At 38.2% G+C, this 144,179-nt stretch overlaps 4 protein-coding genes and 4 long non-coding RNA genes across 16 annotated transcripts; 4 read left to right on the forward strand and 4 right to left on the reverse strand.

The window, feature by feature from the left end:
• Nucleotides 1–2,009: 2,009 nt before the first annotated feature.
• LOC5577013 (protein real-time) lies at nt 2,010–42,594 on the forward strand. Of its 5 annotated transcripts, none has more exons than XM_021846930.1 (10): nt 2,010–2,181; nt 2,401–2,699; nt 35,016–35,491; nt 36,625–37,108; nt 37,420–37,678; nt 37,741–37,862; nt 38,145–38,219; nt 39,665–39,923; nt 39,989–40,089; nt 40,144–42,594. In XM_021846930.1, the coding sequence occupies exons 2-10, from the start codon at nt 2,637–2,639 to the stop codon at nt 40,318–40,320; spliced, it is 2,016 nt and encodes a 671-aa protein (XP_021702622.1). In that variant the 5' UTR covers nt 2,010–2,181; nt 2,401–2,636; the 3' UTR covers nt 40,321–42,594. The 5 variants fall into 5 exon arrangements, with proteins under 5 accessions (XP_021702622.1, XP_021702624.1, XP_021702625.1 ...); XM_021846932.1 differs by having other exon boundaries at nt 2,412–2,699; XM_021846933.1 differs by having other exon boundaries at nt 2,581–2,699.
• A 3,288-nt stretch (nt 42,595–45,882) lies between these two features.
• On the reverse strand, nt 45,883–87,380 carry LOC5577014 (CCR4-NOT transcription complex subunit 3). 5 transcript variants are annotated; one of them, XM_021846939.1, is made up of 12 exons: nt 86,679–87,314; nt 65,684–65,781; nt 65,487–65,621; nt 64,966–65,419; nt 64,685–64,899; nt 64,339–64,627; nt 61,218–61,695; nt 59,324–59,385; nt 58,737–59,248; nt 58,554–58,664; nt 47,480–47,689; nt 45,883–47,416 (listed from the first exon to the last, which is right to left on the reverse strand). In XM_021846939.1, exons 1-12 carry the CDS (start codon nt 86,701–86,703, stop codon nt 47,318–47,320), a joined length of 2,688 nt encoding a protein of 895 aa, XP_021702631.1. In that variant the 5' UTR covers nt 86,704–87,314; the 3' UTR covers nt 45,883–47,317. The 5 variants fall into 5 exon arrangements, with proteins under 5 accessions (XP_021702631.1, XP_021702629.1, XP_021702627.1 ...); XM_021846940.1 differs by having other exon boundaries at nt 47,281–47,416; nt 64,685–64,887; nt 86,679–87,325; XM_021846937.1 differs by having other exon boundaries at nt 58,737–59,385; nt 64,685–64,884; nt 86,679–87,380.
• A 9,188-nt stretch (nt 87,381–96,568) lies between these two features.
• LOC110675961 lies at nt 96,569–97,193 on the reverse strand. Its single transcript, XR_002499954.1, has 2 exons — nt 97,016–97,193; nt 96,569–96,946 (listed from the first exon to the last, which is right to left on the reverse strand). It is a non-coding gene; the product is annotated as an uncharacterized LOC110675961 (long non-coding RNA).
• Nucleotides 97,194–120,022: 22,829 nt separating this feature from the next.
• Nucleotides 120,023–120,786, forward strand: LOC110675963. The gene is made up of 2 exons (XR_002499956.1): nt 120,023–120,319; nt 120,638–120,786. It is a non-coding gene; the product is annotated as an uncharacterized LOC110675963 (long non-coding RNA).
• A 508-nt stretch (nt 120,787–121,294) lies between these two features.
• Nucleotides 121,295–133,700, reverse strand: LOC110676946. The gene is made up of 2 exons (XR_002500843.1): nt 133,115–133,700; nt 121,295–121,443 (listed from the first exon to the last, which is right to left on the reverse strand). It is a non-coding gene; the product is annotated as an uncharacterized LOC110676946 (long non-coding RNA).
• On the forward strand, nt 122,874–124,170 carry LOC5566253. Its single transcript, XM_001650583.2, has 3 exons — nt 122,874–123,383; nt 123,623–123,868; nt 123,953–124,170. Exons 1-3 carry the CDS (start codon nt 123,272–123,274, stop codon nt 123,985–123,987), a joined length of 393 nt encoding a protein of 130 aa, XP_001650633.2. The 5' UTR covers nt 122,874–123,271; the 3' UTR covers nt 123,988–124,170.
• Nucleotides 133,701–135,038: 1,338 nt separating the features above from the next.
• Nucleotides 135,039–135,849, forward strand: LOC110676947. Its single transcript, XR_002500844.1, has 2 exons — nt 135,039–135,553; nt 135,623–135,849. It is a non-coding gene; the product is annotated as an uncharacterized LOC110676947 (long non-coding RNA).
• Nucleotides 135,850–136,482: 633 nt separating this feature from the next.
• Nucleotides 136,483–140,823, reverse strand: LOC5564556 (60S ribosomal protein L5). Its single transcript, XM_001648846.2, has 4 exons — nt 140,666–140,823; nt 140,020–140,283; nt 139,493–139,930; nt 136,483–136,844 (listed from the first exon to the last, which is right to left on the reverse strand). The coding sequence occupies exons 1-4, from the start codon at nt 140,666–140,668 to the stop codon at nt 136,656–136,658; spliced, it is 894 nt and encodes a 297-aa protein (XP_001648896.1). The 5' UTR covers nt 140,669–140,823; the 3' UTR covers nt 136,483–136,655.
• Nucleotides 140,824–144,179: the final 3,356 nt, after the last annotated feature.

Raw genomic sequence — 144,179 nt, forward strand, 5'->3', positions numbered from 1 at the left:
CGATCAATATCTCTCCCCTGAAATCTTTTCAATGCGCTAGGGCTTTGTTTTGTGGGTTAAGTTCTGTTATTTGCTCTACGAGAAAGAATGGTGATCAAATTCTTTCTATTGATGTGAAGGTGAGAAAACGGAATCACTGTTGTCCAATCGCCGAAGAGAATTCTTTCTGTTCGTAATAACTGGACGAATAGTAATGGTTCACAAACATAGTGGCTTCGTTTAAGGTGAAACAGTTTGGAATCAATTCCTAAGATTGCACTAAAACTTCAAAGGCACAAATCTCGCGAAGAAAGCATCCAACAACAGTGAACTTTTTATTTGGGCTTTGTGCACTAGCAGAAAGCTTAAAATAAGAAGATCAGAAATATTTGGCAACTACTTCTCCAGTTTAATGCCTTTGAAATCGTGAGTAGGGAGTAGGGGTACAAGTCGGCCATTGTGACAGCCATCGGGTTTATTCACAAATTTCATAACGCTGAAAATGGCCATTTTCGATACCCACCCACCCCCTTGTAACGCATTTTGTATGAATATTTTGCAAATTTTGTATGAGCCGTAACAGCCTTACGACACCCACCCACCCCCTCTAGCGTTATGAAATTTGTGAATGGGCCCATCTTTGTATTCCAAGATGTTTCACCTATCCTACCTTATCACATCAGCAGCTTTAGCACAGGACACCAAAGCGCCAGGCATCCAGTACAGCATCATCCTAGTTGTGGGTTCGAATCCTGATTCCAACGAAAAAAATCTTTGAGATGGAAGAAAACCATTGGAAGATAGCCAATGGATTCATTGCTTTGTTTACTTTTAACACAAGCCCTAATTATACATTATTTTAAGCTAATATAGATCATGAACCCTAAAAACATAAACATAAATGCTTTAGTAGGGCTTGTGCATTAATTTGGTTATTGTGGGGTCCTTTCCCACTTTAATTATGCTTTATAAAGCTCTTAAAGATTATGTCACTTTAAAACAAAATCTGACACTATAGAGCAAACATAAAGTATTCATATATAGCTTCGTGGTTACTTGGGTACTGTTTGGAATATTGATTTTGTTCAGAATTTGGGACAAAATGGAACTTACAAAAGAGTTGTGAAAATTGCAAAATGTCCTGATTTTGAATCTCTAAGAGATGGTCCCCCTTCGTAAAAAATGTGTTATGTCACCCACCATAACGTTGAGAACAACATAAGCTGAAGATGATTTTTTTCATGTTCTGGTTGGTCACTGCGACCAGTTTTAACTTCTATTGTGAAGATGAATTAAACCCACTTGTAAATAATTTACATTATTGTCAAAAGCACGAATCTACAGAAAAAACTATGGTCCTAAATAAAAATTCGATCGGTTAGTCGCAATCAATGAATTACTAATCGATCAAATTTTCAGTGCGGTCGGTTCATGTACTCTCCAAATTTGTATTCTTGGTTTGTTATAATTAGAATCGTATTTTAAAGCGAAAAGTTGAGCTATTTTAAGACATTGTTATAATTTTTTTTAAACTGGCGTGGAGCACGATATGAAAACCGCTGTCCTATAGTGAATCCCATGTAAATTTTAATGACTAGCACTAAATTATAGTTCAACAAATCGAGCTGAAATGTTGCACAGTTGTTCAAAGCAAAAAAAAACTGGAGTAAGAATTTATATTTTATATGATTGTGTCCAACGCTTGTACACAATCAACATAACATAATGGCTGGTTTGTGGAACTAAATTTCGACCAAATAATATGGTTTTTAAATTGACATTCATCGTCATTCAGTAGCATAGCCTAGATTACTCATTTGTTTCATATATTGAGTCACCAAAACTCAATGATGTAAACAAGTATTAAATTATTAGAGTGCATATAACGGTAAAAAGACAGTTCTGTTCCCCGTCTATCTGGCCACATGGGTCGCACTCTCGCTCGCGACGCTTCTCTACTCTCAGCTGGTCGACGCGAGGTCAAAGAGCCTCGAGCAAAGCATAGAGCTACCTACTTCCATTCATAAAACATCACACAAACATCCATTTTCGTCTCAGAGCGAGTTTGGTTTTCCGTTCGGTCGCGTCGCGTTCCGCGTTCAACCTTCCTTCGTCCTGTGCGTGTGTGTAGGATTTAATATTTTTCTTTCCTGGTAACCAAATTGCTCTGGGTGTACTTATTTGTAACGTGTATAGCTATTGGTAGGTATTCCGCTACAAAGTGAAAATCACACTTTTGTGCAACAATGCCCAGCGAAATAGCGTCATAATAAACGCATTGGGGCTGTGCGAGATTGTTTGGTTTTGAACGAAAAGTTTGTGCATTTTCTTGGATGTTTTCACGCCCCCACTACACGAGTTGTTGATGCATTTTGTTTATCGTGTGATGGTGGCAGGAAATAATTATCATTGATGTTTTAGTGCTTTGGTAGGTGAAATGGTGGGAATGTGACAAGAAGATATACCAGGAGGTCAATATCAAAAGCACAAGGGAATGATAAAATAAGTTAGAAGATTTACTTTTGTGCATCTCAGAAACGAAGAAAACTTGGTGAAGAAAATTGTTTAACTGGTGAAAATTCGCCACCCCTTTCACAACAGCAGTAGCAGCAGCGTTCCAACACACAGACACAAGAGAAGGATTTAAGCAGCGGAAAATGGTGCAGAAGTACGAATCCCCAGTGAGGATATATAAATATCCTTTTGAGCTGGTTATGGCGGTAAGTGACATTTCGATGTAACAATCTATTCTCTAATATATATAGTACCATTTATTCAGTGCCATATTTGCGTCTTAGTACCCCACAAAAATAATGTTCGTTTCAACATCGTGTGCCATTGAGCGAACAGAATTTTGTCACCAGCGCCACTGCACGCGACGGTGTATTTCTTAGTTCTTAAGGAAAAAGTCGATACTGTGTACAGTAGAACGTGGAAAGTTTTGCATGTATCACGTTGCGATAGCAATTAATAATTTTATGCAAGAGGGCTTGCACAGGCATCACGTAAAAAGCCACCGGCACGGTGCAACCTAGACTGTTATTATCAGAAAAAAAAAACTCCATCAAATCTGTACTCACCAGTCGTTTTATTTGACTAAGCTTTCTAATCACAATTTGAAAAAAAAAATAGTAGGGCCTGGTTCGAAGTTACGCCCTTTTGATGATATATGGCTACAAATTCAAAGGAAAACAGAGATGTTTGAATGGGTTTTCATTTACCGTGATTATCAGATGAAATATAACATCATAACACAGACAAACAGACGTCACACTCTCATCATTGTCCATCGACCACCTTTTTGTTTGACGTTTATACACTACCGCCATCTGTTGGCTCGTCGGCCAAACACGCTGATTTTAGCATTGGGCGTACATGTCCTCGTGATTTTGATTCTGATCGAGATTTGTTCTAAGTGTTACGTCTGTTTGTCTGTGATCATAGCTTGGATAGGAGTAGGTTGTTTTAGTTATTTGTAATTTCTGAGAAAAACGAAAAATGTTTATTCAATAAATTTCCGCATGCAAAGTCCTTGTTTCTCATAAGTCGCAGAATACGCGATACATAACGCATTAGAGCGAGTTTCCTCTCTTTCCTTTGATCAATACTTCATTTTCATAAATATCCTTTCCTCGATAGAGGCTATGCGTTCCATGGGACCGGAAAAGCACTCGTCGTATTTCTTACAACAAATACAATCCATATTGAGTGCGCTATCGAATCACACTATCATCTTGGTTTGGATCCCTTCTCATTGTTCGATTTCGGGAAATGGGAAGGCGGACTCGCCTGCCAAGGTGAACGCTATGGAAGGTGAACGCCAACAAGTCATAATCAGTTGATTACATTTTATTATCCTACATGTCAACAGAGAGATACAACACAGAGATAATACTTTATTTCTTGGCAGTTCTTGAAATTTGTCGAATAAAAGAAACGTCGCATCAATATTGTTAATGTGCAGTAGAACATGTGCAATATTGTAATGTAATTTATCTGTGGGATAAGAACCCACAACTCTCGGCATAGTCTTACTGACTAGCACGATGAAATTGGCTCCGTAATGCCTCATAATGCTTGAGCATATGAAAATTGGCCGATCTTCTTATTCAACTCCATCCAGAGGTTACAAACAAAAACAACTAAACAAAACAAATTTTAATGGTATATTTCATCTGATAATGTCGGTAAGTAAACAATCGTCTAAACTTCTCTGATGTCCACTGAGTTTGTGGACTTACACAAAAAAAAATGCGTTACTTTAAGACGAGCCCAAGGAATTTATCCCAGGCATACAGTTTAACCATAGAAAACGACTGTTGGGTCTAGATTTTATGTAGTTTTTTTTTTCCTGATAATAACGATCTGTAAAGCACCGTGACTGGGTGATTAGTATTGGCGCTGATTTTGATATAAATTGCGTTTCTTAGCCCACTTGACTTGATTCTGTTGGACGGAATATAAGTGTGTCCAACAGACTCTCATAACGTTATTGCCACACACCGAACGTCTTTTTCGACAAGTTTCCTACCAACCCCCCACATTCAGTGCAGCCCACCATGCAAAGTAGGTGATACGTCTCTCTCGCTGCAAAGATCAACAAACGATCGCCTCAAATCCCCCTACGGTTGACGCTTGCAGTAGCGGCAAAAACATCAACCTCAACAGTGAAAGACTGTGCAGAGTCAATCACACTTTGTATTTCTGCTAAACTGGCAATAACACGCCAGCCAACCATTACACGAGCCTAGAGCGTTGTGTATTGCATTGCTACATCAACCACTTGGCACTTCTCGCCACCTCGGCCACTTCCTTTGGAAGGTAGGTACCTACCTATGTCTACTATGCACTGTTTTCAGTTTGGTCAACTGCCTGTGTTAACCGATTGGAGGTTCGATGTTTCAAAGATTTAAGTTAACCTTATGATATTATTGGAGAACTTTTGATTAGAATTTTAAGGAACAATTCGGAGTTTAAAAAAATAAATAAATAAAAGCTGCAAAGGCCGTACAAACTGGGATAAGCAACAAGTTGGATGTTGTTGCGTTGTAACAGAGTACTTGGTAGATTGCATACTAAGAGCTAATCCTAACTTTTTTGTTTATCGTAATGATCGACTTCATGGTGCATGTGGGGGAGTTGCAATCATCATTCATAGGCAAACATCAACTTTTTTCGTTGTTTGAAACCAAAGTTTTTGAAATTTTGGGTGTTTCTGTTGAAACACAGCTTGATAAATATACTTTCATAGCTGCCCATTTGCCTTTACAATGCTTTGGGCAGCAAGTTGATTTGCTTTAAAATGACTTGCGGAAATTGACTCGCAATAAGTCAAAATTTATTGTCATTGGTGGCTTTAATACCAAACATCGCTCATGGAATATTTTGCAAAGTAATTCCAATAACCTGATAGCCCTACATGTTTTTCCTCTTCTAGAAACCCTTCTAGGATTGATTTAGTCTTAACTGACTCTAGTCATCTTTGAAGCCAACTGATTACTCATGCTGATTTTGATTCTGATCATGTCCCTGCTACATTTCAAATATCCCATGAAGCGATTCTCAATCCTATCAGCTCCACATATAATTATTTTCGAGCCGACTGGAATTTATATGAAACATATATTGACCCTGATCTTGATGTTAGCATGTCTTTACAAACAAAACTTGATATTGACAATGCTCTTAAACTTTAAAAATTCCATTGTTGAAGCCAGGAGCATTGCAATTCCAAAATGTGAAGTAAAATTTGAATCCGTGATTATAGACGACGATCTTAAAATCTTGCTGCGTATTAGAAACGTGAGGAGAAGGCAATTGCAACGCACTCGCGATCCTGCTTTGAAAATTATATTGCAGGATTTGCAGAAAGAAATCAAAAAACGTTTTACACAATTAAGAAACAAAAATTTTGAAAATAAAATTGCTCCATTGGACCCTGGCTCTAAGCCCTTTTGGAAATTATCTAAAATTTTGAAAAAACCTCTGAAGCCAATATCGGCATTGAAAGAGGAAAACAAATTATTACTAATTAATTGCGAAAAAGCTCAAAAACTTGCTATGCAGTTTGAAAGCGCGCACGATTTCAATTTAGGGCTTACTAGTCCAATTGAAAATCAAGTTACTCAGGACTTCGAAAACATTCCTAATCAACAGAACATTTTCAAAAATTCCTGGGAGACTGATTTGGAAAAATTTTCTACATCCTCATCAAGAAACTTCCAGAAAGTAGCTTATCATTCTTAGTTGATATATTTAACAAATGTTTTCGATAGGCATATTTTCCTGACAAATGAAAAAATGCTAAGGTTGTACCAATTTTAAAACCAGACAAAAATCCTGCAGAAGCTTCTAGCTATCGTCCAATCAGTTTGCTTTCCTCCATCAGTAAACTTTTAGAAATGTTATTTTGAACAGGTCCACATCAACGAAAATTCATTTTTTGCCAATGAACAGTTCGGATACCGCCATGGACATTCGACCACTCATCAACATTTACGTTTAACAAATTTGATCCATTCCAACAAATCTGAAGGCTATTCTACTGGTCTTGCTCTTCTAGACATAGAAAAAGCATTCGACAGTGTTTGGCATGAAGGTTTGATTGTAAAATTAAAAAACTTTAATTTTCCAACATACATTGTTAGAATAATTCAAAGTTATCTGTCAAATCGTACACTTCAGGTTAATTATCAGAACTCCAGATCTGAAAGACTTCCTGTAAGAGCTGGTGTTCCTCAAGGCAGCATTTTGGGACCAATATTATACAATATTTTCACATCTGACTTACCTGAGCTACCTCAGGGATGTCAAAAATCTTTGTTTGCGAATGACACAGGCCTTTCCGCCAAAAAACGAAGTCTGCGTGTCATCTGTAGTCGATTGCAAAAAAGGATATTTTTTCTTCATGCTTCCAAAAATGGAAGATTTCTCCTAATGCTTCCAAAACTCAACTAATAATATTCCCACATAAACCCACATCAAGTAGACATGTTGTCACGATGAGAGGGGTTCCAATAAATTGGTCAGATGAAGTTAAGTATCTAGGGCTCATGCTAGATAAGAATTTAACTTTCAAAAATCACATTGAGGGCATTCAAGCCAAATGTGATAAATATGTTAAATGTCTCTATACCCTTACGAATAGAAAATCAAAACTTTGTCTCAAGAACAAGCTTTTAATATTCAAACAAATTTTCAGGCCAGCCATTTCGTATGATGTACCAATATGGACTAGCTGCTGTAATACCAGGAAGAAAGCTATGCAGGGAACTCAAAATAAAATTTTCAATATGATTCTGAAGCTTCCTCCCTGGTATAGTATCAATGAGTTACATAGAACATTGAAAAAAATGTCAAATAAAATAATTAATAATTTCAGGCAAAAATCGTTACAATCTTCTATTGCCACGATTAATGCACTATAAGTTAGGTTAAGTAAATTTTTTTTTCTCTTAATGCTAATAAAATTTCATTCTGCATGGAGTTCTCTATGTTTCTGAAAGCCAAACAATTGTCGAAGGAATTTTTATTTCTCTCCGTCTGCTTGAACTACGACATATAAAATGATAATCCCCTACTCTTTCTGTTGCTTTAGTTCATTTCAGATTACCGGTTTATATAAAAAATACCAACAATATTTGAATTTGTTTCCATTTTGGAGCAATCATTAGTTTCACATTTTTATTTAGCTTCTCTGATAGACAAAGATAAAAATAGCTTTATTTACACGATATAGGGAGAAGTATCGACCGCGTAGAGCTATGGAAAATCATGGACGAGAACAGCTTTCCCGGGAAGCTTACAAGATTGATCAGAGCAACGATGGAAGGTGTGCAAAACTGCGTGAAGATCTCGGGCGAACACTCCAGTTCGTTCGAGTCTCGGCGGAGACTACGACAAGGCGACGGACTTTCGTGCCTGTTGTTCAATATTGCGCTTGAAGGTGTCATGCGGAGAGCCGGACTTAACAGTCGAGGCACGATTTTAACGAGATCCGGACAATTTGTTTGCTTCGCGGACGACATGAATATTATTGGGAGAAAATTTGAAACGGTGGCAGATTTGTTCACTCGCCTAAAACGCGAAGCAACGAGAGTCGGGCTAATGGTGAATGCGTCAAAAACAAAGTACATGTTGGTTGGCGGAACTGAGCGCGACAAGGCCCGCCTAGGAAGCAGTGTTACGATAGACGGGGATATACCTTCGAGGTGGTGGACGAGTTCGGGAAATACGAAGGTGCATCATCAGTGGAAGTCGTGCCTACTATTGCCTCCAGAAGAAACTGCCGTCAAGCAAGATTCACCCCCGCACCAAATGCACGATGTACAAAACGCTAGTCCTCTATGGGCATAAGACGTGGACCATGCTCGAGGAGGACTTGCAAGCTCTAGGGGTTTTCGAACGCCGAGTGCTAAGGACGATCTTCGGCGGCGTGCAGGAGAACGGCGTGTGGCGGCGAAGGATGAACCACGAGCTCGCTCAACTCTACGGCGAACCCAGTATCGTGATGGTAGCTAAAGCTGGAAGGATACGCTGGGCAGGGCATGTTGCAAGAATGCCGGACAACAACCCTGTAAAGATGGTGTTCGCTACGAATCCGGTCGGAACAAGAAGACGTGGGGTGCAGCGAGCTAGGTGGATTGACCAGGTGCACCAGGACCTGGAGAGCGTGGGTCACAGTCGAGGATGGAGAGAAGCGGCCATGAACCGAGTGAATAGGGTAATGACTGTTTATTTTGTTGTCAAACGCTAACAGTTGGCGCCAGCGGCAAAAATTACAGACAACAACCTTTCAAACATTCAGTTTCTCTTACCGGCCGTCGAGCGGCGACACTGATGTTTGTATTCCACTCACTGATCGCGCTACGCTGGATTCTCAAACTTTCAACACAAGCGCATGGAAGAATGGTAGGGTTTCGTTCTACATCGTCGTAAGCGCTACTATTCGTCGTATCAAACTTTAAATGTTCCACAACGGCGGATATTCCAACTTACCTGCAACATAGATTCATTTTCCTAGTGCAATTTTGTGAAAGCTGTTATGGTTTTTACACTTGTACACCAAAAATGCAATAAAACTACTGTATTTCGGCAGTTCAATTATCCACTTTGCACTTTTTCACCGAAATCGCATGGACGAACACGATTTGAGAGAAATGCTTAACGATCGACTGAGCCACACCATTTTCCAACACAAGTTTCTTCCCGCCCGCGTGGGTGACTTACTTCGCCGGGCACTTATTTTCACTATGGAAAACCTTCGTACTTCTTCATTGAAGGATTTCATTCCAATCACACGCCGTAAAACTTCAATAAATCACCAAATTTTACGAAATTTCCTCAACCGCCGCGTAAAATTGAGAATGTAAACAAAGTTCAATCCGTCGTACTGAGAATCAATGTGTGCGCGACACTCGACGTAAAAATACGGTTCCTTTGATTGTGTTGTTTTCGCTGTACTGTAAGCAAATGCTATAATTGTATGGTCAAAAGGAATTGTGTTCATATGTTTGGGCTGAATTTTGATGACGAACAATTAATTTTAAAGGAAATTAGTATATTCCACCATAATGAAGGAATGGAGGGAGATGCCCGTAGATCTATATATTCTAGTAAAACATTTTATTATAGCGTTGATATGTTGTGTTTTAACCACTCAATACATCACAGTGAGCCGTAAGTTGTGAGACGAATCTGGAAACTGATTGCGACGGAGTTGAAAACGATACGACGGATTGAGAATACGGTAAGATGCATTTTCTTTGCATTTTTTCCAAAAAGAGATCAAGATTTATCAAAATGTTATTGTACAATGCTAAGGCCGTTTTGAGAAAGAGTTGTTTGGCATCGGGATGTATCAGCATTTTTCACTGCAATACTGGGAAGACTACAGTTCTCACTGATCAATGCTTAATACGATAGATGCTAGCACATCACCCTAGTCGGAAAACTGTCAAAACGTATGGAAAATAATGAAAAACGTAGCTAAATTGCTTGCAATTAGGAAACTGGATCAGAAAAGTAGTGATTAGAAATCAAGTGTAAAGTGAATACATTACTTTTTGTGTTGAAAAAGAGCCATCTATTGCCTTTTCAGTTTTGAAGATCGCCCTATTGGCGAAATATTTTTGGCGAGGCTTTATCAAGACAATTGATGTAAAGCCAAATAAGTAAGTAAGGGGGAAGTTCTCTATGCCGGACAGTTTAAATTTTCCAAAAATGAATAATGATATTAAGATTTTAGTATTCCAGGATTATACCAAAACATATTTTTGCAGTATATACAAACTATGACGTTTTCATGTCCAAACGTAAACAAAAAGTAGCTGTTAAAAGATTCACTCTGATACAAACTACCATAAAAATATGAAACGATAAAATTTCATAGGCATTATAAAGTGCTGTAAGTGCTTTTAAGGCAAATGAGCGCACGAGAAGTAGTTACAAGATATGATGTACAGTAGACTGATGCAAATTTTGAAGTTTTTGCTCCCCTATGCTTAAACGATGTCAATTATGATGAAAATGATCCTCCCAAAATTTGAAGTAATTCGAAATAAATTTGGTTGTGCACACGCTATTTCAAGTTTATATGGAAATTACTATGGAAAAGGCAAACTTTTTGTGTTCAGTCCTCTAACTGCTCGTCATAATAATCTATGGAAAAGTGAACACACTCATCTCATGTGAAAACTTCCCAGCTACAACTTTGCCGAAGACTACATTTCGATAGGACGTAAGGATAATTTGTTATTATTGATAACAAAGTCTAAATCATGCTGAGATGATCATTCCATTACTTTCAGAGCAACACTGCTTTTTTGCTGTAGAACATAGTAGCCTGGATTACTTTGATCTGTTCTTCCCGCCAGGAGCACCACTGTTGCCTGCCGAACAGTTGGTGAAGCATGCTACGTGCAGACCAACTTTATGATGATGAATAACAATTTATCCTGAGGTCCAATCAAAAAGTGATATTCGGCAATGTTGTAGCTAGGAGGATTTCACATTAGAAGAATTTGTTCACTTTTCCATAAAATATTATCACGAAGATATAGAAGGCTGAACACAAAAGATTGGCGTTTTCTATAGTAATCTCCATATAAACTTCAAATGGCGTGTGCACAGTCAAATTTCTTTCGAATCACTTCAAGCTTTGGGAGGATACTATTTACCATAATTAAAATCGTTTAAGCATAGGGGAGCAAACATTTCAAAATTTGCATCACTTTAAGTACAGTCATCTCTCCATAACTCGATAATGAAGGGACCATCGAGTTAGGGAGATATCGTGTTACAGAATACTAAACCAGTGCAAATATGCGATTCAAGGGTTCACCTCGCCAAGAACACCTAATTTTACTATGGTTCTCTAACTAGATATTGAGATAAGGAGGTCAAGTAAGAGAGAGTTGACTGTACCTAAGAATACACTTAAACCTTCGAGCTGACAAAGAAATTGTGAAGAACTATAAACGCGTTGAATTCTCGAAGACATTTTCATCTCAATACGAGCAACTGCTAATGCAACATAGACGGCGAAATATGGCGAATCGATATATGGCGCTGATCAAAAAGGAGTTTATGGAAGTGGATTCTATGACACTACCCCGAACGCCACTACCCCGAATGCCACTACCCCGAACGCCATTACCCCGAAAGCCATTACCCCGAATGGGTCATTACCCCGAACGCCACTACCCCGAATGGGTCACTACCCCGAACGCCATTACCCCGAATGGATAACATTTTGAGACATATTCTAGTTAGAGAGTGGGGAGATAATTGTACGATTCCTTTTGAATATATCACGAGTTTGGGTCAAAAATGTATTTTTCAAATATTAGAAGATAAAAAAGCAGCTAGTCGTTCAGCAAATAATTTTTACACACTAAGTTTTGTCCTCTAATTTTGGGAAGATTCACACAGCCACATTGCAATGCTCTGAAGAACAGCCTATTTCGAAAAGAAGGGTGAATTTATTATGAGAAGGATAGCTATAATATGCACAAAATTAGGATGTAGTAAAGTCTCTTATTGGACGTCGGTATCCACTTCCTTTACTCATTTTTATAGGTGTCGGCATTAAGATTAACATCTTCTTAAAGATTTTGTTTCGTAAACGATGGTAATGGAAGTTCACCCTGAGATAGTCGCTGCAAGTGTTGTTCCATAGAACCCGCCTGAAAACCAACCTAATAGACGACCGTTCCGCTATCGAACTTGTACACTTGTACATGTTAGAAAAATCGGCGGCTTTTGATTGACGCAACAGTAAGAACTTTTGTTGATTTGTGGGATAATTGATTTGAATTTCTGTGAGATAACCACAAAAAAAATATTTTTTTGATTCAAGATAATGAAGAAATGATGATGGCAGAATAGTGGTGAGTAAATCCATAAGAGACCTGTCTTTTTTAATACAAGAAGATAAAAGAAAGGGAAAATTTCCGATTAGAATTATATCAGGAATCACTCTAGTGAATGCCTTCAAGATATATTCCTTTATAAAAAGCTGTTCTATTTGGAAATATTAGTGACTAGCTTATCCAACAAAATCGTGAAAGAACAGCCTATTTAAGAAAGAAGGGCAAATTTCTAGTGAAAGGTTTGCAGCAACACCATATTGAGGGTTATGGATTCGAATTCCTTTCAGTCAATAAAAGGCTTATTTTATTAAAGCCCATTCACAAATTTCGTAACGCTGAAGGGAGCAAAAAAGTTTGTGGGTGGTTGTCCTCAAAATGTTACAGCCCATTCACAATATGTAGAATTTCCATACAAAAAAAAGTACGAGGGGGTGGGTAGGTGTTAAAAATGGCAATTTTTGGCGAAATGAAATTTGTGAATGAACCCTTGAATTGCGAAGGTGCCCACTGAGCTGATAAACAGGCACTGTCTCAGAAAGAATGAGAAGAATATAGTTGCCATCAAGATATTTCGAAAGAATAGCTGGCATATAAAAGAAGGGAAAATATATGATGAACATTTTACCGACTATTTTACGTGCCATTAATTACCAGCCTTCATTAGAGACGCATTTTTGCACGCAAAACAAGATACTGTACTGTATCTCATACTATTCGGGGTAATGGCTCATTCGGGGTAGTGGCGTTCGGGGTAATGACCCATTCGGGGTAATGGCTTTCGGGGTAGTGACCCATTCGGGGTAGTGGCGTTCGGGGTAGTGGCGTTCGGGGTAGTGGCGTTCGGGGTAATGGCGTTCGGGGTAATGGGATGGAGCCTGGAAGTGACCTATGATCTCGCTAATATGCTTCATACGCTGTACATCATGCAAAGATTGAACCCACAAGGCGTGTGCTGACATACGAAGCACCCCTTGGCCTTTCTGTGGGTTTGGTGTAAACTTTGATGGTGAAAATCATAGTATCCGAGCATAGAGGACATGGTGTCCGGCCATACAGGACGACACATTTCAGTGCACACTATTTTTGGTACATAATGTAATCCACCATAAAAATGAATTGTAAAGGTTTATTTTTGTTCCCACGTGAGTTTTTACTTAAAATAATGTGAATTTTTTGTACTGTGCAAAAATTAACGGTAAAACTAATGTAGATTTTGAAATATTACCAAAAAAAAACTAAAAGTGTCCGGGCACTTCCCCTTAATTTTGAGATTGTTGCCTATTGAACTAGAATTGTACAATTTAAGTCAGTCACCGTGTTTAAAGGTCCCCATATCACAAAGTGATACAATTTGAAATTAAAAGCGCAAAGGTTCAATTGACAACACCTCATTTTAAAAGTGCGACCAGATTCAAAGTGAACCGTGCATTACCATACCGATTTGCAATTTGTTTACATGTTAAGTGGTAAATATTTGGCAACGTTGTTGCCAAAATCGTCACATGCATTGCTGTTTGGTTCGCTGTTTATCGTTTCCACCGAATGCCTTTGAGCGGTAGCGCGCTAACTGTGATAAACAGCCCATACGTAGGAGCATGGGAACAACAAAGGGCGAAAACCTGTTCAGATATAGTCTTTAAAGTCTACAGCTAGCTAGGTAATGATGAGCTGTTCTAATTGAGTTCTATCGCACGATGCAGGCATTCACCGCGTGTTTACAGTATTCTCGCACCAAACAGCTGATGAAATAGTAAACAGTCTGGGATGATTTGGGCATCTTTGGTTCTATACATAAGTGCCGTTGTCTCACATATTGCATTCTGATCTTATCGCATGATTTCAAGGATTTTATAACAGGTTCGATGCGAAGTGCCTCTCTATCCAATATGTTGGATGATATTGAAAGTTTTCCATTAGTTGCTTGAAACAAGAATCGGGAAGATAAAGATATCATTTGTCGAGTTTTATAGCCTTGCAGTGAGAGCGTCAAGAATAAAACATCAAATGTAGGGTTAGTACATGTTATTCAATCGATTTTTGTAATATTTTACTGTGCAGTATGACAAAGGACGAGGAGTTCCTTCTAGTGAATTTGAAAATAACAGTCGAAAAATAGTCGCTCGTTCCAGTAATAAGCATGAAGATAAAATCAACGAAGAGACTTTGATTACTGCAGATACGCCCAAATGATACTTAACGCCAGAATTGGATAGGATTCAGTGGCCACTTCTTTGATGATTGACTTTTATGTCCTTGGTCAAACTCTTAAAACGATTACTTTTTATCTGAAACGCTTTATTTGATGAAACTTAAAGCAGCATACAGCACAATGTTAAATAAACATACCTCCTCAATATTCCACTCAATCTTTGCTAATAAAAAAATTACAACGGTTGACAGCATAGTACCATTTAAAAGTGGTCTCGCTCGCATTATTTGTTTGCATTACCAAGCATTTTCCATCGAATCGATTAGCTCTATGTCTGTATTGAATATCGATACTGCAAACAATGGTTTTAAATTCCGCCACCAGCAGCAATCATTCAAATGCTATGTATATGCACGGTAAGCTATTAACATAACAAATCATCAGGAATGGAAAGTCATCCCGGCTAGGTACCTAGCACTTATATTTCAAGTGGCACACGACGCACAAGGTACTACTTCTACGCATGGTAAACGTTGAAAGAGGTGTTGGGTTACTGGCGAAGCCCCGCAAAATATCGAAAAACGATTCTAATCTTACGTAACCTTCCTGCAGTTCACAGCATTTTCCATTAGCGTCGTCCATTTTTAATATGATTCTAAAACGAGCTGTTAGGTCAATTCCTTTCCCTCAATTATTGTTTTATGAAAAATATCAGTTTCTAGTTTGGGCCAATCACTCAGTTAAACGTCGCCCTTTGCTTGTTATATCGTGTAATTTGTGGGTGTAAGCATACTGCTCAAAATATCTTCTATAGCAAACAAAGTATGCCGATAGGAAGTAGGGTACATGTACCAGTATTCGCAACCCCAGATTATATACCGTTTGGGGACATGAATGGGCATTAGACTGATGCAAATTTTGAAGTTTTTGCTCCCCTATGCTTAAACGATGTCAATTATGATGAAAATGATCCTCCCAAAATTTGAAGTGATTCGGAATATATTTGACTGTGCACACGCCATTTGAAGTTTATATGGAGATTACTATGGAAAACGCCAATCTTTTGGGTTCAGCACTCTATCTCTTCGTCATAACATTTTATGAAAAAGTGAATACACTCACCTCATGTGAAAACTTCCCAGCTACAACTTTGCCGAAGATCACATTTTGATGGGACGTAAGGATAATTTGTTATTCTTGATTCCAAAGTCTAAACCATGCTGAGATGATCATTCAATTACTTTCAGAGCAACACTGCTTTTTTGCTGTAGAACATAGTAGCCTGGATTACTTTGATCTATTCTTCCCGCCGGGAGTACCACTGTTGCCTGCCGAACAGTTGGTGAAGCATGCTACATGCAAACCAAGTTTATGATGATGAATAACAATTTATCCTGACGCCCAATCAAAAAGTGGTCTTCGGCAAAGTTGTAGCTGGAAAGTTTTCAAATGAGGTGAGTGTATTCACTTTTCCATAAAATGTTATGACGAAGAGATAGAGTGCTGAACCCAAAAGATTGGCGTTTTCCATAGTAATCTCCATATAAACTTCAAATGGCGTGTGCACAGTCAAATTTCTTCCGAATCACTTCAAATTTTGGAAGGATGCTATTTACCATAATAAAAATCGTTTAAGCATAGGGGAGCTAAAATTTCAAAATTTGCATCACTCTAATGGGCATTGAATCTCTTTGATGTGGAAACATTCTTAGAAGCCTTATTTTTTGCAAATATAATAAAAAGAAACATTTTCTTTATATTTTTATTTTGCCATAGCTCATAACTTCGCCACTGTAGGTGGCGAATTTAAGAACCGAAGTTGAAACCATCCAGTGATCCAGTATTTGTCATCACAATTTTCAATACAAATAACAAAGTTTCTGATCAATCATCATATTTCTCCTGCATGCAACATAGATTGAAACCTTTCGTTAAACGTATTAGTATTAGTCCCCGTAACGCGGGAAGATCACCTTTTCGAGGTGCGTCACGAGGTAAGAGCTACCATATTGTACTCTTGTTGTATCTGTTCTTGTTAATACTGATAAGTTATGTTCGGAAGAGTATGAGAGAGTAACAAGTAACTATTTGTCCTAGATTATCCTAGGTCGAAGTGGAAAAATGACTCAATCATCATCTGAGGCTAGTTTCAATTAATGAGCCAAGTTCTTTCCGAGCTCATGTGGTTATATTTGGATATATAGGATGTAAACCATTCCGAATCAGTGGAGTAGCAGATCTCCTACATTATAAAATAAGCTTCTTGTTTCTAGGAATCTAAATGTCTAATGTAATGGAACCTGTTCACAGTTCAAAAAACGACTTTGAACCTTATTAGTAAAACCAATAATTTAATCGCTGGATTACCGATACATGGTCAAAAACAGTATCATTCAAACAGCTTACTGGCCGAACATGAATAAATAAAGTAAAAATTGTTGATAAGTCTCCTAATTATTTTAAAAAGTGAATGAAAAAGACAGAAGTCGAGTCTAGTACACAACACTGAAGAAGGCCTTACAGTTGAGATCGAAATACACGTATATGTCAAATGATACAAACTCTACTGGAATTAAATAATATAGTACTAAATTCGATTTTTCATTTACTTGTAGTTATTCCACTAAAAAACTCGAAGATTTATTATCAATTGTAGAAAATTCATTTCCCTTAGGCTGTCGAACACTGGTACACCTACTCTATAAGTTAACCGTTGAACTATGGAAACAACAAAAATATACCTACTCGTTATAATTGCAGGATATTTAATGGCCTTCTTTTAGCTCGTTTCGATGGTGCGAGGTCAGAGTTCCACACTTTTTGTAAGTGGGATAGTGGCACTTGCTAGGTTATATTGTCGTCATAAGGTGATACTTGCGCGAGTGTGAATCACGTTTGAAAGGTCATTATCACATTGACGACAAGCGAAGCTGGTAGCCGTTTGGCATCAACTTACTGTGGTATGATGTATGCGATAAATCTAGCGCTTGATGTTAGTAATAGATATGTTGCATATAAAGTATACTTATCTTTTTTGTTTGAGGGCTCAGAAGGTTAGGCCTTGCTCATCGCACATATATGTGTGACTATATGACTATAGTAAAAGTGGTTCTTGAGAAGTTTCTGGAACATCCATAGAGAATTAACAGAAGATTATTAAAGAACCTTTGGATGAAGTAATGGATTAATATAACAACAGTCACATCGTGTTATACACAGCACGAGTGTAATGGTGTTAGCGATTTCTGAACATGTGATCATTCTTGATATAATCTCTGCTAAAACTCTTGATAATTTTTAGAGCAATTCCTAAGGACACTTTCTGGAAGTTCTTGACTGATTCAGAATTGCCGTTGAAATTTCTGGAAGTAGTTAAAATTTAATTCATGAAAAATGACTTGATCAAATTCCTGCTGATATTTTTTTGCATCATTCATAAAAATATTTAGAGCCGAGTATTATATGTCGAGTATTTTCCTACCAGAACACACCAATGAAAACATTCAGATGATTCTTTGTTCTGTCAGCTTCCCGCTGACGAGATTTTCGAGACGGAACGAACAATTCCTATTTGTTGGAGTTTTTACGCGATGAGGCATTTTTCAAATATCTCAGTTTCTTTTGCGATTCCGGATCACTTTTGGGCCAAAAAACTATACAAATTCACAGAATTTTGGCCTTTGATACATATTTCATCAAATAGATGAAGAAATTAGAACAACCTCACTGATTGTAAAGGGTCTTCCTTAGCCGAGTGGTTAGAGTCCGCACTGAAGCCATGCTGAAGGTGTCTGGGTTCGATTCCCGGTCGGTCCGGGATCTTTTCGTAATGGAAATTTCCTTGACTTCCCTGGGCATATAATATCATCGTACCTGCCACACGATATACGAATGCGAAAAGTGGCAACTTTGGCAAAGGAAGCTCTCAGTTAATAACTGAAGAAGTGCTCATAAGAACACAATGCTGAGAAGCATTCTTTGTCCCAGTGAGGACGTTAATGCCAAAAAGAAGAAGAAGAAGCATGCAAAGTGGCTGACTTAGTCAAGGTCTACACATCCAAATGTTTCATTTAAATCTGAGAGGGTGGTGCCAGCTCGGAATACGATTTGACGTGAAATGGGTCGGATGTTATATGATTCCAAAAAATGAGATCTGCAGTTTACTCTTAAGCTTAAACAACTATTGACTATTCTACCAAAATGAAATTAGAACATACCAAGACTACTGTTTTAAATTTCAATTAAAGTTGAAACAGCTCCAGCTCAGTAGTTATTTATAACATTTTTTCGAATCGTCTTAAGTACATGATTTTATGAATTATTTAAATTCTTAGTTTTAAAATTTGATAAATTATAGGATTGAATTTTTACAGCTAGATTTTAGGCATTGGCAATTGACGTTTTAGTACTGATTTAAATAGTTCTACACATAAATATGATCTGAGAAAATAGATTTTAGTTTTATTATAAAAAAACGTATATCCCTTTCGGGACGGACCATATTTGAGTGATTATTTCAAAATTTACCTTATAAACTCATCATCTCGTAGAACAAAACATTCTTTATTTTGGTTATTCTATCAATCTATGAACTTTTTAGGGTCAAATTCAGACCAGCACAATTGTGCTGGTCCGTCCCCAAGGCGGTCGATGTTCGAAAAAATTTTTTTTTTTATGTTTTAAGAAACTTGTTCCAGTCATGCCTTTTTAAAAAATGTTGGACCCGCATTTTTCTATTTCGTCATTAGGGTGCTTTTTCGTGGAATAGGGTGGCCCAAAAAATCAGAAATAATTTTTTTTTATTACATGTAAATTGAAATTAAAAAAACTTATATTTTCATAAATGGATCGAAAACAATGTACGTAAAAATACTTCATATTCTCTCTAAGATTTAAAGCATAAGGTGACGATGACGTTTATCGCTATAATTCAAGAACTAGTCTACGTCATAGTAAAATGGGTAGACATACATGTGTAAAAACTAATTGTCTCAACCAAACCATCTTGGTTTTGCTATGTTTGTTTATATCCTCAAAAATTATATAAGATTTTTTTTCTCAAAAATAATTTATGGAATAAAAATCAAAATTGAAAATAATAATAAAATTTCAAATTGTTTAGTGGAATACTTACAAATAAACGAAAACCGAATTTAGTATTGTACCACTTAATTCCACTAGAGCTTGTATTGACAGATTCACTATAAGGCCGTTATCAGAGTCATGTGCTAGACTCGAAAAGTAAATTTATTTTTTAAGAGACCCCCTCCAATCTCTTTCACTGACTTTACCTAACATATACATTATACCTTTTGCAATCACATAGCCGTCCTTCAAATGACACTTAAACGATGTTTTTGTAAATATTGGTAACATGGAACTGATTAATGTTCAATAACTGGAATCATTCATTTTATTCCTATAATTTATATGGAAACGTCAAAACAATCAGTCTTCGTAAACAGCTTCACTAAAAATTCACGTAAAATTACGTTTTATGTGCCCGACAGCTTGGAAGTTAATTAACAAGAATGCGGTATTTTTAAGTGCAAACAATTACTACCAAATTTCTTCTTCTTCTTTCTGACGTTACAGAAGCCTACTTCTCAACTTCTCATGAGCCCTTTCACAGTTATTAACTGACAGCTCTGTATATCGTGTGACAAGTACCATCATACTCTACGCTCAGAGAAGTCGAGAAAATTTTCTTTACGAAAAGATCCTCGACCAGCTGGACTCTAACCTACGACCCTCAGCAAGGTCTTGCTGAGTATCTGCACTTTTACTGTTATGGCTATCTGGCCCCTAATATCAAATTTACTTTATTTTAGTTTTTAAATCGAGTATTTTGCTTGAAATTGAATTTACGTCATTATAATATTACTTTTAAGTAGTTTGAAGGACTTAGACAAAAAGCTAACATGTTACAGGGAATTCAAAAACCCTTTTGAATACGTATTGTCAAAATCAGGTCATTAACGGTGTTAAAGCATGAATTTGCTCTTTAAAATTGTTACTTATATTCCAGCTATTTGAAAAATTACATAAAACAATCATTTTTTTATGTATTTAAATATTTGGAAACTATAAGATTTGAAAATAAAGACACTGACAATGCTTCTAATAAGACAATCCATAAGACAGCTGCGATCAGCAGGCTTTTTGGTTTGCCATGAGTCTTCAAAGTTTTGCAATCGGTGTGACCGTTAGATTACAAAGGAAAATGTAAAGCTCTGAGGTACGATTCAAATATGACGTTCATTGTTTTTCGGGCTTTCTAGACCCCCCTCCCCCATCTGTCACGCTTTTTCCAATACCTAATACATGCACTATCACACTTTCATTGACCCCCCCCCCTCTTCTAAATGATGAACGTCATTTTTGAATGACCCCTGACCATACTCGTAAGTTTTGTTTTCCTGTGCGTTTCGGTTGCATGGGCACTTTTAGCTGTCAACCCTACCGTGGAAAGTTTCCTCAAAAGCATTATGTACGATTATGACCTTTGAAGGGAGCATCACGTGAATCAACGGGCTAGCATGCAACGCCAAATGGCACAGTCGTAATACGTTCCTGACAAAAAAAAAATCGGATTGAAGCGGGAATTGAGCCCACATTTCTTTGATCGATGCAACTAGTTACTTTGCAACCCAATACGAACGGCAATGAAGTCCAGATTTTATTTTTAATATATCATTCTCAAAATTCAAGATATGGATATATATTTTTAAGGTAAAAGAAACGAAATGATATTTTTATATATAAACGGATAATCTAGACTCCAGAACTTCATACATTGCTTAATAGTTTAGTTGAATATTTCATAGGAATGTAAAAGTTTAAAGTTTCCCAGTTTAAAACGCATTTCGTAGATCAACATAATAAACAACATTTTTGCAAGTAATACCAGCATGGGCTGCATACATCAATAGTACGCCATTTTAAAGACTCTGCAGTTCCGAAGAAAATATTAAGTAAAGGTTTTCAGCTCCAGTTGTCTAACTTCATAATATTATAGCAGATATTAAACCAACATGCATTGTAGAACACCAAAATAGATTATAGATTCAACATGGTATTGACAGACTATCAAAGGGGACATTCAAATATTACGTCCATTCTTTTTAAATCCTTCCTATGCTCACTATCACGCTTTTTCCCAAGCCCCTTGTACATGCACTTCCAAACTTTCGTACACCCCCACTCCTCTGAATGATTGACGTAATTTGTGAACGTTCCCCAAAAATTGTAATGCTTCGTAAACTTTGCTATAGGAGATTTAAGACAATAAATGTAATTCCCAATCTATTTCAAATAAGGATTTATAAAAAAAGGTTTTAAACCAAAGCTATAGTTGTCTGTTACATAGTTTTTGTACGGTACATAATTTTTATGATTCGTATGTAATCACAAATTCATGTTTCAATACAATATTATGCACTATTGTGGACATTAGATCCAGATTCAACCACTTAACTTGATCAAAATACTGAAAATGAACATTGGTAGTCCACAACGAACATCGACCGGATAAGTGCCGGCACCAGCACAATTGTGCTGGTCCTACTTTATCCCGCCAAAAATCTTTACTGTGTGAATCAATTCACATTTGGTCTTCACCATTTCAAAGAATGACTCTTTCACTCTCGATTCGTATAAGTGCATACCTAAAAAAAACGAATAGTTGAAATGTTGCGACCGATAAAACTATTTCAATTCTTACGGTGTTTGTTTACATTTTGTTTACCCTGAGCTGGTGTGTTCTAAACACGATGTAAACAAAAGATTTTGAGCTTAATTACAAGTATCACTGATAATTCAATAATATAAATCAAAAAAGTTTAGTAAAACAATGGTTTATTGTCTTAAAGAATCATTCAATGTCATGGGTGCCAAACAGCACAATTGTGTTGGTTCGTCCCGAAAGGGATATGTAAGATCAATCTTGCTAGTACTACAACATTTTTTACCATGACTTCCGTCAACATTCGATAAGTGAATCCTGAACAAAAGTCATAGCCAATGATAATGTTTTAAACATATTTTTACTGAATCATAGACTAATAGTCTCACAGAATCCTGGACGTGATGAACGCAGAATCCTTGGCAGAGTTATAAAAATAGTTAGGCTTTCCGAAAAATCTTACACTATTTACAAAGCATTCTAGATACGATTTTCACGGATAACATGGACAAGATTCTCAAGGAATCTTTAACAGGAATCCATACCGTTTTGATTCATATTACGGACACTTAAGGACTCAGGGAAATATAACCCAGCATAGAGTATACAAAATAAATCATTTTGTATGATTCCTTAGCGCTATCAAGCGTCGGAAGCCCTTTACTTTCGAACGGTGGGTGAAGAATACGCTTCCGCAACTTCAATAATTTTAAATAAATCAAATTATGTGGCCTTTTCATGATTCTAATTCCGGACGCTTCTTCACTTCTGCCTCATATTCCGGACACTATGAATCGAATTCCGGACAGCTCATGATAATCATTAATGAAACAGTTAAATCATCAATCGAAATCGTTAAACCACCAAAGAGACATCTAAGGTAGTTGAGCATTATAAATTTCCAAAGATATTTATGGAAATAGCTTACTAAAACGAGCCTTGAAATTGAGAACTTTTGAACAGCAAAAATTGAAACATTTCGCGTGAAATGTTTCTCATACAAAGTAGAGTGTCCGTAATTTGAAGCTGTCCGTAATATGAATCAACACGGTACACGCTCAAAAAAGCGTTCTGGAAAAAGTGAACTGTCAAAAATACACCGTGAACTACCATGAACGTTCTCGTGTACATGATCTAGTTCACGGTGTATTTTTGCTTGTTGACGAGTGCACGCCTGCTGTTCACGGATACGAGAACGGATTTTTTTCTGTGTAGACTTCTGACCAGGATTTTCGTCGAATTTATTTCGTTGTTTTCTAAAATCCTATGCAAAGTTAATAAGAGTTTGTCAGAATCTTAGCATTATGAGCAGGTCCCTTTTTGAATTCTTGACAATATACTCAAAGATTTTAAGGTTGAAATTCGAAATAAACATTTTGCGAGATTCTGAAAGAATCCTAGGCACAATTCTTTTTTATATGAGCAAACACAAAACTATACTCAAATCATGGCCATGATTTTCACAAACAATATTCATTCCATGTCATGAATCTCACAAAATCCTATACAACATTTCCATTTAAGGGACTTTCTGTTTTTACATGTATCAGGAAAAAATATACAAACTGTTTTTCAATTTAAATACATCACCATTAAGTAGTAAAGTAATAGGGCAATATCACCATAGCGTTAAAATTATGTTGAGGTTTAGGTGGTTTACTTGATTTTGCAGAACATAGAGGTACCTAACAGCCCCCAATACTGGACAACATTGGAAAATGGAGAATTCATGATCCAATCAATATACTGTATTGGAAGAGTAGTAAGAGTGTAATGTTGTAATCCTATTTTGCAAGTATGAATCAACTTTTGGACAAAGAATTTTTCAGCAGGATCATTATTATTTTCGCTCTGGTGTCTCAAAATATATTCAATGTTATTTGTTTTTGATGATAATGTTATGAAAATTGTATTAGATGTAACAAACTTCATTGGTTCAACTTTTTTGTGCTTGATATCCCAAAAAAACCCGCTTGCCTTTGAACCTGTTCCTATCAAACAAGCCTTATTTTAACCCTCTAATACCCCACCCCGCCTTTCGACGGGGTACACTTTGGAATTTTGTGTATTTTTTCGTAGCTCGGAAATCAAAATGATTTTATTTTTGTCTGAAACCTTGACTCATATCACGCATGTAAGAAAAGTTTTTTTATGACTTTTGAAACTTTTTTGTATTTTTGAAAATTGTTTGAAAAATTGTATTCTTATATAACCTACAAATGCCTAGGGTTCATTTAACGTGTAATATAAAAAATCGTACCTTCTATTTTTTTTACGATCAACCTATAACAGAATAAGAGCTTGGTGGTATTAAAATAATTTCAAACCTGTTTTTCCGTTCATTAGACGGAAAATAAAAAAATCCCAGAAAAAAAGTTTAAAATTTGATATTATTAAAAGTACCGCAAAATTTAAATTTTTATTAATGTTAAAAATCAAGGCTTCAAGACAAAATGAAAAAGGGTGGGGATGTTTAAAAATAAAAATTATAAGAATCAAATACCAAAATTTAAAGATTTGCGATCATCGCCCAAAACGTGTTTAGAACGATCTTAGATAACTAAAAATGATATTTAGATCGAAAATAAAAAATTGGATATTAGAGGGTTAATCAACTCGTAAGAAGCAGCACGTGCCGCCAAAAACTCGAAAATAGTAACACACACGCTATTTTCGGAGATATTAATGTTCCCTGATACAAACAAGAGCGAAAAAGGAAAAAAATCGAACTAAACGAAAACGACATTTTCTACAACATATATCGACGCCAGTGGGGCGCAAACCACTACCGAAAATCGGAACCATGACTCAACCCATCTTCAATTACTTACGTCCTTCTGGCTACTGCGCTGTCCTTGAAAGGAAGAACCTCCATACATATTTTGTGTGCTCTGGAATCATTTTGCGAGAAGATGTAGTAATCTCCAAAGAGGAGACAAGTGTTTCGAATCATTTCACGCGTCATCGTTATACCTACCTACCTACATATCACATCGAGTAGATGATCCAGCAACAACATCAACAACGAAGCCACAGTTATCCGATATAAAGCTGGAGATTTATGGTTACGAAAGACCAATTTAGCCGGTACATGCTGGTTCGTTCATATGTATTTTATGCGAAGATGCACCGCAGGCAATTGTTGGGACGAATAACGTTCGGAAGGAGAAGAATAAGAGTGGGTAGCACCGAGAGTCTCTCAAAGCTGATTGAAAGAACCTTGAAAGTAGCGTAGCAAAACACCATCATTGTACATTAGGATGGCCCATGATGATCTAACTTCAAATATCTTAAAGTAACACTTTCCAAATTTGTTCATTTGGATCCCCAAAACCTACTGTGAATATTTAAGGCTAAGTAGCCCGTCATGCGCTTTGGCAGCCTTGTTGCCATTGCAGCTCGAAATTTCAAATTGATAAAACTCAGTTCACATAGTACGTATTGATCCAGGAAAGTATCACTATATGCGCTGACGTACAGAAAGTATGCTGATACTTTTTCACTTGCGTCAGTGCAATACCAACCGATTTTCTTTAACTCAAAATTGTGACGTGATTAAGCATCATCAACGACGCATACAAATTTCAATGACGGCCTACTTCGCCTTAAGCGGAATTCATCAACTTTAAGTGGAAGCTATGCGATCTTGAAGTTTAAAAAGGAAAAATTAGGCAAATATATGGGAAAAAGTATTCCTCCTACATTTTCGATCATAGATGACGCCGTAGTTGATGAATTTCTTCCATATAAATAAAAATGGATTGGTGTTTGTATGTCACGAAATGACTTACGAACGGGTCAACGGATTTGAATGATTCTTTCTCCGTATGGCTGTTATTGCATAAGCTACAAAATAAACTACCTTCTCTGCGGAGTCAAAGAGAAAAGATATATCATTAACGTGAATCATGCTAGAAAAATATTAAACTTCCCTCACTTTTCATTTAGATGATTGAGTAATTGCCTCATCTATAACACAGCGTAACAAAAATGACACTTTTGCTTGTCTCAAGAACCAAATAATGTGTCTCTAGTTAATTTGGGGCCGCTGAACCTGATGCCGTTCTCAGAAATGTCCCTACACGTCACAGTTTTTTGCTACAGGTCGCCAAAGTTGTATAAAACACTGGTTTAAGTGATGTTTACATGAAATTTAAGGTATGATTAATGATTTTTTTTTTGTGATCCAATCCACCAAACATGAAGAATAGGACTTCAACTTTCATTTAGGATATTATTTGCTTGAAATTGCACGATAAAATTTAATATAAATCATTTTTTTCGACATACTTACAGTCTCCATACAAAACTCTTTGTTTCTCTTATGTGGCAAAATACAATACCTTTCTAAAACACCAAAAAATAACTTTTGCTTATCAATAGTATCATGTTCTATGCTGATAAGTATTATTATACACATAAAGATTGAATTATGTGGCAAGTTAAGCAAACAAATTGCCATACAAGCTGGCAAACTTGCATGCAAGTTGGCTGAAATAGTCAAATTTTGCATTTTCAACAGCCAACATCTCAAAAACTAGACGTGCTGTGATATTTTTGAAAACGGCAATGGATTCAGCAGTCCTTAATTAAGTAAATATCGGTATTTTGATGCTTGAGACAAAAACGTGTTCCGCAGTGTAATTTGCTTAGACCTCTATTACCTAATGTATATAGTCGAATCTCTTTATAGCGACAATTTTTATTGCGACAAATTACTCTATAACGACATTTTTAACGATCCCTTAAAATTCCTATACTAATTTCGACTTTTATTGTGACGTTCCATTTGTTCATTGGTTGTTATCACACTTTATAAAGACATTTATAAATGACATATGTATGAGGGTCACAATGCACCAACAAAATTGACTTGTTAAGCTATCTCATGCTAATGTAGCTTTAAATGCTAAAAAAATATTTCTAAGTCGTGTGAAAAAAATATGAATCACAAAAATTTTGAAATTGTTGATTCACGACTAATGGCCACAAAATGAATAAAAAGAAGCATTTTGAGTGTGTTTTCTCAATTTATCATAAATTATTACGTGACGCTAGTTCGTTATGCATAACATATAATTTCACAACGAATTTAAAAAAAAATACACGATCTTGCATTTATCTTAATATGATTTCTGATATCTTCAAGTGGTCTTTTACTACATAAAATGCGAAAAATTTTGTTTGCGCTGTGATGAACTTAGCTTTTACAGCATTTATACCTTCTTTTACAAGAACTTTAACATTTTCCAAATCTTTCACAAAGGTGTTAAATGTCTTAAAATACCTGTTTTTAGTGAACATTGCAACTCTCCAGCTCTTAAGGTGAATCATCTCGGAATCCAAAGATGGCCGGCACAATGGCCGACTTCTCCCTCTACTCACGTTTTCAAAGGCACAAAACTGGAGAAACGTTCCTGATCTAATTATTTTAGGCTTTCTGCAAGTGCACAATGCCAAAATAAAAAGTGCACTGTTGTGGGATACTTTCTTCGCGAGATTTGTGCCTTTGAAGTTTTAGTGCAATCTTCGAAGTTGATTCCATACTGTTTCACTTAAAAGTAAAGTAGTTATCAATCGATTTCAGCTTCAAATGGCTCATTTATTTGATGCATAGTAAAATCGCATGAAAAGACTCTTATAGAAAACAGTTTTTATCACCTGCTAGACGAGAAGATATGGCTCTTTCATAATTTGTAAGGGTTGTCTTGCACCATATTGTGCCGAAAGCATGTTTTGGGGCCCAAACTACCCCTTCAATGAACAGTATTTTTGGAATAACTTTGTTATTTCGCAAATAACGTGATGATATGTTCAATAAAGACAAGGGTTTTTGTGTGACAAGCAACTTTGTAGAAAACACAGAAAAAAATGTTGGAAAAAAGTGATGATACAGAATATGATTTTTAGGGGTCATTCACATGCAACGACATAATATATCAGAAAAAGTATAAAAGATAGAAAATCATGTCTTCGACAAAGTAGTTTCAAATTACCACTTATATATCTTTGCTGAAGACACTATATGTAAATGTCATGCAAAAAATAGTTTTTCTATCTTACTAGTAGGTGGATTACTCAACAAAGCTTTTTGCGCTTTAATATATCACTTCTCCAAAACATCTGTATTGTTAAAAGCAATGGTTTGGGCTTTACTCAAAAACCGCAAGAAATCGAGAAAATAAAACACAGTGCAATGTCGAGATTTGAGAGTCAAATATCATGAACAAAAATTTAAATGAAATTAATGAAAGTTGTCAAAAATTTAGAAATTTTCCGATTGCTCTTTATAGAGATATCGAAGTTCTTTATAACGACACATTTTTATAGCGACATCTTCATATAACAACGGTTCCTTGCGATGTCGCTATAACAAGCTTCGACTGTATTTTCAATCAAAATGTAATTTTAATTATCAAAAATAGATCTGAACGCATTCAAAAATGTATTAAGTTTCACGAATATAGAATTTGGTTTTTCAAATTTTATATCTGTCCATTTATAATCTTTTGGATTTTTTTCTAAAGCCTGTTATGTTACTTATAAGACATATTTAAGTTAACACGGTACTTTCAAATGTACGAAAAAAATGTTTTGAGGAACGGAAACATTTCATTTCAAATATTTAATCAATCTATTTACGCAAATACTCAATTTCATAGCTTTAAGTGAATACCCCTATGGTTTTTTTTGTCGAAATATCGGATACTAATCATGAACAATTTAAGATTTTTTACATTAAAATTTAAGATACGTTTAGGATACCTTTAAGATTTGGAAACATGAACATTGTTTAGATTTTGAGTAGAAAAACTGGTTTTCAAAATTTGTAATGATGGTTAATTGGTGGTTAAAGTTTCTTAAAAATCCATATATGAAACATGTAAAAAACTCTTGGCGAAATCATTGGACGTAACTCCTCGGTAAATTCCTACAAAAATACGCTAGGAATAGACATTGTGGAGATATCCTTTGAGAAATTCCTTTCAACTTCCCAGAGAGAATATCGAAATGAGTTGCAGTTGAATTGTTCTGGATAAAATCTCAAAATATTCTATACTAAATCCTGGACGAATTCCTGTAGTGATTGTTGGACTAACTCATGAAAAAATACTTGTGAAAACTTGATGGTGTTTCTATGCTTGTAGGTGTCCTTAGATAAATTTCAGATGGTCACTGAAATATTTCTGCAGCAAAACGAAATTTAAAAAAAAATAAATTCCTGAAATTCTCAAACGGATTTCCAGAATGTCTATGAGATTTTCCATCAAAATTATTTGACAACTTCAAGAATTGTCGTAAAGAAATGCTGCAAAATCATTATCAGTTTGTTTTAAGGACTGTTCATTTAAGTAAGTGGACACCTAAATATTAACATTTTGGTGTGAAAATTCCATAAAAACAAATAAAATTTTGTTTCAGTGTGTACCCAAGTGTTTATTTTGACAGCAGACAAAAGTTGACATAAAAAAATTATAAATTCCAAGCGATGGGTCGAATTGACATGGCGACTCGCAATTTTTTTCTGCACAAATGGTGTACAGAAAAACTGTCGTTCCGAGATTTGGCTAAAATCGCGAAGTGTCCAAATTGATTTTTTTAACGCTTTGGCCAAAACAGATATTCCTGACGACGTACGATACATCCCAACAGAAAAATTTGTGAAAAATGATTTATTATGGCAAGCAATTTGCTCCTGCAGTATGAAAATACTACATATTTCTCGACGGGTTCAATCAACAGCGAAAATTACAGAACTGAATGCATTAAAAAATTGCTTCTGCCCATCTACTGAAAGCATACCATGCCTCCATTGTTTTTGCCAGACTTAGCATCGGCTCACTATGCTTCAGCTACTTTGGAGATGCTCAAGAAGAAAAAAATCGAATTTGTAGAAAATTGATCGAATCCATCAAATTGCTCAGAACTACGTGCCATTGAAACATATTGGGCAATAATCAAACGACATCTTAAGAAGGATGGAAGAGAAGCAAGCTCCATCGATTTTTTCAAGAAAATGTGGTCACAACGAACAGCAGCACAACGAAAAGTTCCGAAAAAAGTTGTGCAGAACCTTATGGGAGGTATAATGAGAAAAGTAAGAGCATTCTCCAGCAATGCTCAATAAATGTTCAAATTTATGTGAATTTGGTCGAAATTACGTTGATTTCCATGTATTTTAGGTAAACTCATAAATTTGTTCGAAAATAAACAGTTTACTGTAAAAAACACGTGTCCACTTTCTTAAATGAACAGGCCTTATGCAGTCAACTCTCCCTTACCATATATTTCGTATCTTGACATCAAGTTAGAGAACCATAGTGAATGTTGGTTTACATGGTTACCTCGAGGGTCCCTTGGATCGCATTTGCACTTGTTTTGCGTACTTGATTAAGGAAGGCCCTCTCTTACCTCTTATTCTTATTATTTCTTATTCAAGGTAGGATCTCAGAAGAGTTATTAGAAGGAGAATTCAAGTAATTACACAAGAACTCGTATGAAAACATGGATTTCATTTTTGAAGAAATCATTGCAACATTTTTCGAAGTGATCACATCAAACCCTCAAAGATTACCTTAAAGAATTCCAGTTGAACTTCCTGTGGACGATATTTCATGAGATGTTAAGGGAATTTGTGAACGGATACTTAAAGGATTGCTTTGAAAATATTAATATGTTTGCAAAATGCACTGGAAAGATTCATGAATTTATAATATTTGAAAAAAAAAATTAAGTGAATTTTTGAAGAAGTCTTAAGATAAAAGGAAGCAAAAATCTGGGAAAAATGCCCTGAAGAATAGCTGAGAACGTAATGAAGATAACGAAAAAAATCGTGTCGAAACTACAGGACAATTTCTGGATTTCTTCTTGGAGCACTTCATGAAATAACCTCAAGAAAACCATTGTAATATCCAGAGGACTCTTTTCGAAAAATTTCATAATAATAATTTTCGGCAGATTCATTGGCAGATACGTTATGCATTCTTGACATAAAATGCAGAGGCATCTCGTAAAGATTTTCATTAGCTGTACACTGATTTGCACAAACCCTTTAATTTAATTATGAATACGAATTTTGCAAATGAGTTTCAAAATGTATTTCAGTAAAAAAAATTACTCACCTTAAAATGTAATTTCCAATACTGGACGTAATCTTCAAATGTCTCGAAGTTCTTATGTTTATTGGTCATTGAACGTTTTTATTTCTATTTTCTTCGTTTTAATCACTCGCTGTTAGTTTCAAGCATTTTGGTTGATACGATGCAAGCCAGAAGGACGTAAAACTTGAAATTGAACGATTAGAACATTTTTTATAAAACCTCGACTTGTTTTGCAATGGAGGTCAAATTTCGTGAATTTCGAAGCCTAGGTGGAAATGCGAATTTTAATTATCTCTAATGATGTTAAAATAATAATTCTTGTTATGTACAGCTTGTTAATTGTATCATGATATGTTAGTTTTAGATTATATCCAGCCCTGGGGCATATCCTTGTGCACTATTTTTGATAAGGTACAGTGGGGGAAGTGTATCAGTGGGGTAAGTGGATCATTTGTCAATATAAAGCCTAAATACTTGGATATGTTGAATGTTTTCGCACCATTGCTTCGTTTTAGGTTATATTCTTACGCCCACACTGATACTATTGCAAAACTGCTACTACACGTACACTAACACAAGCAAACTTGTTAGCTGCAAAAAGTAATTAATTTGAAAATTGTTTTCCATCAATCAAAAACCCATTGTATCTCTGTCTAAAATCAAATTCTATTATTTTTTTCGACACATGGTGAGCATTTCAGTTCTAATTGAATGAATCACAATGAAAAATATGTCATTTTTATGAATAAATACAAATATATTGGACATGGTACACTTACCCCTACTTTTTAGTGGGGTGGGGTAAGTGGATCAAGAATAATTATCATTTATTGGCAGACTGCTTAGGAGAATTTTAATAAGCTTCAATACCCGCAAATGTTGTTTTCCTTTATTTTGTTCCATTCCCAGCTTGAATTTGTTAAATTGACCAAAGAAAATTTGAATTAATCCACCTAAAAGTTTTTTTAACCTTTCTGGTATAAAAAAATATAAAAAGAATAATAATTTCAAAATTAACACGAAACTTTTCGTGGTTTATCTAAGCTGAGTTGCAAAAGAGCAAAATATACTAATTTTCCAATCGAAAGCATAGTCTCGTACATGATTTGACCATATAAATTGTTCTAGACAGATGATACACATATATTCATAAATAAAACAGAAGGATTTCAGTTTGTTATTCAAATGTAAATGTTACTAATATTTTTAAACCAAGAGTGCTTTTCGAAAATATCGTTAGGAATAATCCTACAATACTTCTGTATAACTTATGCGTATAAATGGATGAATTTTCTCCAATTTTTTCAAGTTACAATGTTTTTTTTAGTTCTAATTAGTATGAACTAATATATACATACTTATTATTATATTTTGATTAAATAAAGATACTTTTTAATTTTAAAGTAATAAAATGTAACATTACTAGCAATAATAACAAGTGCGAGGGTAATATAATTCTTATTAAACATAATCATACTACATATGTTTCGAGAACAGATTTTTTTTTAATGGTGATCCACTTACCCCACCATGGTGCGGCAAGTGGATCATTTGGCGCAAATTTTCAAGTCTCTCATTCTCAATATATAACAATCAGAAAAATCGAAATAAATGACGATTTGAAGTATAATAGTCCCTCATTTGTTATCCACAGAAAAAAGTTTGAATTACATTATTCACGTTAGCTGTACATAACAATGAAGTTAACTATTGATTTTTCTGTATCCACTTACCCCACGGTACCTTACATCAAAGCTTTTAAGTGAAATGATCATTGACTGTTGAACGCTGAACGCCTACCGCAATTTCTCATCTGTCACACACGATTCAAGGCACGATTCTCGCAAACCGCGCCATGGGCAATTTATCTCCCGGGTGCACAAAGTGGAGTTCACACAGTGCACCAGATTTTACCTATACAACGCCACTTTTGGTCTAGAAATGCCAACACAAATGCACATTCCTGCTGTGTTCATATACGCTATTTTCGTGCACAAGAGAGAGTACACGGCTGGGCTGGATATTCTCTGCAATACGATGGAGGCGCATGGCAGTTTGTTTTGTTTGCTTTGCTGTTTTCGCTTGCTGGTTGAGCGAGCCCATGGAGGGAGAATCAAACGGTGGAGACTGGTTTTGTTCACTGAGGGCGATGCACCAATTAGGCGAAGAACAGTTTCGAGCAACTGCATATTATGAATGTTGCAAGTATTGGGAAATATAGTGTATATTTGTATTTTATTAGTTTGAAATCTTCGACTGTATAGAGCACCAAGTGTACCTTAGGACGAGACGCCACTAATCTCTAGTAAGATCTGTAGCAGAAGCTTGATTTTTAGTTGGACTCCAGCAAATTTCTTGGATTAGTTTACCATTACGTAATTTTTCATAATATGAAGTCTTAATCGTTCTTTGGAAAATTCTAACATATTACATTATTTTAAAACAATATTAAATTCCGCATGATCTTACTGCATAGCTGTGCTCTTACAGTAAAGCAAGTAATTGAAATGTCAAAGTAATGATTATAACACAATTCCAAAGGATGTAGATTACAATAATATTTCAAATTAATTTAAAAGTCATTTGTGATGCAACTTTAGCCAATAGAGAGAGTATGAGCACCAAGAATGGCCATCAATCATTTATAGACAAAACTTGCCATTTCCTTCCTCGCTCAACTCTACCTACCTACTCCTAATAGTGACGCACTGAGTTTGTTTGCACTTCATCGATTTTCTGCGAACTGTCAATGACAGTGTCGTAAAAGTATATTCATATCTACAGCCATAGTGATGTTTCCAAGTTCACGAAACTTTATGGCCTTTTATGCTGTGTTTGGCTTGCAGCACTGCCGTTGCTGCTTTAGTTGTGCATTTTAACCCATTTTGGAAGCGGGCCATATGTTGAAGCAGCTGCTTTTACTCAAGCGCTTTTTATTAAAATAACAGAATATCTATGCGATATGCATGCTCCATACAAACAGAGTCAAATTTCCAATCAAATATCGTTGGGTTTTTAATGAGATAAACTCCTCACTTCACGTATTCACTTTAATGTCACACACCAAACGTTCCTCAATTAGGTTCATATATGGTCAAAGAGTGAAAAGGACACAACAAGGTGTTAACCAAAAATTACGAGTTGATTTTAGAATAATCGGTCTGACAATCTTAATTTTGACGGTTCGTAATCTACACATGTGGCCCATATGTAATTGTGAATATTTCCACACCCCCACTTAATATGTAGGTACAGATTGGAGAGGCGTGTACCGCCCACAGTACATTATTTCGGTGCCAGGAATTTTCCACTTTCCTTCGCCCACGCTTGAACTGTGAACCAGTGTATGCGAGCGAGGACATTCTGTGGATTGGCTTTGATGTTATGGTGTGATATATTTATCCTGATATATTCGTTTCATCGCCTTCCTTTCATGACAATCCAATCAATTAAACTGTTTTCCCGTGACCTCTGTTGGTCTTGCTATACATCATTTATGGAGAGCACCCACACATCGGTTGTATTAATTATTCACTAATGTCCCGTACTTGGTCACCAGGGTATATGGTGACGATTTTCCAACTAATCAATGTTAATTGTCTCCAATGTAAGCAAAGGATTTATCAATGATTAGATTATCCACCGAATGAGCTGTTAACTCGAACTCAATTTACAAGCAGTTGAACATTATCGTTGATTGATGTCCTTTCTCTATTTTGTCTCGTCTTTAGGCATACGAACGCCGCTTCCCCACGTGTCCTCAGATGCCAATCGTGCTGGACTGTGAGATTATCGATGATGCTGAAACAGACAACGGAGCCAAGCGGGAAACGAAACGACGGTGCAAACTGGCCGTCGATGCACCGTATTTGTTCAAGAAAATCATCGGTATTGACGTGGCTTACTTCATCCAAACTAACTTCCTCGATCTGAAAACCCGCACGCTTAACATCGAAGCCATCAACGAGACGTTTTCGTCCAGAATCGAAATCTTCGAGAAGTGTCGCTACTATGCGCACCCGGAAAATCCAGACTGGACCTGCTTCGACCAGGTGGCCACTCTGGATATCAAGAACTTTTTCGGTTTCGAGCATTCGATGGAGAAGATGGGCATGAAGCAGTACTCTCAAACCACTCAAAAGGGAAAAGAAATCATCGAATACTTCATCAACGAACTTAAAAAAGAAGGCATCTCCCATGTCGACAGGTGAGTGATATGTATTTGTTTGTTTTGTACTAGGTACTATTAGGTACTAGGTTTAGCAATTAGAGCGGTGTATTTAGAAGTCTTGAAACTTCGATATAGGGTTTTCGTAGCTTGTATGAACTTCACTACGTTGTTACATTGTTTGGAGATGTTCTTATCTTAATCCTAGGTGCAGTTCCATGAACAGTATGAGAGTATCTCTCATTTTTTGCTCTCTATAGCAATCATGATACGCAGCATATTAAGAGAGCCGTATACTGCTACATCTTTGATTATATTGGGGGGACAGCAGTGAAAGATAAAACCGCTCTAAATAAGCTCCAAACATGGAGGACACTATTGTTCCAGGATTGTTTAATGTGCCAGTAAAATTAAACACCTACCCCCAATAGTAAACAAGCGAGAGAAATGAATTTTATCATCGCTCTTTCTCTTTGGGGCTCTCCTTTGCTGTTCTTATTTATCAAGCTTGTTACAACTTGCGATACATTACCGATCACGGACCGCTTGAGATGGGATAGTTTTCTTCGCTTGTTTTGATCGTGGTTCAAAATCAAATGAGAACGAATTCTGCAATGGTAATTTGAACTCCTCCCCTTTTCATAGTACGAGTACCCGTTCTTATTAATTCAAATCAAATGGAAAAAAAAAACCCTGCCGTCACAGAAAACTTCTACTCCGGCTCTTCGCCTACCGAAAATTCTAACGGAAAATCATCAGATAATGTAAATACCCAGTCTTCCGAAACGATCATACGCTAGGAAGATTTGAAAAGCATGCCTTAATAATTTGCATTTCCTGATGATGAATTAGAATCCTCGCATTTCAATGTGGCTGTGATCACTAGATCAAAAGTATTGCATCATTGATGCAAATCATTTCAGCTGATCTGGAATAGAACGTTTTAGCCGTTTGGATATTCACAGTGGGATTTCTCCAAGAGTTTTCCTAAGGAATTCCTTGAAGAATTTAGTTTCGAATATCACCATAATATTACCAGAGCTTTTCCAAGGATAATCAAAGAAATTACCTAAGAGATTCCATCAGGAATTTCTCCAAAGATTTTCTTAGATATTTTTTCTTTTCTGCTTTAAGTTCTGACCACTAACATTCGTTTCCATTACTTCCTACAGATGGAAAGAAGACGAAACAACAGAACCCGCGGCTACCGCCACAACAACGGTGTCAATTTCCAGCGAAAAACCGCCCCTCACACGCGATAACAGCATACTGGATGCGGACTACATTGCCACCTACTTAGGCCAGCTGTCGCCGTTGCAGGAATCTAAATTGGTTCAGTTCCGGAAAAAGATCGAAGAAACCAATCACGAAGGCAAAGTACCGGACTACCAGACACTGCTGCGGTTCCTGAGAGCACGTGACTTCAGCATCGAGAAGGCCGCCAGCATGTTGCAGGAATCGTTGCAGTGGCGCGAAGAACACCGCATCGATGACATTCTCGGCGAGTACAAAACCCCAGTGGTGGTGGAAAAATATTTCCCCGGTGGGTGGCATCATCACGACAAGGACGGCCGACCTTTGTACATCTTACGGTTAGGCAACATGGATGTGAAGGGTTTGCTAAAATCCGTCGGCGAGGATGAACTGCTAAAATTGGTAGGTTTTCGAATTAAGCGATTGGTATAACCACTCAGTGATTTCTGGTATTAACACCATGCAATTATTGTGTGGCCAATCACTTACCCGACTCACTCCATATCTGTGTAGTGTGCATTTAGAATCGTTTTCACTTGACAATCACTATCATTCAGTGAGTCAATACGGTTAGCTGCAGCTATCACGACCTTTTGCTTCCGGCTCTTTGTTTGCCCTGCTAGATAGCTATTCGAACTGATTGGATGCCATACGAGATATTAGCGGAATAGCAATTTGTGATTATTGTGCCATTTATTGCTCCATATTTTCAGACGTTGCACATTTGCGAAGAAGGCTTGAAGCTTATGAAAGAGGCGACCAAACTATTTGGGAAACCCATATGGAACTGGTGTCTACTGGTTGATCTGGATGGACTTTCAATGCGTCATCTGTGGCGGCCTGGCGTGAAGGCATTGCTACGGATAATCGAGACTGTAGAGAAAAATTACCCAGAAACCATGGGCCGAGTATTAATCGTGAGGGCACCACGTGTATTCCCGGTTCTCTGGACGATTGTTAGTGCGTTCATAGGTGAGTAGTTATTGTAACATTAAGTAAAATGACGATATGACTTACAATGGCTATGTTTACAGATGAAAATACCCGATCAAAATTTCTATTCTTCGGTGGCCCTGATTGCTTACACATTGAAGATGGTTTGGAGCATTACATTCCCACTGAAAAGATCCCTAGTTTCCTGGGAGGCTCCTGCATAGTAAGTATCAGCTTTTCCGATAATCTCTTTTGTATATATTTTATTCTTTCTTCTGCCTTCTTACAACGGAACAATCTCACAATATGCTTTAATTTTATCTTCTTTTGATCTACTTTTTCTTCGACTATCGTAACTAAAAAATGTCCTTCCGATTTATTGTTTGTACTAACTATCCCTTCCCCTTTCCCGTGTCTCACATGTTCTCTGTGTCTACCACTCTACAACAATCTCTATGTCCGCTGCAAACTCGTACGGTGCGCGTATTGCAAATTGTACTCGCAGCCAACTATTTCAACAGTGGGGGAAGCGGTGCCATCCAAATTGTACACACGGTGCTTTCTGAGCGCGTGTCATTGTGTAAGGAACTCTTATAATGATCACATTTTTTTCCCCGATCTCTGCATACCTATTTCACACGTTCACGCATCCGCAAGCGAAAAATGTTGATCACATGTTCACAAATGCAAAACCTAACTAGGTACCATTGCAGTAGAAAAAAAAAGAGACTCGTGGGAAATTTCATCGGCAATGTTAAGTAGTTGAGGCAAAGAAAATATTATGGCTATTACTTATTTTCTCGATTGATTTGAATTAATTTATACAAATTTCATGAATTATGTCATCACTCAAAACATTTATGTATATGTTTTTTTTCCTTCGGGTTAATATACCGGTTTGGTAATAAAAATACTTTTAACGAAACAAATTACCATATATCATTCTCTCATTAACAAGTATCATTCACCATAAGCCAAAGTTACATAATTGGAAATCCATAAGTCGTTACGAAATCAATTAAAAAAATCATTTTCATTAGAATTTAACTTCTGGGATGGGACTTAGGAGGAGTTATGAATTCAAGTTGAAAATGAGCCAACTCCATTTTCAATGCAAAAAAAGGTTTATGCTCAGTTTTTAGAATATTTATGAAAATAAATAAAAATAAGTGTTTTATTTGATACATTTTCTGTCAGAATTTCAGTGACTTTTTCTAGCAATTTCTTGTGCTCAATCAATTTCAAAACATAGGTCTGTTTCAAAATATTTTCACGACTTTACTTGTAATTTATTCAACAACTACAATTTTTCTCAACATTTCAGCATTGGCGTTGGTACAAGGGGGTAAAACTTTGACGAACAGTACAAGAAAATTATCTCTTTCTTTCTGGCGTCCCTACTGAGACAGAGCCTGCTCCACAGCTTGGTGTGCTTATGAGCATTTCATAGGTTAATAAATGAAAACTTTCTTAGTAAATCTACCATTTTTGCAAATATATTTCGCGAAGAATACCGTACTTTATAAACAATCAGTGAATAACCATAATATTTTATGCCGATCGATTCTCCGATGTATTAACATTATAAATGGTTGTACGAAAATCTGCTCCAAAATGTCCACTACATAAGACGATCGTTGATTTATTAATTATCAAATACAATGCAACATACCACATTTATGCCGCTGCTTGCTCCATTCATATATGTATAATGTTAGTCCATCTCCGAACATGGAACCAGCGACACCATCCGATCAAAGAAATCCTCATTCCAAAGCGATCATTTATATTAAGATTTCATCAATCCATTTATAAAATTCTTTTGGTATGAAGCTGTTTAGTTCATTTTCATTACAGTAGTAGTACAGCTAAATTGTATTCAAAATTTTAACACGATAGTCAGTTTCCATTAAACCTGCTTAACCAACGCTTAACTTTGTTCTTGCAAATTAACACTTCAGCATCGGGATGGAAGAAATACTTAGCACCATACTGTGGTACAAGCGAATCCTTATCTCATTTTAGACTATGATCCATGAAGGTGGTCTCATACCTAAACATTTGTACAAATCGGAGTCTGTAGAAGAGCATAACGGTGTACCCCACGGACACGAACACCATGGTTTGTACAAATCGGTTGATTTGAAACCGGGTCAGATGTTCGAGCTGGTTATCAAGAATACCGACCCCAAATCGGTACTGACGTGGGATATTGACGTGCTCAAGAATGACATTTTGTTTGCGCTGTACAGAACCGATAAAGATCTGGAACAGAGTTTCAATGGTAGGATACGGTAATTTACTGATCTCGGATCACATACATTGATGGGGGTTTTGTTTCGATTGCAGATTCGTTTTCATCCGTGTTCGATAACGCTGACATGAAAGAAGGCGTACACTACACTAGACTCGAAGAAAAGGTCAGGTGTAAACCCAAGGAAGGTGTTCAAGTAAGTATCATGGTTGTTCTTTGATGAGCGTATTCTGATCTAGTATCTCTTCAGGGTTCCCATGAAATGGCCACCGCTGGAACATACGTTCTGCAGTGGATGTGTCCGCCATCTTGCGATGGTCCTGCTCAATTGATGTATTTTCACGAGATTCTTAGCTCCGCCAACTATAAAGGCTCAATGACTAGTCTGCAGTCGGGATTCTCCTCTAACAGCTTGCAATCTCGATGATGCGAAACCTTTGAGACTGATTTTAGCCCGCGCCACTCGGGGGGTCATTAACATGAGCAGCACCCATTATCATTCTCTCAAACAAGCACAGAATCTCCATTACGATGGTTAAAAAGCATACCGACAACCATTTCACATTGGTGACACGAGCAAAGTTGCATTTCACTTGACAAATTACTGCAATTTCAACGGTTGTAACATAGATACAATAAGCAAACAATCAAGTAACGAAGAATCTTTTAACGGCATGTTTAGAAGTGCAAAAATCGGATGCGCGGAATAAGTTATGAACACACAAAAGCGGTAGAAATCTAGCATCAATTAGGGAAAGTGCAAGAAGTAATAATTAGATCAAAAATGAATAGTACATTCATGTCCTCGTGACTTACACATAAGACAATAGCAGGCAGCAAAGTGCGGTAACCTACACGTAAAAACAAAACAACTGTTTAACAGAAGTTCACGATCGCAGATTCTACCTTATGAAAAATACAGCTGACGAATCATTTTATACTACAGAACCTACTACTTTCAAATGTCACAACTTATTGATGTTGCACGAATACACTAGTTGAAGGTAAATCAAACGAAATTCTATCTGGTTCTAGCAAATCCAAATCATAGTATAATTGTGTATACACAGAACAGTACGGAGATTACTCTGCTCATTTTAGAAAAGCCTATAAACCCAGAGATCAATGTTAACCAGAAATCTTTAATATAAGAGATTTTTGGACACGATTTTTTTTTGTTAGGCGAACAGTATCATTTAACTCTTTTTGAGTATAAATATCAGAAATAACTTAAACCCAAATTATTTTAACTGGTTTACAAATCCTTCAAGTCAAACATACTAAAATTGTCTCTCATTTCAACACTTCTCATTGCTCTATTGGCTTACAATGGCCGCTTCCACGAATCTCTTATACAAAAGATCCCTAACGAAAACCACATACTATCTGTACTTCAAACTCGCTGTACATGAAACAAAATTAGAGCTTTGAATGTAGAAGCAACGTAGACCGCATCCAACGTGAAATATGAATCTCTATACCTCACATTCATCAACTTCATTGCCAAGCAGACCATACTTATGAGGCTTATAGCGATTACCGATTCCCATTTTTAAATCTCCTGCTATGTTTTCCTCGTTCTTTGCAGCTTAAGTCCACTTTCGTATCTACACTACTTATTATCGTTACAGATTTTTGTCATTTGTATTTAGTAGCATACGTATCACGGGTAGGTGAATAATAGTAATAACAGTTATGTAAAATGTCAAAGTAAATCTCTGTGATAAATTTAATAAAATACTTTTTGTTGAAAACAGAACCGCAATGTCGATAGATCAGAAACATCACAAACAGTATACGCGCCTATGTTCATCATTGCATGTTTCCCATCTATAGTTACAGGTAACTTTCCCTATTAACTTTAAGTCTCAGACTTTTGAGTTCATCTTTTCTCATAGGTTTAGAAAGTTTTACAAAAAATGTACTTTTCTCTCGAGCACGTCATACCGATAAGTCCAGTCAATACAGCAAACAGATTCCAACCAATGAAATATACGTATAGACATAAGCGAATCATGAAATAAACTTCTGCAAGCAGATCATTCAATGCATGAGAAGGACAGATTATATCCACATATATTTTTGAAACAACTCAGATACAAAATACATACATAATCAACAAGTAGTAGCGCAATAGTATTCAAACACAGACATAAATGCAACATTAAGGCAAGATTCCTGTTTTAAAGTTCAATTCAAATGATAACATTCATCGATACAGCTACTGATTACTACAAATTTCGTTGGATCGATTTTTTAACCTATAATCCGTTATGGCTGCGGCAGTCAATGTTCCTTCTTCTTGACAACGGATTTTGTATGGAAGGTTTTATGTCGCAACTTGGCATCTCCATAATGAAAAGGTTAAACTGACAAGTTCTAACATATTCCAAACAAAATCCATTACCATGAAAAAGGAAAGTCAATTCCCTGGTTGAAATGACACAAAATTAATTACGATGTAGGTTCAATTTAAGCAAAAGGAATCGTACTTTAATAAGGAATTGAAGGTCTTATTATTATATTGAATTGTTCAAGCAAAATTGCTAAATTTGATTATAATCTGGAATATTGAGGCAAAAGTGCAACACAAAAACGGAAAAAACTGATCCAAGATCAATGAAATTACTTAGCCAGAACGTGTGGTGTGGTAGCCGACCGGGAGGATGTGAATAGTAAATGGATTATTATATTTAACTGATATTTTTGTAAATTATTTTATTTATATAGAGAAAACTCCCTTTTGTAGCAGCAGTCGCCTTCTTTTGTCAAGAACGAGTATCGTGAAACGGGATAACTTTGATAATGCGGGTAACATTGATAGTAGGGGACTCACGGCATAAATACTAAACGAAATTAAACATCTTCTGTTAATCAGTTAAGCAAAACGACTGCAAAAGTAGAGAGCATAAGTATGACACTTCATGTCAAAACTATTTTCGTTGGAAGTGATAACATTTGAAGCTTTATACATATACCCTTTTGTCATGTGTACCTTTCTCAAGTGATATTCCTTATGACTCTCGTTTCATGGTACTCGTTCTTGACAAACAAAACAAAAAAACAGTTTCAAAATTGCTTGCCTGATTACATGATCAATCGCTAAATTTGAATATAATATGTGGATTTTATTTGCAAATTTTTCAATGAGTTCATACATAGGTCGAACTTTTGCCCCACTATGGCCCAAGCAATTGTTTCCAAGCAATTATGCAAAAACTAATACATTTCAAAGCATCCTTATGATAGGGCTAGAAACGCCCTTACATAAAATATTGAAAAAGATTTTATCTTTATTTAATTCCATGCAACGAAAGCTTGACCAAAAATAAAAATATTCACGTCCAAAAACAACAAACAGCCATAACTTTTCCAAATCCCAATAGATTTTTTATCATATTTGAAGTGAAAGTCTCTTACTTTAATAGCATTCGAACCACCATAGCAGTTATAAGTTTTATTTTGAATAGAGCTAGAAATCTTAAAAAAGGAAACTCTTGCCCCACTCGAACTTTTGCTCCACTTTACTCTATTTAAAATTGATCTTGTTTCAAATACTTTACCACTCTCCAGAGAACCGCCTATTTGGAATTAGATTATCAAGTCGCGAATGAACGCCTGGCGCATTTGTTGAAATTTCTAGTAAAATTATTCGTGATCAAACGTCAACATCCCACCGCAAAATCGCTACTGTTTGGAGGTGATTTTAACCTCCAAATTGCCAAGTTAGTTCTAATAACCTCCGTTATGTGAAATATGGTGGCGCAGCTATCGTCGCAAGTTTATCGTTAAACAGTCAATTGAATACATTCAGTTTATGTAAGTATTTCTTGGGAAACAAACTACCAAGTATAATTCCAACAAATTTATGAGTAATTTAGTAAATAATTGTTAGTTGAAATGTTAAGGTTTCCTTCTTGAAAGACTTTTGTTGGTATTCCTTGAAATCGTAAGATGTCGCCATTGTTTACTCCAGAAATGTCACCATATGTTCACTAATCAGGTCTGTCAGGAATTTTAATTGTTACATTAAATTTTCCAATTTTTACCAGAACTATTATCACAAACTCTACCTATACCTATATATAACACAGCGTAAGGAAAATAACATTTTTGCGTGTCTCAAGGGTCAAATTATATGTCTCTAGTAGATTTGGAGTTGCTGAATCTAATGCTGTTCTCAGAAATGTTCCAACACGTCAACATTTTATGCCACAGGTCGCCAAAGTTATATAAAACATTGGTTTCTGCTAAAATTAGGTTCCTTTTTGGATCCAGATTTTAAATCCACAAAATGCCGCAGAAAATTCTTAAATACCTCCAAGATTTCAGGAATCTACTAGCAATTTACAGATGTTGCTGGCATCTCTCAGGAAATTTGCCAGAAATTCGCGGGATTTTTTTGAAAGGAATCGTCTTCATATTCCGTTAGATTTTCATACACTCAAAATAATCCAAACGTCATTCTTACGTGAAAACATACATGGCTTTTTCCATCGCACTTTCCACATAGCTCTTACGTGAATCATAGGTAGCCCAGAATGAACGCATGAACTTTTGAACTTCGTCCATTCCACCAGCGTTATACGTAAGAGCTACGTGGATTTTCCGGTAGCCTTTACGAAGCGTTTCAATAGGGTCTAGATGGTTTTGCATTAAATTTAACTGTAATAAAAACCAACCTCATTTCTAATAGGCATTGGAAGAAAACTAATTCCCAATTGGAAAATGTAAACATACTTAAAAGATTGTGATATTATTATATTCAATCTGAACATTTTGAATCCTGTTTCCCAATTTTTGTGTGTTTGGTCTGTGTAGCCTTCGCGTGCTATAATTGATAGATGTTATAAATGAGGTATAAAATGTGAAGTAATGCAGGGATTCTTCGGTATTCAAAGCATATTTACCTTGAAATCAATCTTACACAGGGTTTAAAATTCAGCAGCTTCTGAAGTTCTTTAAAAATTGCCATCTTAGGATTTGAGCTCAACACCGAATGTACGTACAATATGCAGATGTCAAAATTAATTTAGGCACCTACGTGAATTTCACGTAAGTGCGATAGGTAACCTCAGTAACAATTACCGAGTCACTGTTTGGTGATTATGAATAGCTTAGTGATCTTTATCTTGGTCAGGTGAAATGGAGGTAAAATGAATATGGATTAATCTACGATATTTTTCACGTAGCAATGACGTTTGGATTATTTTGAGTGATAGATAATAAAACAAATTAGAGGTAAGCGGGATATAGTGAGTACCCAGCATTATCATCGTAAATTTACCTTCATAAAATTAAAATTAAAATGTAGTCAGTAATACAGTAATCCTTCAATAGTTTGTAAACGCACGACTAGTTTCTTTCAACAAATGTGGGCTTCGTGGCCGTGTGATTAGTGTAGATAGGTACCATTTGATCAATTGAGAAAATGAGGAGATTTAATGTATTAAAAAAATGTACAAAACTTACCTGATTTATTAAGCAATTTTAGCCGAAAAAGGCTGTAAATCAGGACATGTCCTGCTAAATCATGACGGATTGTTGTAGTAACCAAGCATTTAGCCGCATCGAGTCAAGAAGTGTGGGTTCAATTCCCGCTGCAGTCCGGAAAGCTTTTGGTTAGGAGCGTATTTCGACTATGCCCCAAGGCGTTGCATGCTAGTCCGTGGTCTAGCGTGTGCTTCCTTCAAAGGGCAAATGCTTCCAGTGGACGGCATTAACTCGTGGCTAAAAAGCGCAAGTACACAAATTATACACAGATGATCTCAGCAATAAACGATGGGAATTAACACAGAGCTAACGAGCATATAAACGCAATTTTAATATATAAGTTTATTTTGTTTTTTATTTTATCTATAGTTATAAATCACATTTGAATGCAGTTTTATTTTCTCATTTCTTGTTTCATTTTTTCTGGTTTCAAGTGTGTTGCTGCTATCCACATATCAATTGAACAATGTATTTTAACCACTTTCATTTATTAGACTATGAACGGACAGTCGTTCCTGGCTTATGGGGCGTTTAGTTATAATTGTTCACTGTTCCAAAAAACCTGTTATCTTTGTTATCTTGTCGCTCGGTCTTCACATCAAGATATAGATGAACGTTTCTTGGTTTGTTACTGTTAATCGAATGGAAGGAGCAATTTCTTTCCGGTAAAAGAAACAGTGCTATTCTCGCTAGTTTATGTTGTTCAAAAAACGTGTTCTAATATTTCCAATATATGATTTGTTGTTTTCATACTTTTGCTGTACTATTTTTTTATTTGCATTGCATTTGGTGGTTGGTGTGTTGTGTGTATATTTATAAAATGAATGTCCTTACTATTATACGCTGAGTCTTGTTCTACAATGACTGATTTTTCCTACTACAACTATAATGATGATGACTTTTATTCAAAGACTGACGGGCGAAAAAAACTGCTTACTTTTTGTGACTTTTTCTTTTATATTTCTTAATATTGAATTATGTTTGAATAACTCTAAGCGAAAAAAGATGTTACACAGCACATGCTAAAACGGTTCCGGTTGAACTGTCTATTTGCAACCAATCACTATTCTTCAATGAGAATTAAAAATGCTTTACATATTGATCAATAGTGCTGAAAACGAAAGTTACCGGCATGGTCATTTGTGAATAAATAGTTTTGTAACATTTAACTTTTCGATTAGCGCTCCAAACAAGTGCCTTATCCGTTTGCATAACAAAGAAAGTTTCTCCAGCAGAAAAAAAACGGCAGGACAACTAGTACAAGGAACAATTTAGACAATTGGAATTCAAAGCAACGAACCCTAATACGACCTTGATGGATGGCAGTACATATATAAGCGATGAATAAAACGAACATGAGTAAACTTCCAAAGTCGGACGTAACGAAAGAAAAACGTAAATTTCTACATACAGCTTGCGCAGCTAACAATCGCTACAATATGCGTGTGGATGTGCTTGTGAGATTTTCAAATTTTGGGCGATGTTCTGAGCAATTTGGGCAATGCCAATCAACAGCTGAAAGTGGTTAATATTCCATTTCATCTCCCCTTTTTTCGTGTTGGGGGCCTTTCTCTTCTCTGCGGGACTGCCTCTGGGAATTTGGACAGACGGATCGGATGTCTTCGTCTCAAAACAGGATTCTTTGATGCAGAAAACGAGCGCACTGTGCATTGTTCTAGGACGATTTTTACTAAGCGAGTGTGGAACCTGTACGAACCCACTATTTAACATGGGACAAGGGGTACGAATGAAAAAATTCTCACGTTTCTCGATGATGGCGATAGACTTTTACAGTGCGTTTCGAGTTTGTTCAATTTGACCCTTGTTTGTTGGTTTCAAATATGCTTTCAGTATATTTTCCGATTTTTTATTTTTTCAGTTTTCCATTTTTATAATATTTTTTTAAAAAGAAGTTCCACAATCATCGTAGATCAATTCAGGTCCCTGTCTTCTAAGTACTTGTATTCAAAAGTGAATCCTTCCTTTTTCCGTTGACCCCACTTTTCATAGTCGAAGTAGATGTAGGTGCCCTGTCAGGAGGTAAATGAAGTATTATCATACACATTGGCAATTGAACAGCAATTTTTACGTACCTGTTCGAACTCTTCGTTGATGATCTTCGGCTCTTCATGGCGCTGGAACCACATCATATACTTCGTATGAAATCGCCAGCTTTGCTTTTTGAGAGCCTTCGCCGCCAGATATTGCGCCTTGGTGCCCTCCATGTAGTAAAACACAAAGAACAACGTTTCAGGCGAAAGGCGCTGGAAAAACTCTACCGTGTCAGAATGTGGAAGTGGTTGCTGCAAAAGAAGACGGAAGGCATTTTCGGTTGAGGATTTGTATTGATTTTGAACGATTATTGATTAATCAAGTAATGTCAAACAACTTTTCAGTGTGTAATACAATTGTGCGAAATGACCCTATGCCAAAATAGTTTTCCGGGAAATATTACTTTCCGGGACTCGTGTCTTTGGGAAACGGGTTCCCAGGAAATGCCGTACAATGATATCGAACGAGTTTGTGCCAAACCACTTTATGTCACATGAGCTCACCCGATAAGAAAAACTTTCAGACATGTGTTTGTACATCTGTATTGCCTACATGAAAAATATGGGAAACCCATATTTGAGTACCTATTTTTTAACTTACTCTTGAGTAATTTTTCTCCCCCTATTTCAATCATTCCATCTACATCTATTGTTGTCAGAGAGCGAAGAGCAAAACAACCCAAAAACCGAACCTTAGTGCGTTAACTCAAATTTGATTTAATGGCACAGTACTGAATACGTGTTGAATTCGCGTAACACGGACACATTTTGACGGTGCACTGGTTGAAATCCCCCTCGCCCGATGAGGTTTGCGGTGGCGACGACGATAGGCGCTTCAAAAAGCGGCTTTGGTCGATTTTCTTCAGCCTTCTCGTACAAATCTTGCCTTTGCGCACCGATTCCTGCAGGGCCAATTCTGGAAGCGCGAGTCAATTTAGAAATCTTGAGCGATTTCACTATTCGGACGCTGGATTTGCAGCCACTTGATGATCAACAGCTTTGTGCCTCTGGTAGCGAGGGGCTGAGCAGGTTCGGAGGAGCTCTTACTAGCTCGAAAGCCAAAACAGAATGAAACGAAATTCAACGAAGGAGGTATGATTTATACCCTTAGAATAGCAGATGATGCTTCTCCTTACGTATTCTTCACATTCTGATGTGGGAAGTAGGCTATATGAAACTGATGCCTTGGCAAAGGATGTACAAGATGAGCATTATGCTGTTATTGCATCTTGACGGCACTGCAGCAGCGTCCTCGGAAACATCCTCTAATTGCCGTATTGTCAATTATTCGTAATAAATCAGATATTGTATGATGCTTCGAAATGAATTAAGAGATTATAGCAAGTATGTGGTAAACACATTAGGAAATATTACACAAATAACTCTTTAGTACGCATTTGTTGGTTCTGAAAAAGGCCGATTGAATTGTTGAATTCGAGTAATTGAAATCCTCCTCGCTCGATGAGGTTTGCGGTGGCGATGACGATGGGCGCTTCAAAAAGCCGTTTTGGTCGATTTTCTTCAGCCATCTCGTACAAATCTTGCCTTTGCGCACGATTCCTGCAGGGCCAGTTTTGGAACCACGAGTCAATTTAGAAATTTTGAGCGATTTCACATTCCGTCCGCTGGATTTGCAGCCGCTTGATGATCAAGAGCTCTGTGGCACAGATAGCGAGGAGCTGAGCAGGTTCTGACACATTTGGCGGCGCACATACGATGACGATGGACGCATCAACAAACGGTTTTATTCGCGGTGGATCCGATATGCGTGTTGTTCCATTCGCGTCCCATTAAAAACTGAGCTGAGGGTACGAAAGGGACTCGAGACTTGCTCGCCGACCAAATTCACAGTCTGACGGCAAAAACAAGAATGAGCGAAGAAGCTGGAATCAGTCTGCTTTTATAGTGCGAAGCGGAACGCAAAAGAAGCGTGGAAAACTACTTGAACGTGATTTGTTGCACAAGAAAGGGGTCGACATTTTCCCAATTTTCAATAGTTTATTGTCAAAAATCAATAGTTTTCTCCATTCGAGAAAATTGTTGTTTGTGTTGTTCGACCGATTGGTGGAAAAATATTGAAAATCTATCGACAAATGGCTGAGTTATTAGCGTTCAAAATCTAACATAATTTCGTGACGGTCGCAAAACTTTAGATTTTCAATACAGCGGCAATAGATGGCTCTTTTTAGTGGTAGTAAAAACGAAATTCTGAAGCAAAGAAAGCACCACGGAAGATGAATAAAACACAAAAAGTGATGTTTTTACATTACACTTGATTGCTAATCACAACTATTTTTTGATCCGGTTTCCTAATTGCAAGTATTTTACGTTATTCATTATTTTCCATACGTTTTGACAGTTCTCGACTACTATTCTTATTTGCGTGTAGCGCGTTCAGTGAGTGGAATACAAACATCAGTGTCGCCGCTCGGCGGCCAGCATAGCATAGCATAGCATAGCATAGACTGACTGTACATGTCAATGGTTGCTACTCCGTGATTGATCGGAACTGGTAAGAATTGCACTACGATCCAAATGAATAAGGGATGGGAGTTTCCGCTTACTCTCGAAGTGCAATTTTAGCAGATCTAATATTATTGATCAATAACGGCGCCGGCCAAGTCCTTACAGTCAGTTGGGATGGGGAAGGAATGTTAGGGTGTAATGATTGTTGCTTCTAGAGACCGAGAATACCTCTGCATCTCCACAATCACCACGGGGAGGGTGTTTATTAGTGAGGGAGGAAAAGATCTGGGAGTCACCTCTGGTCGGTGATGCGATCCATGGACAAGGGGGAAATATACGACTTGTATTTAAAGCTAGTTTTGTATTTTTGTCTCGAGAAGTTTTTGGAAAAATACGTCAACATCTATAATGTCGAACAATTCACAAGACGTTTTTATTAATGACGAAAACTGAAAATTACATGTATATATTTTAACTTATATGAAACAGGAATAATGCCGACACTTGTAGTGACGAACCATACATAGTTTGTTTGAAAATTACATATGAGTATTACTGTGCATTTTGTCTCGATATGGTAGAAGTTTTAGAAAATACGTCAACATTCACAATGTCAAACAATTCAAAAGATTTTTTTAATAAATAATTTTTAATAATGTCAAAAAGAGAAAAATATATGTATATTCAAATTGTATAAGAAAAAAGCATAATGCCGACACATATAGTGACGAACCATACAAAGTTTGTTTTAATATTACATAAAAGTTACGCTTTCAAGAAAATATGTGTTATCATAAGCATGAAACGAACTCACCAGTTGGTAATCCATTCTCGACTGAACACAAAACTGACACTGACAGCATAACTTCTTGGCGTCCCGAAAATAAACCGTCTTGCTTGGGCCTTCCCAAATACGTACCCAGCAAGACGCTCCAAAACAGGTGAAAAAAAAAAAAATAAAAAAAAAAAAAAAAAAATCTCCGGCGACGAAAACACGCGCGAATCCGTCACCAAAATCAATCGGACGACGCAAAACCGAACTGTCCTGCTTGGGCTTCACGAAGCACTACCCAGCAAGACGCTCCAAAACAGGGGGAAAAAAATTCTCCGGCAACAAAAACGCGCGAATCCGTCACCAAAATCAATCGGACGACGCAAAACCGAACTGTCCTGCTTGGGCTTCACGAAGCACTACCCAGCAAGACGCTCCAAAACAGGGGGAAAAAAAATTCTCCGGCATCAAAAACGCGCGAATCCGTCACCAAAATCAATCGGACGACGCAAAACCGAACTGTCCTGCTTGGGCTTCACGAAGCACTACCCAGCAAGACGCTCCAAAACAGGGGGAAAAAAAATTCTCCGGCATCAAAAACGCGCGAATCCGTCACCAAAATCAATCGGACGACGCAAAACCGAACTGTCCTGCTTGGGCTTCACGAAGCACTACCCAGCAAGACGCTCCAAAACAGGGGAAAAAAAATTCTCCGGCAACAAAAACGCGCGAATCCGTCACCAAAATCAATCGGACGACGCAAAACCGAACTGTCCTGCTTGGGCTTCACGAAGCACTACCCAGCAAGACGCTCCAAAACAGGGGGAAAAAAAATTCTCCGGCATCAAAAACGCGCGAATCCGTCACCAAAATCAATCGGACGACGCAAAACCGAACTGTCCTGCTTGGGCTTCACAAAGCACTACCCAGCAAGATGCTCCAAAACAGGGAAAAAAATTCTCCGGCAACGAAAACGCGCGAATCCGTCAGCAAAATCAATCGGACGACGCAAAACCGAACTGTCCTGCTTGGGCTTCACGAAGCACTACCCAGCAAGACGCTCCAAAACAGGGGGAAAAAAAATTCTCCGGCATCAAAAACGCGCGAATCCGTCACCAAAATCAATCGGACGACGCAAAACCGAACTGTCCTGCTTGGGCTTCACAAAGCACTACCCAGCAAGATGCTCCAAAACAGGGAAAAAAATTCTCCGGCAACGAAAACGCGCGAATCCGTCACCAAAATCAATCGGACGACGCAAAACCGAACTGTCCTGCTTGGGCTTCACGAAGCACTACCCAGCAAGACGCTCCAAAACAGGGGGAAAAAAAATTCTCCGGCATCAAAAACGCGCGAATCCGTCACCAAAATCAATCGGACGACGCAAAACCGAACTGTCCTGCTTGGGCTTCACAAAGCACTACCCAGCAAGATGCTCCAAAACAGGGAAAAAAAATTCTCCGGCAACGAAAACGCGCGAATCCGTCACCAAAATCAATCGGACGACGCAAAACCGAACTGTCCTGCTTGGGCTTCACGAAGCACTACCCAGCAAGACGCTCCAAAACAGGGGGAAAAAAAAATTCTCCGGCATCAAAAACGCGCGAATCCGTCACCAAAATCAATCGGACGACGCAAAACCGAACTGTCCTGCTTGGGCTTCACAAAGCACTACCCAGCAAGACGCTCCAAAACAGGGGGAAAAAAATTCTCCGGCAACAAAAACGCGCGAATCCGTCACCAAAATCAATCGGACGACGCAAAACCGAACTGTCCTGCTTGGGCTTCACGAAGCACTACCCAGCAAGACGCTCCAAAACAGGGGGAAAAAAAAATTCTCCGGCATCAAAAACGCGCGAATCCGTCACCAAAATCAATCGGACGACGCAAAACCGAACTGTCCTGCTTGGGCTTCACGAAGCACTACCCAGCAAGACGCTCCAAAACAGGGGGAAAAAAATTCTCCGGCAACAAAAACGCGCGAATCCGTCACCAAAATCAATCGGACGACGCAAAACCGAACTGTCCTGCTTGGGCTTCACGAAGCACTACCCAGCAAGACGCTCCAAAACAGGGGGAAAAAAAATTCTCCGGCATCAAAAACGCGCGAATCCGTCACCAAAATCAATCGGACGACGCAAAACCGAACTGTCCTGCTTGGGCTTCACGAAGCACTACCCAGCAAGACGCTCCAAAACAGGGGGAAAAAAAATTCTCCGGCATCAAAAACGCGCGAATCCGTCACCAAAATCAATCGGACGACGCAAAACCGAACTGTCCTGCTTGGGCTTCACGAAGCACTACCCAGCAAGACGCTCCAAAACAGGGGGAAAAAAATTCTCCGGCAACAAAAACGCGCGAATCCGTCACCAAAATCAATCGGACGACGCAAAACCGAACTGTCCTGCTTGGGCTTCACCCAGTGTCGCCGCTCGGCGGCCAGTGATAGAAACTGAATGTTCGAAAGATTGTTGTCTGTACTTTTTGCCACTGGCGCGCCAACTGTTAGCGTTTAAGAACGAAATAAACAGTCGTTACCCTATTGACACCCAGTATGTTGCCGTAAAACGTAGTTAACGTCAAAATCATGGTGCGCCAATTATCGAGAAATAACGCTCCTTAATTCGGCGTACAAAATAATGTCACGTATTCTGTTTAACAGATTGAGGCAGCTGGAGGAGTCCTTCGTCGGCGAATACCTAGCTGGTTTTCGTCAACGATGGATCAAATGTTTATCTTGCGACAAATCCTTGAAAAGTTCCGGGAATACATCTTGCAGACTCACCATCTGTTCATTGTTTTCAAAGTGGCGTACGATTCAGTAAAGGGAAATGAGTCATGGCAGAAAATGATAGAACACGGTTTTCCGACGAAACTGATTAGCCTGATTCGTCCAATAGATGGATTGGAGCGAGCAGATGCGCTTTCGAACCTTTTGTTCAACATTGCCTTTAAAGGAGCTATTAGGAGAGCAGGCGTGCAAGGAAGCGGAGCCATCATCACCCGGTCGTATGTGCTCTCCTACGTTTTTCGGACGATATCGATATAATCGAACTTGAACAGCGAGAACTGGACTTACCGTCAATACCAGCAGAACAAAGTAATGATAGCCGGTAGACAGTGTGGTTCAAATTGTGATGTTGGTGCTGAGTGGTGAAAAATTTGAAGTAGTTGAAAAATGTGTATATCTTGGTACTTTAGAGCTGTGCGATAATGACGTTACTCGGGAGGTGCGAATAGTTCTTTTTAAGGGATCCGAAACCAGCTTAATTCCCTTGACCTGCAGACGAAGACAAAATTCACGCTATAAAATACACAACTCCTTCCGTTTACTTTATATGGCCATAAATGCTGGACGATAAAAGAGGTGGACCGAAAGATTTGGAGTTTTAGCGTAAAATGCAGCGAGCATAAAATGCTGCGGCGTCACATAAATCATGAGTTGTACCAAGTATATATAGAAGTGGATATTGTCAAGCTCATAAAACATGGAACTTAAGCCCCAAACACAATTAGAACGGCCGTACGGTACAACAGCCCATTTGATCTACACTTCACTTGTCAAATTAATGTTGAATCTTGTTTAGTCGACATTGATCAAAACATTGACACGTCATCGAAATCGTTGTTGCTGTTTTGCCGTTCTTGTCGTAATGCCGTTGCATTGTGTTTGGCTCTTTAAGCGATTGGCTCAGTACCGAGCTCAGTGGAGACTCCATTCGGCGTAAATTCGTAGTGGATTGTAGTCCATCAAGTAAGTACGTGTGGAGCAGGGGTTGACAAACAAATTGATTTTTACAGCACGAGTCGTACATGTTCAGAGCAAAATTGAAGTCAACAAAGTTTAACTCATTTTGTCCACGCTAGTGATCCTTTATAAGAGAGACATGCGGAAGCTGACATTTCTGTCAAAGTGTGAGCCAATCGAGCAGCGAGAACTGTCAAAGCGTGAGCCAAACGAACATGCGTTATGCTTGTTTTGAACTTTTCTTGAGCAGTAATGTAATCCGCTTGAATTTATTTCGATAATATTTTTTTTTTGCTTTGATAAAAATAATATTTAATTGGTATTTTTCTTTTTTGAGTTTTTGTCAATGCGATATTTAGTAGTTGATTTTTTTTCTACTGTTTATTTCTTTGTAAATGAGGCTCAAAGATCTATAACGAAACAAAATACACTATTTAGCAATGAGGAAGTCATGTCCGTGTTACAATATTATTCTCGACGCCGAGCAAACTCAGCACTGCTGGTCTGTTGCCAAATCATTCCATTTTACATCCGCTTGAATCTGGTGAATTTCCAAAGGAATGGTAAAAGTCTTTCTTGGTACCTATTTACAAATCAGGCAAAAAATCTGATATCAGGAACTATCGTGGGATTGCCATCATTTCATGCATTCCAAAACTGTTCGAATCAATTATTAACAAATGTATTTTTGGTCAAATTAAACACAGAATAACTAATTCACAACATGGCTTCTTTAAAGGCCGTTCAACTACTACAAACCTCCTGGAGTTTGTTGATTATTCCATAATGGCAATGGATAAAGGTAACCACGTAGAGGCTCTCTACACTGATTTTAGTAAAGCATTTGATAGACTTGACATTTCAATGTTAATTTTCAAACTGAGTAAAATAGGTATCGAGAAAAAGCTTCTCAAATGGATTGAATCATATCTAACTGACCGGCAGCAAATAGTAAGATTTAATGACAAAAAATCCAAACCAATTCAAGTCACATCAGGTGTCCCTCAAGGCTCCCACTTAGGACCTCTCTTTTTATTTTATATGTTAACGACGTATCTTTTCTTCTTAAAAAAATACGGATTCTTATATATGCAGATGACATGAAATTGTTTTTAGAAATCATGAAAGACGACGATTATGAAACATTCCATAATGAAATACTTTTATTTAATACCTGGTGTTTAAAAATTTTTATTGAAGTTGAATGTTGGAAAATGTAATCTAATAACTTATAGCAGAAAACGAAACACTCCGAATTTAACAATAAGGTTAGGAAACCAACAAATTAAAAAATGTGATAAAATTAGAGATCTAGGAGTAATTTTGGATTCCAAATTAACGTTCGTTGAACATTACAACACAATAACTCATAAAGCGGGCAATATGCTTAACTTCATAAAACGTTTCGGATATCATTTTCAAGACCCTTATACGATCAAAACCCTTTACGTAGCTTATGTGAGATCCATATTAGAGTATTGTAGTGTTGTCTGGTCCCCATATTTGAAATCACATGAAGAACGAATAGAGTCGATTCAAAAGCAGTTTTTACTATACGCACTCCGCAAATTAGGATGGACTGTATTTCCTCTTCCGTCATATAAAGCACGATGCATGTTGATAAACATTCAGACATTAAAACAGCGACGAGAATATGCCATGGTCGCATTTGTTAATGATATCGTTTCACAACGTATTGACTCAACAAAGCTATTATCTAAATTAAACTTTTATGCTCCTAATCGACAATTGCGTCACAGAAATTTGTTTACTTTAGATCGTTATCGTACAAACTACGCCAAATTTAGTCCTCTAAATCAAATGATGTCTGTTTACAATGAGCATTGTGAAATGATTGATCTTAGTATGCCCCGGACCAAATTGAAATCATATTTTAACTCACTAGGAAATCTTAGAATATAAGAAACAATGTAACTATGTAGTCTACAAATGATTGACGAAATAAATAAATAAAATATATTTATCATATAAAGGATTACTAGTTTACGCATACGTCCTGGAAACTGCTCGTCAGTAGGCAAGTGTCAAACTTAATCACTAAGCTCCCAGAAAGAATTCCACCCTTACTAGGATGGAATCTCAGTAAGGGGAAAGTGGGGCAGTTTGGTTACCTTATGAAAAAGTCGATAAAAGTGCTGAAAGTATTATGGAAACTTCGGGTTTTTGCGTGATTTCCAACAATTCTTAGATCAATTCACAAGATCTGTATGATTTCCGTTGTCCTATAACATTCCCGAATGCATGAGAGATTTTTCAAAATTTGTCATTTTTTGAGTCGATTTTTTACCGATGGGGTGATGAAATGAGCACCCTATATTTGGTTGTAAAATTATCTCATATAATCTAAAAATTTAATTATTCTCTTCATTACACTTGAAAGTTATCAGTATTTATAAACACTCCGCGCAAAAATGTTAAATTTTTAAAAACATTCTAACAGTCAAATTTTATCATTCCAAAATGATTAAATTTGAAAGAGCCATTCGGGGCAATATGGGCAGTTTTTTCGAACTTCATTTATTTCTTTTTCTCTGAGTTTGGAACACTGACTTGTAGCATGTATTTTGCTTAATTTCCTTGTCAGCTTTAGGGTTGCATGTTATGTTAGATGAAATTTCAAGAATTTATGCAGTTTTCAAGGGGTGCTCATTCCACCCCATTGGCCAAACCGCCCCGACTACCCCTATGCTAAATGACTATTATGCCGCACAACTTCATTCCATATGGGCTTCCTTCCTAAGAACAGAGATTTCTGTGGAATATATTCGTCACTAAGGGCTTAATAGACTCAATGTGATGTCATAGAAGTGAAGATAAGTTTTTGTATAATACCAACTACTTACGTTTGATATAATTTAATTGGCATTTGGAATTTTATCAGTGTCAATTTTAATGTTTATTTTTTAGAGTATGCCATCTAAGAGTTTGGTGTTTCGGCTGATCAATTTTCATATTAGGTTTTATGGAAGCAACTTAGTTGAAGTGATCAAATGTGGATAGTGTTCAAAATTAATGAAAAATGTGTACAACAGTCATTTAATTTGTAGAAGACTAGTGATAATGATAATAAATCTTCGAGCTGTTTAGTAGAATACCTATAAGTAGATGAAAAAAACCGAATTTAGTACTATACCATTTAATTCCACTAGAGTTTGTATCCTTTGACAGATACGCGTATTTCGACCACAACTGTAAGGCCGTCTTCAGTGTCGTGTACTAGACTCGACTCGAGTCTAGTACACGACACTGAAGACGGCCTTACAGTTGAGGTCGAAATACGCGTTATCTGTCAAAGGATACAAACTCTAGTGGAATTAAATGGTATAGTACTAAATTCGGTTTTTTTCATCTACTTACTAGTGATAATGGTTTAAGTTGATGATCGATGGTCTTGGCTTACTAAAGTAAATTTCTATATAATGGGAGAGGGACAATTTGTTTTATTCGTTTCAGAGAGCGAGTAACGGCGCTTTAGCCGAGGCTATAATGCCAGGACATAAGAAGGAAATATCTTTGTCCCATCCCAGGAAACCGATCTCATCAATGGAGTGTGCATTAACTTTCTTAGCAACGCCACTTCCAACGATTCGATCTATCTCTCCCTGAATGAAACGGTTGGTACGGTTGTCCCCGTTTCTTCTTTCCTTAAATTGAAAAATGTTCGTCTATCACGTTATTCATTCGTGGATAATTTGATCGCCGTGAATTTCGCAATTACCTTCAAACCCAAGTCTGCACAGTGGGCCTGGCCATTTTAATACTTGTATCATATTTTCTATATGCTGCAAATATTAATGCTGACAAGAAAATACTAAAAGAAATTCTGGTGTTTCCAGGATGCTTTTCATTATTGGCTGTGCAAGCACTTAGATTAGATTGTATTAGATTAGATTATTTTTTAGAGTATGCCATCTAAACGGATTAAAATTGACATAATTTCTTCCTTAGAGATAAAGGGAGTCAAGAAAGTGTTCACGGTCATAAGGGGTAAGAACTGGAGAAAAACAATATTTGGGCACCTCCATAATTCATTGTGGTATGAAGTGAAACCCCTTTGCTTCTAGGTCGCCTACTTATACTTTTGAGCATGTGCCAGAGACTATAATTACCTGTGGATAATGCGGAGGTGTCTGCACGGGCTGTCGTTGCAAATAGGACTTCAGCCTTTCGGAATCACTTGGCGTTGGCAAGTGGTAGTAAGCGGCTTCCATCATTTGGAACTGTAAAACAAACGGAATCAGTCAGTGAAACCCCGGCCAAACATGAATTCGAGCGAGAATCGTAATAATTACTTGTATCTGATGTTCTTTCTGCAGCGGCGATGGCCCAAGCGGTGCCACGCCTAATAGCGGCGGTATGTGCGCTTCGTTCGTGCCGCTTACTTTCATACTGGCGCTGGTCACGTTAGGATTCGCCGTATTTGCAACGATACTAGTGCTAGTGTTGATGATAGCATTTGGCCCGTTGCTGATGGCAGTAGATGACGACGTAGGTATCAGAGAGTTCGCACTGTTGGCCGGATCCACCAGGGTAAACGGCTGCTGTTGTTGTGGCTGTTGCTGTGGTTGCGTTTGTTGTGGTGGTTGCTGCTGTTGGGCGCCGGGCTGCTGCTGGCCTGATTGAACAGGCTGTCCACCGGGTTGTCTTGTATCGGGTTGGCGCTGAGGTTGCTGCTGTACCGTCGGAGGTTGCTGCTGCGTTTGGGTACCGGCTTGGGAGGCCTGTTGCTGCACCAGTGTACTGCTGGCAACCGGCGACGGGCTAGATTCCAAACCTCCGCTGGTCCGGTTTATCACTTCCTGGGCTATGTTTTTCAATGTAGACATCGGATGAGTGCTTGCTATATGCATTGATACAGCATGATTGGTAGCATTCTTACCGAGTGTTGTAGGACCGTTTAGGAGTTGCTGCTGTGGCGGGGACATCAAGCTGGGGGATGCCCTAAAAATAAAAACGATGGTAAATTTAGCGGAAATCAATACCGGTTATTCACGGGATCCCCCGACCATTATCAGAAATCAACTCTATGCAGCGAGCCAGATTACATGGGAATCAAATGGAGGGTCCATAATAGGAAACGTCAAATTTGTAAACATTCCTATTATGGACACAGGCGGGGTCCATAAAAGGCATGAGGACAACAGTTTTCCAAACAAGTACTTCACTGGCTAAATCGAATGATTTTGTGTGTTTTAAAAGCGTACTATGAAGTAAAGACATGGAATTTGTTGATAGGCAGCACAAAACGTAAATCCATCCAAGATATTGCAGAAAAGCGCCAAGAATGAACTTCAGCGACTAAGGGGTCCATTACGAGCACTGAAACCCTAGATTTTGATTGAACATTTCATTTGATAATCACGGCAAATGCAGAACCGTTGAAATATCCCTAATTTGTTTTGAATTTCTGGACTTGGTTCCGGGTCATTTGGCCGAATGCCATTTGGCCGAATGTCATTTGGCCGAATACCGTTTGGCCGAATGTCATTTGGCCGAATACCGTTTGGCCGAAGTATGAAATAATAGTGAATTACAGTTAGCATATTATTGAAGTGAGCTTCGAAGATGAATTTCAAAGAGCTTATTCAGCTTATTTTCAAAGAAGGTTAATTATCATTGATATACAGATAATTGGCTCTTTGATATCAGTTCAACAAACAGTCAGTGCTGAAAAAAGAACATCTTTAATGTAAGCAAATATTCACTTCTCTGCTAGTGGTAATAGCTGCCAGCAGAAGCTTTTGCATTGTGTTTGTAGTCAGCTTTTGACAGTAACTAAGACGGTTCACGAGTTATTAGTCTTGCTTTAGGACTGGACTGCTTCGATCCCTCGAATCGTATTAAGTAAATTATTTCATAATTCTAGTAACCGCAAATTTTGGCTTCTTCTTTTCACAAAGGAGAAACTGTGAGCTATTTCCTCGTAATTGTTCACCGAGTCAATCGGTTTACTGCTACACGCAAGCAATGGTGCAGAGCTCAGTTCAAACCTTGCAATCTTAATATTGGAGGAGAAACAGAAAGAGCAGCCTATGATCAAAAGAAGGAAAAAAAACTCTTATGAAAATTTAAGCAAGTGCTATGCAAACAACTTTTATATTAGTATACCTACAAAGAACTGCCGATGATTTAAAGAAGGTAAAATTCCCTATTAACATATAAGCTGAATTATTGCCAACAGTAACGAAACCAGTATAACTCGAAAGAATAGCCTATGCTTAAAAGAAGGAAAAACTTCTAATGAAATCATAAAAAAAAACTTGAACCCTATCATACCGTTGGTAGCCCCTGATGAAATAACCATGATCTTTGAGTTTTGATGAAATAAGTGGAGCTTACAACTTCGTCCTTAATTAACGGGTCAATTTTATCATTCTGAGTGAGCACTTATATAGCGACAAACATGACGTCCCGTCACATCATTAAAGTCAATTAATTAGCTGATCAATTATTGGGCAACACCTAAGAATCTTACACATGAGTGTTGTAGTAATTTGATATTTTTTGTTCGTAATTCGGCCAAACGGCATTCGGCCAAACGACCCGTTCGGCCAAATGGCATTCGACCAAACGGCATTCGGCCAAATGGCCAGACACCGTTTTGAATTTCTGGACTTATATCATCAAAGGTGCATAACTTCATGAATTTTTAAAATTTTGCTCATACATGGAGTTTAGCCATATAAAAAACGACTGGTGAGCACATACTTGATTAAGATTTTTTCTGATTACTGTCTGGGGAGCATCGTGTGATCACGACCAACGATAAATACCTGCTGCTGACAGCCGAATTACTAGGAGATACACAGTTATTGATGATATTCGCTCCACTACTGCTAATCGTTGACGCCGATGAAGTCGTCATTACGTGATTATTCTCGATACCGGACGACGCTGACGTGAGCGCTCCTCCGTGTGGTAGTGGTATGGAATTTTGGCCAGGAACCTGTTGGGGCAGCTGCTGCGATTGCTGTGGCGTGGGTTGCGGGGGCACGTTACCACCGGCCACCACGGACGCGGCATTCGTTAACAGACTGGACGCGAGGTTGGTCTGCTGTTGCTGTTGCTGCTGTTGCAGGGCCTGTTGCAACTGTTGACTAAGCGTAGGTTGAGATGCATTTACAATCTGACTGAGGTTGCTAACTGCCGCACCGGATGCATTAGGTGCTACCGCTGACGACGGCTGACCACTCGAAACCGACGAAGTCGTTGACGAAGATGTGACACTGGTTGGATGCAACGTGCCGTTTTCTGGAAGAGAAAGAACGAGTTAGATAGTTACATTTAAACTGATGGGATCCCAAACTTTTCGAGTGCGTGATCCATCCTGTCGTTAAGCTTCTACCTTACGACCCATCAAGAAAAAATATAAAGAAATTAAACTTATTTGTTCATTTGTTACTTTTGTCATTATTGGTTTTGTAATATTTAAAAGTCACTAACGCCCAAATATCATCTTTTACCATCATGTTGATTGTTAAGGCCGCATGGGACGTCATTATAATTACCCTATCCATTTGAAGAAGCAAATCTCAAGTACCACTCCATATATCGATATGGAACATTTATCATATAATTCTACATATGTAGTGTACATCACATTAAACTAAGATCCTAACTTCTAAGATTGTACTGAAACTTCAAAGTCATTAATCCCACGAAGGAATCATCCAACAATAATGCACTTTTTATTTTGGTTTTGTGCACTAGCAGAAAGCTTAAAATAAGAAGATCAGGAACGTTTACCTACTATTTCTCCAGTGTAGTGCCTTTGAAAACGCGAGTAGGGTTACAAGTCGGCCATTGTAACGGCCATCTTTGTATTCCAAGATGTTTCACCTTAATGTTTATTGAAAGATTATTAAAAGAAATTAAGAGGAACATTATAACGATTGAAATCATGGTACAAATAATTGGACTCGTTGAATTAGCAGGGATAGAATCCTGAGAAAATTGAGAGAATCTCTCACGTATCGCTCTCTGTAACTATCATAACATGCTGCACATTATGAGAGACTGTTTATCGTATCCTGCTACAACTTTGATCAGATTGGGGGGATAGTAGTGCATGATAAAACCCTTCTAAACATGCTCCAAGCCTGGGGGACACTATTGCTATTGGAAGTTCGTGGATTGTTTATCGTACCAGTAAAGAAAAACAACTATCCCCAACGGTAAACAAGCGAGAATAATGCATTTTATCATCGCTCACTCTTTGGGGCTCTCGCTCGCTGCTTCCATTTATCAGACTTGTTACACCTTGCAATACAATGACGATCATGGACCGCAACAGATGGGATGTTTTTCTTCGCTTGCTTTGATCGTGCTTCATACTCAAATGAGAACGAATTCTGCAATGCCGGAGAATAAGTGAGATTCTTAATCTTGTAGGGCGAGGTGACAATACTCGACTTGAATGAAAAGACTCACTTCAAATTAAACTTTCGAATTGAATTTTGTTACTTTGCTAAACACGACTGAAATCTCGCACCTCGTAGAAAAAGCATTGTTATTGTTCTGAAGAATTCATTCATGAACAGAATTATTCAATTCCATGAATATCACATTACCCTTTCCCATAGAAAAAATAATCAAAAAAATTTTTCCTCAGTGACCTTTTCCGAATGACTATCGGTTCGCAGTATTTGGCAATAATTATTGAATAAATTTAATGATTTTTATTTTAGCAAAGTTCTGGGAAATTATAATAACAAAAAAACTAATATGCACGTCTCGACATCTATCGCAAATACATACAGCGACTTTCAGAGCTGGTGATTATACTGTTGACAAACAGTCTTTCTTGGTCAGGCTTTTCGAAAATCATTATAAAATCATGAAAGTACACATCCATAATAACAGAACACTATAAGGATTTTGAAAAATTAGTTTGAGAAATTTGAAGTTACGCACTTTTTAATTTTGGAATAAGGTGTGGGTAGGCATCAGTCCTACTTAATTACATTCAATATTGCATGAATATTTGTTTGTTTCATTACATTTAATATTGCATGAATTGTGTTCGTGTTGGGTACCTCTTAATTTGAAAAACCATCAAAATCAAGCTCATGTTGATTGAAAAATGTAAATGTTGATAAAATTCAATCATGGATGTTCAAAGGCTACACTATTGTTCATATTTGTCTATACCAGAGCTGTTAAATGTCATGAATTTCACGTGACTTTGACATTTGAATATTGCTAATATCATCGCTCCTAGTGAAAAAAAGTCATCGGGAAATGTTTTTCCCGGCGACTTTTTCCGAATTACTATCGGTTGCCAATATTTGCTAATGCGATATTTCACATACGAGGGTGCTATAAGCATTTTAATTTTTCCAAAATTTTGACATTTAACAGCACTGGTCTATACGCAAAGTTAGCAGAATTATCAAATGTATTTAATGATCAAATTTGACTGTGATTTTTGCATCAGCCACGCGTTTTAGAATAGTATGCAGTTGTGTGTTACACGGTTTATGAGCTATGATCCAAAAATGTAAAAATGCCATTTCACGGAATTTTAGTACTAAAACTCTACCGTCACGATATGATTACAAAACAAGAGCCTTTTAGTGTAAAGAACATTTCGTCCGAGAGTTGGATCAAGAAATTCCTAATAGTTTGTGAGATATAGCCGTTAAAGAAAACCCAAGCTAGGGTTTTGCTAGTATGGGCCAAGATCTGGAGAGAGAATTTGACGATGACCTCGAACATTGCACTGTGTAATGAATATCTTCAAATCGCTTGCCAACATTGTATTGCACATTCGAAAACCTAAAAAAATATAACTTTTTTCGCGCTCCATCCGAGCTTTTCTCACGACCTTCCGATGGGGTAGCGACCCATAATTTGAGAAACTATGAACTAATCGTAGCTTAGAATTAAACTTACTGGGATGTTGTTTTGCGACGGCCGCAAATGCAGGACCAATTATGGTCTGAACATGTCCACCAGGAGGTGCCTGTGGAGCAACAATACCGGCAATGTTAGGTACCACCGCTCCGGCCACAACTGCCGCTGCATTCGCGTGGTTTTTACTCGGTGTCGAACTTATCAAACCCGGCTTGCTACTGGACGTATTGTTGGTGCTACTGCTGTTACTCACAGCAATGCTTCCGGCAGTGGCTGATAACGCGCTGATGTCCACTTTGTTTGGTCGGATTGCCGTAGGTTTCACCGGCTGGAATGGACAGTAGTCAAACAAACCATCTAATCACAACCACAACCAACAACTTACCGTTATCTTCACATCTTTCGGTCGTTTGTCGCTACTGCTATCGACGACAGCAACGGATGCATCACTGCTGTGGTTGTGCATCGTAGAAGCACTGCAGTTCATCACAGGCGATTGCGACGGGCTTGTTCCAGAGATTAAGCTGCTGGGAGATCCTGCGGTTTCGTTACTGTTATTGCTTTCCGTTCCTCCCGGACCCATGCCTGCTAAAGGAAGAACTAAAAATCGTAAAGTAAAAGAATTTCAACTTCAAATTAATGAAGCTTGTGTTCAATCTTTCTCACCGGATATTTCCACTTCATCTAGCCCGATGATATCGTCGTAGATGTACTCGTTCTCCTCGAAATCGGGTTCCTGCGAGGATTCGATGTAGTACTCCACGTCTTCCTTGATCTTTTTGATCTGTTCCACCTCCACACCGTCATTATCCAACATTCGGAGTAACGTTTCCAATTTGGTTACGTGGAACTTGTGCCTCTCCAGCTTGCCCTTCAGTTCATCCATCTTCTCTTGTTTGTCCTTATCGAGCTTCTTCTTTTTCCCTGCTATCAGAGATTCGACCTCGCATTCAAACTGGTCGATCTGAATTTGCAGGCTGCTGATGGACGTTGTCAGCCAACTGCTGATTTCCTCCTTCTCACGCTGCGCAGGGTCCATCTTTTGCGCAGCTCCAAGGCCTTCCTTGGAGTATGCTTTCGTTTTCGTCTCCCGCTCCACTACTTTGAAGCGTTCCATTTGCTACAACGGAAACAATAGAATAGATTACCGGATGTCTATGGATGGAACTAGCGATAGTGACACTTACAGTTTCTATGAGCCGTCGATTCTCCAACAACGCACTCTTGTCTTTGATCTCGCCGGATGCGATCCATGATTTGATCTGATCACGTAACCTCTGCAGCTTCTTGATTTCCTTCTTGAGATCGGCTTCATATTTTTCCTGGAAATATCAAACGAAAGTCGTGTCAACATGACGGTACAAATCAAAAGGTATTGACGGACCTTTTGATTACTGTTTGTAGCATTGTGTACTTTCTGCCAGATATCCTCGAACGTTTCTACTCCTTCAGTGACCTTCTTCAGACACCGATCGATTTCACCTGTGTTCAGAAAGGACAAAAAAAGGAAGTTAAGGTCAGTACCATTTTTAAGCGCAATATACATTTTTCGATGACATGAATAATTTTATCAGAAGAGTAGTATATTTTTATGCATTAGGGGGATTAGGGGCATAATGAACATACGGGGCGAAATGGACACCCTCTCAATATCTGATAATACACATATTTCATCAAAAGTTCATTCACTGCATGAAATCTGTAATGCATTTGAAATGCTTGACGGTGAAAAAAATTTTTTTTTTGCTTCAAATGATCTTTAAAATTTGACTTAAAATTTTTCTCTGTTTCAAATTGGCATATAAGCAAGACCGTGAAAGAATCTAATTTTTGAGCAAAGTAACGAACCCAGAAAGGTTCTTTTTAGTTATTATGATTGAGGGAGAGTCCTTTTGCATATCGGAATGATTGACAGTCATTGAATATGTTGGAATAACTAAATTTCATACAGGTGTTCATTTCGCCCCGATACCTTTTTACCATCCTCGTTTTCGACCCAATTTTCTATCTCGCTTTTCTGACATATGATATGATTTTTATCACTATGAATGAATGTGGCACGTCGTACTAACATCAAACTTGAAAACTAGCCGGGGATAAATTAAAAACATTGCCATTTAAGGGTCTTAAAACGAACATTTGCTTAACGTGTCCATTATGCCCCTTATTCCCCTACCACCAAATTAAGGCTAAGTAGCCCGTCATTCGTTTTGGCAGTAATGTTGACATATCAAGTTGCAATTTCAAAGTGATAAAACTCAGTTCACATAGTTCATATTGATGTGGAAAAGTATCACTAAATTCGCTGACGTACAGAAAGTATGCCGATACTTTTTCAGCAATACCAACCGATTTTCTTGAACTCAAAATTGTGACTTGATTTAGCAACACTGCCCATATCAGGTATCAGGTATCAGAAGGCCGGCTCCAGAGGCACGTTCCCCACCATTTGGGAGATGTGTGCCATCGCCATATTTGAGCCTATTTCATCATCTACCCGATGGGAGAGGAAAGGGAAGGGGAAGATGGAAGGAAATAGGAGGTGGGTCCCTTGAAGAGGGAAAATTGCATAAGCGAATTAAGAGCATGTAGCTCCATACCACAATGGGTTCGAACAGCACCCTAAAAAGAGCACTGCAAAACGCATGAGCGCAAAGAGAGCCTATAGCTCATTACCACAGCGGGTTAAGAATAACAGAAGGTCCTGAAGATTCAGGTTACTGAAATCAGTTTCACTTAATAAGTGTTTACCAGGTAATTGGAATCGCAATTACGCGAGAACTTGACAGTTACATATCAGGTGATAAGAAGTTCCATAATCGGAATCACAACTATCACACACAAATGTATCAACACACTGAATATTTGCCATGTGATAGTTGAGTCAGCAGTGGCCAGTTAAGGTTGTAACCAAGCGACTGCAATTCTGCTTTGACAGATTTGTTAAATACTTAGCCACCTTTGGGGTGGCTCAGTAATGTACAGACGTCCACTCGTCCCGCGAAGGGAGTTGTGAGAAACATTTCCTATAAGCAAAGTGACAAGCAATTTTGAGATCACTCGAAGCAAGGACAATTGTGTCCCAATTCACCGGAAGTGGAAACATCCAAATCACTAGGATTTCCAATGGACGGAGAAAATCCATGAAAATTGGTCACAACCAATTCACAGTTTGTGGAGTATAACAAACGCAAAGTCTGCGAATTTACATTCTTATGTTCATATAGAGATGTAGGCGATTTCCTACAATAAGTAATCCAAGATTTGAACTACCTAAGCATTCCATCAGACTGGAGCTTCTCAAATTGATATCTGAGCTGCTCCAGATGATGTGATGAATATCAGCATCACTGCACACAATCAGCAGAAGGCCTTTTCATAAGCAGTGAACGACAACTCGTTTGAAATCATCCATTGGGGATGGTTCATCATGTGGTAAATACGCCAAAAAACGAAAGACGTATTTCCTATTGAGGTCACATACAGAAATATCAATTGTGACAGCACATACATCTCTGGTTGTTAACTCAGAAATGAGTGTAGCTACGTCAGCGCTATTTACGAGCACGCATGCACGAGGCATGGCACGGGAATATGCCATTTCATGTTTCTGAAAGTAGCAAAAACTGGGTCCACTAGGTTACCTAGATAAAAGTTCACAAAAGTAAGGTTTTTGAACTAGCGCCACTTGAGCTGTACCATTTGCATGAGTCTACAAAGATTGATCGTTGCTGACATTTTATGCTGGAGATTGATCTAACTAAGCTATCCTAGCCGTAGCCACTACCCAAACTAGGCAGGATTAAGCTTTTCGCCATCTCAGAACGAAAAAGATCAGCAGCGAACAAAAACCAGATCGGTATCTCTTAAAAGTCGCCAAAGGCGAAAAGCACAGAATACGCTGCGTAAAACGCATAATGCGAAACCATATAGGTGAAAATTTAAACTAAATTACAATGTATTAATAATCCCACCCTTATTTAGCCTCAGGCTTGAGACTGAAGAAGTGCAGCCGATTATCTCGGAGAAACACAAGGTCACCTGCACCATTGCTCCGGGTAGCACAGGAAAGGCATATTACTGTAGAGGGCGCCCAGGAACTCCACAGGCTCCGTTTGCGGCTAGGTTTTATTTAGACCCCCCTAACCATTCATTCTTAGGCACGGTAAGCTTAAAGCCGTATGAATTAGGGGTCACCTGTGAGGTGGACTTTTACCACCGGAACAGGCAGTCCGTAGTGTTAATTCTTAGCCAGTTGAAACAACCGCTACCGACACTACGCGGCTATATAGGCTGATAGGGAAAAGGAAGTTAACATTGATGATTAACTCCTGATGTGCCCAAACCGCCAGCAAGGCTAAGTAGCCCGTCATTCGTTTTGGCAGTAATGTTGACATATCAAGTTGCAATTTCAAAGTGATAAAACTCAGTTCACATAGTTCATATTGATGTGGAAAAGTATCACTAAATTCGCTGACGTACAGAAAGTATGCCGATACTTTTTCAGCAATACCAACCGATTTTCTTGAACTCAAAATTGTGACTTGATTTAGCAACACTGCCCATAACTGCATATTTGTAACATTCGACAAAAGTAGGCATTGAGTAAATGGAATACCAAGTGTGCCCAGATAGCCGTAGCGGTAAGCGCGGAGCTATTCAGCAAGCTGAGGGTCGTGGGTTCGAATTCCACCGGTCGAGGATCTTTTCGGGTTGGAAATTTTCTCGATTTCCCTGGGCATAGAGTACCGTAAATTCGGGTGTAATTGATCACCGTGTCACGCGATTTTATTTCTTACTAATAGTGCGCCAAATTCATTGCAACCTATAGTAAATGAACGGTGTTTGTCTTAAATGATGTATATTTGTGTTTAGTGAAGTTTTTTGTGCCATAGAATGTTCATTTTTATGAAAATAATGTAAAATTCCAGAATCAAGTTTGGTGTGAAATTGAGAGTTGGACATGGTGTGAACCTGAAAGTTTGTGAGGATGCTAAAAATATATCTCCAAAACAGATTTTACTATCAAAACTCTTACCAATTTGCTCGTTTTGTTGAAAAATTTGTTTTTCTGCTACAAAGTAGAGAAATCCTTTGGAAATTGCCTACATTTAGGCGTTTTTTGCAGTATTCTTGAAATTTAATTATTGATTATTTCCATAAATATTGTCTCGTTAAGAATTTGGCAAGCATATTTGAATTCAGGAGGCCCGAATCAAGTATGTAATGTTAATTTCAAAACTAACAATAATCACATTGACAAGTGATCAATTTCACCCCGAAATGGGATACCACGATTTTTAACTTTAGAGCTGATTTTTGGCACTAATATCACATTTGTTAGAAAATTTCGGTGCATGAGCCAATGAGGTTCACCGTCGTACTTGTTTTCCTGCATTTAGTTGTATGGTATTGATAAAATTTTAGAAAGCATACCAAGAAAACAGTGAAAAATGATCAATTTCACCCGAAATTACGGTATCTTCGTACCTGCCAAACGATATACACATGCAAAATTGGTCATTAGCATAGTAAGCTCTCAGTTAAGGTGCAAGAAAAAATGGCTCAAAAGTCAGAACTGAAAAAGCAGTTTTCTTCTTTTAAAACAATAAATTGATGAAAATAAGAACACACAGCCTTTTTATTTGAAAAATAAAAGAGTTGTGTGTTTTTATTTTCTTTGATTTGTCTATTTAAAAAGAGAAAACTGCTTTTTCAGTTTTGACTTTTGCACCATTTTTACTTGGGCCTTAATAACTGTAGAAGTGCTCATAAGAACACTAAGCTGAGAAGCAGGCTCTGTTCCAGTGGGGACGTAACGCCAGAAAGAAGAAGAAGAAGAAGACCAAGTGTGCATTCTATGGCAGTATGGGAGGAAACTAAAATTTTCAAAAATTACCACGAATTCAGAAGTGCTTATTTGAGGCTGATATTTTGTACAACTCATATCGCATGCTAGATGAATAGTCAGAAATAATTCTGATAGAAATTTTATTGCTATTACATTACGAGGCTTATTTATAACCTCAATGTGACTGTTATGCGGTTATAATTACTAATATGACAAAACAACTTGGTATTTTTTTCAAATTTTCGAGAACAATTCCACAGATTTCAGTAAGTTGATCGAAAGTATTTATCATTTGATGACTCTCCATGGTTATTAACTCCAATTTCTCAAAAATGTCGAATGTGACTGTTATGCAGTTATGGGCAGAACAATCATCAACGACGCGTACAAATTTCAATGACGGCCTACTTCGCCGTAAGACGCAGTGATTGTTATTCTGGCTACGTGAAAATCACGTAGGCGCATAAATTCATTTGGACATCTGCATATCGTGTTCATAGGGCAGGGGAAGTGGTTCACCTAGAGTGAATTTATAGCACAGAAAAAGTAGATTTTGTATGAAAATTGACAGGAAAATGAATGACAAGTTCATCCACACTTCTCATGGCCTATTCTCTGTTGAGCTCAAATTTAAAGATGGTGACCGCAAGTTTTTCCATGAGCTGTTGATCTTTAGAATAACTTTTAGATTGATTTAAAGGTAGGGGGACACGGGGCAGTATGGACACCCTAAGGAATTTGCCTATTTTGACTGTGAGGACATGAATATTATACTGTTTTTTTATGTGCAGTATGCTTTTTAGAGTTCTTAAGCATTTGTTAAACGTGGTTGAATAATTGGGAAAAAAAATATTTTGTTTTCAAAAATAGGTTTAAAAAAAGCTTATATTTGGTAGTCGCCATCAAGCTAGCGGGGCAAAGTGGACACCCCCATGGGGCAGTATGGACACTCTAATGTTTATAGGAAAATTTTCCCGCGATCGTTCTCAAAACCTCAAAAAATGAAGTTCATTTTCAGGAAACCATAGTGACAGGTCACTGTACCACTGGAAACATGACTAAAACCAATTTACGACATTTTTCATAAAGATGCTTTCAATATTGCCTCCAGGCTAGTTTTAATCAAGAATTGACGATTTTCAACTGATATGTGGTTCCGCTTCATAATCATTGCATTGAATGCTAAATATTTTTGGATAATTTTGTATTTGAAGTTATATATTTTTTCTCTTTGAAGTGTCAGCTCTACTTTGTCACCCATATTGCCCCAACAGTATAAGAAATTTTTATATAAGTTTTTCAATGTCTTAAAGTACCAGAAAAAAATCTACTATATTTTTGAATATAGCATAAATAATTGAAGATTCAATCAAGAGCTACATTATCGGTCAACTTGCAGTCATTTGCCTCTGAAACCTTATTTGGTGAGGTGTGAATGTTATAATTTTTGAACCAAATAAAAACATGATCAAGTTTTCTATTTAATATCAATGTTTTGAACATTTTTTCTGAAATTTTAGTGGATAATTTACTCCTCCGACAGACAACTGAAATATTGTTTGCATTTAAAGTGTTGAAGTATTCGCTTATGCAAAGATACAGGGGGTGTCCATTCTGCCCCGGGTGTCCATACTGCCCCCGGTACCCCTAAATATGTATTGGATATCGCAGAATAATATGTTTATTCAATTTTTATACCTTCTTTCGTATTCATTACAGCTTACGAAACGTGCCACAGCAATTCGACCAAACTTGTGGAGGCACGAGGTATTTTTGAATGGAAGGGTCCTTGGGGAGTGAAAAGTGTGTTTTTATTCTAGAAAATCGATTTAATCACCTATTCGTTCGAATCCATCTATGGCCCACTTGATTTTGCTGGCGTAAACGAAAGTTTCGCATTCCCGTTCCGGTTTTCGATTTAAAGAGCATTCGAACGTAAACAAGAATATGGTTGAATATAATAAAAAGTTTAATTTCTTTAGATCGTATATTTTTAAATTAAAAAACTAGATTGCATAAACCTCTGCAAAACAGAATCGGTTCCTATGCAATTATCCCAATAACATTCAATGCAAAATCATCTTGAATGTATTGAGACGCTTCGTAAGAGCTATGTGAAAATCCATGTAGCTGTTACGTGAAACTTCGATGGATCTGACGAAGTTCATTTGTTCATGCGTTCATTCGGTGCTACCTACGATCCACGTAAGTGCTACGTGAAAATCCACGTAAGTGCTACGTAAAAAGAGGGATGGAAAAAAACACGTATGTTTTCAAGTAACAATGACGTTTGGATTATTTTGAGTGTATGTAGTATAGTAAGCACGAAGTTAAATACTCAATGCGTAGAGCGGGGCCGGATTGACAAAAGTGAAGGCTCCACAATCTTGGTGGGGGAGTCCCTTTTTCATAGTTTTTTTTTATATAAAATTGAATGTAGGTACTCATATAATTACACTAGTAACTTTTATGGTTCATGAGTAACGTTTCAGTTACTAAAAATTATTTTTCACTGCTTTTAAACTAATGAACGTAGCCTGAGATCTGCATACTTATAGTTATGGGTAGCTATTGAATTATAAAATTTTAAAACATGGAAACCATATCATAACAGTATTTCGATATAACTTTTATTTTTATCACAGACAAACAGACGTCACACTCTCATCGCTGTCCATCGACCAACTTTTTAACGATCGATTCAAATATTGGGTACGTGGTCAATCGACCACCCGCAGCGCTCGCGTCGTTTTTGTTCGTGTTTGACGTTTACACACTACCGCCACCTGTTGGTCCATCGGCCAACTACAGTGTTTTTAGCATTGGGCGTACATGATTTCGCGACTATGATTTTGATCGAGATTTGTTCTAAGTGTTACGTCTGTTTCTCTGTGTTTTTATTTTGAAACGGGTACCATTACTGCACCAGATTCCGCTCATTTAAGGGAAGTTACGTGCTGGAATGTTTATTATAAAATATAAAACTATTGTGTCGATCAATACTTTGCATTTGTTACTGCATCTAAGTGTTCCTATTTCCGCTCATGCAGATTTTGTAACGAACTTACTAAAAAATGCATTATTACGAATTTCGTTAGTTATCTTGATATTTTTCATAGTCAAACCATAGCTACTACTGCAATAAAGAAAGCAGTATACTAAAATCGATATTTCTTTAAAATTTTGTTTATATTCTTGCATGAGCGGTTATTGAAACACACAAATACCTAGTGATCCAATCAGTGCTGGGAATGGTAATACAGTACTGACCCGATTTTGTCAGTCCCCGATTTTGTCTGCCCCTGATTTTGTCTGCCCCCGATTTTGTCAGCTTTGTGACCCGATTTTGTCAGCCTATTTTAAATTTGTCAAAAAATTGTTATCGTCTTGTTTTACCACGTTTACATTAAAATTGATGTTGATGTTTGATGTCATGCACGCATGGGCGTAGCCAGAGGGGGCATAACCAGTGGCGATTCCCTAACCTCAAATCTATCTGTTCCACGAATAGAAATTCTTGACTTTATGCATCCAATTTGCAGCTATCAAGTGAAGATTTGCTAGAAAGGAAGATGCCAATCATTTACTATTTGTTTTATGATCAGGGTGTCCATTCAAAATCAGTTTTCCAATTCCCGGATTTTTCCCGGGTGTCCAAGAAATTAAAAAACAGATAGCAAAAAATCCTGCGTTTTGATATTTTCGTTTTTCTTTTTTTTATGGAGGACATGATCTAATTTATTTATGAATTGATTCTAATACAATTTAAAAAAAAACAGTTTACATTTTAAGAGGGTTATGGAAAAAAAAAAGATTTAAAATATTTCTGCACATCTTCATCGATCCTCTCTTCCGCTAATAACTTTGCTAAAATAAATCTGCCATATTTCCTATTAATGAAGAAGATATAGCGATTCTACATCCTACGACAACAGAATCAGTTTTCTGCAATAACGCAAAGGAAACAATGATGAAGAGAAATCGATGAATGCAGATAGGCCCTTATGAAAAAACAATGCTGATTTGCTGAAATATCTAAAACATCTTTACCCCCTGGAATTCGTAGGAAGTTCAGAGAAATTATGGAATAATATAAATGCCTGCTTTGTGCATCTAAACTTCCACAAAAGGGCAAAGTTCAATACCCAACCTATTACCTTCTAAGAATGCCTTAAGAATTATGCGTTACACATGGCTTATGCTTGATTTATGGAGAAATGATTGATCTGTGATGAATCTCATGTTGGATCCAAGAAAAGATCTTTTAAAAGAAACAATATTTCCAAATACATGTTATTGTTCTCCTATGAAGCTGGCTAAAACATATCACATGAATCCAAGATTGCATCTTCCAAGTAATCTTCAAAAGATTCAATGAACATATTAATAATCTTGTCAAATACTTTACAAAAATCTTACCAAGAATACCTAAAGGACCTCTTTATTTATTTATTCATCAAAGAACTAGCCATGACATGTTTTGAATTATTGAAAGAATTCGCTGTCAATCTGCAGAGATCTATACAAAATCTCGTCAGAGGCCTTATAAGAACCGTCTAGGCCAGTGGTTCCCAACCTTTTTGGAGCTCTGGCCCCTTTCAAGTTCTACAAATATCCCGCGGACCCCTGCAAACAAAAATTGTAGAAATCTTTTTTTGTTAAACAAATAAAAAAGATTTGATTGGTTTTTAGTATAAGGTGACTTAAATGCAGATCAGAAAAAGGATCAAATTCAATTAACTACAATTACAAAAACACATTCTTTCTTGTTTTTCCCAGCATATCTAAATAGATCTCACAAAGGATTTGTCTATGATCAATGACATTGAAAATAAACTGTCAATGAACCAGTGATAAAGGTGGTGAACATCTGCTGAACCAGAACAAAAACAAGCAAAATACTCGCGAGTATAAAAGTGCTGTAATCTGTCGATGATAAATCTTTTCGTGTACGTATTCGGAACTGTTCGAAGTCAATTGGGTTTTTGGTAGAAAAGGCTTCTGAGTTTTCAAGGGAGTTTTATTACAAACTTGTAGTTTACTGTCGATTTGATGGATGTACACTTGATTTGTCTGTCAAAACCATAATAAATCTCACCTTGTTTAGTTGCACGCGAGTAAATGTTCACGAACATTTTAATATTTGTTCTGGTATGTTCTCCCGTGCAGGCAGGTGCAAACCTACTCTCATCAAGTTTGTTCGCGAGTCTGTCGTGTTTGTTTTGCGTTGGTTTACACGCGTAAGATGCTTCGTGATTTCCACCTTGGCAAGGAACCTAATTAGCGGTTTAGGGAAATCCTTCGAAAATTTTTACATTTATCAATAGATATCCTTGACAGGGTCTCACACAGAACACGTCTGGGTTCCATATAATATCTTCTATGGTCTTCTGTATGGATCTACCGTGAAGATATTTTTCCAGGCAATTTTTGGAAGATATTGTAAGGAATATAGCAAGCATCAACTTTGGCGGCTTCTGTGAATATTTCAAGACACTTTCTAATGGGTTTCATAGCCCATTGTATACCGTGGGATGAATTTCACCTGGAACTATCGGAAAAGCTAGTCAGATAACCTTCAAGAATCTTCCCAAGAAGTACTGCTGCAGGAATATGTTAAAATCTCTCAAGGAATTAAATAGAAATCCAGTTAACTGTATGCTAGTTGCGCCAAGGATTTGGGTACAACAAATAAAAATCCACCGAGGAAAATCAAAAATATGTCAGTAATTTTCTGCGCATTCCTCAAGAAAATATCTTAGTGTAAATTTTCAATAAAACAATTTTAAATCATATAAATTCGTCTGTTTTTCTTCTTAAATTCACAGTGAATTAATATGATTTTTCTCAGGAAATTTCTATTTAAAAAATATATATCAGCATTTATGCTGTTTGAATGAACATTTACTATGTGGTTTGTGATTGAAATTTTGAGTAAAAGAGCTCCTGTGAAAAAAACATTTAACGGATAATATTAAAAAAATATATTTTTATCCAAATGTCAGAGGGACATTAACTTCTAAGAATTTAAAGCAAAATTAGCCAAGGACCTTTTCTAGAATCTACTGAAAATCTTATTAGCAATCTACTAATAACTATTTCAGTGATCTCTCAGAAAGAAATTTTAAATACTGGTCGAATATCGGTTCGATTTTCGTTAGGATTCCCGCAAAGATTTCATATGCCATGATTTCAAAAAGAAATCGAACAGCCAAGAACATTGTCAGAAATCCTTAAGTACCCCTTTAAAAAATTTTCAAGGGCCCCTTGTAAAAATTCTAGTTTTACCCCATAGTACTTAAAATTTAAATAAACCGGTAGTCTTATGTTTTGTTTTCCCGGGGTGTTTACCAAATTCCCGGGTATTTCCCGTATTTTTCCCGGTCATTTGTAATTCCCGGGTTTTTCCCGGTTTTCCCGGATGGATGGACACCCTGTTTATGATCTCAATTTGTCGAAAAAGGCATTTTTAGATGCATAGAACAGGTCAAAAGTGAGGTTACGAGTCGCCTCTGGATATAACCAATATAAAGGAGGGGGAGCCCCTGATAAAAAAAACTGGCTACCCCCATGTCCATCGCCCTCTTAAAAATCCATGAAACCATGTAACACGTCAAAATTTGAGAACAGGAACAAAATAAAATGACTCGATTTTGTCAGTTTCCCCATTTTGTCAGCCTAAAATTCATCGAGGGGCTGACAAAATCGGGTCCTTACTGTAGTAGTAGGCTTGACTTTCTAGAAAGCCACGCGGCTCTTCTCAGTACAGTAGTTCAAATATGTGAATCTCATCAAGTAGCCTATGTTGAGTGCATGAATTTTCTAATTGATTAGTGTCATTGAATGCTCTAAATGCGGGAAATGCAGCGGGAAATAGAACATTTTTCTACGGTGTGTAAAACTACGTGAAGTCTCGGGCGAACACTCCAGTTCGTTCGAGTCTCAGCGGGGACTACGACAGGGCGACGGACTTTCGTGCCTGTTGTTCAATATTGCGCTTGAAGGTGTCATGCGGAGAGCCGGACTTAACAGTCGAGGTACGATTTTCACGAATTTGAAACGGTGGTAGATTTGTTCACCCGCCTAAGACGCGAAGCAACAAGAGTCGGGCTAATGGTTAATGCGTCGAACTGCGGAACTGAGCGGGACAGGGCCCGCCTAGGAAGCAGTGTTACGATATACGGGGATACCTTCGAGGTGGTGGACGAGTTCGTCTACCTCGGGTCCTTATTGACGGCTGACAACAAAGTTATTCGGGAAATACGAAGGCGCATCATCAGCGGAAGTCGTGCCTACTATGGGCTCCAAAAGAAACTGCTAAGGACGATCTTCGGCGGCGTGCAGGAGAACGGCGTGTGGCGGCGAAGGGTGAACCACGAGCTCGCTCAACTCTACGGCGAACCCAGTATCGTGAAGGTAGCTAAAGCTGAAAGGATACGCTGGGCAGGGCATGTTGCAAGAATGCCGGACAACAACCCTGTAAAGATGGTGTTCGCTACGAATCCGGTCGGAACAAGAAGGCGTGGGGCGCAGCGAGCTAGGTGGATTGACCAGGTACACCAGGACCTGGAGAGCGTGGGTCACAGTCGAGGATGCAGAGAAGCGGCCATGAACCGAGTCAATTGGCGAAATATTGTTGGCGAGGCTTTATCAAGATAATTGATGTAAAGCCAAATAAGTAAGTAAGTAATCTACCATTATATTTTCATCGCGAGATAGAAATTCTAAACTCATTTTAAGCAGTTTTGTAAACAATCACGGAAGTTGACACGTTTTCGCTGATATTCGACAGCGCTTCCCCTTAACGTTCACAACACAAGCGATCAAACTAACGTCGGAAAGAAAAATGTCAACGGAATGCCTCTAACCACGATAGCTTCGCTAGGGAACGTTACGGATTTGTTTGTTACAGTTTGTTAATTACAGATTTCCGTAATAGGCGCTGCTTTTACTGTATGTGTGTCACATTTGACATAACAAGCAGGATCAAACTATTCATGTTGTTTATGATCTGATATATCTGAATTCTATGCAGAACAAATGCCAATTTCATCGTGTCAGACGACATTCAATTGATAGTTTTTTGTTGTTCATGATATTCATTCTACTGCTCGTGCTGTGTGTGAGAGGTGGCGGTAGCGGATGAATGCAGAAAAATAAAATCACTGCTGATCACGGCAATGGAAGGAACGTCGCGCAAAATGTAGAATGTGTGGCGTAACACAGCTATGCTCCTCAATCACTCAATCATACCACTCACACTCCAAATCATTCCACTCATTCTCACAATATGTAAAACACAGTAGCTACACTCATCTCATTTAGAGGCTCATTAAAGAGCATATGATCGATCCAATGTAAATTATATTTTAGTAATAAATTGACCACAGTACCGACCACACGCATCCCTTTCAATCGGAAAGCCAAGGAATACCCCAAATTTTGGTGACCCCGACGTGATCGGTACCATAAAGTCGCGAGTTTCTTCTGCCCCGTAGCAGAAAGTTCGTAAAATCCGCCGCGTTTGCGAAAATTCAGACCACTTTTGTGAACCAAAATCCACTAGTGTGTGAACTTTTTGCCGTCGTCGAACAATGTCTGAAGACGATAAACAAAGCCTTCCCGGTTCGTCGTCGATCGCGACCAAAGTGAGTGAACCCACTATAATCGCGAAAATCGGATATCCGGAATTCGACGCCGATGACATCGACACCTGGTTCATGTGCTTAGAAGCGGCCTTCAGCGTCAACCAAGTGAAAGTGGACAAACAAAAATTCAACGCCGTCATTGTTGCACTCGGTCCGCGCGCCAAGTTTGTGTATAGCACAATAGCGCAGTGTAATGACGCCAACAACAACGATCGCTATGAAACATTAAAAGCCGCGGTGATCGCTCACTTCCAACCATCGGAAGCACAAAGGTTAACCAGTTTGCTATCTGGAATCACACTCGGTGATCAAAAGCCCAGCATCCTTTTGTCCGAAATGCGTCGACTTGGCGGGAAAGGATGCACTGATAGCGTGCTGATGAATTTGTGGTTACGTGCTTTGCCTACAACAGTGCGTTCTATCATCGCCGCCATGCCAACCGCCACCCTGGACGAACAAGCGAAGGTTGCCGACAAAATCATGGAAGCCCCGAGGAATGAAATTTCGGCAATCCAGTCATCTACTACCCCGCAGCGTGCCGACCTGGAGCAGCGCATCGAAGCATTATCCCAACGCTTGGAACAAGTCCTTTCTGGAAACTTCCAACATCGTCAGCGAAACCGAAATCGCTCACACAGCCGATCCTCTGGACGCCATAGATCATCGACGCCATCGCAGCCGAAGAATCGACGATGGATTTGTTGGTTCCACTATCGTCATGGTGCCCAAGCCAAGAAATGTGAGAAACAAAAAGGCGATAACCCAAATGTTGCCTGCATTTTTTATGACGGGAAAATCCCTGTGTACGTTCGTCAAGAAAAAAATTAAAGTGCGTGCGATCCCCTGATTGCACGGAAAAGCCCAAACCCCTGTTTGAATCATCTATCCCTGAAGAACCCAGCTTTGATCTGAACCGCCCCTCGCACATACGTCGCATCCACGTTCACGACCAAAAATCGACCCAGTCCTTCCTCGTCGACACCGGTGCGGACATTTCCGTGATTCCTCCCTCGCCTAGAGAAAAGTTCCACCCTGTTAAATCGAGACAGCTCTTTGCTGCAAATGGAAGCCCGATCCCAACCTATGGAACTAAACGCCTCATCATTAACATTGGCCTCCGTCGCCCCTTCGAGTGGATTTTCACGATCGCCGATGTGAAGTCGCCAATAATAGGTGCAGACTTTCTCAAACACTATGATTTGCTTGTGGATCTGCGAAACGGCAAACTAGTGGATAACACCACGCGCTTGTGTATCAACACCATCAAAGCAGATTCCGAATCAATTCCCATCTCCACTTTCAACGTGAACAATCCCTTTGCCGCAATATTGAAGGAATTTCAGGATATAACTGTGTTGAACATGCGTCATCAACCAACCCAAACGAAAACTCTCCACCACATCATCACTACAGGCCCGCCAGTTTTTTGCCGTTCCCGAAGACTTCCGATGGACAAATTGAACGAAGCCAAAGCCGAATTCAAATTCCTGATGGAGCAAGGGATTTGCCAGCCCTCCAAAAGCTGCTGGGCCAGCCCATTGCACATGGTGCGGAAAAGCAACGGTAAGTGGAGACCCTGCGGAGATTATCGGGCACTGAATGCTATCACTGTTCCCGATCGTTACCCTATTCCGCACATTCAGGATTTTTCTACGGTTCTACACGGTAAGAAGATTTTTTCGTGTATCGACCTGCAACGCGCTTACCATCAGATCCCTGTCGCGCCGGAGGACATCCCCACAACAGCTATTACAACCCCGTTTGGCCTTTTTGAATTCAAATTCATGACCTTCGGCCTGCGTAATGCCGGCCAAACCTTGCAGAGACACCTTCACGAGATCCTAGGCGATCTTTACTTCGTCTTCCCATATGTGGACGACTTCATTATTGCCTCGAAGGACGAAGAAGAACACAAACAACACCTTCGTAGAGTTTTCCAACGGTTACGTGAAAACGGCCTGGTAATCAATCCCAGCAAGTGCCAGATCGGATTACCGAGCGTGGAATTTGTGGGCCACCTGATAACCGCCGACGGCATACGACCAACCCCGAAGAAAGTCGAAGCAGTGTTAAATTTTCCTCGTCCAAGCACTGCCAAACAGATGAAACGTTTCCTAGGCACCATCAACTTCTACAGGAGATTCATCCAGCATGCCGCAGAACACCAGCGAATCCTGCAAAATATGATCCATGGGAATGTGAAAAATGACCGAACACCGTTAGAATGGGACGAATCCACCAATCAAGCCTTCGAACAATGCAAAAACGATCTTGCACATGCAGCTCTTCTGGCACATCCATCTCCCGAAGCAAAACTAGCTCTCGAAGTGGATGCCTCTGGAACTGCAATAGGCGCCGTTCTCCACCAACTTGATGAAAGCGGCCTACAACCACTGGCATTTTTCTCACGCAAACTAAGCGATGCCAAGCAAAGAGCCAGTACGTACGACCGCGAACTTTTGGCTATGTATGAAGCAGTCAAATACTTCAAAGATCTGATAACCGCCAGGGAATTCTGTATCTATACAGACCACAAGCCTCTCGTTACTGCTTTCCAGCAACGCTCAGACCGAGCAACACCAACACAGCAACGGCATCTCAGTTTCATCAGCGAGTTTACGACCGATATTCGCCACGTTCCCGGCGAAGCGAACAAGGTTGCTGATATGTTAAGCAGAATCAGCTCAATCACCACCACTATCGATTTCGACTGCATGGCTGCACAGCAAAACGACGATCCCGAGTTACAGCAGTATTTGAAATCACCACCACAAGGCAGCGGATTAATACTCAAGGCACTCAAATCACCTTTGTCATCCTTACCCATGTACTGTGATATCTCAACAGCAGCCATCAGACCTTTTGTCCCGAAAGAATTTCGTGCCTCGATCATCTCAAGCCTACACAACATCTCACACCCTGGAGTCCGAGCAACAGTTCGTCTAGTTGCTGATCGTTTCGTCTGGCCGTCCCTCAGGCGGGATTGCAAGCAATTCGTCACACATTGCATCCCGTGCCAAAAATCGAAGGTACACAGACACAACAGATCACCTATACTGCAGATCAACACCCCGATCGAGAGATTCGCTCATGTACACATGGATTTGATCGGACCCTTACCACCATCTGACGGGTTCGTATACTGCTTAACACTAATAGACAAATTCTCTCGTTGGCCAGAGGTTCTCCCTATTCCCAATATGACTGCAGCCACCGTAGCTCGAGCCTTCATTAGTGGTTGGGTCGCACGATTCGGAGTACCCATCCGAGTCACTACCGATCTTGGTCGGCAATTTGAGTCCGACCTATTTCGCGAACTTACAAGAGTATTGGGCATCACTCACCTGAAGACGACGCCCTATCACCCTCAAGCCAACGGGCAAATAGAGAGAACGCACCGACAGTTAAAGGCCGCGATCATGTGTCACTCCAACACCAAGTGGACAGAATCGCTGCCGATCGTGCTTCTTGGTATGAGATCCTCTCTGAGAGAGGAACTGCAGGCATCATCTGCAGAGGCTACATACGGGACAACACTTCGTTTGCCTGGAGAATTTTTTTCCGAAGTTCCCACTAAACCACTAACACCAGAAGTGGTTATGGATCTCAAGTTGACCATGGCTAAACTTCGGCCGACACCCATGAGTAACCACTCCAAGCACCAACCGTACATCCAGAAAGAGTTAGCTGCCTGCTCGCACGTTTTCGTCAGAGTTGGCGCTATCAAGCCGCCACTTACACCACCATACGATGGACCCTACAAGGTACTACGACGGAAAAAGAAAGTGTTCATCATTGAGATAAAGGGTAAAAAGCAGGCTATCTCCGTCGATCGCCTCAAGGCAGCACACATCTCAACTACCGAACAGCAACAAATACAGCCAGCAGCAACTACCATTGACCCAGCGTCTCCATCTAGCCGAGCTCTAAGCCGAGATGAACCAGCATCATACAGAACCAAATCAGGACGTCATGTTAAGATTCCCCGTAGGTTTTGGTAAAGGGGGGAGCAGTGTGGCGTAACACAGCTATGCTCCTCAATCACTCAATCATACCACTCACACTCCAAATCATTCCACTCATTCTCACAATATGTAAAACACAGTAGCTACACTCATCTCATTTAGAGGCTCATTAAAGAGCATATGATCGATCCAATGTAAATTATATTTTAGTAATAAATTGACCACAGTACCGACCACACGCATCCCTTTCAATCGGAAAGCCAAGGAATACCCCAAAAATGTTTACAGCACTGGTTTTAAGTAAGAGTCGTAGTTTTCCTCCCTCGTTATCCATGAATCGCATCGCTGACCAAAGGTGACTCTCAGATATGTTTCATCCCTCACTAATCAACACCCTTCCCGTGGTGATTGTTGAGATGCAGAGGTATTATCGGTCTCTAGCAGCAAAAATCATTGCTCACTAACATTCCTTCCCCATCCCAACTGACCGTCAGGACTTGGCTGAAAGCTGTACACATTTTAGCACTTCGAGTGTTGCTGATTCTTTATATGATCCCTTGTCCTTATTGGCCAAACCCGAAACACTATGTGCAAGAAAACAACGAACGGAGAGAAAACAATCAAGAGAATCGAGCTGAGTAAAAAACGTCGCCTTCCGCTATAAACAACCTCATGTAATTTCAGTACATACATTTCATACACGAAACGGAAAGCACGCCATTTTTCGAAATTTGCTTTAATCCGAGAATTATTCAGTTTTTCGTTATAATTTCGTCGATTTTCGTTCGTCGTTGGCTTCGTCCGCTTTTGCGTGTTGCTCTGTCGATTAACATCGAGAGTAAGCGGAAAGTCCCATTCCTTATAATTTTGGATCGAATTCAATTCTTACCAGTTCCGATCAATCACAGAGTAGCAACCATTGACATGTACCAGTCAGTATATGCGGCTACTTTCAATTTTCTTAGCAGGGACGCTATGTAAATTAGAAAAATGGCGTCTACTTAGGCGGCCCTCTACGGATTGTTTTTCTTCAAGTTATGAAGAATTGACTGTATGAAATACGTTCTTGTGGGAAAGCTTCAATGAATTCTTAGAAAACTCTTGCACGATTTGCTTATGAAAATTTTTGTCGGAATTTTCTTTAGAACTTCGCCCGCATTTTTTTATTCCAGTTTCTTAGCGGAAAGATGCTCGTATCATGGAAAATTTCTTACAAGAACTGATTTGGATGCCAGATCCTTTCTGAGATTCGTGTTTGATTGCTGAGGAAAACTTCGATAGATGTCTGATAATATCCACAGGTATCGTAAAAACCATGGTTTAAGGGTTTGGGCATGAGCCGTGATTACATTCGTGTCATGAGTCAGCTTTTGTCCAATCACTATTCGTTAAACGCGCATACCCACCGTATTGGGCTCTCAGGAACCAATCTCTTGCGGGCTTACCAGAATGTCGAACATGTCGTATGGATTTGGATTATATGAATTTGATCTACCTGTTTTTGAAGCGTATCAATATCCGAGTTTGATTGTCGCTCGTTCCCAGTCTTTCTTTTTCCCCTTCAAATTGTCCTCTTCTCGTCGTGGCTCCCACAAACCGTTTCTGTTTAGTTTCGTTACAGAGCTGGATATCCTGTCCCATCAAGCTTCATCAGCTTAGTAGTCTAAGTAGCTCAAGTATCATTATAAGAGTACAATGGGTCGGTGTTCAGACAGACTGGACCGAGTGCTTTTCAATGGTTTCAGTAAAACGTACCCCAAGCATTTTAATTAACAAAATATTTGCATTGTTTGCTGTAACAATGGAACTTGTCTATTTGATGATACATCTGTATCAAAATAGCAACAGAAAAAGTAGAATCGATGGAGTTCTTAACGTATCTTTGGAACGCCAAAATATCATCAAGTCGGGTCTGTCTGAACAACGACCAATTGAAATCTCGAAAAATCCTTTCCTTTCCTGTTGTATGAATGTATTTCCTCACCTCGAAACTTCCCCAAACTAACATAGTTTTCGAAATAAATACAAATTATAAAATGTAAATAATGTAAAAAATAAGAAAAGATTTCGGCTCTGTCATGTCCTACGGCGCCCGAGCCTGCCAAACAAACGGTATAAATAAAAAAAATGTCTGATAAAATTTTAAAGTAGTTTCAATTAATTCAATTTGATTCTTGTATTGAGATATATTTAAATTCTTAGTAATGTAAGCATAAGCAGAAGTATTGATGACCGTACAATTCTTAATTGCTAATCCGCGATTTACCGGAATAATCAAAATTGTACAGGAGTAGCTTTGGAGTACCATACTATCTTCAAGGTAAAATTTCTAGAAATCCAAACTTAGTAATGTCAATAACGGCGCCGGCTACGTCCTTACGGTAATCGGGGAAGGCAAGTTATGTTGGTGTGAGGTCCATTGCTACTAGAGACCGAGATCATCTCTGCATCTTCAGGGTTTTCACAGGAAGAAGTTTTGTCAGTGGGAGTATTCCAAAGCTACATGATCAGGATTTACCTTAGTAAGTGATGCGATTCATGTAGCCTCAATAATAAAAAAATATCTATCAGTGAGTCGACGTTTTTAATTTCGAACAATTCAAACGTTATTTTCAGTAATTGCGACAAATAGGATAACCATAATAGTTTGGACCCATGCGTTTTTTCCAACAAATTTCCCTGTTTAAAACAAAAGATCAACTCAAATCGCAAGTCATTTGGAAAGAGCACTGGTTTACACTTGCATCAACCGGTTGTACATAGATAATGTCTTTATTTTGACTTAAATTAATTTAATTCAATTGTTTCAGCCATACAACCGTTACAACATGTTTCACGGGGAAAATAAAGCCGGTCAAAATGTTTCATATGTAAACAAAAACTTTTAAAATTTGTGGACTAAAAAGCGAAAATTATTTCCATTTTCCATTGTTATTCGATTGATTAGTCTACGCGCGAGCATATGAAACCAACAGTTTATTAGTTTTTATATAATCTCCAATCAAATGAAAACACCAGGGGTCCAAAATATATACTCTATGGGAGTCCATATTTTGGGGAATTTTGACCAAAATACGACCGTGTGAGCATTTAAATTTCACAGAAGTTTTTCTCTATATTTTGACATGTTCATAACATGATTACGCTGTGTAAATAATTAATCGATACAAAAACCCAAAACCGTATCCATCGAGGGTCCAACATACGACCGTTACCCTAATTATAAAGAATAGTACCTACGTGTACCTATCTAAATATTTTTTTATAAAACAGGAATAAGGGCTTATGCCAGCACATTGGTCAGATGCGTTTGATCCTTCAGAGATCCTTGTTTGAATTCTGGGGATAACTTTGATAGTCTGATAAGTTTTCAATGTAGTTTCAATCAATTCAATTTGTTGTTTGTTTTGAGATACAGTCAACTCTGCCTTAATCGATATTTTATATCTCGATATCGAGATAGAAAACTATAGTAAATAGGTTTTCATGGCTTGGACCATAGTTGCACTAGTTTTGTGTTCTGTAACTCGATACTTCCCTAACTGGATGGTCCCATCAATATCGAATTATGGAGAGTTGATTGTAATATTATTGTAGAGCCTTCAATAAGTATTACACTATTTGCAACAGGACAATTGCATGCATTTTAAAACATAGCTCTTTGACTTCCGACGCTCTGTTTGTTGATTACCAAGAACATATACTTTTTAATCTTCTTATTGTCATTCAGTCAACAAAGCCCAAACGCTTTGTTAAGTATTCTAATGATAATGCCAAACTGAATGAACGAATATTGTTTGCAAATTCCAGCAAACGTTACAGATCACCGAGAAAAGCTAATACAAGCAATATAGGTAATTGCTTTCGGTGGGAATAAGGCTTTCCATTCCATTCCATTCTTGCTGTTGTTCTCACCTTGCAACTTTCGCGTCGCAGCCATGGCTATGTATACATCTGGTCGCAGGGATCAGGCATAATCTGGGCATACAAAACAGGAACCTCCTCCGCTCAATGCACTTGACACCGTTGACTTTTCCTCCCGGTTCTCGATCCGGACCGAAAAAAATCGCAACAAAGGAAGATCGAGGTCAATCCTGGAAGTGGTCCTCCTGATATTCTGCGTAGTTATTCCAACTGGATATCAGCAGCGGCCGCTTCTTTCTCTCCTCTTAGCCGGAACACGGTGGTTCTCGTTCCGCGGTCCGCCACAGAAGGTGCGCATCTACGACGGCAAACAGCCGAATATTACCCTGTACGGATTTGCCGAGCGACAGCACCCCAAGAGTGAAGACGAGGGGAATTAACTTTCAAGATGGCCGTGTGTACTGGACGAGGAACGAGATTTTCTTTCGGATTGCGTTCTTGCTGGGGGACGCGAAATCGCGCAACGACCGGCGGATTCTTCTACTGCTCGAGAGGGACTAGAACGCGAACAATCCGCGGACACGGAAACATTCGTAACAAACGGGAACCGAACGGATTAAAAATGCCTTTTATTGCCACGGTATCCGATAACTTTTTTTTTTCTCGATCGCTTTTCGGGGACACTCTCTGACTGAAGAAACGGTGGTGCGAAAAGTTTGTATGTGTGCAGTGCTGCTGCTGTCCGTATGAGAGTTGATTGGACTTTTGTTGCGCTGTGTGCGTTTTGAATTTGTGCAATTTTTGGCTGCATCGCTTTTGTGTTCGTATGGCAGATGTCAAAATAATGGCTGCGTGCGGCCGCTGTCAGCTGGAAATGTCATGACATTTTTGCGAATTGCTAGGGTACTTTCACCAGTAGGGAACTGCTCGTAGGGAAATCCTCAAAATGTTAAAGGTCATACAGTGACTCAATCTCATTTTCGTACGGGGCACTGTTTTCATATCAAGTTGGTATAAAATCTATTAAATGGTGCATGGACTTCGATATACTTCATCAATAATGAAGGTTATAGGTGTCATCAATTGTTTGGCAATGACAAACTGTATTCTTTTGCTTAAATCTTTGGAATAATGGAAAAGTATTGAGATTGTGTCTATAATTGACCCAATTCCATATTCGTACACCTAACAAAAAAGAAATATACAGCATTCAAAACTAATTTTTAATGGACTAGATGATTACTTAAGCTCTTCGTTGTGTTGTTCAGATGCAGTAGAATACATTTGGAAAATTTAAAAGCGGACATATTTGAAACTTAAGTAAATTTAAGAAAAATACCAGTTTTTCCATGTTTTTTGCTTATTAAGAGACGAACCAGCCAAGGGCTGAAAGTCTCTATAATAAAGATATAATAATAATGTTTTTTGCTAAAATATTCGGTAAGTCGAACAATAAATTGCATTTTTTTCAACATCACTTCCTTAAGAATGATAACTTCGAATGTTGCACAAGTTTCAAAAAAATTATAATCAGTTTTAGAGTAGCTAGGAGTGGATATCGAAAACTTATACTTTTGAATCTTAGGTAGTATAAACACTGACTAAACTGACGTGACTCTCAATTGCAGACGGTAACCGAAAATATGCAACGGTCAATTCAAATGATGAGTGGTCGCAAATGTCAAACTGATGCAACGTCAATAGTACGAAGGTGACATTTATACAACGAGCATCTTCATCAGTCAAACCAAACAATACACACTGGTTTCAAACTAGTAAGGTATGAGTAAAATACTAAATCTAAAATAAACTAAATCAATTTCGTATGATGCATTTTAGTTTTGGCAAAACTATCGACAATCATGTGAGTCTGATTCTAAAGCAATATATTTAAGTCAAGAAAATTTTATTTCGTAAAGGAAAGCTTAGATTTTTGTATTCTCTATTTCCCAAACATGATTAAATATATTCCTCGTATTTTTACCCGAACATGTGTAGTTTTTCCTCGGAGTGCTAAAGATTTGTCCGTCAAAGTGTTTCTTTACAAAAACCACCAGGTGGAGTTAGTGTTCCAACGTATTTTCATTCAAATATTTGGCTATTATTCATGAAGCAAAATGCTCCAGCCTCCACGTCAGTTTAGTCAGTGGTATAAAATTTATAAGGGCAACTTCACCGGTGGTCCATTTTTTGGTCCAAATTTATTCCAAAAATGGACCTGTCAAAATTTATTAGACCAGTAAAAATAGACCAAACTGCACGTGCATGCACCGGTTGTTTTATTTTCCCGATCCATTTCGAACGTGATAAAAAAACAAAAAAAAAACAAAACAAATCAAAATTGTAGAAATTCACGTAAAAACTAACCGGGAACTCAGAAATTCTTGGAGGATCTCCTAGAGTAATTAAAGGGGGGGGGGGGGGGGGGGGAATTTCTGGATAACTCCTGGAGGGATCGTGCAAAATTCCTCAGAGCATTCCTGGAGGAACGCCTGGCGGGATTCCTGGAGGAACTCCGGTAGAATTCCTGGTGCAACTGCCAGCGGGATTCTTGGAACAACTCATGGGGGAAATTCCTGAAGGAAGTACGGTGGATTTTTTGGAGGATCTCCGGAAAAACTCCGGATGCATTTTGATAGTAAATTCTGAGAAATTTCCAGTGGAGCTCCTAAGGAATTTCGAAGGAGTGCCTGGATGAAAAACTTCGAGACATTCACGGCAGAGCTCTAAAGGCATTCCAGGCGGAGCTCTGAACGAAAACCCAGGAGGTATTTCTACTGTAATTCCTCTGAGGCATTCCCGGAGAAAATGTCCGAAAGAGTTCTTAGGGGATATCTTCGGAGGAATCCTTGGAATTCCCATAGGAAATCCCGGAGAAGAGGAAATCCCCGGAGGAAATACCGAAGGAATTTCTTAACTAAATTTCCCGAGGAATTCTCAAAAGAAATGCTCGAAAGAATAGCTGTTGGTAATCCCCTGAGGAATTCCTGGCGAAAATATCCGGAGGAATTGCTACTGGAATTCCCCTGAGGAAGCGAACCGAAGATTTCAACCGTAGGAACTCTTGGAGGAAATCTCCGGAGAAATTCCTAGTGTAAATCCCCAGCGAAATTTCCAAAGGAAAACTCAGGATGAATTCTCTGAAAACATCCCAAAGGAATGTCTAGCGAAAATTCTCTTAGGAAATCCCCGAAAGATTTTCTGAACGAGATCCCCAGAGAAATTCTTGGAGAGAATCCTTGAATGTTTTTTGGGGTAAAATCTCTGGATGTATTCTTGAAAAAAAAATCATTGGGGGAATCCTTTGGAAATTCCCCAAAGAAATTCCTGGAGAAGCTTTTGTTGCAAAAATCCCGAAAAATTTCAAGGTAAAAATCCTCTGAAGGCGTACCCTCCAATGAACCCCAAAAACAATCCCGGAGGAATTCCGAAGGATTTCGCGGCGGAACTCCGAAGGAATTCTAGATGGAGCTCCGGAGACTTTTCTAGAAGAACTACTAGGAAATTCCCGGTGTAGCTCCAGAGGAATTGAAGGAACTCTGAAGAAATTTTCGGAGGAATTGTGGACAAAATCCTATAGAAACTCTAAAGCTGTTCCTAGAGGAACTCCGGATACGTTCCTGAAGAAACTCCGGGTGCGTTTCTGTAGAAACTCCAAAGGCGATTCTAGAGGAACACCGAATAAATTCCTGCAGAAACTAAAAACAAAATACGAAGGAATTCCCGGTGGAGCTGCAGAGGAACTTTCCAGGTATCACCGGATGAAATCCAGAGGAATCGCTGGAAAAATTCCAGAGAAGTTTCTGCAAGAACTCCAGAGGAATTCGTGGAAGAATTTTCGGTCGAAATACGGAGGAAGTTCCAAGGAATTGCTCAATGAGATCCAGAGGAATTTCTGGAAGAACTTTAAAAAAATCCAGGAGGAACTCCGAAGGAATCACAGGAGGACGTCTTGAGGAATTTCCGGTGAAATTCATGAGAAATTGTCTAAGGAACTCTGGATGATTACCAGGAGAAAATGTATATAATTTTCAGAAGTGACTCCTAGAAAATTCCTAATTGAAATCCGGAGGATTCCAAAAGCATTAATGGAGGAACTCTGAAGAATTCCTAGAGAAATTCCGAAAAAAAAAATCCTGGAGGAGCTACAGAGGAAATAGGAAATATACCGGTGGCAGTAAAAAAGAATTGTTGGAGGAAATTTGAAGGATGAACTACGGAGAAATTCCATGAGGATCTCTGGAGAAATTTTGAAGAATCTACAAAGGAATTCCTACAGAGACTCCGGAGCATTTGCTAATTCCACCAGCAATATTTTTATAGAAACTCCGAAGAAATTCCTGTAGCAAATTTTGGAAGAAATCTCCTGAGGAATTCCTGGAGAAAATCACCGAAGCAGTTCATGAGTGATACCCCCGGAGGAATCCTTGAAATTTCCGGAGAAAATCCTGGAGGAAATCTCCGGATTAATACTCTGGAAAAACTTCTAATGAAAACCCCAGAAGAGATCCTGGATCTTCTTCTTCTTCTTCTTGGTATTACGTCCTCACTGGGACAGAATCCGCTTCTCAGCTTAGTGTTATTATGAGCACTTTCACAGTTATAAACTGAAAACTTTCTTTGCCAAAGTTGCCATTTTTGCATTCGTATATTGTGTGGCAAATACGATGATACTCTATAGGTTTATTAACATATTTTATAACGCCAAAAATGGCCATTTTTGACACCCACCCACCCTTTCGTAACGCTTTTTGTATGAATATTCTACAATTTTTTTATGAGTCGTAACATTGCAAGGGCACCCACCTACCCCATTCAGCGTTATGAAATTTGTGAATGAACCCAATGCCCAGAGAAGTCAAGGAAATTTTCATTACGAAAAGATCCTGGACCGACCGACCTTCAGCATGACTTTGCCGTCCAGTCGCGGATTCTAAGCAATCGGCTAAGGGAATCTTCGAATAAATTTTACAAAAAAATCCACGATGGAATTTTTGCAGCAATTCTCTGGAAAAATCACCGAAGGAATATCTGGAGAAAATTCCCGGAGGAATTTCAAAAGGAAATCTCAGGAAGTAGGAATTCCTGTAGGAAACCCCCGGAAGAATTTCTGGACACAATCCACAGAGGAATTTTTGGACGAAATATCCTGAGGAATTATTAGAGAAAATCCCCGGTAAAGTTCTTGAAATTTCCTAAGGAAATCCACAAAGGAATTTCTGGAGAAAATCCCCGGAAGGAATCCTGAAGAAATTCCTCGAGTAAATTTTCGGAGAAATTCCTGGTTCAACTCTCCAGAGAAATTCTGAAAGAAATCTCCGGATAAAATCTATGAAAAAAATACGAAGGAATTTCTAGAGAAAATCCTCGGAGGAATTTCTTAATGAAATCTCCAGAGGAATTCCTGTAAAAAATCCCCGGAATAATTTCTGGACGAAATTCCCAGAGGAATTCTTGGACAAAATCCTCTGAGGGATTACCAGAGAAAATTCCCGGTAAAGTTCTTGAAATTTCCGAAGAAAATTCCTAGAGGAATTTCTGGAGAAAACCCATTGAGGAAATCCTGAATAAATTCCTGGAGTAAATATCCGGAGAAATTTCTGGTTCAACTCTCCATAGAAATTCTGGAGGAAATCTCCGTATAAAATCTATTGAAAAAAAATACTAAAGAATTTCTAGAGAAACCCTTGAAGGAAATCCTGAAGAAATTTCTGGCATAAATTTCGGGAGGAATTCCTGGTTCAACTCTCCAGGGAAATTCTGGAGGAAATCTCCAGATAAAATCTTTGAAAAAATAAAATGAAAAAAATTCTAAAGAAAAACTTCGAGAAATTTCTTCAAATCCCTGGAGGAATTGCTTATGGAAATCCACTGAGAATTTTTTGACGAAATTCCACGGAGGAAACCTTGAAAAAAAAATTCTGCGGAATAATTACTGGAGTAAATTGCCAGAATATTAAAGGCCTCTAGAGGAGTTCTTTTCCTGCAAGAAATCCCTGGAAGAGATCTCTGAAAGAATTCCTGGAGGAAGTATCGGAGAAGCTCCCAGAGAAAAACTCCAGATAAATTCTCTGGAAAAATCACCGAAGGAATATCTTAATGAAACCTCCGGAGGAATTCTTGGACGAAATCCCTTGAGGGATTACAAGAGAATATCCCCGGTAAAGTTCTTGAAATTTCCGGAGGAAATCCTGGGAGGAAGTTCTGGAGAAAACTCCCGGAGGAAATCCTGAAGAAATTCCTGGAGTAAATTTCCGGAGACATTCCTGGTTCAACTCTCCAGGGAAATAGGAATTTCTAGAGAAAATCCTCGTAGGAATTTATTTATATCCCTGGAGGAATTGCTATTAGAAATCCCCTGAGAAATTCCTGAAGAAATTCCCCAGAGGGAATCTTGGAAAAAATCTCCGGAATAATTCCTGGAGCAAATCGCCAGAATACAAATGGCCTTTGGAGAAATTCCTGAAAGAAATCCCTGGAAGAAATCTTCGGAGGAATTCCTAGAAGTTTCGGAGAAACTCCTGAAGAAAGACTCCAGATAAATTATGTGGAAATATCACCGATGAAATTTCTGGAGAAAATCCCCGGAGGAATTTCTGGAGAAAACTCCAGGAGGAAATCTTGAAGAAATTCCTGGAGTAAATTTCCGGAGAAATTACTGGTTCAACTCTTCAGGGAAATTCTGGAGGAAATCTCCGTATTGAATCTATTTAAAAAAATACGAAGGAATTTCTAGAGAAAATCCTCGAATGAATTTCTTAATGAAATCTCCGGAGGAATTCCTGTAGAAAATCCCCAGAAGAATTTCTGGAAGAAATTCCCAAAGAAATTCTTGGACAAAATCCCCTGAGGGATAACCAGAAATATCCCCGGTAAAGTTCTTGAAATTTCCGGAGGGAATCCTCGGAGGAATTTCTGGAGAAAACCCCCGGAGGAAATCCTGAAGAAACTCCTAGAGTTAATTTCCGGAGACATTCCTGGTTCAACTCTCCAGGGAAATAGGAATTTCTAGAGAAAATCCTCCTAGGAATTTCTTTATAGCCCTGAAGGAATTGCTATTGGAAATCCCCTGAGAAATTCCTGAAGAAATTCCCCTAAGGGAATCTTGGAAAAAATCTCCGGAATAATTCCTGGAGCAATCACCAGAATACAAATGGACTCTAGAGAAATTCCTGAAAGAAATCCTTGGAAGAAATCTCCGGATGAATTCCTTGAGGAAGTTTCGGAGAAAATCCCGGAGAAAGACTCCAGATATATTCTCTGGAAATATCACCGAAGGAATTTCTTGAGAAAACTCCCGGAGGAAATTCTGAAGAAATTTCTGGAGTAAATTTCCGGAGAAATTACTGGTTCAACTCTCCAAAGAAATATGAATTTCTAGAGAAAATCCTAGGAGGAATTTCTTAATATCCCTGGAGGAATTGCTATTGGAAATCCTCTGAGAAATTCCTGAAGAAATTCCCCGGAGGGAATGTTGGAAAAAATCTCTGGAATAATTCCTGGAGCAAATCGCCAGAATACAAATGGCCTCTAGGAGAATTCCTGAAAGAAATCCCTGCCAGAAATCTCCGGAGGAAGTTCTGGACAAAAACTCCAGATAAATTCTCTAGAAAAAATCACCGAAAGAATCTCTGGAGAAAATCCCCGGAGGAATTTTTTAATGAAATCTCCGTAGGAATTCCTGTAGGAAATCCTCAGAAAAATTTCTAGACGAAATCCCCAGAGGAATTCTTGGACGAAATACCCTAAGGGATTACCAGAGAAAATCCCCGGTAAAGTTTTTGAAATTTCCGGAGAAAATTCTGGAGAAAACCCCCGGAGAAAATCCTGAAGAAATTCGTGGAGTAAATTTCTGGAGACATTCCTGGATTAACCCTGCATGAAAATTCTGAAGGATATCTTCGGATAAAATCTTTGAAAAAAAAAAAAAAAATAACGAAGTCATTTCTAGAGAAAATCCTCGGAAGAATTTCTTAATATCCCTGGAAGAATTGCTATTGAAAATCTCCTGAGGAATTCCTGAAGAAACTCCTCGGAGGAAATCTTGAAAAAAATCTCCGGAATAATTACTCGAGCAAATCGCCAGAATATAAAAGGCCTCTAGAGGAGTTCCTGTAAGAAATCCCCGGAAGAAATCTCCGGAGGAAGTTTCGAAGATACTTCTGGAGAAAGCTCCAGATAAATTCTCTAGAAAAATCACCGAAAGAATCTCTGGAGAAAATCCCCGGAGCAATTTCTTAAATAAATCTCCGGAGGAATTCCTGTAGGAAATTCCCGGAAGAATTTCTGGACAAAATCCCCAGAGGAATTCTTTGACGAAATACTCTGAGAGATTACCAGAGAAAATCCCCGGTAGTTCTTGAAATTTCCTAAGGAAAACCACAGAGGAATTTATGAAGAAAATCCCCGGAGGGAATCCTGAAGAAATTCCTGGAGTAAATTTTCGGAGAAATTCCTGGTTCAACTGTTCAGGAAAATTCCGGATATTATCTTTTAAAAAAAAAACCGAAGGAATTTCTTGAGAAAATTCTCGGAGGAATTTCTTAATATCCCTGGAGGAATTGCTATTGGAAATCCCCTGAGGAATTCCTGAAGAAATGCCTCGGAGGAAATCTTGGAAAAAATCTCCGGATTAATTTCTAGAGCAAATCACCAGAATAAAAAAAGACAACTAGAAGACTAGAAAAAATCCCCGGAAGAAATCTCTAAAGGAATTCTTGGGTTAAATCCCCGGCAGAATTCCTGGACGGATTTCTTTGAAAATATCTTAAGGAAGTCCAAGGAGGAATTACTGGAGTAAATCTCCGGAGAAATTCTCTGAAAAATTTCCGAAGGAATTTCTCGAGAAAACTCCCTGAGGGGTTTCTTAATGTAATCTTTGGAGAAATTGCTGGACGAAATCTCCAGAAGAATTTCAGAACGAAATCCCCAGACGAATTTCTAGACGAAAATCCCAGAGGAATTGCTTTTAGAAAACTCCTGAGGAATTCTTGGAGAAAATCCTTGAAGGAATTCTTAAGGTAATCCCAGGATTAATTCCTGGAGCATATGGTCAGAGGAATTTCTGGAGGAAATTATCTGGAGAAATTCCTGACAAAAATCACCAGAGTTCTTGGGGATATCCGCGGAGGAACCCCTGGAGGAAATTTCGGGAGAAATTCTTTTTGCAAATTCCCAGAGAAATACTTGCAGAAAAACTCCGGAAAAAAACTCTAAAAAAATCTCCGAAGAAATTTCTGCTGGGTTGTTAGCAGAAATTTCTCAATGAAATCCCCGAGAATCCATGATAAAATCCCCGGTGAAATTTTTGGAGGAAATCTTCGGATGAATTTCTGGACGAAATCCCCGGAGGAATTCTTGGTAAAAATCTCCGGAGGAATTACTGGAGTTAATTCCCAGAAGAATTGATGGCGGCAATCTCCGGAGCAATTTATGGAGAACGTCCCGGTGGTGCTTCTGAAGGAAATCCTCGAAGCAATTTCGCCCCTTGGTGCGGGCACACTGTATGCGGCCCTTGTGGAAGTCACAGATGTAGTTGTGCCTTGTTGGCGTTGATCACGATCTGCAGCAGTTGATTCTTGCTCGGGAGTGTCTCAAGGCGACACACCAGTTGAGGAATGTTTCCGAATATGCACCGCGACGTTAAATCCGACCTGCATGTGAATGTACTCTTCATTCAACGATTTGCCCATTTTGGTAGGGATTCAATTTCCCTTTGCAGCGTGCTGATGATTAGCCTCAAGTGCTGGTCATTCAGTGCACTCGGAAAGTGCCGGATTCTCAGAAACCCATTCAGTTATGAAGTACAGCAGAAGATCAGGAGGTGCGGCCAGTTGGCCTTTTCATGCATTAAGGTACAAATCTGTAACCACCGTCATGAAATTGGCAGTGGCCCCCACAATTGGCAGGGATTTCGGCTGTTCCGAGGATTTGTTGGAGAGTATAACAAAGTCCTTGAAAATGTATTGGGCTAGGTAACTCAAGACTTGGCGGAGATGTGCAGCCCATCTGCCCAGCAGTACACAATAACGGAGCAGTCGATCCGGACACCGCTATACTCATCATTTTGTTCAGAACGCTGCTTCGTACTATGGAACCACCAAAGGACGAAAAGAACACCGCATTCCGAGTGGCATCCGTTTCAGGTCGAGTGAGAAAGTCACACAGCACCAACACTAGCTTGAACTCATCAATAATTGACGACAGCCGTGAAGTGACCGCTTGCTTCTGATACAGTAGGCAACCGCCGCGTTGGTCATCTCGGCGCTCCCGGAACACGCATTGCCCAATCAGAACAGATCAGATCAGAGATCGTATCGCTGCTCGGGAAGAGGAATAATTATTGTTAAAAAACAGCAGCAGGTAAATGTTGTTCCTTTTTTACTTACCTCAAGAGTGGGAACTAGAGACGGTAACTGGTGACTGTTCAGCGAGAAAAATTCGAACTGGTAAACAAACATGTGTCAAACCAGTTTTGGAACAGTTCAAATCTTGGTCCAAATCCGACCAAAAATGGACCACGAAGCTAGCCTGTTCCAAAAAAATAGACCAGAAAACTGGTATAAAATAAAATTGGAACATTATTTGCAACACCGGTGCAAGCTCCAATTTCAAATATGTTCCAAAAATTTGGAACCAAGCCGTGATTTGGACCACCGGTGAAGTTGCCCTAACAAATCCAAAACCAAAAATTTTAGTCAATTTCTTTATGTTTGGCTCCTAAATGTATATACATATTCCATAGTTAATGTTCCTATCAAAACATTGCGTAATTATCATTTTTAATTTACATTTTACTACCAAACATGATTATAGAGATTTAAAGAATAAATATTATTAAAACTACAAATAAACTTTAACACTTCACTTTTTTGCAAAAAAAAAAAAATACTAAAATCACTAAGGTGAGCAAATACCTTTAAACTCTAATATGTGTCACAAAACTCGAGCACTCGACACTGAAGAAGTCTGTAAGTCGCAGACGAAATAGGCCTATCTGTCAAGATAAGCAACACATGTTAGAGTTTAAAGGTATTTGCTCACCTTAGTGATTTTAGTATTTTATTTTTTTTTTTTTTTGAAAAAAAGTGAAGTGTTAAAGTTCATTTGTAGTTTTAAACATGCTCTAATAATCCCTCCCAAAGTTTAATATAAAAAAGTGTAATAAATATTATTGCCAAAACCGCAACACAAACGTTTTTTAAAATGATGAAAACAACAGGATACATTCTTTTAAATAGTACATCAATGCTCTCTGCTCATTCAAGTTATTTTGTATTTTTCTTATAAAATCAATAAATTGCAAAATAGGGTGCTATTTTGAGTATAATTTGAATATTACTCGCGTACTCTGAGATAACGCCCTAAAAGCCATTGGTAACCACGTGTGTGGCTCGTTGTTTCTGAGCAAATGAATGAATAATCATCCAAACCAACATCACTGGCAGGTAGAAAATGATCCTTTTATTACCCTAGCGTTGTTAAATAACGTGTAAATCCATTCAAGTGCTCAGGAACAACGAGCTACACACATGGTTACCAATGGCTTTTAGGGCGAGATCATATGTTATGCGAGATTATTTCAAAGATAATTGAATATTACGATGACATCAATTATGTGGAGGTATGTACAGCGTAGTACTTTATTGTAACACGAAGTTCGTAGTTCAAATTATTTTTATAGACCAATTCAAAATTAACATTTACCTGTTGTTTAGAATGAAAATTTGGTTTACATTGATTAAAAATATCGTTTTAGAAAAGTTTTGAACTTATGGCACAACAATTTTCTGAACTCAAAAGGGATAAAAACTGTTTATGATTTCTGTAAACTAGGGAGTCAATGCCGGTTATGGACCCTTTGCGTATTATGGACCCCTACAGAAAAACATAAAATTAACACTCAAAGCAACTTTATTCCTATGAAAATCCACCGGGGGAACTTCAATTACATTGTTAGTCAGCAGTTGCAGGCAAAATATTTGGTTTGAGACGCATAAATACAGATATTTGAACAGTTTTGTAAATGAAACCACACAAGAGGGTCCATAATACGCATTTCCAGGTGGGTCCATAATAGGCTCGTCGGCAGCGAGCCGGATTACATGGGAATCAAATGGAGGGTCCATAATACGCAACGTCAAATTTGTAAACAATCCTATTATGGACCCCGGGAGGGTCCATAATAGGCATTCGGACAACAGTTTTTCAAATGCATATTTCGCTGGAAAAATCGAATGATTTTGTATGTTTCATAGACGTACTATGAAGTAAAGACATTGAATTTGTTGTTAGACTCCACAAAACGTATATGCGTCTGAGTTATCATTGCGGAAAAGCGTCGAGAATGAATTTCAGCTACTAAGGGGTCCATTACTAGCATTGAAACCCTATATATAAATCAACTAAATTTCTATCAGAGCTTACGAGTATAATCTATAGATTGGATCCAATGACAAAAATAAACTTTATTGTTCGAATTATAGGATTTAATAGCAAAAATCATTGGAAAACTGACATTTCTCATAACTTTACCTTAATTTCATATATGTCCACTAATAAATTGCCCAAATGTATTTCACTACATCTGAACATCATAATAAAGCATTTCAGTAATCAAATAGAGCTTCTAAATTTAGTTTTGAACGTTGTGCGTATGAATTTTGGTAGGTGTACGAATATGGAATTGGGTGAATTTTAGACATCAATTCAATACTTTTCTATTAATCCAAAGATGAATGGAAACATTTTGTGATTGGCAAACAATAGATAACACCTGTTACCTTCAATGTGGATAAAGTATTTGTAGCTCAATACTTCATTTAATAGTTTTTTACTAACTTGATGTGGAAACAGTACGAATATGAAATTGGGCCACTGTACATAATTCGTAGAATAGTCATAAAAAAGCGTTACGAAGGGGTGGGTGGGTGTCGAAAATGGTCATTTTCGGCGTTATGAAATTTGTGAATGAACCTAAACCGGAATAGGGTCCTAAAGCCCTGTTCCGATTTTAGTGCCAAACGCTTAAGTTTAGGCCAAAAACACATGTTTACTCAATTTTCTAATGTTTTCCGTTGGTTTAAGTCGAAAAAACATTTTTTTAGATTTTGCTACTCCCCTAGGCTTAAACTCAAATTTTGGGTGTATTTTGTTTTCCGTGTCCCTTCCGAAATGTCAGATAGGAACAACCCCAGTGGTCGAACTAAAACCCCTGTGGTGTTTTTGTCGACTAAGCGAACGTCAAACATGATCTCAAGTGTCAAGGTGCATTTATGGACCCAATTCGCGACCACGAAGCAAAATTTGACAGCTTGTATGAGTGAAGCGAGTGTAAACAAAGAAAGGTGAAAATTTGATAAGTTTTGAACGTGCCGTTTCAAGTGTTTCGCATTATAATTACAATTATGGTGAGTAGAAATTGAATAATTATAGTTTAGTAATTGTGTTGTGCGCATTTTCCGTCGAATTTATAATAATTATGTTGCCAAATTTTACTTTTCTAATCAGCATGTCTTTTTCACTCAAAAAATAAACAAAGTTTTGAAAGTAAAGTTATGAATGAAAATATATGTTTTTATGACAATAATTAGTGGAAATTGTAAAACAATATGTTTACTATATGTGGTGGCTTTTTTTCATAAACAATTAGTTTCGGACTATGATTTTTTTCAATTCTTGTAACCCTCTATTTGCAACCAGGACGCATTGGAAGAAGCAAATCAAACTTGCAGTGTGATAGTGAACTTGACGGATGTTTTCGACTACGCTGCTGGAGGGAGCCGTTTAGTCATCGAAGGTGAGAGAGTATTTAAGGCTGGACATTTGCTCATAGTTGGCGTTGAGCATATCCACCAGGATGGATTCAGTATTTTTGCAACATGCTTGCAATCGTCCTCACCCAGTTCCGAACCACATGTCATCAAAATCCGCACAAGAATGTCCTTCAAGGACTGGACCTTCCTGTGTTCTTGCAAGGCTGGAAGGGGAAAGTGCAAACACTTGATGGCGGTTTTGTATCACTTATTAAAGTAAGTAATTTTTCACTATAATCAATTGTCCATTGTAAAATAATACGTATTTTATCACTCTAGGAATTCTACTGTGCCTTTTTTGACTGTGACTGATCTAACACAGAAGTGGGGTAAGATCGCAGCAAAAACAGCATCGGATATGTACAAGGCAACCCGCATTATGGAGCTCTGCTATTGTAAAAAGTGGTTGGGCGGCACTTCCACATTGGATACAAGTACTCTGAACGATTCCGTACTTGAAGAACAATCTACGGATTCAAAACGAGGTACAACTTACCAGCATGTGACAACGGATGAGAGCGAAAATACGCGAATTTTGGATTTTTTCACCACAGGTAACTTGTTATTTACCTAATCAACTTCGATTTGAATATTGATGCTTATTTTTATTTTTAGCATTTCCTGAGAGTTCCGTTGGATACGAAGTATTTGGAAGACCCACGATTTCATCTACAGTCGTAAAACAAATCGGCGAAAGGGTGGAACCTGTGGATGAATTTCTTATGCTGGAAATTTGTGATCGACAACTTTCATCATCCTCCCTGAGCTCCCTGATATCTTACGAGGAAGACATTTCGTCAGCAGCAGTGAAGTCATATTTGAATAGTCTTTTCCTGTCTCATCGTGGATTTGACTATAAATATTTCATTGGTCCACTTGAAGCCGATCTGTGTATATTTTATGAGCTCAAAGTGTGTATTTCCGCCCGAGAGAGTATCGATGTATGCTTGCAAACTCTCCAGCAAAATTCAGCAAAGTGGAAGGAAGAACGAAGTTTGCGAATCACTGCTTCTAATGCATATCAGTTGTATACTTATTACAAAACTGACCCTTGCAAACCGAAGGACTGGAAACGAAAGGTAACCAAACTCATACTGCCCGATGATTTGACAACCCCTGCCATTGAACATGGTAGAAAGTGTGAGTCGAAGGCAATCAACGTATATTCCGAAGCTACTGGTAAAACAGTCAGTCGATGCGGGTTGGTGGTACCGCCTAATGTACCATGGATTGGGTGCTCACCAGATGGCCTGATAATAGAAGAAAAGAAAATAGTAGAGATCAAATGCCCGCTGGCAGGAAAATCGTCTTCCATCGATGATTTGCTGCCAAATTTGGCATACTTGACTAAAAGTACCATGACACTGAGAAGAACTCACCAGTATTTTGCCCAAGTGCAGTTGAATATGTATATTCTGAACTGCACTAGTGCAGATCTGGTGATTTTTTCAGAATACAGTAATAAGTGCCACATTATTACTCAACAGTACGACCATGACTATGTAATAAGTTTACTGAACAATTTGAAAGAAGTTTATTTCAATGTGTATTTGAAGTATCTGTATATGCTTAAGAACTAATCTTTCAACAAGAAGTACGATTTGTATAATTTAATAAAACCTCAAATACAATGTAGCTAGAACCTTTTATTGGCTAAAATCGGATTTGACAAGTTTACCACTGCACACGCAACAACCAAAAGATTGTCTAGAACAGGTAAGAATCGAGTGTCAACCTTGGTATTGAAAAAAGAAAAGATTTTGATTCGTTGAATAGCACGCTCTACGTGCACCCGTGCAGCTGCTATTGAAACATTCTGAGTTGCTTCTGTTTTACTTAATTGTCTTTGGGGAGCATGCAAGAAAGGTGGCCTAACTAATTTCACTCCTAATTGTCTACATTCATCTCCAATCATAAAGCCCTTGTCTGTCATAACAGCTTGTCCAGAAGTGAAACGATCTAGCAGTTTCTCCTCTAAAACGATCTGTTTGTCCGATATTTTCCCACCATATCCAGAACTTATGAATGAAATCTCGAAGCCTTAATCAAACAGACTCAAGTCAGAAAAGTTAACAAACTTACTTTATCAATCCTACGTGTTTCGCAGACGAAATTCTACACGTTCCGCTCTAAATGAACCCGATTTTTCACTTTTAGAACGTTTAATTTCCGGATTTACAAAACGACGAAAGTAAGATTCTCCACTTTCGTAACCTAACCGCTACTTTCGCCGCTCTATTGTATAGGAGACAAAGTGACTTAACCACGAATCAAAACAAAACACTACTTGAGCCGATTTTACACTGGTAGAAAAACGTCGAAAGTAACTGAATGAAACGGCTTATCATTTTGTTATAATTATTTTCGTGGGAAATTATAGAAACTATCTAGTTTTTGAACGCGAGCTGATTGTATGCTAAATTTAAGTGATGTACACGGCGAAAAAATGATAAAAAGGTGATTCATTTTAAAACGGTTTTAGAAGACAGGTTGTGATTCTTCTTAATTAATTTTCTCAAAACCGTATGAAAGTTACTTACGTCGATTTGAAAAAGTAATCGAGAAATGCTTCCAGCGGGTGTTACCGCAACCAGATACTTCGCTGTCTCACGTGATTTGTAATGCGAATACGTGTTGATTCGACAGTGTAAGCATTTCGGTTTCATTATGGGGATCTCCGTACAGTCAAGAACAGCAATGACATCTTCGAAATCTGGTTTGAAATACCGCGGCATATTTTTTCTGATTTGGTCTTCTGTAGGCCAATAAATAACAGGTTTGAGGGCAGCAGTGAGAAACGGTAAAATTCTTTGAAAACAAGACGATACAGTTTGCGAATGCAAACGAAATAGAACGGCAATGCAAAGGAAGGATAGATTGGTTTTCAATTTGATAAAAACAATTAACACTTCTTCTTCTAGAGTAACTGATGAATGAGGTCTGTTACGGTACTGTTTGAGGAACGTAATTGCTTTTACGATCGATTCCAGCAATGATCTAGACTTCAATCCGAATCTATGACAAAAGGTCGAAAGACAAAAGGTCGAAAGGACAAAAGGTCGAAAGACAAAAGGTCGAAAGGACAAAAGGTCGAAAGGACAAAAGGTCGAAAGGACAAAAGGTCGAAAGGGACAAAAGGTCGAAAGGACAAAAGGTCGAAAGTACTATATGGTTCCAAAATTCTAAGTGTTTTTATCTGAAATAAAATGCAGTGATTTGGTTGCTTAAACATATCGTATATTTATAGATTAAACAGTCAATATTACTCTTTAAGGATAAGTGCAATTGATGTTATATAATCTTTTAGTTCAATGTTTTCGAATTGTCTGGTTGCCTGAAGAAGTTTCTCATCTTTTTCCATTTGCTTCGCGTTCCGTTTCGGGGCTGGCAAACCTTGAAGGACTCGAAGAACTTCTCCTTCTGTGAGATTTTGCTCTTTCTGAAGTTCAGCAATAACGGCATAAAAACTTTTTGCCGAACCTACGGCTGTCTTCCAGCGGTTGTGCCATCCTTCAAGCCGGTTCGTAGTGCGCGGTTGATTTTTGATTGTAGCTTCGTAGACATTCCAGAAGGGAATTTCAAAAAGCGGACGGTTACGTATTATGTTACCGCTTTTAAGCGTTCGCTTCACCGAACCCATAACGTAGTTCTCCTCGAGGTACTTGAAAAATGTTTCCATTGACGCAGGGCTACTTTTTTCCACATAATTGAACGCCTTCTCTACGAAATTTGCAGGAACAAATGCTAGGGCTTCGACCTTCTTAAAGTTCATAAACACGTTTTTGTCGTTCGAAAATTCGACACTCAACCCGGATTTCTGGATGCGCTTGAACATGTTTTGCGTCCAATGAAAGAAGCATCCCTGTCGTCTTGTTTGCGGAAACAATGTTCCTACTGCATTGATAGCGGCCTTCTCGAAATCGGTTATGATTAGTTCCGGCTCCAGAGTAACGCCTACTTCACCCGCACATTCCATCAGCTCCTCTAAGGCTTCCGTGTAGCATTGTTCGGTCTTACTTGGCAGGAGAAAAAACGCAAATGGTAAAAATCTATCACCGAGAGAACCTTGAACAGTGTAGATTTGTTTGAAATTTGCTGGAGCAGTGTCGAAGGTGCCATCCATCATCCAAACTTTGGACACGGCTAGCCGCTTGATGTTGTCAGCAGTTGAAAACATTAGTAGCCGACCACTTTCAACTTCAATGTTCCTGAGCATGAAAGGGGTGCCATCATTCGTTGTTTTGTATGCTTCTGCAATGTTTTCGAAGTCCTCGGGTGTAATGGGATCCACTGGAATTGATTCCGATTTTCTAGCTCGCTGGCAAATCTTCTTCTGAGCGGCCGCCGTAATCATTGTTTGGACCTGATGTATTCAAACGATAGGAATAAACAAAATATTTTTATAACTCGGTAACGACCAACATTATATGTGAGTTGTGCTAAACTTTATTGAAAAATACTACATTTCAAATATCAGCCAATAAGTACTCACTTCTACAGACGATTCCATGGAACAGTGACGCATTGTCACCAACGGCGGTTCCCTGCTTTCTCCAGCTCTTCGCTTCAGTGATTCCCTCAGTCGAACGCGCTCAATCTGCAGCATATTGGGTGAATGATTATGCTCCGATTGCCCAGGAAAGTTTAACTCGTGGTGGTTGTTCATCAACCTCGAGACTACTTTGCCACTACACGGATTATTCTTCGATCGCTTCTGAACGCAGGTCCAATAGAACATGTCGTTCACCTGTATCGGAATAGGATTTAGATTAGGGGAAAAATGCAGCGAGAGAATTCGAGATGACGCATATAAATACTACTTACATTTTTGTTCAGATGGTACATGTAACCTTCTAGGGCCAGCTTCGGTTTTCCCTTGTTTGTTTCCAACAATTCGTACCTTGGTTCAGCTTGCATTTTCACTTCTTGGTCGGACGAATGACTGCTTGAAAATGATTTTTTTTCTGATACATTTATTTCATGGACCACGTGATAAGTTTTTTTATCGTTGTTATGGAGATTTAGCGTTGTCTTGGATTTTGTTTAAACAATTTGTTAATTGTTCCACCGCAGCGGTCATTAATTTCATGCATTCATTTTTAGAACTTCAGTAGCACCGGATCAAATTGTCAATCAACCTTAATTTTTGTAAGTTATTATTTTATGTCACTATTAGCATGAGTGTTTTTTAGAGATTTTTATTTTTTTCCAGAATACGCTTCTTTTTGTGAAGGATGAATAATCTTCTTCAGGAAATGTCAAAAATATACTACCGGAATGATTACTCTGCTGATATCCTGTTCGAAATCCAGGATATCATTGGGCCTGTATATCGTTGGCCAGCATATATCAAGAAAATCATGCTATCTAGCACCTTTCAGTATTCGGAAAGGATAAAGCTGACAACTTTTTTCTGGGTGAATGGATACCGTAATTGCGATGGCTGGTTGCAATTTGTCATAAGAATAAAAGGTCCAAGCTTTTTCAAATATGCCGAGTGCTTGGCCAAACTGTTTTCGTACTTTCAGGAAATCGGAGTCCAAAGAAAATATTTCTCGTTTTGTGTTACTCATAAAGTTTATGAATATCTTGATGGTACTATTAGACAAAGAAACGATTGTTAGTTACATTTGTTCGGACTTTCATGAAAAATATATTAACGAAGGGTCATGAAAAATATGCTAAAGAAGGGAGAATTCTCAATTTTGAATAATATGTGGTAAATTGATTGCCTGTTTCTATGATATATGAAACAAAACCAAAAACGTGTTCAATTTTTAAGAATGCTCATTGAATAAAGAAGGAAAAATTTCATGTTGTAACGATGTACTATGTTAAATCAATTGTATGTTTCTATTCTGAAGGAATGACCATGTAAAATGAACTAAAATCTTCACATTCACATAATTTTAACCAATTTCAATCTTAAAGAATTCTTGGTAAAAAATTAAGGAAAATCATCATATCAAAATGTAAAACTGTGATATGATCCTGTATTCTTATAATTGCTGTATTTTAAGAAAGAATCATACCTCAATTTAACAATTGTAATTTAAAAATTGTACCGAATGAAAGAACGAAAAATAATTAATAAAATACATAATACTTTATAATTTGTTATTAAAATGAATAAGAAATAATAATGAAAAGAAGCGTGATTTTTTCTATTTTCAAAATGTCTGTATCACTTTAGTGAATTTGTTTCACATATGTGGGTAACACTATGCCGAAAAAACAAAATGTTAAGTAGGGAAAATGAATTGAAATTGTTCTTTGAAATATTTTCCTTTTACATGAAATTTCCATTTGGACCTTTTGTCCTCCTAGACCTTTTTTTCCTTTCGACCTTTTGTCCCTTTCGACCTTTTGTCCCTTTCGACCTTTTGTCCCTTTCGACCTTTTGTCCCTTTCGACCTTTTGTCCCTTTCGACCTTTTGTCTTTCGACCTTTTGTCTTTCGACCTTTTGTCCTTTCGACCTTTTGTCCTTCGACCTTTTGTCCATAAACCGTCCCAATCGGTTGTATCAACTTGAACGGCACAATCAACCATAATACGAGGAGGTCCTAGCGGTTGGCCATTGCTAGTTTCGATGTCGATGAGATCGAATGCATCGTTACCCTCTTTGGAGATGGATTTATCCTGCGCACGTTTAATGGCTCGTGATGCACGTCCTTCTTTGAGTTGTTTTTTCGCAGCAGTCAGAGGAGCTTCTGGTAAGTTTGTATCCGGAATTGCAGAAGGTCGTAGAATCAACCGGTTAGTCAAACGACTGTCCGCTACAAAATAGATTTGTTATTAATAGTGAATAATTGAAACGAACGAAATTTTTAAATAGCTTACAGTGTTTTTTTTTTCTATTTCATTTATTTGAGGCTCAATCGCGTTTAACGCTTTACGGAGCCGAAATTCATTTTTTGTATTGTTTACAAATCATTCACTTTTTTGTACTAAGATTAGTATGGGATGGAGCCAGGGTACTCGTGGCAACTCGAGGTTAATGGTCACAATTTTTGGAAGGAAGGACATGGTGAGGATTGGGTTTAGGGTTTTCTGCAGCACATCCGGGAGGTATATCGTGGTATCGCGATGAACGTGTAGTGGCGTTGGTACCAATTTCTTGCCGGTATTCGTCTGCCGGATGGCCAGGATCCTCAATCCAACATACAGGGGACAAAACACAGAGAAAAAAAAAAAAACTGGAGAAGAGAACACAGGAGAATTAAACTTTTATACTGGACAAGCGAAGAAAATCGTAAATTGCGACCATGTAAATGAGATCGCGGGTGCCCAACACATCTCTAACAGGAACATAGGGTTGTCTACCTCGGGCCGCAAGGGTATCCAAAAGTTGCGCTCTGGAGGCGTCCATATCCGGGCATTTCCAAACTACGTGATCGATGTCATCATAACCATAACCACACCTATTACAAACATTGCTCAGCGCGAGGTTAATCCTGTGCAAATGTGTACCTAGCGAGTAATGGTTGGACATGAGTCTTGACATCACGCGAATGAAATCTCGACCTACATCCAAACCATTCCACCACGCTCGCAAGGAAACTTTAGGAATTATGGAATGTAACCACCGTCCCAATTGGTCATTTAGCCAATCGCTTTGCCAACCGTGAAGAGAACTTTGACGTACTAAATGAAAAAATTCATCGTGTGAAATTTGTCTATCATAAATCTCACCTTCCTCAGCGCCCACCTTTGCGAGAGAGTCCGCCTTCTCATTGCCATAAATTAAGCAATGTGAGGGGACCCATACAAAGGTAATCTTATATGATCTTTCGACCAGTGCACACATCTGCTCTCTTATTTGTGTAAGAAAGTAAGATGCATGCTTAACATGTTTCATCGATCGAAGTGCCTCAATAGAACTGAGGCTATCCGAAAAGATGAAGAAGTGGTCTGCGGGCATGTTTGAGATCATCCCCAATGCGAAGTTGATTGCTGCCAGCTCAGCAACGTAAACCGTGCAAGGTTCCTGAAGTTTTCGGAAGGCGGAAGAGTTTTCATTGAAGACACCGAAGCCAGTGGATCCATTGATGCGGGACCCGTCAGTGAAATATCTCCTGTAGAAATCGACATTCTGGTACTTTGCGTTAAAAATACGTGGAATCGTTATACATCGAAGTTGATCTGGGATTCCATGAATAGCTTGTTTCATGGACAGATCGTATTCAACAGAGGAACTGTCATTGGTGAAGCGTACACGTGGAGGGTTATAACATGGAAGACTTATGTCAGATGACATGTAGTAGAGATAAACTCTCATGAATTTTGACTGAGTATTCAGTTTGAGCATTTCTTCGAAGTTTTCGATAACGAGTGTGTTGCTCACCCCACACTTAATAAGTATTCTTAGCGAGAGCTCCCAGAATCGGTTCTGTAGTGGTAAAACCCCTGCCAGCACCTCCAGGCTCGCATTGTGAGTCGAATGCATACAACCTAGGGCGATACGCAAACAACGATATTGAATTCGTTCCAATTTAATAAGGTGGCTGTTTGCTGCTGAGAGAAAACAGAAAGAGCCATACTCTAGAACAGAGAGAATTGTTGTTTTATAGAGTTTTATGAGGTCTTCCGGGTGAGCACCCCACCATGTTCCGGTAATTGTTCGTAGAAAATTGATCCTTTGTTGGCATTTTTCCGTTAAATACCTAGTATGGGTTCGCCAAGTGCCTTTTGAATCAAACCAGACCCCAAGGTATTTTGAAGTCAAAGACTGGTCGATGTCTGTTCCCAATAGCTTAAGCTTTAGTTGGGCAGGATTCCGCTTCCTTGAAAATACAACCAGTTGAGTTTTTTGCGGCGCAAACTCGATCCCTAAATTTCTAGCCCAAGTGGATAGATTATCAAGGGAATTTTGCAATGGTCTTTGCAAGATTTCCGCTCGTGGGCCCTTCATAGAGACCACAGCATCATCTGCAAGTTGTCTAAGCGTGCATGGTTCTTCCAAACAGTTGTCAATATCTTTAACATAAAAATTATAAAGCAAGGGACTTAGACATGAGCCTTGGGGAAGACCCATATAGCTAATTCTGGAAGTTGTCAGTTGACCGAGAGTGAAGCTCATGTGTTTTTCTGACAACAGATTGTACAAGAAATTATTCAATATTCCAGGTAGTCCACTATTGTGCAGGCTTTCTGACAATATCTCTATGGAAACTGAATCAAAAGCGCCCTTAATATCCAAGAAAACCGAAGCCAATTGCTCCTTGTCCGCAAAAGCTAGTTGAATATCTGATGAAATCAACGCTAGACAATCGTTTGTTCCTTTGCCCTTGCGAAAGCCAAATTGAGTACTGGAAAGCATGTTGTTTGATTCGACCCAGTGATCGAGTCGGGATAGGATCATTTTTTCTAACAATTTCCTTAAACATGATAACATAGCGATCGGGCGATACGAATTATGATCAGACGCTGGTTTCCCAGGCTTTTGAATAGCTATTACTTTGACCTGTCTCCATTCAGATGGAACAATGTTGTGCTCCATGAATAAGTTGAACAGGTCAAGCAACCGTCTTTTAGCGATATCAGGGAGATTTTTAAGAAGATTGAACTTAATCATATCGCGTCCCGGAGAGGAGTTGTTTGATGAAAGAAGAGCCATAGAAAATTCCAGCATAGTGAATGGCCTGTCCAACGCATCGTCTCTCTGGGTTTCCCAAAATGGCGGTTGAGCTGGAACTGAGTCTGGACAGACCTTTTTTGCGAAGTTGAATATCCAACGATTGGAGTATTCGTCACTCTCATTTGAGGATGAGCGGTTTCGCATGTTGCGAGCCACTCTCCAAAGCGTCGTCATTGAAGTTTCTCGTGAGAGGCCATCGATGAAATGTCGCCAATAGCTACGCTTCTTCGCTTTAATAAGATTCTTCAGTCTTTTTTCGAGCTTCGAGTACTCTAAATAAAGTTCTGAGGTACCGTATCTACGAAAAGCTTTAAAGGCATTAGATTTTTCTCGATACAACTGAGTGCATTCATCATCCCAACCAGGTGTGGCTGGTCGTCTTTTGAAGGATGCACTTGGAACTCGTTGCTTTTGGGATTCTAATGCACTATTATAAATCAATTCTGATAGGAATCGATACTCATCCAACGGTGGGAGAGTGTTGAATGATTCGATACCGAAAGTTACCGCTGATGCAAATTTTTGCCAATCTATATTCCTAGTGAGGTCAAAAGGAACCTGAATTGACTGTTCTGACCTTTCAAAATTATTTCTGATAGAAGTTATTATGGGCAAGTGATCACTACCATGGGGATCATCGATAACCTTCCACATGCAATCGAATGATAGTGAACTTGAACCCAAAGACAGGTCAAGGCGGCTTTCTTTGCCGTCGGATGAAATACGTGTCACTTCACCTGTGTTTAAAATATTCAAGTTGAAATCATCGCATAAGTCATAGAAAATAGCCGCTCTATAATCGTCATAAGATTCGCCCCATCCAGTACCATGGGAGTTCATATCACCCAGTATTAAAACCGGGAATGAGAGCATAGAGACTGCATTCCAAAGATGACGGCGGTTTATTGAAACTCTTGGAGGAATATAAACAGAAGCTACGCAAAGATCTTTACCCTTTACGTTTATTTGGCAAGCAACGATTTCTATGCCTGGATGAGTCGGGATGGGGATTCTGTAGAATGAATGGCACTTTTTGATCCCTAAAAGCACACCCCCGTAATTATCATCTCGATCCTGGCGTATAATGTTAAAGTCGTAGAAGTTAAGATCATCTTCAGAAGAAAGCCATGTTTCACAGAGTGCAAATATATCACAATCGGAATTGTGAAGCAAAAACTTAAATGTGTCTAATTTAGGTTTTAGACTATGACAGTTCCACTGTAGCACAGTGATCATATCTTGTACCTCACTTGATGAATTAGCCATCGAAAGATATGATCGAAGCAAGGAGGGGCCACGAGATAGTCAATTCCCGGAGATATTCTTCTATTGCGGGGAGAAAAAGGTCGAGTATGCCTCTGAATGAGTCTGAAACTCCGAGAGCATTACATATGCGATCCACCAGGGCCCTAAAAGTTATCAGTCCTCGCTTAGCCCGGGGCGTTTTCGAGGAAGAGCGAGGGACTTCAGTAGCATTTCTTTTGCTTTCTTGTCTAGAGCTTCTTTTCGAAGTGTATTTTATCTGTGGAGGCGGGGGCGGCAGATCTTTACTGCAACACGGAACGGAAGCATCAAAGACCTGTTTCTTCGGGTTTTTCAAATTTGCCCCACCTCCTTTGGAATTAGGCAAACTTCTGAGGGAAGATTTCAATACCTTACGGCGCAGTCCCGGAGAAGATGGAGACTTTCTTTTACCGGGTGCGTGTACCTCCGAAGAATCTCCCCCATCGGTTTCGTCGTCGTTCGCTTCATCGGAAGACAACTCTTGAAAAGAGTTACCAACTGGGATGGCTGATGAAGACTCTTTTGCAGGCGGATTCAAAGCTTTCACCATTTCCGCATACGTCTTCTTGGAGCGCTTCACAATTGAGCGACTCTCATTTCGAATGCGCTTTTTGTATGCCGGGCATTTTTGCAAGTCATGCAGATCCTTGCTACAGTAGCTGCATTTTTCAGCTTCCTGTGTGCAAGCATCTTCCAAGTGAGCTTGGTTGCATTTGCCACAACGGGGCTTGTTGTCGCAAAAGCTAGCACTGTGGCCAAGCTGCTTGCAGTTGGTACAATTGAATACCTTCGGCACGTAAAGACGCACTGGGTAAAAAACACTATCAATGCAAACAAATTTCGGGAGGACGGAACCAGGAAAAGTCACTCGAAACGAGGCTGACGGCGAAAAAACTTTCTTATTTCCTTCCATGGAAACTGATTGCAATTGTTTGCAATCCAGTATAGCCACATCAGGAATTGACCGGTTATCAAAAACACCTTTGCCAGTCTTAATGTCCTCACATGTCAGACTCGCGTCGATGATTTTCCCTTCCACCTCGACTTCTCGTGCCGGAATGTAGGTAAAGTATTCCACAGCAAAAGCCTCATGCTGAGCAATCTCATTCGCTGCTTTGTAACTAGGTGCAGTTACACGCAGCTTGGATTGCTTCACTTGGTGAATAACGGTCCCTGGATATTTACGCGTCAGCTCTCGAGAGATCGAGAGCACGTTCAAAATCTTATTTTTGCGCCGGAAATAGACAACCCAAGGCCCAGCCGAAGACGGTTGGTAAAACCGCGTTCGAGCAACGAGATCTTTTGGAGGCGTATCGCCTCCATCCGAATCGTCCATGCGGGAATAAATCCAACCGCAACCAAATCAACAAAAAATAAAAAAATGTGGAGAAAAAAAAAAACGTTTGAAAAATATTAATTAATTAGTGGACTATTTTGTACACACCTCCCCTATACGGGCAAAAAATAATAATACTAATTAAAGAAGAAAGAAAAAAATATATAAAAAAAAAACTTAACCGATCAGTGGGCTATTTTGTACAAGCCTCCCCTATACGGGCAAAACTTGCACCGGGAGAGAGACAGAGGTGAAGCGAAAAACAACCTTGAACTTGTTTGTTCGGAAATGTAGAGCAATTCAATAGATATACAAATTGATACTTATCCGTATAGCAGCAGAACGTCCAAGCACCGTAGGTAGCAGACTGACCGAATCGCCTTCTGCTTCGATGTTGCTCTCGGTGCGGGAAAAAAAGTCAATCACCGTTGTGCCGGTGGTGATGACTTTTTTTTTGCGGTGGAACGATACTAGTTACACTAGTTCGCTTCCTTCGCAAAGCGCGATCGCCTAAGCACTTAAATGCACTAATAAGATTATTATTAACCGTCGAAACTAGACCAAAAACCCACGCGGTCGGTGGGAGAAAAAGGCCAAATAAACTTTGCAACTTTGTGCCGTGCGATGAGACCGGGAACCTGTCAACCGACTCGTGCAAGCGCTAAGCAAGGAATGAAGCTTACAGTGTTTAGGAGCAATAAAATTTCCAATACTGAAATGCAGGCTGCACACACGGGAAGTACTCGACGGTTCTATTTTCAACCGGAGACGTCTAATCCAGACTAAATAGCGTTTTTTGTCCGTTCTTGCCGGGAAGACATGAAACGATATTCCCGGTTTATATCTCTGCTTGCAATTAGGCACAAAACACACCATTCGTGAACCAGTTTTATCTTTACTGTCGCCGTAGTCACCGTCAAATTCACGATCGAGAATCACGTTGTCGTCGCAGTCAACGCATCTTTTCGGATCCATTTTTGTGAATTCTAAATTATGTTAGCGGAGAGAATTTTGGATAAATCGTCAAATTGTGAATATATCTGTGTTTGTCATTCATTTCCAAGACGAAAAATGCAAATTTTCATTCAGAAATATGATGCTGAAAATTACCTTGAGAAACAACTGCCCCACAACACCCCTTACGTTTTCAATTATTTCCAGGACTAGGACCCACCTAACCACTATAAACGATTGCAAATCTGATTTTTAGATCTATATTTTATGAATTCCCTGCATTCAACAAACCGAAAACTATAGAAAACATGGAAAAACAGTTGATTTTATATACGGCTAAAAGTGTCGCTGTTTGTTTACATACACTTCACTCATACTGAAAACATAAGCAGGTGGCACCACCGTACCTTCGTGTTGTCGAATTTTTAAATTAAAGTTTAAATATGTTATAGCCGTTACTGAGCGGGAAAAAATGCTAAAATAGTTGAATTTACATGCTCTTTCGGTTTTTTTAAATAAAAACAAGATTTTATTAAAAATTTTAGGACCCAATTTTCGACACGCGAAAAACGGATTTGCTCCATACCCAAGCGTCGGAGCTACGTCGGGGAAGGTGCGCTGTTTAGCACACCAGATCCGCTGTCCAGCTCACTATGCCCGACGTCAGGTACAACGCATAGATTTAGAGAAAAATCAGTTTTCGTGTGTCGATGATTCCGGTTTTCAACAGGAGACGCGATATTCGGTTTATCTAACCACAGTTGCAGAATTTATTTAATATCTGAGGATCCAGATTACATCGAGAGATGGAGTTTTCTGCTATGGTTCAGTAAGTCAAGTACAAGCTTGTGATGGGCCACACTTGATTTGTAATTCTTCCACTAGATAGTGCTCATAAAGTGCTTTCCTCATAAAGATCCTAAAATATCTGCGTTCGGAATACAGCATGATCACTAGCACCGTTTTGTGGAAGAATTCCGAATCAAACGGCACATCATATGTTTAGTCATTGGTCTACTAAACAGCTTTACCGAAGGCACCAGAGAATTTGAGTTGGGTGGCCTCCCAACTTACAATTTTAGCGCTATAAGCCAAGATTATTTGCTTTCTGCTGAAGTAGCCATCTACATACTTAAATTATTTTACGGATTCGTGTGAAATCTAAACAGCTAAACAGTTCGGTAAAATAAATTAACGGAGTACGGTAAATTTTTACAGTATTCGGTAAAAAATCACCGGTATCCGTTAAATTCCGACGAAGTTGCGGTGTTTTATTTCACCGAACTGTTCAGCTGTTGAGATTACTGTTAAATTCACCGTAAGAGCTTAGTGTGAATGTTGTGGAATAAAAGTCCCCATTATTCATCCGGCTGATTCTACGCAATATGTTTTGTTATTAATGCCCAATGGTATGGATGCCCTAGGGTAGATGTAGTTGTGAACCTTAGAGGAAAACAATATGCACTCTGTCTCGAAAAACACCCAGAATCCGGGTGTAATTTTTTCAAATTGGGTAATATTTCCATATGCATTTTGATGAGTCTGGAAAGTGCGTGCAAGTTTCTTTGAGGAAAACAAAAACAAACTGTGTATTCGTCATCAAACGTCAACATCCCACCGCAAAATCGCTAGTGTTTGGAGGGGATTTTAACCTCCAAATTGCCAAATAACCTCCAAATCATCACCTCCAAATGAATTCTTATTTACTCCGTTGTATGCAATATGGTGGTGCGTCGATCGTCGCAAGTTTATCGTTAAACAGTCAATAGAGCTTAGTGACATTTGAACACACGTAGACTAGCATCCCAGGTAACATTGGTAGCTGAATAACAGCTTATGCAGCTGAAAAAAGACTGTATAAACATAATTTTAGCTGAATAAGCTGTTATTCAGCTGCCAATGTTACTTGGGATACGCTCGTCATACACAGTTTGTTTTTGACATTTCAAGACCAACAATTGAAAAGGCCTCAAGTCCAAAATGTAAACAAATCGGTTTTCTGCTGATTTCAATGTATAAGAGCCTATTCTTACTAAAACATACAACAGTCATTTAAAAATATGCATAAAAGTTGAAAAAATAACATTTTTCTAAAAGGCCCCATCTCATTTTCCGCTAACCAGGATGTTCATCGCAAATGCGGCCTTTTCTCAAAAAGGTCTCATTTCTATATATGACGGAAACCGAGTTGAAGCCTGTTAAACAAACATCAAAATTGCAATGTAGATTGCAAAAAACGTTCCAAATTCACTAAGTAAATGCAGGTTATACTACGGAGCGATTGCTCCTTGTATTATTTTATACAGTGGTTGTCTAAACGGCGAACATTATCGGGTTCCTGTAGACTGATGTATTATGTATCATACTACCTAATAGTACCTGTCTGTACTTCACAAATTATCAACAAAAACACGATTTGGTTTCAATTGCATGAAAAATAACGTTCAATTGCAATATTTTTCCATTGAACCAATATTTCCATACATTTTCTCGACGACAAACTCGCGTAGCACATACATGATGTTCATGGATGACGAAGGGTTCAATCAATCACATATTTAATCGACCGCACGAATCTTCTCTTGCTGTAGGGATCCCGAATAAAAAATACAATACAAAAACAATATACGTCTTGTAACAGTACCATTCAATATATTGAAAATACAATACAGTATATGTAAAATGACAATACAATTACAGTACAATATATTGTTTTGAACAGTTCACTGTATGGTATATGAGATTTTTGCAATATAATGTATGGGTGGTTAAGTATCGTAACAATACAAATATAGATATTTTCTCATACAAACATTTTGGAAATACAATACGATATAATGTTCATGTATTGTCTTGATTAGCAATTCGTGTATTGTTGTACAATACAAAAACAATTCAACGAACTGTATCATGGTTGCATTCGTCGTTATAGCTAATGTCAAGTGACTTCTAAAAAACTACTTATTTTAACTTTTTGAATATTTTTCACCCAACATTTCTTGCTTTCTGAACTTGTTTTGTTTATTTCTTTCAGCAAAGCTACATAGAAAAAACCAACAGTTGTTTTACGCGAAAATAGGAATTTGACCAAAATTGTAAGGTATAAAACCAATTAAAAACAATACAATGTTCTGTTACAACATATTATATTGTTTTTGAATTGTATATCCAAACAAGAATAATATTGCATCGACATTCAATTACAATACGCTGTATTGTATCCAATACGTTATATTGTACATTAATGGTTTATTCCATTCACTGAATGATACGTTTTTATCCGGGGATCTCCATGTACTTTACTTCACCACTTAACACTCTTCTACACTTCAAATTTCTTATTTCATCATCAATTTTGAATGATTTTCAAAAGGCCACATCAGAAGATGATGAAAAAACAAGCCACAACAAGAAGGCCTCAACACATTATAGAGTAAACAAAGGCGTCAACTCACAGGCCTCATCAGCGTCGGCCGGCGTCTATGGGCACAAATGAAAAGGGCTGCACAGCTTTTTGTGAAATAAAAGCCTCATTTCCTTTGACTCGTTTTTTAGCAGGACTTTTTGCTAAAACCATAGTAAGGTACCGCGGGGTAAGTGGGAACGAAAAAAACGATAGTTCAAACAAATTGTTTAATAAAATTTTCAAATGTCAATATTTTCCAAATCTAACAACACAATCACATTTTGGCAACATATTTGAGTGTGTGTGCATGAAACTGATCGAATAGTTTCGAAATTGTGAAAACCTTGGAAGAAAGTTTTAGAATGAGCCATTAGCCGCAGTTACCTCGCTAAACGGGGCAAGTGGGACACATCCAATTTCATGCGTCAATAAACATCAGCAAGTCAACCATTACAATAATAGGATTGATAAATCATAGATTTTTAATTTTAAGTACATATTTGATGTACATAAGGGATCAACCATAAAATACGTAACGTTTTAGGAAGAAAACCTTTGTTTAATAGGATGTCACCTCACATTTAATATTAACTGAAAATTCTTCAATAAAAGCGTAAAGAGGGATTAAACGTGTTCAAAATATACCATTTATAAGTTGTTAATTAAAATGTAGCACATAAACAATTGATGAAATTATACATATGTTTTGTTATTATTTATATGCATGGCAGAAAACCACTTAATTGGGTGGAATTGTTTTCCATCACTACTTAATTTGGTAGAAATAACAAAAAAAGTTCAAATAAAATAGAAAAGTGATCGTTCTCATGATGCATTTCAAATTTCTTCTCTGTGTTTGTTCAACTTTGAAGTCGTATATCAAAAATAAAAAATAAAAAGAATAATTACACTTTTCCTCTCCCTCTTATGCAATAACGTAATTTGAGATTGATCTTTTTTGATAAAAATCATTTGTTTGAATGTTTTAGTGCTACTCTCTAGGAAAATTTATGAAACGTATACGAAAAGTTTTGATTCTGGTTTTTGTTTTGATAGGTCCCACTTACCCCGGGTACAAAGATATTTTGGGGTAAAATAGACCATCATAAATTTCATATGAAATGAAAACAAAATACTGGTTTATCGTTAGCTGCTTGTAATAATACTTAAAATTGTAGCTTACAGATGAATATTTGATTTATAACACATTTATTTTTTGCGAGTCAATACAAGACGTGAAACGTGTCACAATTTATTTTTCAAGTTGAAAATGGTGCTGAACTGACAACTGTTACATGAACCACATGGTAATAAAAATAACAATATGTTTAGTACTAAATACATTCCTTTTCATTGTATCTTCAACTTACTAGAAGAATACCCCCATGAAAAACTTTTCCTAAGTGAGCTATGACGAAACGCCCCACTTACCCCGGATTCTCACTTGCCCCGTGTTACCTTAATGAATATTCATAGCTATAAATCAGTTTATCCATCGACTTTCTGGACGATAAAATAACATACAATCTTTAAATTAATAATTTAAATTTGATTTATTGTTAGACAAAACAAGATTGCATTTTTCTCATTGTTTACTTCTTGGAGATGAGGCCTTTTGAATTGGGTCCTAAAATTTTTAATAAAATCTTGTTTTTATTTAAAAAAAACCGAAAGAGCATGTAAATTCAACTATTTTAGCATTTTTTCCCGCTCAAATAACGGCTATAACATATTTAAACTTTAATTTAAAAATTGGGTCCATAAATGCACCTTGACACTTGAGATCATGTTTGACGTTCGCTTAGTCGACAAAAACACCACAGGGGTTTTAGTTCGACCACTGGGGTTGTTCCTATCTGACATTTCGGAAGGGACACGGAAAACAAAATACACCCAAAATTTGAGTTTAAGCCTAGGGGAGTAGCAAAATCTAAAAAAATGTTTTTTCGACTTAAACCAACGGAAAACATTAGAAAATTGAGTAAACATGTGTTTTTGGCCTAAACTTAAGCGTTTGGCACTAAAATCGGAACAGGGCTTTAGGACCCTATTGTTAGTCTTGATTTTTGATCATGTTTGACGTTTGCGTAGTCGACAAGAACGCCACAGGGGTTGTCCCCTGGGAGGGAGGCACCGATACTACACACGAAATATGACACAACACTTTTCCAAATTACAAGATAACTCCCGCTCACCAACGACAATCAAGGCAGGCTTGGGGAAAATTGCTACACTGAGAACAGCGTTGCGGTTGAAAATACTATATCAGAGGGTTAAATTAAATACACAACGCCACTTGATTTGTGCAGACTAAATTCGCATTTATTTAGAATATTTTGTGCATTCAATTTTACCATGGCATCATTTGTATAGTAAAAATTACTATATCATGGTTAAAAACTTGCAGCAGACCAGAATCGAACCGAGGATCTGGCGATTGTCAAGCGCGAACGCTAGCCGCTCGGCTATCGACGCGGTTGGATTGAGAGGGAACAAAACGCAAAAAAAAAGCGTTCATGATAGCTCAATCGTGGTTGGAATAGTAAATTTAAAAACACGTTAATGGTTCTCATTACTGCGACGCTTGTTTCAGTGTAGTTTTCTTTTATTGTGTACCTTCGATCTTTCTGGACAAACTTGGAAAAAGGGCCATAGTTTTATGTGCATTCAATTTTAATGATGATTGGAAAACAGTAAAAAGATGCGTGTTTCATTACTTTATATTCGATCAAATTAAAAGGTACTATCGTGGCATTGCTTTTGGGTGCTGCAGGAATTGATTTTCAATCGACTGTTGTCAACTTTGATGGAATGCAAAAATTTGTTTTGATCAATTACGCGCTTTTATCAAGTTTGTCCATTCTTCAAGATCTGGGATCACAGTGATAGTTCGTGACAGCAGAATCTCGGCTCACTATGACGTACATACATTTTGTATCGGTTTCTCCCTCCCAGGTTGTCCCTACACGGTGGTTTGCGAATACCCTTTAATGGGTAAAAAAATACCCATTATCGAATAGCAATCATTTCTGTCATGAAATGGGGGAATTTTGTAATCATGGAAAGGGTAACAATATACTCATTCTTTTAACTCGCATTCAGAGTAAAAACGGGTAAAATTTTACTCATTAATGGGTGAAAAATTTGTTGGAAACGAAAAATAAAACAATTTTGCGCGACCATCATCAGCTGACGGAAAAAGCCATTTAATTAGAGTTAATAGTAATAATATCATTTTCCAGGACGTCAAGTTCCCACAAGTAAGTATAATACTGTTAAGGCCGCACGGGACGTCATCATATCACCCTATCCATTTCAAGAAGCAAATCACAAGAACCACTCCATATATCGATGCAAAAATGTATCAGTATGATTCTATATGTGTAGTGCACAACCCGATAAATTTTCATCTTCATCGGTTCACTTAAACTCGAGATTTGCTTCCACAAAGTTTTGATGATTATTGTTAGAGTGAGACAAAAGATAGGAAAAATAACACGGTCTCCCGTGTCCCCTTAAAGAAAAACAATTCATATGAAAATATTACAATTGTACTTTAAATTTCTTTCATTTTTCAGATCTTCAACCGAAAAAATGGACGAACCTAAGCTGGATGCTGTGAATGCTGCATATGTCTTTTGCAAAGCAATGTATTAAAGCAAGTGTTAATGATTGAATTTGATTAAATAAAAGCGGCACAAATAAATGTTTAGAATCCATAAATTTACTTCACATGACCAAATTTCCTTATATTATATTGAAACGCCCAGCTAAATATTTTTGCAAAAAAAGGGTATTTTTTTACCCATTTTGTAGAACATTCGACTCCTCTACAACGGGTAAAAAAATACCCATCCATTGACAGAAACCGCTTTTACCCGTTAAAGAGTAAACCGTGTTTACTCATTAAATGTGGAGAGGCACTTCTAGCGGAAATGGGTGAATTTTTACCCATTAAAGGGTAAACGCAAACTACCGTGTACACGGTAGTTTGCGTTTACCCTTTAATGGGTAAAAATTCACCCATTTCCGCTAGAAGTGCCTCTCCACATTTAATGAGTAAACACGGTTTACTCTTTAACGGGTAAAAGCGGTTTCTGTCAATGGATGGGTATTTTTTTACCCGTTGTAGAGGAGTCGAATGTTCTACAAAATGGGTAAAAAAATACCCTTTTTTTGCAAAAATATTTAGCTGGGCGTTTCAATATAATATAAGGAAATTTGGTCATGTGAAGTAAATTTATGGATTCTAAACATTTATTTGTGCCGCTTTTATTTAATCAAATTCAATCATTAACACTTGCTTTAATACATTGCTTTGCAAAAGACATATGCAGCATTCACAGCATCCAGCTTAGGTTCGTCCATTTTTTCGGTTGAAGATCTGAAAAATGAAAGAAATTTAAAGTACAATTGTAATATTTTCATATGAATTGTTTTTCTTTAAGGGGACACGGGAGACCGTGTTATTTTTCCTATCTTTTGTCTCACTCTAACAATAATCATCAAAACTTTGTGGAAGCAAATCTCGAGTTTTAGTGAACCGATGAAGATGAAAATTTATCGGGTTGTGCACTACACATATAGAATCATACTGATACATTTTTGCATCGATATATGGAGTGGTTCTTGTGATTTGCTTCTTGAAATGGATAGGGTGATATGATGACGTCCCGTGCGGCCTTAACAGTATTATACTTACTTGTGGGAACTTGACGTCCTGGAAAATGATATTATTACTATTAACTCTAATTAAATGGCTTTTTCCGTCAGCTGATGATGGTCGCGCAAAATTGTTTTATTTTTCGTTTCCAACAAATTTTTCACCCATTAATGAGTAAAATTTTACCCGTTTTTACTCTGAATGCGAGTTAAAAGAATGAGTATATTGTTACCCTTTCCATGATTACAAAATTCCCCCATTTCATGACAGAAATGATTGCTATTCGATAATGGGTATTTTTTTACCCATTAAAGGGTATTCGCAAACCACCGTGTACCTGTTTTTTAAACACTGCCCAGGACGGAAGAAGTTAGGCGGTTGCCATTGTTAGACATTTGTTAGATATGTTGCCCACCTAAAAAAATCGAAGAGCATAAATCATAAACCCGAATTTATGCTGCATGTTCGATTTTTTCGCACATTGTTGACGGTTGAGAAAACAGTGCGGACAAAACCTGCAGCTATCTTTGCCGCATCAGTTTGTAAAAAAAAGTCGCGTGCGTCGGTCGGAGAAATAAAAGTTCCGCGTCGTTTTGTCAGCTGCCATCACCGGAACCATTGTTGGCGTTAATTTTAAGTGGAAAAGTGTTGCGTCTTCGTTTGCGTCTTGCGTTTCGTCTTCCGTCCTATTGCCTCCACACGGCCGTGATAATTCCCGGATCTCGTCGTCGCCGCTGCTGTTGCTGCTGCCCGTTGTACAATTCCGTAAGAAAGAAGAAATCCAAAAAAGATCTCCTCACTATGCCGGGTCGTGTTCCGGGCAGGGTTATCGTTGGAATTGGTTTCAGGTGTTTTCCTTACCGTTCACACCATGCTGCCAGGATGGCCCGTTATTGTGAACGACAGGAGGCAAACACATGCAACCAATTCAAAACATAACCTAACCGGGACACGGCCCGGCCTAATGAGAATACTCCTTGAACCAGTGTTTTTGTTTGCTCTCTCGCATCGCAACATTGTTGTCCAAAGAAGCGCATTGTAAACCACAAACATTACGATGATTGTGATTCTTTATTTAAATGGCGACAGTGCTGCCAGCTTCTAGAGATCAATCATTCGAAGAATTGTGACATTTTTGTCTTTAGGCCCCTCAAGCCTATCGATCCGAATGGTCACGTTTTTACCATTTTGGAATCGGTTCAGTAGTGGTCCACCGAAAGTGTGTCTCCACACCGCAAAGGTCGATCACTTCACCATTCATGTCCACGACTTATGGGAGTCTAGGAGAGTTCGCACGATCTTTCTTCTCCGCATCAGGTGTCGCCATTCATCATGCGGCAGAGAGAAACCTCCCGCACGATCAACAACTGTAGTTATAGCGTGGTTCCACCTCCACGCGTATGGAGAAAACTGGTCTTCGGAGTTCATTCCAATCCGCCAGCGAGGTAGTTTCACTTGTGCTCTCTTCTTGACGACATCATCGCTGCTTTTTGGCGCCTCTTTCGATATCGCGTGAACCTGGCAACGTGTGACTGCCGAATTGGCGATAATGGGTTTGAAAGTGCTGGCCATTGCACTACTGGTGGCGTTAGCGCTGCTGGCCACCGTCGATGCAGGTCCTATGTACTACAAGAAGGTCTCCGGACAAAAGTACGAACCTGGTAAGTTGGATTGAGACCAACGACGAAATAAAGACGTACTTGTCCTTTGCAGTTGCCCAAGATTTTATGGCACATGAGGTAGTAAAACAGTGTACTACGATCTGTCGATCTTTGGCACCAAGTGTAGTACTAGAAAAAATGAGTGTTCTGAGCCCGAACACTATGTCTCTATTTCGTCTTTGTTGAGACGCCAGTCTTAAGGTAAAAGTTGACTCATCATCTCGTATCGAACTGCGCAGATTGGGTGCCGGTGTCATCGACGGTCATACCGCTGGCCGAATACCGCGTGAGTGTGGGTGGAGGTGGCGAGCAGGGCTCTCTGCTGACCGGGGATGAGTACCGGAGGGCATACCTGAGACACCAGCAACTGTCGGCGGCCGCCAACAACGGTAAAGACAAGTTGAAGACTGTGCCAGGGAAGGGATCGGAAGCTGAAGCGGGAGCAGCGGCTCGCGTCCAAGAAGATCCGGACACGTTGATCACAGGTGGGTGGTTTGATTTCGGATGACGAAATAGCACTACGATGAGTGTGGTGTCTAAATGTGCGGTTTGTTTTGTTTTTTTTTCAGCCAAGAAGAAGTTTTACGAACGGAAAAGCAACTGATTGGTCGTTGGAAAGTGGATGATCGTTTATAGATAGTTTGTTCAATGAATACATTCGTTAATCGTAAATTGTCTACTTGATAGCAATGCAAGAGTGCCAATTGATTCAAAAAAGTTAAATATTAATGTTATGTTAATTTTATTTGATTTGATTAAACGAAAGGTTAACCAATACACACTGACAGATATAGCTTTTTGGTATTTTGGAAGTTTTTTTTTTTTTCAAATGTGATTTTTATCTTCAGAATCAAAGCTATTTATTTAAACTGACATTTAAGCTGTGAATACCGGAGAAGAAAATTGCTGCAGAATACTAAACTGAGGTATTCCATACGCATACCAGATAATTTTAAATACTAATCACCTGAATAAGGTATGAAAGAGCACTGCATAACTACTCATGTTCGCATAGTCAACGTAAGCGCGTATTCTTCAGGATGTTTTTCAATTAATGAGAATGGAACTGGGAGAGTTTAATCCGAATTCACTGAGGAAACTTCTTTGAATCTTCATTGGAATTTTACGCAGTTTCTTTTGGATTCTTCTTTTGAAACATTCTTCGAAATTTCCTTTGGAAGTCTCTTCAGAATGTCCTTCGCAATTCCTCATAGAATTTCCATTGAAATTTCTTTTGCGATTTTCATTAAAATTAGTCCTTATGAATTTGCAACGGATTTTTTTTAATTTTTTGAATATCTTAGGAATTTCCGATGGAATTTCCTTAGAAATTTTCTTTGAAATTATCATAGGAAATTTTCTTTAAAATTAACACAGGAATTTCTTTTGCAATTTCGTTCGGAAATTCCTTTGAAATTTCGTTCAGAAATTCGTTTGAAATTTTGTTCGGTGTTTGCTTTGAAATTTCCTTCGAAATTTTCATTGAGGATTTCTTTTCGAATTTTCTTGGATTACCGTAATTTCGGGTGAAATTGATCATTTTTCACGGTTTTTCTAGTCTGTTTTCTATAATGTTAACAATGCCAAACAACTAAATGCAGGAAAACAAGTAAGAAGGTGAGCCTCATTGACTTATGTACCGAAATTTTCTAACAAATGTCATTTTAGTGTTAACAAATACAGTCATCTCTCCCTTACTCGATATTGAAGGGACCATCGAGTTAGGGAGGTATCGAGTTACAGAACACAAAAGCAGTGCAACTGCGATCCAAGGGACCATCGAGTTAGCCATGAAAACCAATTTTTACTATGGTTCTCTAACTCGATATCGAGATACGGAATATCGAGTAAGGGAGAGTTAACTGTACCTCTAAAATAAAAAATCAGAGGATCTCATTTCGGGGTGAATTGATCACTTGTCAATGCCAATATTGTTAGTTTTCAAAACATCTCTACATGATAAATTTGAGGTCCCTGAATCCGAATATGCTTGTCAAATTCTTAACAATGCAATATTTATATACACTACCCGTCATAAATACGGACTGACTGAAATAAGTATTGCAACACTCAGCTGAATAATTAATCACCCCCGAAAAGTTTAGCATTATCTCAAAACAGGTTAATTCACATTGCTATATCTCGAGATCCTTACGACTTGCAAAGAAGCGATCTTCAGCAAAGTTGTTCAGGGGATCAAGGAAATCCGGAAAGCGAACAGTTTAGTTCGCGATTTTGCCGTTAGGTGGCGCTAGTGAGCATGTAAAATTGAGCATTTTGAACTAGTTTTAGCTTGTGATCCGAAAGAGATAGAAAGTTCGGGTCTTCGGCAAAGTTGCTCAGGGGTTCAAGGACATCCGGAAAGGGAACAGTTTAGTTCGCGATTTTGCCGCTAGGTGGCGCTAGTGAGCATTTAAAATTGAGCATTTTGAACTAGTTCTAGCTTGTGATCCATAAGAGATAGAAAGTTCGGGTCTTCGGCAAAGTTGCTCAGAAAGTCAAGGACATCCGGAAAGCGATCAGTTTAGTTTGCGATTTTGCCGTTAGGTGGCGCTAGTGAGCATGTAAAATTGAGCATTTTGAACTAGTTTTAGCTTGTGATCCGAAAGAGATAGAAAGTTCGGGTCTTCGGCAAAGTTGCTCAGGGGTTCAAGGACATCCGGAAAGGGAACAGTTTAGTTCGCGATTTTGCCGCTAGGTGGCGCTAGTGAGCATTTTGAACTAGTTCTAGCTTGTGATCCATAAGAGATAGAAAGTTCGGGTCTTCGGCAAAGTTGCTCAGAAAGTCAAGGACATCCGGAAAGCGATCAGTTTAGTTTGCGATTTTGCCGTTAGGTGGCGCTAGTGAGCATGTAAAATTGAGCATTTCAAACTAGTTCTAGCTTGTGATCCATAAGAGATAGAAAGTTCGAGACTTCGGCGAAGTTGTTAAGAAGGCCAAATACATCCGGAAGACAAACAGTTAGGGTAGATCTCGCCGCTAGGTGGCGCTAGTGAGCATGTAAAATTGAGCATTTCAAACTAGTTCTAGCTTGTGACCCACATGAGATAGAAAGTTCGAGTCTTCGGCAAAGTTGTTCAGAAAGTCAAGGACATCCGGAACACAGATACAGTCAAACCTCCATGAGTCGATATCTGAAGGGACCATCGACTCATGGAAATATGGAGCCGTGGAAACAAATGCTTTGGAAAGCTGTTTGAGGGGACCATCGTAGTAACCATGAAATTTTGGTTTTAGTATGGTTCCATGAGTCGATGTCGAGTTATGGAACATCGACTTATGGAGGTATCACTGTAGTTTGGTTCGAGATTTTGCCGCTAGGTGGCGCTAGTGAGCATGTAAAACTGAGCATTTTGATCTAGTTCGAGCTTCCGATCCACAAGAGATAGAAAGTTAGAGTCTTCGGTAAGTAAAGAACAGAAATAAAGTAAAGGACATCCAAATATCAAATTTTTTGGTTCCTAATTTTGCCACTAGGTTGCACTAGTACGCATATTTAATTAAATATATGAAACAAATTCTATTTTTCGAGCCAGATGAGATAGGAAGTTTGAATCTTCGGCAAAGTTGTTCGGAAAGTCAAGGGCATCCAGGAAACAGTTTACTCTGGAGGGATGACTGTACCTTAACATTATGAATTTGATAAGATAGAATTTCTAGAATGCTGTTCAGAAATCCTTTGACATTTGGAAGTTGAAGTGATTAGGGATGGAATCATAATAAATTAACGTGATTCAGGTCTGATCAAATGTATATTCAAGTGTATCATATCTGATTCATATGCTAGTGATTCTGTTATGACTTACTCCATGTGCGAGTGACTCAGTCAGGACTCAGCAACTTTGCCGAAGACCCGAACTTTCTATCTCTTATGGATCACAAGCTAGAACTAGTTCAAAATGCTCAATTTTACATGCTCACTAGCGCCGCCTAGCGGCAAAATCGCGAACTAAACTGTTTGCTTTCCGGATGTCCTTGATCCCCTGAACAACTTTGCTGAAGATCGCTTCTTTGTAAGTCGTAAGGATCTCGAGATATAGCAATGAGAAATTACTTGTTTTGAGGTGATGCTAAACTTTTCAGGGTTATTCAATATTCAGCTGTGTGTTGCAATACTTATTTGAGTGAGTCCGTATTTATGACGGTTAGTGTAAATAACGAATAGTTAAATTTCAAAAATTACGCGGAAAACGCCTAAATGTATGCACTTTTCTAAGGAAATCAATGATATCTAACAGAAATTCAATTATTTTAACCATTTGAGCCTAAATGTATGCACTTTTCTAAGGAAATCAATGATATCTAACAGAAATTCAATTATTTTAACCATTTGAGCTAATTGGTACGAGTTTTGGTGATGAAATCTATTTTGCGGATATATCTCAAGCATCCTCACAAATTTTCAGGTTTATACTATGCTCAAATCCTTGATTAAAAATAGAAGTTCATAGTTGTTTGTCAATACTGCACCGTGCATGATTTTGAAATTTTATATTATTTTCATAGTAATAAACATTCTTAAACGCTAAAAACTTCACAGCACACAATTCGACAATAGTTACGACAAACATCGTTCATTTACTGCAGCTCACTTTGATATTTGTGCTCGATTACGCATAAACAAAATCATGTGATACGATGATCAATTACACCCGATTTTACGGTACCTTACTTTTCTTGGATAAGTTTCTTCGGCATTTTTATCGGAAATTTGTTTTGGAATTTCCTTTGAAATTTGATTTGGTATTTACATTGGAATTTCCTTTGGAATTCCTTTTGGAATTTGCTTTAAAATTTCCATTGAAATATCCTTTGGAATTTTCATTGAAATTTCCTTAGGTTTTTTATTGGAATTTATTTTTTTCCAAAGGGAAACCCAAAGAATATTTTGAAGGAAATCATGCGAGTTCCGATGGAAGTTCTAATGGAGTTCCTAATCACGAAGGAAATGTCAATGGAAATGCCGAAGGAAAAAGAAATTCTGCAGGATGTTACAAAGGAAAGAAAAATTTCAAAGGAAATTCCGTAAGAACTCCGGAGAAAATTATTGATTCAGAAGAGTTTAATTCGAATAATATTCTGAAGGAAATTTCTATGGATGTTCCAAAGAAAATTCCGATGGAAATGACGAAAGAAAATACAAAGGGAATTCCAAAAGAAATTCTGAAAAAAAATCATGCCGAAAAAAATTCCAATGGAAATTCCTATGGGAATGTCAAAGCGAATCTCGAAGAAAATTCCAAAGGAAATTCCGATGGAAATGCCAAAGGAAAATTCTAAAGGAAATTCCGAAGAAAATTTCAAAGAAAATGTCGATGAAAATTCCAAAGTGAAATCCAAAAAAAAACACAGAATGTTCCGAGTTCTGAAGGGAATTGAATTCGTAGGAAATTCCGATGGAAATGTTGAAGGATGTTTCAAAGGAAATTACGATGAAAATTCCTGAGGTTAAAGTTCCAAAGTTAAAATTCCAAAGTCAATTCCAAAGAAAATTCCGAATGAAAAGCAAATTCCGATGGAAATGCCGGAGGAAAATTCAAAGGAAATTCCTAAAGAAATTTCAAAGAAAATTTTGGAGGAAATTCCAAATAAATTTCAAAGGAAATTCCAAAGAAATTCCGAAGGAAATTCCAAAGAAAATTTTGAAGGAAATTCCAAAGGCAAAAAAAATCCAATTCCAAATAAATTTCAAAGGAAATTCCGAAGGAAATTCCTAAGAAAATTTTGAAGGAAATTTCAAAGGAAATTAAGAAGGCAGTTCCGAAGAAAATTCCAAAGGCAAAAGAAACTCCGAAGGAAATCCTAAAGGGAATTCCAAAGGCAAGTCCAAAAGAATTTCCGAAGGAAATTTAAAAGAAAATTCCATAGGAAATCTCAAAGGACATTACGGTGGAAATGTCGAAGGAAATCCCAAAGGAAATTAAAAAAAAATAAATTAAAAGCCATGTCCAAAGAAAATTCCGATAAATAATCCACAAATTCTGAAGGAAATTTCGATGGATGCTCCCAAGGAAATTTCAAAGGAAATTGGGATGGATATGCTGAAGCGAATCCAGAGGAAATTCCGAAGAAAATTCCGAAAGAAATTTCGTAGGAAATTCCGATGGAAATGTTGAAGGATGTTTCAAAGGAAATTACGATGAAAATTCCTGAGGTTAAAGTTCCAAAGTTAAAATTCCAAAGTCAATTCCGAAGAAAATTCCGAATGAAATCCAAAGCAAATTCCGATGGAAATGCCGGAGTAAAATTCAAAGGAAATTCCTAAAGAAATTTCAAAGAAAATTTTGGAGGAAATTCCAAATAAATTTCAAAGGAAATTCCAAAGAAATTCCGAAGGAAATTCCAAAGAAAATTTTGAAGGAAATTCCAAAGGCAAAAAAAATCCAATTCCAAATAAATTTCAAAGGAAATTCCGAAGGAAATTCCTAAGAAAATTTTGAAGGAAATTTCAAAGGAAATTAAGAAGGCAGTTTCGAAGAAAATTCCAAAGGCAAAAGAAACTCCGAAGGAAATCCTAAAGGGAATTCCAAAGGCAAGTCCAAAAGAATTTCCGAAGGAAATTTAAAAGAAAATTCCATAGGAAATCTCAAAGGACATTACGGTGGAAATGTCGAAGGAAATCCCAAAGGAAATTCAAAAAAAAAATTAAAAGCCATGTCCAAAGAAAATTCCGATAAATAATCCACAAATTCTGAAGGAAATTTCGATGGATGCTCCCAAGGAAATTTCAAAGGAAATTGGGATGGATATGCTGAAGCGAATCCAGAGGAAATTCCGAAGAAAATTCCGAAAGAAATTTCGTAGGAAATTCCGATGGAAATGTTGAAGGATGTTTCAAAGGAAATTACGATGAAAATTCCTGAGGTTAAAGTTCCAAAGTTAAAATTCCAAAGTCAATTCCAAAGAAAATTCCGAATGAAATCCAAAGCAAATTCCGATGGAAATGCCGGAGGAAAATTCAAAGGAAATTCCTAAAGAAATTTCAAAGAAAATTTTGGAGGAAATTCCAAATAAATTTCAAAGGAAATTCCAAAGAAATTCCGAAGGAAATTCCAAAGAAAATTTTGAAGGAAATTCCAAAGGCAAAAAAAATCCAATTCCAAATAAATTTCAAAGGAAATTCCGAAGGAAATTCCTAAGAAAATTTTGAAGGAAATTTCAAAGGAAATTAAGAAGGCAGTTCCGAAGAAAATTCCAAAGGCAAAAGAAACTCCGAAGGAAATCCTAAAGGGAATTCCAAAGGCAAGTCCAAAAGAATTTCCGAAGGAAATTTAAAAGAAAATTCCATAGGAAATCTCAAAGGACATTACGGTGGAAATGTCGAAGGAAATCCCAAAGGAAATTCAAAAAAAAATTAAAAGCCATGTCCAAAGAAAATTCCGATAAATAATCCACAAATTCTGAAGGAAATTTCGATGGATGCTCCCAAGGAAATTTCAAAGGAAATTGGGATGGATATGCTGAAGCGAATCCAGAGGAAATTCCGAAGAAAATTCCGAAAGAAATTTCGTAGGAAATTCCGATGGAAATGTTGAAGGATGTTTCAAAGGAAATTACGATGAAAATTCCTGAGGTTAAAGTTCCAAAGTTAAAATTCCAAAGTTAATTCCGAAGAAAATTCCGAATGAAATCCAAAGCAAATTCCGATGGAAATGCCGGAGGAAAATCCAAAGGAAATTCCTAAAGAAATTTCAAAGAAAATTTAGGAGGAAATTCCAAATAGGGGGAGATCCCCCAGTGCCGGACAGCACCCAATACCGGACAAAGTCGAAACATTGAGAAATCATGGTCCAATCAAGATGGTGTATTAGTAGAAAAAAAAGCTATTATGTAGACTAATGTTTGCGTAGAATAACACATCCTTGAAATATGCATCCCTTTTTAAAAAAGTAGAAAAGTTTGAAAATCTTTAAAAAAAATGACGTATTTTCTTAATTTTGAGCCTATTTAGTAATTATTTTGAATATGAAAAAATACTTTGGATCCCGCAAGCATGATCGAACATAATCCTAATTTGATAGTATGAATGTATTTTGTACCATAATTGAAGTAAATATGGACAAATTACAATTTTGGTTAAAAACCTCCTGTCCCTCAGTTTCGGACAGCTTGATTTGTTATATGATATCTTTGTAATTATTGCATCAGTGTCTCAAAATACTTTCATTTTTCATGGGTTCCGTCGACCATGGTATCAAACATGCAATAAAATTAAGAAGAATGAACATTCATAACACCATCGTAAAATGTACTATTTTTCATCATATATGAAAGAGGTTTTTGATAGGCATCTTGCAAACTAAGAAAAACTCAAATTAATCTTGTAAAAGTTGCAATTGCATTGAATTGGTAATTATTAACTATTTCTATAGTGTACACATTCAATGATGTTCAAATTTACAGAATTCGAGGCATTTCCAGATCGTGTCCGGTATTGGGTGCCACCTTTCAAGATCTATTAATTTGGTACTAAAATACATCATCAAAACTCAATGTCAAAATTCATATTTATATTTTCAAATTTATTTTTGTACACTATAAAAATGATAATATTTATCATAAATGGGTAACACGAGCCCATAAAATCAATATTTTTCCAATTATGAATTTAGTGGCTTAAGTGTCCGGTACTGGGGGATCTCCCCCTAAATTTTAAAGGAAATTCCAAAGAAATTCCGAAGGAAATTCCAAAGAAAATTTTGAAGGAAATTCCAAAGGCAAAAAAATCCAAAGGAAATGAAGAAAATAGTTACGAAGAAAATTCCAAGGGCAAAAGAAATTCCGAAGGAAATCCTAAAGGGAATTTCAAAGGAAACTCCAAAGGCATGTCCAAAAGAAATTCCATAGGAAATCCCAAAGGACATTACGATGGAAATGACGAAGGCAATTCCAAAGGAAAGGAAATTTCGATGGATGTTCCCTAGGAAATGATGGATATGCTGAAACAAAACCCTGAGGAAATTCCGAAGAAAATTCCGAAAGAAATTCCGATGGAAATGTTGAAGGATGTTTCAAAGGAAATTACGATGAAAATTCCTGAGGTTAAAGTTCCAAAGTTAAAATTCCAAAGTCAATTCCGAAGAAAATTCCGAATGAAATCCAAAGCAAATTCCGATGGAAATGCCGGAGGAAAATTCAAAGGAAATTCCTAAAGAAATTTCAAAGAAAATTTTGGAGGAAATTCCAAATAAATTTCAAAGGAAATTCCAAAGAAATTCCGAAGGAAATTCCAAAGAAAATTTTGAAGGAAATTCCAAAGGCAAAAAAAAATCCAATTCCAAATAAATTTCAAAGGAAATTCCGAAGGAAATTCCTAAGAAAATTTTGAAGGAAATTTCAAAGGAAATTAAGAAGGCAGTTCCGAAGAAAATTCCAAAGGCAAAAGAAACTCCGAATGAAATCCTAAAGGGAATTCCAAAGGCAAGTCCAAAAGAATTTCCGAAGGAAATTTAAAAGAAAATTCCATAGGAAATCTCAAAGGACATTACGGTGGAAATGTCGAAGGAAATCCCAAAGGAAATTCAAAAGGTAAACCATTAACTCCCTGTTTTCATCCGGAAAATATTACACGTAGGAATACGCGGATTCGATGCCACCCTCCGACTTTTAATTGGGACCGGAACTGTGTGCGTCTTAAAGCATGCGATGGATCCATTTCCCAGTATGCTCATTGACCGGTTTGATGTATTCCAATTATGACGGCCCGATTCTGGCACCATCTTAAACTTACGCTCGCTTTAGTCAATTCAGCACACTTTCTACGATGTAGGATAATTCGTTCGTTTCGTCCTGTTGGGTTCGAGCCGCTTCCATCGGAAATCGATAGCTATGCTGGTGCAGATACGGATATGACCATTAAAGCTATCTTTCAGGTGCTTCTCTCAATCCGGCTCATTATAGTTTTGTAGGAAATCAAACGGTAGTTGGGACATTCGTTTTGGAATTGAATAGTCGCAATTTTCACCAAAAACACCGATTGTGGGATTCAGCTCCTGTTTTCTGTTATTTTTATATAGCTATCATTCCATGCTGAGCAGAAGTGAGATTGTAGTGGTAGTGAACATCGAAAAAGTTCACTACTACAATCACACTTCATGCTGGGATGACAGCTGGGATATGCACAAGCAGCATAAAATCCATCTAACAGCCCATACATAATTTTGTCTAACGTTAGGCTAACGTTAGTCTAAATTTAGTCTAACTGATCGTTTCGAACTTGCAGCATATCTAACAAAACTGTGTCAGATCTGTCTAATTTTAGACTAAATTTAGCCTAACGTTAGAAAAAAATTTAGGCTAACAATCTAACTAATTAGACTAAATTTAGACTATAGTTAGCCTAACCTGCCGTACTGGGTGGCGTTGTTACTATATTATGACATTTCGGAACGGACACGGAAAACAGAATACACTCAAAATTTGAGTTCGAACTTCAGGGTATGAACAGATTAGAAAATCAGAAAAAAGCTTTTTGGACAAACAAACGAAAAACATTTTAAAAATTGACAAACATTTCAAAAGGGCACATCGACATTGGTAAACATTGGCTTTGCAAGACGCTGTTGAGCCCAATTCCACTCGATCATGTTCACCACTAATCTTTCGTGGGAGGGTTAAAAAGGGCTCAACAGCAACGTTTCTGGAAAAAGACTCAAGGCCTCTTGGTTGTTTCTGACCTAAACTCAAGCAATTGGTATTAAAATTAGGACAGGGCTTTTAGGACCATATTCTAATTGATGGTTCCTCCTTATTTAATCGAACAAATTATGGCCTCTTAATAGATTAATGAAAGGTGTGTTGAAAACTGAAATCAACTCAATTTTGAAGAAAAATGCAGATGGGATTGACTTGCGATACACGACAGTATACTGATGTGTTGAGTTTAGCAACACATGCATATGCAGAAATTCTTATGAAATTGTCTACCTTTAGGCGTACTCCATGATTAACTGGTAAGTGTTTGGTTTTCATATTCGTCTTCATAAACCATGAATTCGGTTAGTTACGAAATATTAAACACTACCGAACACTCTTCACTACCCCAAATAAGCAAAATTAATGTCGAATTTGTTTTTGAACCTAGGTTGGAACTGGCGAAACCCGTTCTGAGTCACAGTTTCAACCCAAACCCGATTCAGGTTCGACCAAACTACAATTTGTTTGACGTTGGATTGTTCATGTGTTGATCACCGACCCAGTTCCTAAAAACGAAAACAACAAAAGAAATCAATCGTGCCTATTCTGCGCGGCGTGTGAGGTGACACGAGTCGAATGAGGTGGCAATTGTCGACTCGCTCCCATTTGATTAACATTAAGCCCTCAGTACACTGTTTGTCAAGTGTGCAAATTTTTCCGCACGCATAAACCAACATGCAAACATCGGTCTCAACAATGACAAAACATCTGAAGTGTCAAGTGGATATTGAAGTGTTAGTTTATGCGTGTGGAAAAATTTGCACACTTGGCAAAGAGTGTACTGAGGGCTTTAGTCGTCTCACGTCACTCGCGGTGAGAGCGACTCGTTTCTACTCACACGCCGCGCAGAATAAGCACGAATAAGAACATTTTTCAAAAAAATTCATCCCTATCCTTGTTTACGTTTGAATGTGCTTTCATTCGAAATCCGTTTTGCAATATCGTTTACGCCAGCAAAATCAAATGTATGAGATTCGATCGAAAGTTGGATCCGCCGTAAACTTTCAAAAAGCAAAATACACATTCAGCACGAACATCCCAAAAGAGCGTAACGGGATTTGTAAACATTTTTCTTCTGAGCTTTACCCCATTAAAGGAAGGATGATTTGCTCTGTTAGTGTCGATGGAGTCTATGGTTGGGCTTGGAATTTATCTACAGCGCCGTAAAAGGGTATTGTTCAGAACAGCACACTCAAAATAATCCAAACGTCATTATTACGTGGAAAATCACGTAGGCCAGTCATAATTCATTTTGCCCTGTCTTTACCTGACTAAGGTAATGATCACCATGGCATATATAATCATCAAGAAGATGTCCGGTCAGTTTCACTGTGATAGCCCATTACACTTACGTAAAATTCACGTAGACACTTAATTCATTCTGACCAGTTTTGACATCTGCACATTGCGTTCATTCTGTGTTCAGCTCAAATGTAAAGATGGTGGCCACTAGTTCCGCTTGATCGTTTTTAAGGTATATATGGTTTAGATGCAAGATAAGGCTATGTTAATTAACAAATTATCTAATTGATTACAAACACAGAAAGCCGACGCGCAACGAACGAATCAGCTACTGAATGGTTAGGCACCGGCCGGAGTCAAACGGAGAAGTGCATTTACTGTAGTTGTTTACCCATTTCTACAGAGATCATCGAATGCAGCTGTACTATACTGAGAATAAAATTATACAGTGTTTCAATTCTCCTACACAATGCTTTGCTAATTTATGGTGGGTATCGAGTAAATCAAATAAATATTTTAATTTCTTTAGTTTTTTGCTTTTTTCTACAAATCGAAAAAAAAACCTTCCGGAAGCTAACGCAAAACAGGTGGTTTCATTGAAATATATTAATAACTTCTAGTAAAAAATTGTGTGGGATTTATTGGGAACTTTCGTAACAACTACGTGAAAATCCACGTAGCTGTTACTTGAAACTCCGATGGAACGGATGAAGTTCATTGGTTCATGCGTTCATTCGGTGCTACCTTAGATTCACGTAAGTGCTACGTGAAAAGTGCGATGGAAAAAAACCACGTATGTTTTCACGTAGCACTGACGTGTGGATTATTTTGAGTGCAGTTACGCGCTTTGACTAAAAAAAACAGATAAATAAAATTTCAAACTAAAGCATAAAAAATTACGCCTTTTTGAAAAGCAGATGCCGAAATAGTCATGAGTTTTAAATAATCTAAACTAGCGACTTTATCATTTATGAATGAAATTTTTAGGAAATGTCGAAAAAAAACTGATTAATGTTACCTTGAAGCCGAAGCGTAGAAACCACCGCGAGAAGATTTTTGTTCATAATTTTAAACTTTTAATATATTTTCATTGATTATATTATATTCCTTACAAAACTAAATAGTTATCCAGAACGTGAATACCTCAGTAAAAAGCCAACATTTTCTCACGTTGCAGCTGAATAGAAACATTACGTTTATTCAAAAATTACAAATATTGCTTATCTACATAAAGATTAGCAATAGATGGACAACGTGGGCCACCGATGGCGTTGTGGCACGGTGCAGGCTCCCGATGATGTTTATCCACTGGAGCGTAACAGCAAAAGACTGGTTTAGGCTTCGACATCGGCCTGGATCTTGGCCAGGAAGTCGGCCTTGTGCTTGGCGATTTTCGCCTTGCGGGCTTCGAGGGTTAGCTTGGCCAGGTTGAAACGCTTCTTGGTGACCTTCTTCTCCGGCTTCTTGTGGAAGGCTGGATCCTTGCGGATTCCGGCGTGGGCGTTCTTGTAGATGGTTTCAATCTGAAAAAAAAGTGATAATACATGGAATTAAACTCCGTTTAACAATAACTGAAGCTTGTGTGCTGGTCAGAGAGCGTTAATGAAGAATTAATTCAGGATTAACCAGAAATGTCCAGAAGATTTTTTTTCAGAAATTTAAAAAAAAATCCTAGGTTCTCATCCAATGATTCTTCCGTTCAATGATTTTCGTTTAGGCCTTCCAGTGATGGAAAGTGGCGAACGCTTCATCTGAACTGGAACAAAAACAATACCAAACGCTCCCGAGCGTCAGAGCGCTGGCTTACTCGCATCTGTCGACTCCCGAGTAACTGAAGCAAAAAGTGATTCGCGAACGTGTTCGGAGCTGCTCAGAGTCATATTGTGGTTTTGGGAAAAAAGCTGCTTACCCTCCGAGATTTATGGTTTTCAAGGGCTTTTGACTACAAACTAGTAGTTTACTATCGATATGATGGTTAAACAATTAATTTGTCTGTCAAAACCATAATAAATCACACCTTGCTCGGTTACTCGCGAGTAAAGGCTCGCGAGCTTGTTGCTACTTCTTTTGACATGTTCTCCCGAGCAGACGGGTGCGGGCTTACTCGCACCTATCCAGATCCCGAGTCTGTGATGTTTGTTATGCGTTGGTATACACTCGTGAGCTGCTTCGTGATGCGAACTTTTCCAGCACTGAGGCCTTCTTCTAGAATTCAACCAGTATTTTTTTTCTAGAGGCTATTTTTAAAGGATCCAAAATTTATCTCTGATGGAACTACTGTAGAGATTATTTATAATGAGCTCCAGCAAGAATCTATAAAAAAAATTCCTGGACTTTCGAGGAAGGCTTGGGAGGATTTTATAAATGAAATACTGAAATAATTATTGAAAACATAAATCGAATCCCGGGATAGGATTTACTAGAGAAACTGTAATGAAAAACAGGACGTGCCTGATGTGATTTGAGAAAGAATGACTGGAGGTATAACTGGAAAAGGCTTTCATATGAGTGTAAAAAATTCTGAATTAAATGCTGGGAAAACGCCTTGAATAAGGTGCTTCAAAATGTCCTGGTCAAATGTATTGAGGAGCTGGAAGAGTTCATAAGAGATCGTCTGGAATAATTCCTGGAAGAAAAATTCTTGTATAGAGAGCTGGATCCTATTCTTGGCACTTTTGATTCACTTCGGCAGTGGGGATTTTTAAAAGTTACTGAGCTCATATTTGCCCACAATATGCGTTGAATTGAAGTTCTTCTTATTGCAAAGTTTTAGAAGTTTCGGCCGAGAAAAACCCCCTATATGCCAAAGTGAATCATGGAAGTGCCCAAGTAGCTCTGCGCCCTACTTTACTTTGAAAACTTTACTGGTTTACTGAAAAAAAAGTCCCTAATCGTATGTCTTTTAGAATTCTGGAGCCTTTGTGGATTTTTTTATGGAAGATGTCCTGTTACTACTAGAGAAATCATTGGAAGAGTTAGTGGGAAAATCTGTTGAGGAAATCCCTGTGAAAATATTCAGGGTAATCACTGGAGGTGGTAGCTTTAGAGTGCTCAAAGATTGTACAGTAAATTTCTCCAAAAATCCCTTGAAATATCGTTAGAGGTATTTCTGAAAAAAAAAACTTTCAAATGTTTGGCGATGAAATCACTAGTGAAGTTTCTGAAGTGATCCCTGGAGAACTACTTAAAGGAATTCCACAAGAAATCTTTGGAGAAGTACACTCGAAATCAGAGAATGGCAGAAAACTCGGAGCGGTGCAAAATATGCATGTGCTACACCCGACTTTTGCGTGCGTCTCCTGTTTTTGTTGAGTGACACAAAAGAAGGTGCGATATTGCACTAGCACGTCTCTTTCAAATTGAACGTGCTGTCTCCCGGCAGCGCGTGCTGCACCGAAAGAGTCGCACCCTATCCCTGCTCGAAATATTGCGCATTTCTTTCACCACTGGACTATCGCAGAAGTTTTTACAAGTGCGGAAACGCTAATAAAAGTGCGCAATTGCATCAAATCAGGTGGGTGTCTTCGGGGGACTTATTCTTCGCAAATCAAAGAATAAGTGCTCTGAATACACCAACAGGATTCAATGCAATCCCGCACTTTTGTTCACACTTTCGCACTTATGAGGCCGCACTTCGCAGTCCAGTAGTGAAAAAAATACACAATATTCTTCAAGCATTTTCTCGACGAATCGGAGAAGAAATTCAAGAACCTGTAGAATAGTCGGAAAGTCGCTGAAGGTTTCTCTGGAACTTTTAGGATTTCACGCCAGGATTCACGGTGAGCAGAAAAATAGAGTTAAGAGATTGTTTTAAGGCAAAAGTGATCATCCAATAGAAACAGATTTTTAGCGACTTGCTTTAAAATAGTGACCGAGTATCTAAAAAAAGACCTTCCACCGGCGCTGTTATCAATGATCATGATTATATGTTTAATTATTCAATAAAGCTCTGATCATTCATAGTGACAGAAATTTGCACTCATTTGAATGGGTGAATGTTTGATAAAAATTAGGAAGTTTTTAAGATTGGTAGCTCAAAAACTCCGAACTGATTATCAAGAATTTGCTGTGGTCCATTTTCGGAATCGGCTGAAACTGACTATCTGTTTCAGCAGAAATTTGGGAATGGACGTGTCTGACTATAAGAACGAAAACTCATAAAAATACTCACATCATCAGCCTTGATTCCCAGGGCGATGTACTTGCTGAACTGGCGCTTGTAGGCATCCTCATCCTCTTCCTCCAGAGTGCGCATATAGTCGGCGACGTGCTGGCCGAAGATGTGGGCGCGGTGGACTTCAGCGTTGAAGCTCTTGTTCTCGGCGCTGTATCCGGGGAAACGCTTGACGGAGTGGGGGATGTTGAGGCCACCATCGACAGCACCCTTCATGGCACCGAAGATGCGAGCACCAGTGGTGGTACGGGCCAGACCGACGTCCAGATAGCAACGGAACGCTCCTGGGCCATCATCGACTGGTTCGACCAAGTACTCTTCACCGGTCACATCGGTACATCCAGTGTACAAAGTGTCCAGGCGAAGCTTCTGCAGGATGCGGCGGGCAACCAGCAGTCCAGTGCAGTAAGCAGCGGCGTAGTTGGTAAGACCGACCTGAAAAGAGATTATTTGTTATCGATTGCCATACTTGGTGCCTCTACCCTATACATAGTCCCTTCACAAACTCGGACCCGCAATCTTACCTTCACGCCATAGCGCGGCAGCTCGTGGGAGTAAGCGGCGCAGACAATACGGTCCCCTTCAATGCGGGCGTACGCAATCTGGCAGGTGATGTCACGGTTGCTCAAACGGACAATCAGACGATACTTCGGGGTGTTGTATTTGTTCTTGTCCTGGAAGATCAGACGCTTGCGGGCATAGTAATCGGTCTTGCCCTCACGACGCCGGCGGAACCTGACTTGGTAACGCTTGAAGTACTGCTTGTTCTTTACAACCTTCACGAAACCCTGAAAATGAAAACAAAATCGGTAAGAAGATGGCCAACACACAATTTAAGGTTAGAATCGTTCCATGCTAACGGACATCGGAATCTGCAAGTGTAAATGTTTACGTTGATTCCAGTTAAGATTGCTTGATTCTGAATTGATATACTATGTATTTAAAATCTTTATAAAGTAAGTTATCTGAAAGAATTAGAAATATCTTGAAATAATTTAAACCAAACTATAAATAAACCTTGTCGGAAATGGTGACGCAGACTACAATACATGAAAAATCAAATCGCAAATATCTCCACTAAAATCAACTAATTAACAATTATAACATATTTGCACGATATACACTACGCTAAACTAGATTTTTAGACTAAAATACACTAAATTTACTTACCATTTTGCTGAAAAATGGAAAAATAGACACTCGCTACGTTAACACGTTTTCTACACGTCGGTGTCTGCGGGAAAAAGAAAATTTAAAGATGGCGCACTGACACAAAAGATTTCGCGAGAGAGAGAGAGAGAGATTTGAGATAATTTGACAGCAAGAGTCGGGTTACCCGATGCAAAACTAAACGAATGTTTATCGCGTAACATTCAATAAAGTCCGACTTTTTTAAGGTGATTATGGAACGCTGGGGGGTGGCATGAGCCAATATTTACACTGAAATGAATTTTATTGTAGAAACTACTGAATCCATAGTAAAATTAAGAAACGCACCAACGATTTTTAATCGACTACATTAATCTTAAAACTACAAATGAACTTTAACACTTCACTTTTTGCAAAAAAATAAAACACTAAAATCACTAAGGTGAGCAAATACCTTTAAACTCTAATATGTGTTGCTTATCTTGACAGATAGGCCTATTTCGTCTGCGACTTACAGACTTCTTCAGTGTCGAGCACTCGCACTATTCACATATTAGCTGCGACGCACGGGGCCCGAGAAAACAATAATTATAAATAAATGTTGGTCTTGATTTCTACCGGATACATAATATCTTTAACCACACTTTGTTGTTCGGTGGGTGTCACGGATTGAAATACAATGCTTTGTGGTCGACGCTACTATGGACAAATTCACATTTACTGCGCTGCTCAGTGATTTTACCATATTATAGTATATTTAACAGATTTTTGTAGTCGGTTGAAAATCGTTGGTGCAGTTCTTAATTCTACCATGGATTCGGTAGATTATACAACAAAATGTGTTTGCGTGTACCAACCCAACATCAATTCAACATGGCGTTCAGTGTTCTTGTTTTGTTCATTTTGGGAGGGACGAAATATAGGGCCCATTCACAAATTTCATAACGCTAAAGGGGGTGGGTGGGTGTTCTCGTGGTGTTACGGCTCATACAAAATTTGTAAAATATTCATACAAAAAGTCTTACGAGGGGGTGGGTGGGTGTCGAAAATGGCCATTTTTGGCGTTATGAAATTTGTGAATAAACCCATATGTTTTAATGGATAAGATACATCAATGATACCTCGCTGATGCCTAAAACATTTAACAAAATGATGAACTAATGAAAAGCGTCATCGAATACGACGATTCAATGCTATTGGGTAGTATCCACTTCGTAAGTTCTGTGCAAAAGGATAGGACAAGTAATGGCCATGAAATACTTCAGCTGTCCAAATTATTTGAGCTGTATCCAGTTGACAAGTAGAGCTGATTTCGTAACATTAGTAACGCCTGCCGTACAAATCAAATGGAGCTGTCACTATTCCGTACGGAAAAATGTGCCGCACAATTGGGTCCTAAAGCCCTGTCCCAATTTTAGTGCCAAACGCTTAAGTTTAGGCCAAAAACACATGTTTACTCAATTTTCTAATGTTTTCCGTTGGTTTAAGCCCAAAAACATTTTTATTAGATTTTGTCACATCCTTTGGCTTAAACTCAAATTTTGGGTGTATTTTGTTTTCCGTGTCCCTTCCGAAATGTCAGATAGGAACAACCCCAGTGGTCGAACTAAAACCCCTGTGGTGTTTTTGTCGACTAAGCGAACGTCAAACATGATCAAAAGTGTCAAGGTTCATTTATGGACCAAATTTTTAAATTAAAGTTTAAACATGATATAGCCATTATTTGAGCGGGAAAAATTGCTAAAGTAATTACAGTAACATGCTTTTTCGTGTTATTAAATAAAAACAAGATTTCATTACAAATTTTAGGACCCAATTATTCCGTAAGTAAAAGTGACAGTTCGCTCATTCTGGATCAGCTGTCAAAATTAGTTTGGTAATTATCAACAAATTGTACTTGACCGCTCTACTTAGGATGTGGATACCAGGCTTATATGTTTAATTGCCAGAATCTAGCACTAGCAGCGTATGAGCCGTATACTCGAAAATCAGGAGCAAGGTTAGGGCAAACCGACCAGAAAGTGGGTACCAAAACGACCAAAACGCGAAGTACCAAAACGATGTGAGGAAGAGCAGAAATGTATGCAGGATGACAGCCGTGTCAGTCCCCTGATTGAACGAAGCCAAACTTTGAATTTTCAAGTGCACAATATTGGAGAATCTGACAACAGTTCGCGTTGAAAATCAATCAAATTAGGGCCCATTCACAAATTTCATAACGCTTTAGAGGGTGGGTGGGTGTCCTAACCAGAGTTGGGAATGGTAATAGTAGTAGGCGTGAGTTTTAGCGAAAATTTCGTGGCTCTTCTAATACAGTAGTTATAAATTGTGAATCTCATCAAGTAGCCTATGTTGGGTACATGAATTTTTTAAATCAGTAGTGTCATTGAAGGCTGTAAATGCGTGAAATGCAGCGGGAAATAGAACATTTTTCTACAGTAGTTTTGGGTTGCCCTTAGCAACGGGTGTTTTGCTATTTTCAAGGCATTTTACCACAGCAGCAAGAGGCGTGAGTTTCATTGGCTCCGCTGACTGTGATTTGCCTTGCTTGCCTACTGTAGTGTGAATTTCAGAACTTTTCCCAACTCTGGTCCTAACGTTGTTATGGCTCACACAAAAATTGTAGAGTATCAATCCAGCTTTTTACGCTAGCTATAAAACTGCAAGGGGTTATTCAATTTTGACATATTTTGCCAACAGATTTTATAGTTCGGTCTTAGTAGGCAGTGATATTAGATTGGTTATTCGACTGTCAAAAATTTTCACCCTATTTGTTTTCAGCTGTGTTCTTAACCAAACTTGAAAGATTATAATATTTTTCATTGATTAATATATTAATACATTCCTTCAATACCTTTTTAGGCACTGAAGGACAGCACACTTATACGAAGAAATTTCTGCTATGCCAGACCAATACGGAATAACACAAATCTTGAAAGATTAAGTTCAATCATCGCTTTGTTCGTGATAGTTGGCTGGACTATTATTTTAATGACACGAATGGGGGAAAATTCCAAATACATTTTTGGAATAATCAACCATTTCTAAGGTGGTAATGTGGTAATGGGGTTGGCTCAAATGTATGTTTCATTGATGTTGTCTACAAGAGGAAGCGCAGTTTGACACGTTCATTTCTTTCACCGACGTATACGTAATTAATGATTAGCGTCACCTAACAAGTTAGCAAGTTTGTGTGTAAAAGATACAGTAAAACTATGTGAGAGAAACATCATATATTTTATTGATTTCCTGTCAGAACAGCAGTGAGCCTACTAACAGAACCAAAGCAATGGTTTGACAGGACGACCCGTCCACAATGGACCAGTGCACGAATGCACAAATTTGACGTTTCAGCGGTGCCGAATTCATTCGTTGCCATGGTCCCATAAATAACACGGCACCGCTAAAACGTCAAATGATGAACTCATGCATTGGTCCATGGCCGATCCTAGGGCTGTTGATTTAGAGAATGTTCACTAAACTCTCAACATCTCAATTGCTTTCGAATTCATGTTTGATAATCCTTGCAAAACAA

Source organism: Aedes aegypti, chromosome 2 (genome assembly GCF_002204515.2).
Source record: "Aedes aegypti strain LVP_AGWG chromosome 2, AaegL5.0 Primary Assembly, whole genome shotgun sequence".
Classification (NCBI taxonomy): Eukaryota; Metazoa; Arthropoda; class Insecta; order Diptera; family Culicidae; genus Aedes; species Aedes aegypti.

Excerpts from the sequence above, each read along its gene's own strand:
- LOC5577013 (XM_021846930.1), top strand. The coding sequence starts at position 2,637 with ATGGTGCAGAAGTACGAATCCCCAGTGAGGATATATAAATATCCTTTT. Across the intron at positions 39,924-39,988 it reads TCTGGAACAGAGTTTCAATG|ATTCGTTTTCATCCGTGTTC; the intron begins GTAGGATACGGT and ends TTTCGATTGCAG. Across the intron at positions 40,090-40,143 it reads AACCCAAGGAAGGTGTTCAA|GGTTCCCATGAAATGGCCAC; the intron begins GTAAGTATCATG and ends GTATCTCTTCAG.
- LOC5577014 (XM_021846935.1), bottom strand. The coding sequence starts at position 86,703 with ATGGCTGCGACGCGAAAGTTGCAAG. Across the intron at positions 64,628-64,684 it reads CGAAAGATGTGAAGATAACG|CCGGTGAAACCTACGGCAAT; the intron begins GTAAGTTGTTGG and ends TGTCCATTCCAG. Across the intron at positions 59,386-61,217 it reads AATTCGGCTGTCAGCAGCAG|GGCATCCCCCAGCTTGATGT; the intron begins GTATTTATCGTT and ends TTTTATTTTTAG.
- LOC5564556 (XM_001648846.2), bottom strand. Across the intron at positions 139,931-140,019 it reads TGCCGCGCTATGGCGTGAAG|GTCGGTCTTACCAACTACGC; the intron begins GTAAGATTGCGG and ends ATCTCTTTTCAG. Across the intron at positions 136,845-139,492 it reads TGGGAATCAAGGCTGATGAT|ATTGAAACCATCTACAAGAA; the intron begins GTGAGTATTTTT and ends CTTTTTTTTCAG.
- LOC5566253 (XM_001650583.2), top strand. The coding sequence starts at position 123,272 with ATGGGTTTGAAAGTGCTGGCCATTGCACTACTGGTGGCGTTAGCGCTG. Across the intron at positions 123,384-123,622 it reads CGGACAAAAGTACGAACCTG|ATTGGGTGCCGGTGTCATCG; the intron begins GTAAGTTGGATT and ends CGAACTGCGCAG. Across the intron at positions 123,869-123,952 it reads TCCGGACACGTTGATCACAG|CCAAGAAGAAGTTTTACGAA; the intron begins GTGGGTGGTTTG and ends TTTTTTTTTCAG.